Raw genomic sequence first — 144,179 nt, 5'->3', positions numbered from 1 at the left:
TTCCTATCACTTTGGGTAGATAAGCATGTGCATTACCCCACTTAAACCAACAACAGCTCTCCTCCCCCCCCCCCCCCCCCCCCCAGCCACCACCACTTGTCTTTTAGTTAACCTCTCAACTCTCTTTCCAGCTCTGCCATATCTGTTTCAGGCATTGCCTATTGATGTTAGGGTTCAAACCATGGTTATTCTCGAGGAAGCTTGATGCAGTTGTTCACCATGCTCTGCCCATCATCTTATATTTTTCCCCTCATTGGCCCTCTAATATTTCATATGATTGAGCAAACACTCAGATTCCCTTTATTTCTTCTACCAGATACCCTTTCCTCCCACACAAACCCCTGACCTTACCTCTCCACTCTGTGTCTATCCTAAATATAGTTATATTCTGTCATGGATTTGGTTGCACTTCATCTGGCAGTAGACTATTCCAAGCATTTGCTACCCTCTCAGTAAAGACATTTTCTCTCATATTTCCTTGGAATTTTTCTCTTTGTAGATGATGAATACTTTTCCTTGAATTTCCTTTTCTATGGAAAATCTCGTCTTCTCATTCTTTATTGAAGCCTGTCAAATGTTTGAATGTTTCTATTATGGACCTCCATTCATTCTTTCCTACAGCAGAAACATTTTCATTGTCTTAAGCCGAAGGATGGCTCTATCAGTAGACAGAGTGAGGTGACTGTCTCAGCTGGCAAAATTTTGGGGTGGCAACAAGTATTCCCCCTAAACACCCCTGTGGTGGTTGCCTCACCCTGCATTCAAGTCTAAGATGCTGGCAGCAAAGGATGACAACATGCCCACAGAATTCACACACCTCGTGCGTAGAAAGAAGACCTCAATAGTGGTAGTGCCACTAAATGATGATATCCCATGGGGTTCCCAGGCTCCGTGGGCAGAAACAAGACCTCAGTGGTGGTACCACAGCTAAATAATAACATCCCGCAACAGTGTGGGAAGATATTGTGCCCATGGGGAGCCCAGGCCCCATAGGCAGGAAGAGGATCCTGCGGCCGGTGCGGCGATGTGGGAAGATGAACTGCATGTAGACTCTCACACCTCACGAGCCTGATGAAAATAAAGACGCCTAGGAGGGAGGATGCGAGTCTATGAGGGAAGGGAAGAGGAGTGGAAGGGGAGGAAAGGTTAGAGAAGAGGTAGAGTGAGAGGGAAAAGAAAGGATGGAAGGGAGGGGTGAGAGAAGGGACAGAGAAGGTGGAAGGAGGTGAGTAGGAAGGGAGGGGTGAAGTGAGTGGGAAGAAAAGGCAGGTGAATGGGAAGGGATGGGAGAGAAGGGAGGAAAGGGACTGGGGTGAATAAGTGGGAAGAGAAGCACGAGTAAGAAAAGAAGGTGAGTGGGGAGGGTAGAGAAGGTAGGTGAGTGACAGGGGATCGAAGAGTGACTGAGAGGAGTGGGAAGGGGGTGTGTATGAGGGAAGGAAAAGGAAGGTGGTGGTTAATGAAGCAGAAAAATTGGAAAAAGTGTGGGAGGAGAGGGGGAGCAACACTGTATAAAGGGATTTTGAATGGGAAAGAGTATATGGCCGGAGGATGGAGTGGGGAGCCACCTAGAGTGGCAATTGTGGCAGGACTGAAACAAATGCAACTCCTTGTTTTTCCTTCATGAATAGGCCAGCAAGAGGAAGTTGTATCACATGGACGCACGGAGGTGGGAAGAAGGAGGTGCAATCGTTGCAGCCAGAAGGAGCAGGATTATCACTAGCACAGGTGGCTAGAAGAAAGGAGCAGGTTCAGTGTTGGCCTGTGGAGGAATCTCATTGGCTGCCTGGGCTGAAGGTGGAGGCTGCTGCCGCTTGTGCATTCAGGGGGGTGGAGGGGAGGGGAAAAGAGTGGGTGAATGAGTGAGAGACAGTGTGTGGGGAATGAGCAAGAGAGAGAGTTTGAATGAATGTATATGAGAGAATGAACATACAGTATGTGTGTATATGAGAGAGAGAGAGAGAGAGTGGATAACTGTTGTGTGCAGCGCCCCTCACCAATAATCCAGGACAATTTTAGGATGATTGCAAATCAAAAGATTTCAGTTGTAGTGGGCTGGAAATTTTTAAAAATCTTTATTAGTTTTATTATCATTATTGTTATTGGGTGTTATTTAACATGTCTGCTGTTTAGCATATTTTATTGATTTTTGGGAAATTTAAAAAAATGTTTAACTGAGATTAATTATTGAATATTATTCTGTTTGTCAGCTGTTTTGAAATATTTATTCTTTTTATTAGTATGGTTTTACTGTTATGATTGATGTTTTATATTTCCTGATTATATTATTGTTTTATAAGGAATGATTGTTTTTCCATTGTTGCACTGCGTATAAGAGTCTGGTTGTTGCGTTTGGCAGTCCGCGGGCTGCCCCTGCAAACTGTTGCACCCATCTCCCCCAGCCGGGTCGGTCCCATTGCTTCTCAACGCGTTGAAACACCGCCAGCCAGCCAGCCAGCCATGCAGTAGGATGCCACTGCTCAGCGCAGCGAGACACCGCTAGCAGGAACCTACTGCAGCGGGAAAGTCCCTTTGGTTCTGTAAAGGAGTAAGAGTTCAACACCAGCCCCAAAGACCGTCAGAGAAAAAGGGGAAGATCCTGTCAACCCTGGGCAGTACCAGGCAGCACTAGTTTAAGAAAGAACTCGAGGGAACCCCGGTGCGAAGGCAGGGAGATTATCCCTGCGGGGGAGGAACCAGCTAACTGGATAGGTCCCTCCTCAGGCAGGAGGGACACCTTGGAAGGTTCAGTGGCAGGGAAGGGTCAGGTTCCACCTTGAGGAGCCCAGCAAAGGGCCAGAAGCACCTAACCTGAGGGGGGGAGGAGCTTCAAGTGGAACCGGAAGGTGAAGAGGAGGAGAGGAAGAGAAAAGTACCTGCATTCGGGTACAGCACACTTTGCAAGAGGGACCGTTAACTGTGGGAGGTTGTGGAGGGAGCTGAACCTAATTGAGGAATAAGTTCCTGTATGGTCAAGCTCTGCCACAGGTGGGAGGTGATTAAACCTGCTCCGGTTGAGAGCGAGGTACAGGAAAAAAAACTGTGATTAACCAAACTGTTTTTTTTTTTTTTGCAAACCTGTGTGCTGAGGAGTGCTACAACTTAAAGAGAGAAAATACAGCCTGTTCCATTCCTTGTAGAGGATGACTGTGATTAACCATAGGGTTTTTTTGTGTGTTTTTCCTTTGGTCAAACCTTTGCACTGAGGAGGGTTACCATTCAAAGGGGACCCATTGCTGCATACCCTGTAATTAGAACCCATGTTGGACAGGGTTTGCAAGCCCTTACACTCTGGCAACCAAGCGGATACAACAGGACAGTGCACCAGCCGGCCAGAAAGGTGCTCCTATGGAGGTAGGGCTGCCACGAGGTAAGCCCTGAAAGAAAGTTTACGCCCTATTTGCAGGGAGGAACTCTGCCAACTGATCCGAGGAAAAGATTGGGAATTTTGTGTCTTATCCATGCTGCTCATAGATAAAGGTTTATTTTACTGACTACACTTGAAGGGAGCCGCAACCTGGCCAAGGGGGCAAAGACAATGGGGAAAAGAGGCAGTGTTACTTTTCCTTTGTCTCCTCAGTGTGGTTTTAGGCTCCCAGGAAGCCCGCAAAGTTTTATATACATTTCTCTTCAAATTTTGCCAAAGTGAGCCCTGGAGTCCTGCAGAGTGGAACAAGAGATGAAAGACCCACCTGTGTTCCGGTGGACCGGGAGTGTCAAGACGGCGGCGGACCTTCACAGGCTCCTAGAGATGACATCAACATTGCCCTATATAAGGGCAGCTCCCCAGAAACAACTTGCCTCAGCAACAGGTCCAGCTAGTCTTAATTAGTGAACGTTGCTTCCCAGCGTTCCAGTCTTCATTCAACTTGTTCTATCTTCCATTGCCCGCTGTTCCGGCCCTTGCCTGTCTCAACCCAATCTGTCCCTCTCCTTTGGACGGATACCTGGTTTGACCTCACTTCGGACATGCCTGACTGGCACCTGCTCCATAAAGCTGTCATTTATTCCATCCAGGAACTTTATCTCTCTAACATGTCCTGATGTTACATTTAACCAGTCAATTTTAGAGCAATTAAAATCTCCCATTATTACTGCACTACCAATTTGATTAGCTTCCCTAATTTCTCTTAGCATTTTATCGTCTGTCTCATCATTTTGGCCAGGTGGACGGTAGTATACTCCAGTGGCCTAGCCATGGGTGGGCCTGGATGGGCTATGGCCTACCCACTTTGGGCTCAGGCCTACCCATCAGCGTTGCCTGGCAGCCCAAGAAGAGAGGCCCTGTCACAAGGCCACAGCGGACATGCCGGGCAAGAGGAGGAAGAGGACCAAGAGGCCGTATCCCACCGCAGCAGAGAAAAGAGGCCCCTGAGACAACTGGTGTAAGCCATCCCACTGGTAGCCATGAAGAGGAGGAGGCCCACAACACTGGCAAGGAGTAGGATGAGGAGGCCAGAAGTCAAAGAAAAAAAACCTCACCGGATGGCACCCAGTCTCCTGGTCCTGCGCATTCAAAATCCGTGCGGCCAGTAAGTGCTTTATGTTGATCTCGTGCATCATTAGAGCAGCACAGAGGAGTGCTAGCTGTGCTATTTTGAATACCACAGGCAGGCACGACGAACAGAACAAAACAGGCTCCCCCTTTTGCTACTGATGGGGAGCCTAGCTGTGTTTTATATGTGAGGATGTGAATGGGAGCCTGTCTTGGGGTAGAGGTGAATGAGGAGCCTGCCTGGGGGTGGGGGCTTTTGAGGATGTGAATGGGAGCCTGCCTTGGGGGGGGGGGGGGAGGTGAGTGAGGATGTGAATGGGAGCCTGCCTGGGTGTGGGGGCTTTTGAGGATGTGAATGGGAGCCTGCCTTGGGGTGGAGGTGAGTGAGGATGTGAATGGGAGCCTGCCTGGGGGTGGGGGCCTTTGAGGATGTGAATGGCAGCCTGCCTGGGGGTGGGTGTGTGTGAGAGAAAGCATGTGAGAGCGGGAGCCTGCATGTGAGAGTGAGAGCCTGTGTGTTGTTTGTGGGAATGGGAGCCAGTGTACGAGAGCATGTGAGAATGAGAGTCTGTGTGGGTTTGTAGGAGTGGGAGCCTGTGTGCAAGAGAGTATGGAAGAGTGGGATCCTGTGTAAGAGAAAGGGAATGTGTGTGAAAGAACATGTGAGAGAATCTGTGTGTGTGTGTGTGTGTGTGTGTGTGTGTATGAAGGAGGAAGAAGATAGACAATAAAAGAGACCCTGAAAAAGAAACAAGGAATAAGAAACAGACAATGGGAAAAAGAGAAACTGGGACAAGCTGATTAGAAAAATAAAATCAGACAACAAAGGTAAAAAAAAATTATGCCTTTCAATGATTGGAATATACCATCTTTGGGAATGTGCATTTCTTATATATTTGTATGTTGCTTGTCCTTCAGTATTCCAGTGTTCATTGAGCCTGTTTCTCAGATTTTCTATTTGTTTTATCTGCATGTTTGTTTCTAATTTGTAGTCACTTATTATCTTAGGTAAAGGTCTGTCTGTGTTGCGCATGTGTGACAGAGGTGCAGTATTTTGGCTAGCATCTAGTTTCTCTGTAGGGATTTGTGGTAGACTGGTTTGTTCTGTTTACCCATTAGGTAGTTTATTAGAGTTCTAGGGCCTGGTGTGATTTGCCTTGCTGCATTTTCATAGATTGCTGCTGTTTGAGTCCTGAGAGTTACAGCTATTATGGTATGTTAAAGGAAAATTAGTTCTTACCTGTTAATTTTTGTTCCTGTAGTACCACAGATCAGTCCAGACCATGGGTTGAGCCTCCTGTCCAGCAGGTGGATACATACCAAAACTGAAAGGATGTCCTATATCAGGACAGAGCCTACCCTGCAGCCCTTCAGTATAACCATTGTCAAAGTAGAAAAGAACAAGATCAAGCAAGTAACCACAAAAAACTCAATGGAGTAACTCTAAAACCTTGTAAGGAACTCTGTAGGAAGAAACGCTCTTGCATGTACTTGGTCATCAAAACCAATGCTTCCGGTGTTCAGAAGAGAATAAAACAGTATTGGCATCCTAATACCTGTAGGAAAAGCTTCGAGCGAACGATGTGACAGAACAGCAGGGAAGGGCGTCTGGACTGATCCATGGTACTACAGGAACAAAATTTAACAGGTAAGAACTAATTTTCCTTTCCCTGTACGTATCCGGATCAGTCCAGACCGTGGGATGTACCAAAGCTTCCCTAAATCGGGTGGGACCGAGACAGTCCCGCTCGAAGCACATGCCAACCAAAAGAACCAAAAACCGGTGCTTGCACATCCAGGCGGTAGTGTTGAGCAAAGGTATGCAGGGATGTCCATGTAGCGGCCCTGCAGATTTCTTGCGGAGAAACCAATTGGCTCTCTGCCTAGGAAGTAGCTTGAGAACGCAACGACCTTGGCAAAGATAGGCCGAGGAAATTGCCTCCTTCAACCACTGAGCAAAAGTAGTCTTAGAAGCCGGTTTGCCCCGATTGGGACCACTCCAGAGGACGAAAAGATGATACGAGATCCGAAAGTCATTGGTAACCTGGAGATACTGGAGTAGAACACGTTCGACATCGAGCCTGCGAAGGTTGCCCCCAGCGGTACCTGCAATCTCCTCTGGAGAGAACGCTGGAAGCTCCACCGACTGGTTGACATGGAAAGCGGAAATGACCTTCGGCAAGAAAGAAGGCACCGTCTTGAGAGAGACTTCTGAATCGGAAAAACGCAGAAAGGATTCCCAACAGGACAACGCTTGGATCTCTGAGACCCGCCGAGTGGAAGAAATAGAAATGAGAAACACCTTAAGCGTGAGATCCTTTACTGTAGCCCGACGGAGGGGTTTGAACGGAGCTGCACAGAGAGCCCGATGGTCGAGATTAAGACTCCACGACGGACAAGTGGAGCAAGCGGGCGGTCATAGGTGCTTGACGCCCTTCAAGAACCGAACCACGTCCGGGTGGCCTGCTAAGGGATGACCCTCGACCCTTCCAAGGAGAGATCCGAGAGCGGAGACTTGCACGCGTAAGGAACTGAGGGAGAGACCCTTGAAGAGACCCTCCTGTAGGAAGGAAAGAACCAACGAAACCGGAGCGGAGCGCGCCGAGATCCCCGACTCCGCACAAATGGTCTCAAAGACTTTCCAAACGCATACGTAAGCTACAGAAGTCGACTGCTTAGGAGCCTGTAGTAAAGTGGAGATAACTTCCTCCTTATAGCCCTTACACCTCAGGCATCTCCATTCAAAAGCCAGGCTGCTAGACAAAAGCGATTGGCCTGGTCGAAAAATTAGGGCCTCTGCCAAAGCAGACGAGGAAGATGGCCGAGCCGGAGAGGTCCTTCTATCGCCAGGTTGACGAGATCCGCGAACCATGGTCTGCAAGGCCATTCGGGTGCTACCAGAACCACCGGCCCCTGGTGGAGTTCTATTCTTCGGAGAACTTTTCCCACCAGAGGCCACAGAGGGAACACATAGAGCAGGACGTCTGCAGGCCAGGAGAGAGCCAGAGCATCCATTCCCTCCGAGCCGTGCTCTCTCCAGCGGCTGAAGAACCTGTTGGCCTTGGCATTGCGCAAGGTCGTCATGAGGTCCAGGTGAGGGGACCCCATCTGTCGATCAGGTCCATGGCTGCTTCTGAAAGTTTCCACTCTCCCGGATCAAGAGACTGGCGACTGAGGAAATCGGCCTGTACATTCTCCTTGCCCGCTATATAGGAGGCCACCAGGCAATCCAGATGCCGCTCTGCCCAGTCGAAGAGACAGCTTGCTTCTAGAGCCACCAGGCGACTGCGAGTGCCCCCCTGATGGTTGATATAAGCCACAGTGGTGGAGTTGTCAGAGAGAACCCTCACCGCCTTGCCACGGATCAGGGGCAGAAACTCCTGTAGAGCCAGACGCACCGCCCGGGCCTCCAGCCAATTGATGTGCCAACGAGACTGAATCGGAGACCAGATCCCCTGCATGGTCTGGGACTGGCAGACTGCGCCCCAGCCGGAGAGGCTGGCATCCGTGATTACTACCGTCCACTGTGGAGTCTGAAGAGGCATTCCCCGGAGAAGATGAGGAAGCAAAAGCCATTACTGCAAGGTGGCAATGGTAGAGGCCGAAAGCGGGAGAACTGTGTGAAACTGTTCCGACACCGGCTACCAACGGGATAGCAAAGCTCTCTGTAATGGTCACATATGCGCAAATGCCCAGGAGACGCGATCGATGGTGGAGGTCATCGAGCCCAGGACCTGGAGGTAGTCCCACACCGTCAGGAGAGGGAGCAAGAGAAGGTTTCGCACCTGGTCGATAAGCTTGAGAGCCCGAGCATGAGGTAGGGACACCTTGCCGATCCGAGTATCAAAGCGGGTCCCCAGAAATTCCAACACCTGGGAAGGCCGAAGATTGCTTTTGGGAAAATTCACTATCCACCCGAGGGAGGCGAGGAGAGCTAGAATGTGATCCACAAGCTGCCTGCAGCGACTCTCAGACTTGGCCCGCACAAGCCAGTCATCCAGATAGGGTGGACAAGGACTCCTTCTTGGCGGAGCGCAGTCTCCACCACCATCATGACTTTGGTGAGGGTGCATGGCGCGGTGGCCAGGCCGAAGGGCAACGCTCCGAAACTGAAAATCCCGGTTGAGGATGTGGAAGCGAAGATACTTCTGGTGAGCATGGCAAATCGGAATGTGGAAGTAGGCCTCTGTCAGGTCGAAAGGCGAGGAACTCTCCGGGATGAACCGCCATGATGACCGCTCTCAAGGTCTCCATGCAAAAATGTGGGATCTTGAGGGCCCGGTTGACCCTCTTGAGGTCCAAGATCAGCCAAAAGGCACCGTCCTTTTTGGGTACCACGAAGTAAATAGAATACTGGCCGGCGCCAAATTCCTCCTCCGGAACTGGGACAATGGCGCCCAGACTCAGAAGCCTGGTGAGGGTTTGGTCCACCGCTTCCCGCTTGAGACGGCCACAAGGGGAGACTACGAAGGGATCGGGTAGGTCTCGAGCAAATTCTAAGGCGTAACCATCTCGGACAATCTCGAGAACCCACTGGTCCGACGTGATTTTGACCCACTCCTCAAAACAGGGAGAGACGACCACCCAGAAGGGGGACCGAGGAATGGGCCAACCGAACTTCATTGTGGGGCTGGCTTTGGAGTGGTGCGCTGGTGCCCACGAAATGGCTGGGACCAAGATTGGGACTGGGAAGAATAACCTTTGGAGGAGTCACCTTGCCCGCGAGGCGTATATCACCGTTGACCCCAGAAGCGAGGACGGGAGGGTGCAAACGACCGAGATTGTTTTGGACGGTCCTCCGGTAGCTTATGAACTTTGTTTTCCCCCAAAGAATTAAGCTGCTCAAGGTCCTCTCCAAAGAGCAACTTACCCTTGAAAGGCAACGTGCCCAACCTCACCTTGGAGGAAGGGTCCACGGTCCAATTGCACAGCCAGAGAAGCCTTCTAGCGGAAACCACCGAGACCATCGCTTTCGCCTGGACGCAGAGGAGGTGTTACAGCGTATCTGCCCCATACGCGATGACGCCTTCCAACCGTTCAGCCTGCTCCACCTCTGCAGATGGGAGGTCCTGAGTGCTGAGCAATTGCTGAACCCACCTAAGACCTGCCCGCTGCATGAGACTGCTGCAGATAGTCGCCCGAACTCCCAAGGCCAGAACCTCAAAAATATGCTTTAGATGGGCTTCGAGCTTACGATCCTGTACGTCCTTCAGGGCCATTGCCCCCACTACTGGGATAGTGGTGTGTTTGGTGACCATAGAGACGGATGAATCTACGGTGGGAATCCTCAGCATGTCCAAGCAGTCCTCCGGGAGGGGGTAGAGCTTGTCCATAGCCCTCCCAACATGGAGTCCTGCTTCGGGAGCTTCCCATTCTCATAGGAGCAGTAGCTTATGCATAGGCTGGAAGGGAAAGGCACACGCCCTGAGTCCCGCCAGGACCGGGTCCATATCCTTGGGCAGCGAAGCCGTCAGTGTATCCTGCAGGGGGTCTCTCAATCCCTAACTCCTGGAGGACAAAGGGAATGAGGGATTCCAATTTCTCCCTCTGAAACATGCGGAGGACCCGGGGGTCATCCCCCTCCAGGGGGGAGTGCCCTGCCAAATCTGCAGCGGGATCCGGATCCGGAGTGACCAGAGGCATCAGAGGATCAGGGATGGGAGGGGACCCGGGACCACCCACACCCAGACTGGCCCCTGCGGCTCCGGAGTTGGAGGAGCAGGCAGCGGGGCTGGCCGCGTGAGTTTCGCCGGCAGGGGACCTGGGGAAGGGTCCTCCTCCTCCTGCAAGCTGGCCAAGTAAGATTTGTGCAGGAGAAGCACAAGCTCCGAAGAAAAACAGGCCCGAGCCTTGCAAGGGGGGGGGGGGGGGGGGGGCGGGTCTGGGACCTCATCCTGGGGCAGCACGGGGCTCAAATCTGGTGGAAACTCCGAAAAATTTGGGTCCTCCGTGCCAGGCAGCCCCGAATTGGGAGCCGCCGAAAAACCCAAGATGTCTGCCATTCCCGCGGTTTGCTGACCAGGGAACGGCCGAGCCATGCGGTTAGAGACTTGACCCCGGGCTGAATTTTCCAGTGCTGCCGAGGCGGGACCCTCCTCTCTCAGCAGACATGCAGAGCAGAGCCCACTCCCGCACGCGCAATAGGCGCGTCGAAGGCTCACCACAAGCAGTGCAGGCATGGGAACACGGTATCTCCACTGAAGAGAAGCCACGATCTCTAATTGAAAACAGCTGATAAGAAAAAAATTGGCTGCCGGCAGGAGCGCAGGTAGAGAAATGAACCCTGCATGCTCCTCTGCACTAGAGACTCTGGCTGCCGGCTTGTGGATTTAGTCTACTTCTCATCCCTTTGTAAGTATTATTTATTTATCTATTTTAACTGAGGGAAAGGGCAAACCTTCCCAGTGCAGGGAAAAAACAAAGAGGAGCGCTGAGCCCCCAAGGCAGCCAGAGAAGGGGGGTGGGGGTTTGAGGGACTAGACCACCAGTTTCACCCCCCACACCTAGGAAGCAAAGTAGGGCTTAGGCTATGTCCAACACAAGGGGCCAAGCCCCCCAAGAACCAGGAGACAGGAGCGTCTCCTGTGGAAGGAAAGACAGGCAGAGTCCTTCACAAACAAAATCAATTTTTTATTTTTTAAACAATACTAGAAATAATTCTTTTAACTACTTGCTTGATCCTTAGAGAGAAAAACAACAGGAAAAACAGAGGCTGACTAGCCGACATCAGGGAACCGCAGGGTGAACTGATCCATCTGCTGGAGACAGACAAATATTGAAGGGCTGCAGGGTAGGCTCTGTCCTGATATAGGATACCCTTTCAGTTTAGGTCTGTCTCCATCTGCTGGACAGGAGGCTCAACCCAAGGTCTGGACTGATCCAGGTATATACAGGGAAAGTTTTATTAATTTATTTGCAGGGTTTGTGTTATTTCACAGAGGCCGATGTAGTATGGTGCACTTGCCGCAGCAACAGCTCAATGTGTGGCTGGACACACATTTTGGACTTGCAGCCAAACCCCCGATGCAAAACTGGGGGTTAGTGCATCCAAAACACGCACCCAACCACCCGCATAGATAATAGCGCTCATCACATGTAAATTCATGTTGATGAGCGCTATTATGTATTCCCCTCGATGCAGAAAAAAAAGTGTGCCCAATCCGCACAGTTGTATGCTCAGAAATTAACACCTACTCTTCTGTACTTCTAGGCTGTTCCCAATTGGTCCTTTCCACTGACATGTGTCAGTGAAAAGGAACAATCCCCTTTCAGGACAGCCTTCTGAAAGGAGATTGGTCCTTTCACTGACATGTGACAATGAAGGGACCAATCGGCAATAAGTGAAGGAGTGAGATTACTCCCTGAAAGGGATTGGTCCTTTTCACTGATAAATGTCAGTGGAAAGGACCAATCAGGAACAGCCCTGGAAGTACAGAAAAGCAGGTGTTAAATTTCTGAGTGTACAAATGTGCAGATTGGGCAATTTTTTTTCCGCAAATCAATATTAAAGTGTCAGGCACTTAATATTGATTTATTCACTCCTTCACTTATTGCCAATTGGTCCCTTCACTGTCACGTCAGTGAAAGGACCAGTCTCCTTTCAGAAGGCTGTCCTGAAAGGGGAGTGGTCCTTTCACTGACAAAGGTCAGTTAAAAGGACCAATCGGAGGCCAGAGCTTGGGGGGGGGGGGGGGGGAGGGAGCGAGCTTAGGGCAGGTCAGACAAGGGCTCCCAGCCATGTTTCCTAGGCACCTGAGGCACTAGGGGTGCACATTTTTCCCTAGCGTGTCCTTTTTAGTGTGGCAGGCCACTTGAATATAACATTGGGTCCCCGGGAGAGGTGGTTGGGTGCATGTTAAAGTGGGCACTCAGCGTTGAGCGCCTGCTTTCTACGTGCCGATACTGCATCGGCCTGAATATGTTTGGCAATGAAGGAAATTTGTTTTGCTGTCATTGAAGTGACACTGGAATTTGAATTTGTTTTCTGCATGTCCTAGTTCTGTTCTGCACCTGTTGTAAATCTTTTTTTGATGATTATTATGATTGTTGCAGTTTTATTGTATTTTTATGCATTTTTGGAAAGAGGATTCATAAAAGAATATATTTATATTTGTTTTATTATGGGATTAGATCTGATGTTTTTACATGATATTGTGTATTGATAAACTGCAATATAAAATAAATTAATATAGATTAATAAGGCATTTTTAGTATTGGTAAGGGCTTGAAATAATAGAATTAAAATATTTTAAAATGTTATTCTTGCATGATGGCTGTTGCAAACTACTTAGAAATCCATTGTAAGGTGCATGCTAAGGCAGAGGAGTAGCCTAATAGTTAGAGCAGTGGGCAACAAAACCAGGACAACCAAGGTTCAAATCTTACTGTCGCTCCTTATGACCTTGGGCAAGTCACTTTACCCTCCATTGCCTCGGGTACAAAATTAGATTGTAAGCCTTCTGAGGCTATAGAAATACCTACAGTGCTTGAATGTAATCTGCTTTGAAGTGCTGAAAAGCAGAATATTAAAAAAGGCATTATTTATCAATAAGAGTACAACTAGTAGGGCTTAGATCGGTATGTCTACTGCCCATCTATGTTAACCTTGGTCTCCCCCAAAAATTCAGTTTTGGCTATGCCACTAGTATACTCCTACCACTATACTCTTCCTCAGTACACAAAGGATTTCTATCCATAAAGTTTCTAGTATATATTTAGTCTCTTGTTGGATCTCTTTCCTGTTGGACTCTATGCCGTCCCCCACATAAGGCAGCCTGGCTTCTATTGTTTTTCTAATAGGAGGTATACTGGTGCTTTAGGCCTGGTATAAAATTGGCCATGTTGCCTTTTCATAGGTAGGGTTGTTACTGTTTTAGTGCTACAGTTAGTGCTATTATGGTAGGGGAGGTTTCCTATAATTATTTTAGTGCAGTTTATTCATTGCTTTCTGAAGGCCAAGCCCAAACACAATGCACTTTACAATAGGCCTAATTTCATATTGGTCTTGTTTTGCAGGGTTTCCTCATTGGTATCTCAGAAGACTGTACTGTGAATGTCCTTTTTCAGATGGTATGGTTGGATATAATGGCCAAAAGGGAGGAAAGTCACAAAGATCAAGGTCCTGGATTTGAAAAACACAGACACTGGTAAAATTGCAAACTACCTAGAAAAGGAGATAGAAAGCTGGGAGGAAATGGGCGAAGAGGAACAACAGCGGACCAAATTAAAAGGAGCTAGAACAAAGGTGACCAACATATATGCAAAAAAAAAAAAAAGCAAATAAAGTAAGGGAAAAAGGAAACCAATATGGTTCTCCAAAGTGGTGGCTGATAAAATAAATGCAAAAAGACTGGCATTCAAAAAGTATAAAGGAACTAAAAAAGTGGAACAAAGGGAAGAATATCTGGTGCAACCGAAGGAAACGAGGAAAGAAATCAGAATTGCGAAAGCTCGAATGGAAGAAATGATAGCCAAAGAGATGAAGTGTGCTGACAAAACAGTTTTTAGATATATCGGAGAAAGACTAGAGGTGGCATTGTAAGAGTGAAAGGAGACAAGAGCAAGATGTTCTTAAAAAAAAAAAAAATGAATCCTGCAGATCATCCGCAAGACACTGTCTCAATTAAATCGCTTCAGTCTGTCCCCGATATAGTTGCTCGACCATTAGCAGACATTAATACCTCCTTAGAAGGTCTTTTTCCAGATACTTTAAAATGTGCGATTGTCAAACCCATTTTAAAGAAACCCCAATTAGACCCAGTCATTCAAAAAAATGTTGAAAACATGGTTGTTTGAACAGGCTTACACCCAGCTAGGATAATCCAAGGTTTTATTGACTCTCCCATTTTATACATATTTCATTTTTGTAGGATAAGAAGTTTTAATTTATTTATAGTGTGATTTGATTTAATAATAATTTTATTTTGTAATTTTATAGTTTTTATAGTTCATAACTTATTTAATTTCAATTTTATTTTATCTAGTAACTTTAAAGGGCAATTTTTTCAGAATTTCTTAATGTTAATATCATTTTATAGTTTGCGATGTTTTATTTTTAACTGATTTATTGATGTTATTTATTAGTATATTTAATTAATCTTGTTTAATGGACAAAGAATAATGGTTTGTCCTTTTTACATTGTAAACAGACGTGAAGTTAAACACAAATGTTTGGTATATAAAAAAGTTAAATAAATAAATGTGGAGAAAGATGAAATAGCAGAAATATTAAACAAAAACTTCAGTTTGGTTTTAACTAAGGAAGACATTGGAGAAGGACCATTATTGGCTTGCAAGATATGGATGTCAGTGGGATAGATACATCTCCATTTAGAGAGGAGAGTTGGTGGAACTAGGAAAATTGAACGTGGACAAGGCTCTGGGGCTAGATGGGATACATCCCAAGGTACTTAGGGATCTCCAAGAAGCACCGAAGAACCTGTTCAATAGATCCTTGGAGATGGGAGTAATGCCACAGGACTGGAGAATGGTGGTGCTGGTCCCGCTTCACAAAAGTGGTAGAAGGGAGGAGGTGGAAAATGACAGGCTGGTTAACCTTATCTCAGTGGTGGGAAAATTAAAAGAGAGACAGCTAAAGGAAAGGATACTGAACTATCCAGTGGGTTACAGAATCCAAGATCAAACCTAGATTCATCTGACCCAGCGAATTTTCGCCCGGTATTGAACCTACACTTCCTTGCAAAAATAATGGAAAGAATCATCAACAAACAACTCACCGAATACCTAGACGAACATAAACTACTCTTCCCATCCCAATATGGGTTCAGAAAGTTCCACAGCACGGAAACGCTTTTAATATCACTATCAGAGGTGCTACTGAAAGCCATAGACGCTGGAAAACTCATATCTACTCGCCCTCCTTGACATATCGGCAGCATTCGACACGGTAAATCACAACACCCTCTTGTACCGCCTCTCCGAAATAGGAATTACCGGCACGGCGCTACTATGGTTTCATTCATTCCTAAGCAACAGAACTTACAGTGTTAAAAGTGGACGAAGTGAATCCAAGTCAAGAAATCTCAATCAAGGAGTCCCCCAAGGATACTCTTTCCTCCACATTGTTTAATATTTACCTCACACCACTATGCTGGCTGCTTTCAAATATGGGTCTTCAACACTTTATCTACGCAGATGATGTTCAGATACTCATACCTATTACCAGCACAATTACAAATGCCCTGAACACTTGGAATTCAGCCCTTTTAGAAATTAAAACAATTCTCATGGACAACCAATTGGCTATCAACACCAACAAAACTGAGCTTCTCATTATTTCACCTCCAAAAAATACGTCACTGAGCAACTCTGGTCTCTTTCAAGCCAGCTCTGCTACAACACAGCAAGTACGTAGCCTTGGCATCATCATTGACAGCAATCTCACTTTCAAAAAATTCATTGCTGATACAGTTAAAAATGGATTTTTTAAGCTACACACCCTAAAACGTATTAAACCTCTCTTACACCCATATGACTTCCGCACAGTCTTACAAGCAACTATTCTATCAAAGATTGATTATTGTAATGCACTGCTTCTAGGTCTACCAAAAACTACAATTCAACCATTGCAAATGCTACAAAATGCAGCTGCCCGCATCATCACCGACACACGCCGCCATGAATACATCACTCCTGCACTTCAGTCACTGCACTGGCTACCCGTGGCTTCCAGGATAATATATAAATCCATTACGCTTATACATAAAGCCATTTACAACAGAGATATGTACTGGTTTACCGAACACCTACAATTCAAAACATCAATCCGCCCAACCAGATCCCAGCATCTAGCTAAACTGAAGATCCCCGCTTCTAAACTGACCAAACTTTCTACTATGAAAGAACGTTCACTCATCATTACTGGGTCCACAATATGGAACACTATGCCCTCTGAATTACGCCAGGAACCTTGCCATAAAAAATTTAAACAAAACCTAAAAACCTGGTTATTCAAAAAAGCCTACTATTAATGAACTGAGATCTATTCTATTCTTCTAAGTCGCTATCACATCCTACATGGTATTCCCCCCCCTCTCATCCCTCTCCTCTCCTAGAAACCCCCTCACCTTCCAGCGAGTTCTGTAATTTAACTGTAGAGATTACCTGATTAGGCACGAGTTTATTTATATAGACACTAATAGCTTTATATTTATTCTCCTAATACAAAGTTATACATTGTTTTGTATTCATTCAGTTATAATGTTATATTGTAAAGCGCTATGCTGAATTAGTTATATGTAAACCGAGGTGATGTGAATCACGTGCCCCGTTATATAAAACTCCATAAATAATAAATAAATAAATAATATGGTTTTACAAGAGGAAATGAATCTGATTAATTTTTGTGATTGAGTGATTTCAGAATTGGATCAAAGAAGAGTGCAAGATGTGGTTTACTTTGATTTCAGCAAGGCTCTTGATATGGGCCCGCCTAGGAGGCTCATAAATAAAATGAGAAGCCTTAGAGTGTGTCCCAAGGTGGTGGAATAAATTACAAGTTGGCTTACTGACAGATATCAGCAAGTACCTATAGTACCTGAATGTAATCCACTTTGAAGCCTGTGAAAAGTGGAATATAAATCTAAATTAAAAAAAAAAAGTAGTGGTACAGTCTTTTCCTGTCGATAGCAAGAGTTGAATTAGCCATGCTGTCATGGGAACTTCCTCCAGATGGTGAGAGGCGGAGCTTTCAAAGCTGTTACAGAGCTTGGCTCTGTATGTCTGTGCTGGTCTTCCAGCGTGATTGAGTGCCCTTCTCCCTCAGTCTGTTTTTCCGTGAGCCGAGACAGATGTGGAGTTTCACTCTCCCTCACAAAAAAAAAAAAAGAGAAAGAGATGGAAAGCCTCCAGATATGCCCAGACCCTTGGGCTTTAAACCCTGCGCCTGTGGGAAAGTCACGTCCATCACAGATGGACACTCCGCTTGCTATATTTGCCTGGGCCCGAGTCACTACCAAGCGGCCTGCAAATACTGCGACCGCATATCGTCCCAGGCCCAGCACAAACAAGCCCAGAAGATCGAGCGTCCAACACAGGCTGCCACGGGATCCTACGCTCCCCCTTCGGAAGCTCTCTTCACCCAGGCCACTCCCGAAGCACCTGCCCAAACAAAAAAGAGCATCCTCTCTAAGGCCGTTGAGCTAGGTAAACATGAGGCGCCCTGACAAACACAGGTGCCGTGACCCTGTCCTGTCATCAAAGCTGCTGCAGAAGTTCATTGACGCTGGTTGGGCATGTCCACTGACAACGCTCACTCTGATGCACACTCCGGCGCATGGCGCAGGCCATGTAAGATCACAAACTATGCACTCACCTGCTCACGCCAGCGTCGGCAGCCAGGACCACCCCCCGACGTACGGGGGCCCTTGATCATCGGCGTGCCGACGCACACGATCCTCCCTGCAGCCGGAAAGACGAAGCTAGCCTACAGCAGGACCTTGGACAGCTCCCCCCGACTACCGCTGCTCCATACAGACATTTAAAAGCCAACAACAAGGGAGCCTCCAGGGCAGATTCGAGGGGCTCCTTTCATGTCTGTTCCCTCTCACTCTGACCCCTCAGACTCCTCATCCTCCCACCGTGTGTACTCTAACCTATCTTCCTTCTCTAAGAGGAAAAGTACACATTCCTCTTTACAAGAACCATTACGGAAGAAATTGCGACCAATACCAGATGAGCGTCCTCAACCCCAGTGTCCCAAAGGGCCCAACTCGGACATTCTTATAGTGATGTTACCAAAACCCACTCGACGGCGAGTCCAACCTTCAGTGACACCAACCCATATGCCAGTCGTAGCCGAACAAGCCATATCTCAAATCTCCGTGGCTCTCATTGGGTTATTCGCCTCCCTACAATCGTAAAATCCATGCCGAAACCCAGAATCCCCACCCCCATCTCTTCACACCCTGCATGGCACCCCGAGCAAGGAGCTGCTTCTTCCTACAGACCCTCAGGTGGAGGAAGGGACATCTCCCTCACCAAACGTCTCACCTCAATCGTCACCCCACATGACATGCCCCCCTCCTCCCCGGCTTTGTCCACGGGCTACCCATCCAACCCACCTAAGGATCCCCTGGAACCTTATTCTGCCCCCGAAGATCTATTCTACCCAAAATTTATTTAAAATGTGGGAACTACTCTACATGTAGAGATACAAAAGCTCCCAGACACTTGGACAGGGACTCTAGGTATTCTAAAGATATTCGCGATACCTGCTGAGCCCACAGCGCTCCCACCACACCAGGTGTTGGACTCGGTCCTAGAGAAGTCCTGGGAAACACCTTTCGTACTACCCCCAGCTTCTAGGAAAACTGACATCAAATTTCGAATGCGTCAGTCACCTTACTACACTCCTCAGCAGTTGCCACATGCATCCATAGTAGTGGAGTTGGCCATGAAACAAGTGAAGACATGTCTTCACTCCAACACTCCACCGGGCAAGGTCAACCGCTACCTCGATGAGTTCGCCAAAAGATCCTTCCAGTCCGTGATGTTGGCAGCAAGGATCCACCAACATCAATTTTATATAACATAGTATTTGTACGAGTCCCTGCAAACCCTCAAGGGTTTACTTTCAGACTCCATCCTTTCGGCCCCTCCAGCTCAACTCATATAGAATAAGGAAGAAGGACTGTGTCGCCTACTGCGCACAGTGTTCAAAGCCGTTGAAACTTCCTCTCGAGCTTCAGCATCAGCGATTGCGGCTAGACATTTAGCCTGGTTATGGGCCAGTGCAATTCGAGAAGACGTCCATGACAAATTAGCAAACCTCCCATGTCAAAGCGATAATTTGTTTGGTACCCACCTTTCACAGCTGAAAGAGCAAAATGTTGCGGTGCAATCCCTAACCACGCTATCGGATCAGTTTGCATATAATCGCCGCTCTTACTACCGGAGACAGAGCTATCAGCAAAGGCCAAGCCGCCGGTATACTCCGTACCGGCTCCAGTCACGACAGCAATCACAGCCGCAGCAACAGCAGAGAGGGCGGCCCAGGATCCAATGCCAACAAAGACAACCACCCCAAAACCCCAACAAAAAGATTTTGAATGTTACAGGGCCTCCACCACCATGCATCACAGGAGGCAGGATTTCCTTCTTCTACGATGCATGGTCGAAGATCACTGGGTACTGGAAATCGTCCGGAACGGTTACCAACTGTGGTTCAATTCCCTACCACCTCTTTCCAGTCCCCTGGCACTATGTCCGGGCCAGGGTGACCCAGAGCAGTTGAAAGTCGAACTTTCAGCTCTACAAGCCCAACAGATGGTTTGAAGGTTGGACAGGACCGTCTGGAATACGGGATTCTACTCACCCTACTTCTTAATTCCCAAGAAGCTGGAAGGCCTTCACCCTTATCTTGGATCTCTGAGGCCTCAACAAATACCTCGTGAAGGAGAAATTCAAGATGGTTTCCCTAAAGGTGGTTTTTCCGCTTTTACAGCCCGACTAGATGTGCTCCTTGGACTTCAAAGATGCTACTCCCACATCCCAATGCAAAGCTCCTCTTGGCGATACCTCTGCTTCCAATCCAATGGCCAGCACTACCAATACAAAGTGCTTCCCTTTGGGCTTTCAGCAGCCCCCAGGGTATTCAGTAAGTGCCTGGCGGTGGTGGTGGCCCACCTAAGAAAGAAGGGAATTCAACTATTCCCTTACTTGGATGACTGGCTGATAGTGGCCTCAACAATGGAAACATTCCAGCAAGACCTCTCCATAACAATCAGTTGTATCCAGGACCTAGGTCTAATCATCAACTACGAGAAGTCCAATCTGCAACTTCGCAAGCACTCCAGTTCATAGGTGCTGTACTCAATACCTCGATAAAGAGGGCATACTTACCAGAGGCCGACTGGTGATCCACCTATTGCACACTCAGTACCCTTTGGCCCTTCAGGTCTTATCTGTCCTTGGTTCCATGGCAGCTGCGATTCATATGGTGACCCACACCCAGTTACACATGCAAGGACTACAATGAGGGCTCAAGCGCCAATGGTCCCAATTCCACAATCCCTTGTCTCGAACCATCTCCCTCACTCTAGATATGAGGAGAGATTTGACCTGGTGGCTGAAACCGAAGACTCTGACCTGAGGTGCCCTGTTCTGTCCCATGCCCCACAATGCCATTCTTACCTCAGACGCCTCCCACAAGGGATGGGGTGTGCACCTGGAACATCTTTAAACACAAGTCAATTGGTCACCCCTGGAGCAGTCCTATCAAATAAATCTTCTGGAACTACAAGTGATATGAAACACCCTTTGAACCTTCACCCATCATCTCTCAGGCAAAAGAGTCATGGACAATCAAGTAGCAATGTACTATAATCAACAAAGGAGGAGGGTCTGGTCTTGGATCCTCTGCAGGGAGGCGGTACACATCCTACAATGGGCAACCTGACACTCCATCACGCTACAGGCAACCTACCTGCTGGAGGTTCAGAACGAATGAGCAGACAGGCTAAGCTGGGTATTCCACGCACACGAATGGTTGCTTAACCAGTGCTGGACCTCTTTGCCACAGAACAGAACCGGAAAGTGCCAAATTTCTGTTCAGTTTTTCCCAGCGCGCTGAAGACAGCACAAGACGCCTTTCCTGGTCTCTTGGTCAAAGGGACTTCTGTATGTTACACAATGTTAGGTTCCATATTAGGAGCTAGCACCCAAGAAAGAGATCTAGGCATCACAGTGGATAACACATTGAAATCATCGGTTCAGTGTGCTGTGACAGTCAAAAAAGCAAACAGAATGTTGGGAATTACTAGAAAGGGAATGGTGAATAAAACGGAAAATGTCATAATGCCTCTATCGCTCCATGGTGAGACCACACCTTGAATTCTGTGTACAATTTTGGTCGCCGCATCTCAAAGATATAGTTGCGATGGAGAAGGTACAGAGAAGGGCGACCAAAATGATAAAGGGAATGGAACAGCTCCCCTATGAGGAAAGACTAAAGTGGTTAGGATTTTTCAGCTTGGAGAAGAGACGGCTGAGGGAGGATATGATAGAGGTGTTTAAAATCATGAGAGGTCTAGAACGGGTGAATGCGAATCAGTTATTTACTCTTTCAGATAATAGAAAAACTAGGGGGCATTCCATGAAGTTAGCATGTGGCACATTTAAAACTAATTGGAGAAAATTATTTTTCACTCAACACACAATTAAACTCTGGAATTTGTGGTTAGTGCAGTTAGTGTAGCTGTGTTTAAAAAAGGATTGGATAAGTTCTTGGAGGAGAAGTCCATTACCTGCTATTAATTAAGTTGACTTAGAAAATAGCCACTGTAATTACTAGCAACAGTAGCATGGGATAGACTTAGTTTTTGGGTACTTGCCAGGTTCTTATGGCCTGGATTGGCCACTGTTGGAAACAAGATGCTGGGCTTGATGGACCCTTGGTCTGACCCAGTATGGCATGTTCTTATGTATGCATATCCTCCAGTGCCATTACTCTCACTCACCATTCAGAAATGCATGCAAGACCTGACTGAGCTGATTCTAATTGCACCAGCTTGGCCCAGACAACCCTGGTATGCTTACCTAGTTCACCTATCGATCCAGCCACCCATTCTATTAGGTCAGCAACTGGACCTGTTGTCACAGGAGCAAGGATCCCTCACAAGATTCTCTCCACTGCCTAGAGATTGAGCAGATATTACTGAGAGAACAAGGCATATCACTCTCAGCGCAAGAGATACTAGTCGCCTCTTAAAAGGCTTCAACCAGAAGTAACTACTCCATCAAGTGGAAGAGATATTCAACCTGGTGCATGGAACGCAACCTAGACCGTTCGCCTGCCCATCAGAAAACCTGCTCGACTACATGCATACAACCTCAGTGAGAGTTCACGTTAGCACCATAGCAGCCTATCACAGACCCCACCAAGGTCATCCTATCTCGTCTCATCCATTGGTCATTGGCATCTCCATTCCCCGGTCTTGAAACCACCGGTAGCATGGGATCTCAATCTTGTTCTAGAACAACTCATACTGCCTCTATTTGAACCAATGGATACCTCGCATATCAAATACCTCACTTGGAAGATAGTTTTCCTGGTGGCTATTACCTCAGCGAGATGAGTCAGCGAGCTTCAAGCGCTAATGCACTACCCACCTTACAGTTTTTTCAGCACAAGGTCTCCTTGAGAACTCACCCGTCCTTTTTACCGAAGGTGACATCTGCCTTCCATATGAATCAATCCATAGAGTTGCCTATCTTCTTTCCTGAGCCTCATCAGGGCGAAAGGGAACGGCTTCTACACACGCTGGACTGTAAGAGAGCCTTAGTCTACTATAAACAGTGGACTCATAAGGACAACAGGGCATCACAACTGTTTGTAACCTTCAATCCTGCCGCCCCTGAGCTTCCAGCAGCTAAATGAACAATCTCTAGCTGGATTTCTCAGTGTATACGGTTCTGCTATTCGAAGCAGAAGACAACTTTACCAAGGAAGCTGAACACTCATCAACTGAGAGCAGTTGCTACCTCAGTGGCATATTAACGGCATGTATTGCTCCTGGACATTTGCAAGGCGGCCACCTGGTCATCATTGCACACGTTCACATCCCAGTATTGCCTAGATCAGGAAACATAGAAATGACGGCAGAAGAAGACCAATCGGCCCATCCAGTCTGCCCAGCAAGCTTCACACTTCTTTTTTCTCATACTTATCTGTTTCTCTTGGCTCTTAGTAACCTTTGGTTCTATTTCCCTTTCATCCCCACCATTAATGTAGAGAGCAGTGATGGAGCTGCATCCAAGTGAAAACATCCACTGATGCTACTTTGGGCAGTGCGGTCCTGCAGCACTTCACACAAAGAAGAATCCATGCCGGTTGTCCACGGTAAGACGGGCTGCGCAAGCCACATTCTAAAAGGGGAACCGATAACTGCCTTGCACACCCCGGGTGCTGATGACTCCCATGACAGCATGGCTAATTCAGCCCTGCTATCGACAGGCAAAAGCAAGTTTGCTTACCATAAATGGTGTTGCCGTAGATAGCAGGATGAATTAGCCATGCGTCTCCGCCCACCTCCCTGGACAGCCACACGAGCGCCCGTTAATAACCTTTCTTTTCTACTGCTTGGACACAGACTGGGGGAGAGGGCGCTCAACCACGCAGGAAGACCCACGCAGACGTACAGAGCTAAACTCTGTAACAGCTTTGAAAGCTCTGCCTCTCGCTGTCCGGAGGAAGTTCCCATGACAGCATGGCTAATTCATCCTATCTACAGAAACACTGTTTACGGTAAGCAAACTTGCTTTTTTCTACCACCATGTTTCTAAATGCAACTTATGCTAAACAAATAAGTAGTTGTTTCTCAAGGATCGGTTCTAGTATCTGTTCTTTTTAATATCTTTCTGAGCGATATTGCGAAAGAATTACAAGCTAAAATTTGTCGTTTTGTGATGATACTAAGATCTGCAACAGAGTGAATACCTGAAGAGTAGAGAGGATGAGAAGTGACCCAGAAAACCTCTAGAAGTAGTCAAAGATTTGGCAGTTGGGATTCAATGCCAAGAAGTGCAGAGACATGCATTTGGGGTGCAGTAATCCGAAGGAGCCATATGTGTTTGCATGAACTGAGAGAGAGAGAGAGAGAGACCTTGGGGTGATAGTGTCTGATTATCTGAAGGTGGCTAAGCAATGTGCGAAGGCGTTGGCTAAGGCCACAGGGATGCTGGAATGCATCGAAAGAAGCATAACCGGCAGGGAAAAGGAGGTGATAATGCTCATGTACAGATCCTTGGTGAGGCCTCACCTGGAATACTGTGTTCATTTCTGGAGACCTCATCTCAAAAAGAACAGAATGAAAGCAGTCCAGAGAAAGGTGACCAAAATGGTGTGAGGTCGGTACAGAAAGCCATACCAGATGAGTCCAAAGGAGTTTAATATGTATATGCTAGAAGAGAGAAGAGAGAGGGAAAATAAGATCCAGACCTTAACTATTTGAAATAAATTGATGTGCAAAAATCAAATCTTTTCCAATGGAAACAAAGCTATAAAAGTAGGGGTCATGGTATGAAACTCCAAGAGGGAAGACTCAGGAGCAATGTCAGGAAATGTTTCTACATGAAAGGGTGGTGGATGGATGGTATGCCCTCTCGGAAATGGTGGTGAAGGTGAGAATGGTAATGTAATTCAAAAGGGCATGGGAAAAATACAGAGAATGGCTGGCTAGAGAATGGAAATGAAGAAATGGGTAACTTCTTTTTATTACATCTTGAGGATTAGCCTGAATAAAGCGGCAGTAGCTACTACCCATAACAGAAGGCTTTGGGGTTGTCTGCACAAGCTGGCAGTTGCTAATTCCTTTAAAAACCATTTGTCTGTAGTCTTATAAGTAAGATTGGTGTCCCACATTGAGGGCATTTATCTCATTGATGTTGGTTATAGCATAATCAGTAACACTGTGGCCCTGTACTGAGGTTGAAAGTAAATCTTTAAATGTAGACCTCCCCTCCCAGCTCTGCTAGTGAGGATATATAGGTTTACACATTTACATAGATTAAGAGCCTCTTCCCATTTATGTTAGTTACACTATCAAAACGGTTGCCTTGCTTTTCCAAACACTGAAGTATCTTGTCCTTGAATGCTTGCTCCCCAATATAGTTATTTATCTGTATGTGCATTTTAATCCCCATATAGAATGATTTTGCCTTTTGTTTGGCGGCTAGTCATTCCAGATGGGATGGTTGTCAAATATTCAGGGTTAAAACAGGGACCAACTAAAGGGGGTTGATAAAGGGCACAGAGGTATATGTCATTTGGCATCAGGAGTAAATTTTTTGATATTTTAACCCATAAATGTTTCATCTTTTTTTTAATAAGAGTAATACATTCTGCTAATTCCTCTCTATACCATGCTAGGACCTCCCTGATTTTTACTACTGTACTTTTTTCACTATAGAAGGAATTAGCAACAGTTTGAAGCCTAAAGGGAAGCCTTTGTTTAGCTAGGTTTCCTGTAATATGACCATGTCATGGTTTGTCACACTGTCAATGAAATCTCTCTCTCTTTTTCTGACATCTGAAACCTGATCACAGAAAGTCTAACTAAACTTGTTTCAAACTGCATATTTGGCAGCTGGGGGGAAAAATTCCCCTTTAACAATCTGATTTACCAGAAAGCATCTTTTAACACTTTTAAGAAAAATTCTTTACATTTTTTACACCAACTGGCTGTAGGTGTGAAATTCTCTGGCCAGACATTCATCTTTCTAGGACTTCCTTTCTAAATATGCCCACTAGGCCTGTGCCTAGCAAAAATCTGGAGCTAACACACAGTTCACCACAAAATATACTGCTGTTATTCCCACTTTTCCCAGGGCTGTGAGGCTGAAGAAAAAGGAGCACCGCTGGCCTACCGGGGTAAAAAAAAGAGTCATTGTCCCCACTCTGACCTGCAGTGGAACTGAAGAGCTTGATGTGCCCCGTGCGGGTTTGAAGATCAGCTTCCTCTGCCATCCCCTAATGTAGAAATCTTGAGGTCAAAGACCTGTCCCTGCTACTATTCTCTGATGAGAACTGCAGAAGACACTGTTATTACCTATCTTTTCCCAATATTGTCTGCAAGACTAAACAAGCCAGCTGCTGCCACTCTCTATGGTGGCCAAACGAGAGAGTCGCTGCTACCCATGTTTCCTCTCTGTGCAATACATATAGGACCAAATATCTACGGCTTCTGGCTCTCATCAGCCCCACTGACTGATAACATCTCACCTGATACTCTTTGTAGTCCTCATAGGGTCAAATATCTGCTGCCTGGTCTCCCCCTTCTCACCTGCTGCTGTTTCTGGCGCTCTACTCTCTACAGCCCCCTTACAGGGGCAAAGATCTCTCCCCCCAACTGCTACGCTTCTGGCTTCCATGTTGTTCACCCCCAGCAAAGACTTTCAAATTACCACCTCCTGCACGGCTCTCAGGAGCAGAAGGTTTGTTGCAGGCTGTGTTGCCTCTGGCTTCCAGAAGCTCTAACAGGATTGGAAACTCTGCCACTTTCCACACTGGTCTCAGCTCCTCCCTACCATAGACTTTCCAGTTGCCACCTCCTTCATTGTAACTTTAGACATAGGGTAGATTTTCAAAAGCCATTTGGATGGATAAATAACTAGTTATCTGTCTAAATAGCTAATTCGGTATATTTAACCACTTATCCGTTTATAATTTAGCCCGATAAAAAAAAAGAGAGGAATTTCAGGGGCGTTCCGGGGGAGAGGCTGAGATATCCGGCTAACCTAGCCAAATATCAGGTATATCTAGCTAGGTTAGCCGGATTTTAGACCTGCTCTAAAGGAGGTCTCTAAAGCTATCTGGTCTTGTATGGCTAAGATAACTTGCTACTTTTCTGAATATCTTTTAAGAAGATATCCAGATAAGTAGCGCTGAATCAATACAAAAAAAAAAAAGGGAAAAAAACCCCATAAAATATCAAAGGGCCCACGATCCCCAGAATTGCTGGCCCAGCGCTCCTCAAATACATTCTGGGGCCTTCTGTGTCTTGTCTCCCCCCCCCCAGTACCCTTTTCCCATTTAGCAGTTTATACATTTCTATTGTACCCCACCCCTGATTTTGAAACCCCCGCCAGTCTAAAAATATTCATTTGCTTCCCCCTCTCGAAAGCCCATCCCTTCCTACTATCCTGCTGGGAGTGAGGGTCCCACTAACCTGCTCTGATAGGCAGTGTTAATTACGCTCAGGTTATGCTTCCAGTGCGCCCATGTGCAACATTTGGAAGCACTGGAAGCGTAAACTGAGCATAGTTTACGCTTCCAGCACTCGGCACTGCCAATCAGATGCAGCGCTGGAGCTGCTGGGAGTGGGCGAGTGGGACCCTTGCCACCGGGGGGGGGGACAGGATGGAGGTCCAGAGGGGTGGATGGGCATTTGTGGGGGAAGAGATTAAATAAATACTTTTAGACTGGTGGGGAGGGGGGTTCAAAATCAGGGCTGAGGCTCAGCAGAAATGTATAAACTGCTAAATGGGAAAATGGTACAGGAGGAGGAGGGACACAGATGGCCTCAGAATGTATTTGAGGAGTGCTGGGCCAACAATTCTAACTTACAAAAGGATGGGTGCCATTGGCCCTTTCATTTTTTGCATTTTTTTTTCTTTTTGTACTGATACAGCGCTACCTACCTGGATATCTGTTAAAGATATCTGGATAAGTAGCAAGTTATCCGGCTACATGTATCCAGCTATCTTTAAAATCTAATCAGCTCTATTCAAGCATAGCCAGTTGGGTTTTAAAGTTATCCAGATACATATAGCCAGATAACTTTTCACAAGTATATTCAGTGGGAGGTTTATCCAACTGAATACACCAGACAATTTATCCAGCCAACATTAGACTGATAACTTGTCTACTAAATGGCCTCTGAATATATAGGTTTAAAACACATTTTGCACTATCTTCTTGTCCAGTGGAATCACAGATTTTTGGGCAACGTGCCTTCTAATTTTTAAAAGGCTTTGTCTGCAAACATTTTCTTTTGTGCAACATTTTATAAGCAGAGTTCAGAATTGTGTGCTATGTGCCAGTCTAATGCAAATAATATTGAGATTTCTTGTGTGCGCAGGGTTCATGACCTGTGTGCATCTTTTGAGGTGCTGTTTTGACCAAGGAGCTTATAGTTTTAGGATACCTTCTTTCATGCCTCCAAATTCCACATCTCAGCACCACTTTCCTTATAAACTAGTGTCTCTTTTTAGTACATTCTCATCCTAATATCAGGCATTTTCAATGATAATTACTAAGGGCCCCGTTTACTCAGATTTTTTTCCATAATACAAAATGGGAGAAAATCTTTACTAAATAAGACTCCTAAAAATCTTAAGTCTCTTTCATATGGGGTGGATTTTAAGAGCCCTGCTCGCGTAAATCCGCCCGGATTTACGCGAGCAGGGCCTTGTGCGCCGGTGCGCCTATTTTACATAGGCCTGCCGGCGCGCACAGAGCCCCGGGACTCGCGTAAGTCCCGGGGTTTTCCGAGGGGGGCGTGTCGGGGGCGGGGCCGATCGGCGTGGCGTTTTCGGGGCGGGACGCAGTGTTTTGGGGGCGGGCCCGGGGGCGTGGTTTCGGCCAGGGGCGGTCCGGGGGCGTGGCTGTGCCCTCCGGAACCGCCCCCGGGTTGCGTCTAGGCGCGCCAGTGGCCCGCTGGCGCGCGGAGATTTACTTCTCCCTCCGGGAGGCGTAAATCCCCCAACAAAGGTACGGGGGGGGGTTTAGATAGGGGCGGGGGGGGGGTGGGTTAGGTAGAGGAAGGGAGGGGAAGGTGAGGGGAGGGCGATAGCGAATTCCCTCCGAGGCCGCTCCGATTTCGGAGCGGCCTCGGAGGGAACGGAGATAGGCTGCGTGGCTCGGCGCGCGCCGGCTACACGAAATCGGTAGCCTTGCGCGCGCCGATCCAGGATTTTAGCGGCTACGCGCGTATCTACTAAAATCCAGCGTACTTTTGTTTGCGCCTGATGCGCCAACAAAAGTACGTGAAGGCGCGCTTTTTGAAAATCTACCCCTTACTGAATCTACAGACTGAGAGATATGCTCAAGGATAATGGATATACAGCTGTGGATTACCATATTGGTTAAAGGAAGCACAATTTTAAGGCATTTTTTATCCATTGGGAACACAGTTTTGGATCAATATCTTGGCCAATGGGAACACAGCTATTGGGACACTTTCTTGACCAAGAGGAACTCAGATTAAGTTCACCTTCTTAGACAAAGAAAAGAGTAGGCTAAGGGACATTTGTTGAGTCTGCAGGAGAAAGCCTTGGGAGTGGAGGGACGGTATCTTGAAATAAGCTAAGAACATAGCTTTAGGGCACCTTGACCAATTAAAGCAGTTTGGCAATAGCTGTTTAGCCAATGGGAACATAGCTTTACGAGCAATTTCTTACTGATGAAAGAATAACGAAGGACAAAATCTTATACTAATGAAAACTAAACTTTGCCAATAATTTCTTGACCAGTAGAAACTCCGTTTTTCATGCTGTGATCTATGAAGACTATGAACCAGATTTCTTGGATGTGCACATTTTAAAGTCACATTTCTTCCACAATAAATACATGTTTTATTGGTATCTACGTCAGCTCCCCAAAATTCAGTCCTCATCCCCCACTCAAGATCTAGTTGACAATAATGACTCAATGGCCAGTGTCTTGCACTTTGACCTTTACAATGGAAAGCCAGGCCACAGAATTTTGCTGAATGTGCCACCCAACAATTCTATTTGTTAATAAATACAAAGGCTTAGTAAATTCACATACCTCCCTAAGATTTTAATGTAGTTCTGTATTCATTGAGCAGTAGGTACTTTTGGAGATCAGACAGTCATGCAAAGGAGGCATGGGAATGTGAAGTGGCTTGGTTCTAAGGTTACATCAGTCACAGAGTTTCATGGTAACAGCTGGCAATTAGAAATAAGAAATTCTTGTTTCTAATTCTTAGTTCAGTCACAGTTCTGTGTGTGACCATCTCCACTTCAAAAATGGTTTTGAAAATCATGCCTACACCAGAGCAAGTTGCATATCTGCTTCTGAAGTGCAAATGCATAGCGATCTGTAGTTCAAGGCACCCCAGAAATACAAATTATTCTATTATTATGAGACAGGAATGCAAAGCAATTCCTGAACAAGTAGTCAGCATTTCTTGGTGGTGGAGGGAATAGCAAGAGTTCAGACAATACCAGATGGAAACTGCAGTTCCTCCTTGACTGCAGGGAATAAAAAATTATCAACCACCATGTGTTCTTTAGCCAATCAGTTCCAGTTGGAGAGAACACTCAAGCCACATTCAGTCTTCCTCTGAGCTGGATTCATCTTCAGAGAGATCAGGAACTGGGAATCTCAAGATGGCCGCCACCCCTGTCAGCTGGCTGAGTTCTGAATTGGGAATTAGCAAAATAAAAACATTCAAAATTTAAAAAGAAATTAATCAGTGAAACTCTTATCTGAAATTCTCATTTGCCAAAAATTGAAAAGTTAATTCTGTAGCTGGTTTCCAATACATTAATAGCTAAAACTTACTTAGAACAATGGTCCCCAAATTTCATCCTTGAAATTTGCAAGCCAATGAGGGTTTAGGATTGCTACAATGAATATGCATGACTCTGTTTGCGTGCACTGTCTCCACTGTATGCAAATAATGTAGATCACATCCATATGCATTGTGGTAATCCCGAAAACCTGACTGGGTTGTAGCTCTCAAGGACTAAGTCTGGGGATTCCTGCTTCAGAAGATGACTTCATATGAGAGGCATTGGAAGGTATCTTAAAATAGCAGTACTACCAATTATTATTTTAGTTAAGTTGTCATCTAAAGAGAAAGAAACAAAAAAATTCCCCTTTCATTGTTCCAACTTACAGTTCATTCCTGAGGAGATATGAAAAGGAAAATTTTCAAAGGCTTGGGTGTTTTTTATATAGGTAAATACAGAGTTACCTGAGTGTGTCTACCATATTTGGATAAGTGGATTTTTAGCTAGCTGAATGTGTGCATATATTTGTGGCTCTATAGAACAAGGGTTCTCAACCCAGTTCCTTGGGACAAACCTAGTCACACACAGGTTTTCAGGATATCCACAATAAATCTGCACATAATAGATTTTCATACAATGGCATGCAAATTTACCTCATGCAAATTCACTGTGGATATCCTGAAAACCAAGGACTGGGTTGAGAAACACTGCTACAGAAAAATAGTTATTTCAGAGACATGTTTGAAAACTGTGTGTACACATTTACTTTTCAATAAAGTACGTGTTTATATTTCACCATAATATTACAATGTGTAAAACTGTACTCAAACTTCCAGCAGGAGAGGACCACAAGGATCTTCCTCATATTTCTCCTAGAAGCCGAGGCAGAGGACACAGACAGCCATCCAGGGTTCGACTTCCATACCCCAGCTTCCACAGGCCCTCTATACTTCCAGTTGGAAGTATAGGACTGGAAAGTGATCGAGGGGTTAAAGGGGCACTTGGAGAAGATAAGGCCATCGCGGAAAGATTAAATGATTTCTTTGCTTCGGTGTTTACTGAAGAGGATGTTGGGGAGGTACCCGTAATGGAGAAGGTTTTCATGGGTAATGATTCAGATGGACTGAATCAAATCACGGTGAACCTAGAAGATGTGGTAGGCCTGATTGACAAACTGAAGAGTAGCAAATCACCTGGACCGGATGGTATACACCCCAGAGTTCTGAAGGAACTAAAAAATGAAATTTCAGACCTATTAGTAAAAATTTGTAACTTATCATTAAAATCATCCATTGTACCTGAAGACTGGAGGATAGCAAATGTAACCCCAATATTTAAAAAGGGCTCCAGGGGCGATCCGGGAAACTACAGACCGGTTAGCCTGACTTCAGTGCCAGGAAAAATAGTGGAAAGTGTTCTAAACATCAAAATCACAGAACATATAGAAAGACATGGTTTAATGGAACAAAGTCAGCATGGCTTTAACCAGGGCAAGTCTTGCCTCACAAATCTGCTTCACTTTTTGAAGGAGTTAATAAACATGTGGATAAAGGTGAACCGGTAGATATAGTATACTTGGATTTTCAGAAGGCGTTTGACAAAGTTCCTCATGGAGAGGCTTCTAGGAAAAGTAAAAAGTCATGGGATAGGTGGCGATGTCCTTTCGTGGATTGCAAACTGGCTAAAAGACAGGAAACAAAGAGTAGGATTAAATGGGCAATTTTCTCAGTGGAAGGGAGTGGACAGTGGAGTGCCTCAGGGATCTGTATTGGGACCCTTACTGTTCAATATATTTATAAATGATCTGGAAAGAAATAAGACGAGTGAGATAATCAAATTTGCAGATGACACAAAATTGTTCAGAGTAGTTAAATCACAAGCAGATTGTGATAAATTGCAGAAAGACCTTGTGAGACTGGAAAATTGGGCATCCAAATGGCAGATGAAATTTAATGTGGATAAATGCAAGGTGATGCATATAGGGAAAAATAACCCATGCTATAATTACACAATGTTGGGTTCCATATTAGGTGCTACAACCCAAGAAAGAGATCTAGGTGTCATAGTGGATAACACACTGAAATCGTCTGTGCAGTGTGCTGCGGCAGTCAAAAAAGCAAACAGAATGTTGGGAATTATTAGAAAAGGAATGGTGAATAAAACGGAAAATGTCATAATGCCTCTGTATCGCTCCATGGTGAGACCACACCTTGAATACTGTGTACAATTCTGGTCGCCGCATCTCAAAAAAGATATAATTGCGATGGAGAAGGTACAGAGAAGGGCTACCAAAATGATAAGGGGAATGGAACAACTCCCCTATGAGGAAAGACTAAAGAGGTTAGGACTTTTCAGCTTGGAGAAGAGACGACTGAGGGGGGATATGATAGAGGTGTTTAAAATCATGAGAGGTCTAGAACGGGTAGATGTGAATCGGTTATTTACTCTTTCGGATAGTAGAAAGACTAGGGGGCACTCCATGAAGTTAGCATGGGGCACATTTAAAACTAATCGGAGAAAGTTCTTTTTTACTCAACGCACAATTAAACTCTGGAATTTGTTGCCAGAGAATGTGGTTCGTGCAGTTAGTATAGCTGTGTTTAAAAAAGGATTGGATAAGTTCTTGGAGGAGAAGTCCATTACCTGCTATTAAGTTCACTTAGAGAATAGCCACTGCCATTAGCAATGGTTACATGGAATAGACTTAGTTTTTGGGTACTTGCCAGGTTCTTATGGCCTGGATTGGCCACTGTTGGAAACAGGATGCTGGGCTTTATGGACCCTTGGTCTGACCCAGTATGGCATTTTCTTAAGTGTGCATTTCATCACCCTTTACTATAAATTTACACAAACTGGGGTGATACACTAACAGAAAATGATTTCAAAGCAAGAGTCAATAAGGTCTTTCTCATTTCTTTCAACAGGTAATAGAAGCTACCAACAACTGAAGGATGCCCGGGCAACATTGTGCCACCAAAGCTGTTGCTGCTGTTATCACTTCTACTGCTGTCCAGACCAATGTCCTGATTCACAGTGAGAAACTGGGGTCAGTGTGAAATATATCTGCAGATCAATTCTCTCAGGAAACAAGTGCAGGAATTCAGAAAGGAGATGGAGGTACTAAGAAGCATCTCGGAGAATGAGGATTACATCGATAAAAAGCTTATCGAGGCATCAAAGATGGAGAACTGGATCACAACATGACAACTACTAGTCCCTACACCCTGACTCTGATTTCCTTTGAGCTGAAGAACCATTAGGCAACTCTGAAAGTGGAGGAGGAGAAACCATTCCAGGATGAGGAGGAACCAAAACATGTAGACTCCAAAGCTGTATACTTAACAGAGGGTAGTGGTGGTTGGTGATTTGCCTCTGAGGTGCACAGAGGCATTCATCTGCTGAACAGACATGTTGTCCTGGGAAGTGTGCTGTCTGCCAGGTGCCAAAATCTAAGACATTACAGACAGAATGCTGAAAATCCTCAAAACTACCAACTGCTGCTCATGCATATTGGCACAAACATAGTTAACATCAGTGACATAAAAAATTAGTACAGTGAATGTTGGTGAAACAAATTCAATGAAATTGTTAAAGGACTGTCTTAACACCCACACTGATGGACTCAGTTTCACCTATCTGGTAGGTCATATATAACGATCAATCCACAATCATAGTCACTTTTTTTTTTTAAGTTCAAATTTTTTAATTATGCAAATAAAACCAGCACTTTCCTTAATAAGCGTTTCTTGGATCCAACTGCTGTAGACATCCCATCAGGGGTTCAGCAATGCCACAATGTCACACATTAAGGAAACTCTCATTAGTGAAGTGTATGCAGCAGCCATGCCTCGAAATGTAACGTTATGTTGGGCTGTCAAGTGATTTTATGGCTCTTGGAGAGAGAGAGTAAAGCAGATAGGTGCACAGGTGGTATTCTCTTCCATCCTCCCAGTCAAGCACAGTCACAGGAAGGGAAACTCGCATTCATAGATAGTGTTGACAAGAGAGTCTTGGCTTCCTGGACCATGGGATGATATTTCAAGGACTGTTGAGCACAGATGGAGTCACCAGCCAAAAAAAGTGGCAGTGTCTTCCAATTTAGACTTGCAAACCTACTGAGAAGTATAGTCAGGAATGGGTGAACAAAACCCTAAGTTAAGTAAAACATGAAATACTTGTATAGAAATGGGAAAAAAGGGCAATATCTGGAAAAGCTATGTACACTAATACTCATAGGGCCGGATGGTCGCCGCATCTCAAAAAAGATATAGTTGCGATGAAGAAGGTACAGAGAAGGGCAACCAAAATGATAAAGGGGATGGAACAGCTCCCCTATGAGGAAAGGCTGAAGAGGTTAGGGCTGTTCAGCTTGGAGAAGAGACTGCTGAGGGGGGAATATGATAGAGGTCTTTAAGATCATGAGAGGTCTTGAAAGAGTAGATGTGACTCAGTTATTTAAACTTTCGAATAATAGGAGGACTAGGGGGCATTCCATGAAGTTAGCAAGTAGCAAATTTAAGACTAATCAGAGAAAATTCTTTTTCACTCAATGCACAATAAAGCTCTGGAATTTGTTGCCAGAGGATGTGGTTAGTGCAGTTAGTGTAGCTGGGTACAAAAAAGGTTTGGATAAGTTCTTGGAGGAGAAGTCCATTAACGGTTATTAATCAAGTTTACTTAGGGATTAGCCACTGCTATTAATTGCATCAATAGCATGGGATCTTCTTAGTGTTTGGGTAATTGCCAGGTTCTTGTGGCCTGGTTTGTCCTCTGCTGGAAACAGGATGCTGGGCTTGATGGACCCTTGGTCTGACCCAGCATGGCAATTTCTTATGTTCTTATGTTCTTATTTGCGCCTGCCCAGAGGCAGGTGCAAAAGGTAAGACAAGAGTCGGGGGGGGGGGGGGGGGGTTAGAGTAGGGCTGGGGGGGGGGGGGAAAGGGAAAGGTTAGGGGAAGGGGTGGGAAGGTTAGGTTAGAGGGAAGAGAAGTTCCCTTCCAGGCCGCTCCGATTTCGGAGTGGACTAGGAGGGAACGGAGGAAGGCAGCACAGTAAGATGCACAATTGTGCACCCCCTTGCGCGCATAGACCCTGGATTTTATAACATGCGCGCGCATGTTATAAAATCGGGCGTACATGTGTGTGCGCCGGGTAGTCCACGTACATGTAAGCTGTTCACACTTCTTTTAAAATCTACCCCTCTGTATGGGAAATAAAATTCTGGATCTAGAGCCAATCATTAAACAAGATGATTTAGATTAGTGGGTCCCAACCCTGTCCTAGGGTTGGGAACCCTAGGACATGTTGTGGAGACAGTGCATGCAAATATTCTCTCATGCATATTCATTGTGGATATCCTGAAAACCTGACTGGCTGGGGGTCTCCAAAACAGGGTTGGGAACCACTGATTTAGATGTAGTGACGGTCATGGAGACTTGATACACAGAAAACCACGACTAGGATATAGTTATACTGGGCTACAATCCATTCAGGAAGGATCAAAAAGGAAGGAAGGGAGGAACGGGACATTATATATAAAAAATATTATTAAAGCAACAAAATTGCAGGGCTTATGAGGTAACGAGGAGGCACCATGGGTTAATTTGGAAAGAGAGAATGGAACATCTATTTATATTGGTGAAATATGCAGACCTCTATCAAAGACAGAGGAGATGGATAGAGATTTAATGGAGGATATTCACAAAATTGCTATGAAAGGGGAGGTGCCAGGGGATTTCAATCTGCCGGATGTTGATTGGGACATCCCAGCTTCAGTGTCTTCTGGAAGCAGGGAGATCTTTGATTCTCTGTGACTGGTAACGGAACCCACCTAGGAGGGAGCGATACTGGGCCTGGTGCTTACCATCGGGGACAGTATCTCTGATGTTGTAGTTGATGATCATCTGGGATCCAGTGATCACCAGATGGTGTGGTTCAGTATTAGAGCAAAGGCAAGGGTCCTAGATTTCAGGAAAACTCATTTTGTTAAAATGGGGGAGTACCTCAAGGAGTCGTCAGTTGGTTAGGAAAATTTACGGGAAGTAGATGAGCAGTGGGCAAAACTAAAAGGAGAAGTTATACAGGCAACTAACCTTTTTGTTAGGAAAGTAAATAAAGGAAAGGGGTGACTATGCTTTTCTAGAGTAGCAACTTAAAAGGTAAGGGAGAAAAGGTTAGCGTTCATAAACTACAAGAGATCACAGAAAGTGGAAGATATGCAACAATATCTGGAAAAGTAGTCAGTAATGCAAAAATTCAAATGGAAGAAAAAATAGCAGGTAAGATAAAATGGGATAAGATTTTTTTTTTTTAAGATATATTAGTGATAGAAGGAAGTGCATAAGTAGCATTGTAAGACTCAGAGTTGAAGGGGAGGAATATGTAGAGGCTGATGAGGAAAAAGCAAAATTCCTTAACAAATATTTCTGTTCAGTGTTCACTGTGGAGGGGCCTGGAGCAGGACCACATAAAACCAACACAAATAAGATTGACAGTGAGATAAACCTCAATCAATTTTCTGAATAGTGTGTTCATGGGGTACTCACTAAATTTAAAGTAGATAAGGCAATGGAGCCAGATGGGATACATCCAAGGGTATTGAGGGAACTTAGAGACCTTTTCAATGCTTCTTTGAGCTGGAAGTAGTTCCATAGTACTGGAGAGGGGAAGATGTACTTCCTATTCATAAAAGTGGAAGTAAGGATGAGGCTGGGAACTACAGGCCAGTTAATTTGTCCTCTGTAGTGAGCAAATTAATGGAATCGCTGCTAAAACAGAGGATAGTGCAGTTTCTGGAAACCAACAGCTTGCATGATCTGAAGCAGCATGGTAAATCTTGTCAGACAAATTTGATCAATTTCTTTGATTGGGTGACCAGAGAATTGGATCAAGGGAGAGCACTACAAATAGTATATTTGGATTTCAGTAAGGCTTTTGATACGATTCTTCACGGAAGACTTATAAATAAATTGAGGGCCCTTGGTATGGAATCTAGAGTAACTGACTAGATTAAAAACTGGCCAAGTTGGAGATGACAAAGGGTAGTGGTAAATGAAATTTACTCATAAAAGGGGGGCATAACTAGTGGTGTGCCTCAGGGATCAGTCCTGGGACCAGTTCTTTTCAACATTTTCATAAGCAACATAGCAGAAGGATTAGCAGGAAAGATTTGTCTTTTTGCTGATAATACCAAAATCTGCAACAGGGTAGACAACCAGGAAGATAAGGAGAGATCTACCTACTGGCAGCTAAGATTTAATGGTAAAAAATGCAGAGTAATGAATTTGGGCTGCAAAAATCCAGGGAAGAGCTGTAGGAGTGGAGGTGAAATTCTTCTAAGCACAAAAGAAGAGCAGGAACTGGGGCTTGATTGTATCTAATGATCTTAAGGTGGCCACACAGGTGGATAAAGTGACAGCAAAAATTGGAAAGATGCTTGGTTCTGCTGCCAGTCAATAGGTGGCTCAGTTTCCAAGAGGACCTAGCGACAGAGCGAACTTTCATTCTCTCGCCAACTAGTATCATTACGCTTTCCTAGGTTGTTTGGTTTCTCCCACCCATTCTATAGTTCCCACATCCTCTAGGGGGTCCATCTTGTTTTAGGTTTTTTCTTGTTTTGTTATCTATATGTACATGTCCAGGTTCTTTGTTAGAACTTGGTCCTGTACTATACTAGCATGTGCCTGCATGTTACCAGTTACCCTGCCGTGCTACTGCTACTCCCCAGGTCTCTTGTCATTGTGGCCCTGTCTCTCAAGAGGAACTTATTTGTAAGTGTGTTCAGCTGGATTTGTCTTTGTAGCTACATTCATTGTGTCCCCATTCTCCAGTCAAAATCCTGGTGGCCATCAGTTCAATCCATGGCGAAGGCAGCTGCTATGGGCAGAAGACCACACTGTCCTTGCTCCAGTAGCAGACTGCTTTTTTCTGCAGCTTTCTTTACCTCAGTCTTTGACTCCGGCCCACTCATCATCTCCTGATCCTTTACTGACAAGAATCATTACAGTCTCCCAGTATATCTAGCCCACCCACTGCAATGACATCCTTCAGTCAGGGACCCAGGGCTGGTGCTTCTATTAGGCAAACTAGGCAGTTGCCTAGAGTGCCAAAATTATGGAGGATACAAAATCCTGCCAATGTGAGGTTCAGAAGGGTGCTATGCCAGAGCCAATATTGCCAAGGAAAAGCACATTGTGTTGGAGCCACGACTGCTATAGGAGGGAGCACTGTGCTGGAGCTGTTGTCAACAAGCAAGCTGGGTAAGGGGACGCATGTCCAAGGGTTTGCCTAGGATGCCAAATGCTCTTGCACCGGTCCTGCAAGGCCCACAGACCAAAGCTCCCTCCAGAACCCATTAGGTGTCAGCATTGTGCATTGGCTGGGACTTTCTCCCTTCCAGGAACTGTGAGTTTGCTGCCTTTGAAGTATCCTTAACCCCAGATGACCTAATAAGCAGATGCCAGGCTCAGGAAAGATATGAATATCCTTAGTGGAGTATGCTGGAAATATACTACAAAGACATGAAATTTATTGGAAAATCAGTAAATACAAAAATTTGTGCTGCAGCTTCTGATTACTAGTATGTTATACTGTACTGATTGTAATGTTAACACTAGAATAAAAATAACTGAGCAAAAAAATATATAAATTGTATGAAAAAAAATATATATGATTTTTGTGAAGCAGTTTGCTCCTTTTGGCTTCCAGTTCAATCAGAACCTGTAGGGGGAAGCACTGGAGAGATGAAGTATATGGGCTCTATTTCTAAAGAGCCAGTTGTAAATCAAAATAATCTATTATTGTTACCCCTTCCTTTTATAATACCTGATATGAGTGAACCACCTGAGGGAGACACAGAGCCAGAAAATGTCTCTCCTATGGATGTATGGAGATTGGTTGCTAAGGTAGACAAGAAAATGTCCAGTTTCGTATCCCAAATTCATGTTTTTTCGACTCAAACTTAGAGGAGCAAGAAGCCAGATTAACAAAGGTGGAGACCTCTATTTCTACTTTTAACACTCAATTAGCTCCCTTACAAGTTGCGGGTACATCCTTTATTAAGGATAACCTATTCCTGCATAATCAAATTGAAACATTAGAAAACGAAATGAGATCCAATAATTTACGTTTTTTGAATTTTTCTTTTAACTAGGTTACTTTCCTCAAAAGAATTATTTAGAAAATATATGTGCAAAATTTTGTCTTTTGAGGAAGACAAGATTCCGGCTTTGTCAAAAATCTATTATATTTCTAATAAGAAAAAGATGATAGCTCAAGAGAGGGGTATGGATGTTTTAGAGAGTCCTGGCATCTCTACATTCCTAGAAGACTCAGTTGATAATATTTCGACTACAGCCACATTGTTTGTATCTTTTTCCTTGAAATGTGACAAAGATTTGGTTTTCCATAAATGCTTTCAGAATAAACATTTGGTATTTTGTGGACAGAAAATCCAGATTTTTCCGGATGTTTCTAGGGCCACTCAGGCACGTCAAAAACATTTCCTTACTTACAAACAAAAGGCTCTAGATATAAGTGCCAGTTTCTTTCTCAAATACCCCTATAAGTGTTTATTAACTTATCAGAATAACAAGTTTGAGTTTTATGATCCTGTATACTTAGATCAATTTATAAGGGACAAGGCTTAGAAGCTAGACAATTAGATAATTTTGGGGTTGAAATTGGTTGCAAAAAAAAAAAAAAAAGATACTGCTTAAGTTCTCTCCTTTTTCCCTCTAGATGTGGGCTAGAATATTTATAAATATGGATTATCTATGGTTTATGTATACAATTTTTTTCTTTGAATTCCTGAATTATTTCATTGTTAACAATGTTATAAATCTAATAAACAATAAATTTAAAAAAAAAAGAACTGGAGTCTACTGATCTGTGCTACCATTAATAGTTCTTCCCATTTTAATACTTTCTTTTTCTATCTAGCCCAGAAGAGCAGAAGAGAAAGAGAGGATTATGTAAAGAGTTTTAAAGAGAACTGCACCAGCACTAGAGGACTAAGCCCATGAAAAGATCACATTTTACTAATATCTTTGAGATTCTGTTTTAACTCAAAATGTAGGCTCTGAAATGTTTGGGAAGTTGAATTTTAAATGGATGCAGCAGGCAATAATATGCAAAGACTCAGAGTTGGAGAGATGAGACAGAGAGAGTGACGGAGAAAGAAAAACATCTTCTACTACACCTAGTGCCCCATGTTAAAGATGGAGGCCATAAGCGGGAAAAAATATACAAATTAAAAAAATAAAATATTGTGATCAAGAACAAAAAAGACAAGAGAAAAGGGAGAGAAGGAAAAGAGAACAAAAGTAAAAAAAAAAAAAGAACAAAAGAAATACAAGTTCCACCAGAACTAAAGGAGCCTACTTTTCAGGTCCTGCATGTGTGCTTCTACACCTCTGAGATTGTCAGAGGTGGTTTCTTTGCCTGAGTCCTCATGCCCACCCTAACATGTCCTGAAAATCTGGTGTGGATGGGACACCGAACACAACTTATTAGGGACACATACCCAGATACAAACACACAGGTACATCAATCTCAAAAGCCTTCTTTCAATTCAGAAAGAAGGGAGACTAATAAGGAGATAGGCAAAATGTGAGGTTTCTGAGGGAGATCGAAAAAGTGCTAGACAAACTGTGCACACCCCTGAGGACATGGCAACTCTGTGTTGTACAATACTTACGCTCGCCAGACACGTGCAGGCTGGAGAAAATGCTATGAAGAAACAAAAAAAAAAAAAGAGACAAAAAAATGAAGGGTTAAGATAATTATAAACAGTAAAAGCCAAATAAGGAGACAAGTGAAGGGCACATGGCATTTTTGACAGTGGTAAATTACTGGCCCCCAAGGAGCGAGGTGGCTGTGCAAATTCCTACAGCTCCCCTAAAATAACTGCATTCCAGTGTAATTAGCTTAGTCTGACATCTTTACCTATAAAATAAGCTCTTCCTTCTTTCAGGTATCTTCCCAATCCCTCACTTCATCCCTCATAAATCATCCTCCAGCAAGCCAGATTTGCTGCTGACGGTATAGAGACGTGACATCTGCAGATTCCACCAATCTGAATGTAACAAACCAGCAGCAGCAGGAGGACAAGGTTGCAACACCTACCCCATCAGGTTCCAACCTATAATTGTCACCAATCCCATGGTGTAATTCCCTACTGGTGACAGCACAAAGCTGTGACACTTGCAGATCCTCATTCCAATACTAATCTACCTCCAAGCTCACTATGTCATGGCCTAGTGGTGAAAGCTCAGAGCTGTGATATCTGCAGACCCAGGTTCAGATCCAATGATGATCTCAAATTTTAGCTATTAAAACTAAAAGCGGTAAAATCAATCACCTCTGATTAATTTCAGCTGATAAAACAAAATTGCTTTCCTCTAATAGGTGTTCCCTGATAACAGCAGTAAAACGAATCACATATTTTTATTTTATTTATGCATTTTATATACCGTCATTCCAAAAGAACACAACGGTTTACAAAAGCAACATTAACATTAAAGGTCCACACAACATCAGAACATGTTAGCTGTACTGTTAAATAGTAATTCATGATGTTTTGGTTCCTTTTAGGTAATCTTCTAGAGGTAGTCAGTGGGATAGTAACTGTCAATTGTTCACCAGTCCATATCTAAGTAATTTACTACACATATAGGTTACATGACTTCATTTCATTTCAGCGTGGAGGATTCTTCCAAAGCTTTCTAGGAAAGCTGTCTAGACATGTGCAGTTGTTTCCTGCATGACACTGGACCCCGGCTTTTCAATTCATATTCAGCTAATCAACAGAGAGGATAATAGAGAATAACTCTCAACAAGAAAGTGGGGAGGCTGTGTGACTCAGTTTCTGATGACGACAGCAGTGCAATATCTATTACAGGTAAGCAATATGCAGCATCTGATAAGCAGGTGCAAAGGAGCCACAATGATGAGACTCCCTAGCTAAGGACTGTCTCCAAGGAAAGGATAGTGAACTATCTATAGTCAGCAGGATTGCTGGACCCGAAGCAGACAAATCTGATTGATTTTTTTGATTGGGTGACTAAAGAATTGGATCGAGAAAGTGTGCTCAATGTAATCTACTTTGATTTCAGCAAAGCTTTTGATAGGAGGCTTGTTAATAAAATGAGAAGCTTGGGAGTGAGCGCCAAGTTGGTGACATTCCATCTCCATCTGCTGGCAGGAAAGCATAACCCACTGGTCCTGAGCCCATTTGTCTACATGTTAGGAAAATCAAGATACAGGTAATTGAATTTCATAGGTAGAGTAATATGTAGATGCTAAATTAAGTATATCATTCATCTTCAGGATTCCATTCCTTCCAACCCATGAAATCCTAAGCCTAGATCATTGCTGCATATTCTCAAGGACCTTATACACAGGCACATAATTTGTTGGGTTTTTTTAAATATCAGACCAATACTTTGGCAAGGAGATTGCCAGATATTTAACCCCCTTTATAGCCAGTTGGAAATGGATTTCTTTAAAGTACTTATTAATCATGGCTATAAAGACTTTCTGGCCCAAGTGTCAGAGATATTCACGGTTATCGCAACTGGACTATGGTCTGAAATATGGCAAATCAGCCCATAAACATCTATAACTTTGTGTATTAAACCCTTTGAACATAAATAAAGATTCAGGCAATTATAAGAGTTGTGCACAGTGGAGTATTAAGAGTAATCTCTATTATTTGGGAATCTCACCATCCAAACACCCACCAGCCCCAATCCTTGTACCAAAAGCTGTAAACTCTTATTGTGTTCCAATACCATTTTAGTCTGTCCAGACCTATCCAAAAGAGGACATTGATTCTATTTATTATAGTAGGTGTAATGCCCCACCTCACCTCTAATCTGGCATAGCCTCTGTCCTTGTGCTGCATTCCAGGAACATAGCTGAACTTCCTGCACGTCCTGTGCCCCTTTTATAGGACCTGTGTCTGGACTTCCTGTGACACACACAGGTGACATCACATCCTGCCTAGTATAAAAGGAAGCTCAGAACCATCTCCCAGTACCTTTGCAACAGGTCTCCCTGCTTGCTCTACAGTGCTAGTTGCTACAACATGTTCCTTGGCTTGTTCCAACCTTGCAGTCTCCTGTCTGTTCCGTTGTGTTCCCCCCCGGCCTGATTTCTCATTACCTTGACCTTAGCTTGGACCGTCAGACTTTGCTTTGCTCTCTGCCTGCCTTGACCTCAGCCTGGTCCTTCACTTTGCTTTGCTTGCTGTCTGCCCCAACCTCAGCACGGCCACTGATCCTGTGTACTTCTACCCTCCTCATACCCAGCCTGGAAAGCCCTACCAGCTGCTAGAACCTGTGGGCTCAACCCAAGGGAGAGAAGGCTGGTCAGGCAGAAGATCTAGTCTTGTGGCATATCAGCTGCCACCTGTTAAGGCCTATTTTGTGCCCGTACAAGACAGGATGTATAAACTTATCAGTGGCTCAAGGGCTCATTACCCTTACTCCATGACAGAAGGAGTTTAGATACTGTTTTTGTCTCCACCACCTTCACTGGGAGACTGTTCCATGCATTCACCACCCTCTCTGTAAAGAAATAATTCCTAAGATTATTCCTGAGTCTACCTCCTTTCACCCTCAACCCATGACCCCTCATGCTAGAGCCTCCTTTCTGTTCAAAGAGGCTCACCTCTTGTGCATGGAAATCTTTGAGAACAGAAACTAATACTCTCAATATTATATATGGATTCTGAGAAAGATATTTCAAAGCTCTGGAGCTGTAGCATTAAGTGTGTTGTGCCAGGGGCAGCAGGGTTCAAATCTGCAGCCCTGGGATCTTGCAGTGGAGCTACAGGGACTGGGAAAGGGGAGAGTGTGTGTGTTGGTGTGTGTCAGGGGGTGGGAGAGAAAGTTTTGGAGATTGACTGGTGATGAGAGGAGTGGAGGGATTTGCAAAGTGACTGAGATGGGGATATGTATGTATGCGTGGGGAGATGGCACTTCCTCCTTGCATGCTTCACTTTCTCCCTTCTCCCCTTCTGTGTGCATGGACATGGGTGTGGGTGGTAGGTGATGAGGTTTGTATAGGGGGTGCATATGTTGGGGAGGGAGTGATTGGATTAGGGTGAGTTGGGTGGGGAGGAACACCCCACTCCCATCCCTTCCTCTCTCCTCACTCTTATATATATATATATATGTACGTGTGAAATTGGGGGTGTAGGGAGGGGAAAGTGTATGTGTGTGTATATAGGAGTGGAGGGATGGGAATACGGCCATACCGGGCTAGAACTTGTTAAGGGAGGACAGAAAAGGAGGAAGAGTAGCTCTTTATGTCAAAAACAATATCCAGGCAACTGAACTGCAAGGAATAGGGGATAGAGAAGAAGCATTATAGGCCGTCCTAAAAAAAAAAAAAAAAAAGATGGTGCATCCATTTTTACTGGAGTGGTTTACAGGCTTCCGACTCAAATGGAAGAACTAGACAGAGATCTGATTGAAGACATCCAAAAGATGGGAAGGAAGGGAGATGTGTTGATTGCTGGAGATTTTAATCTGCTGGACATAAACTGGAGGATCCCTTCTGCAGAATCTAACAGAAGTAGAGAGATAGTGGATGCCCTGCAAGGGGCTCTGTTCAAACAAATGGTAATGAACCCACGAGAGAGGGAGTTATTCTTGACAGTGCTCACAAAAGCGGATAGCGTCTCAAATGTCCAGGTGGGTGCCCACCTCAGCACCAGTGATCAAACTGTATGGTTTGATATTGTAAATAGGATATGGAGAAGTCACACGAAGACCCAAGTTCTGAACTTCAAAAATATGGACTTTGCTGAAATGGGAAAATTCCTGGAGATGGAACTTGAAGACTGGGAGAAAATGGGAGAGGTGGAACAACTGTGGGCCAAACTAAAAGGAGCAATTAAAAAAGGCAACTAAACTTTATGTTAGAAAAGTAAATAAAAGCAAGGGAAATAAGAAACCTATCTGCTTCTCAAAGGAGGTGGCTGATAAAATAAAATCAAAGAACAGCATTAAAAAAATATAAAGGATCCCAAAAAGAGGAATACAGGGAAGAATATCTGGTTAAACTGAGAGAGACGAAGAAAGTAATCAGGAAAGCAAAAAGTCTGGCGGAAGAAAGGATTGCCAAAGAGAGGTGACAAAACCTTTTTCAGATACATCAGAGGAAGGAGAAAGGTCCGACGTGGTATAGTGAAACTGACAGGTGAAAAGGATCAATGTGTGGAAAGAGATGAAGAAAAGGTGGAAATACTAAACAAATACTTCAGTTCGGTGTTCACTAAGGAAGACCCTGGAGAAGGACCATCGCTGGTTAACAAGGCTGGATTTGACGAAACTCCATTTACAGAAGAGAATGTATGGGAACAGCTAGGAAAACTGAAAGTGGACAAAGCCAAGGGGCCTGATAATATTCATCCTAGGATGCTGAAGGAGCTCAGAGATGTGTTGGTGGGTCCGCTGAGTAAACTGTTCAATAGATCCCTGGAAACGGGAGTGGTGCCGAGCGACTAGAGAAGAGTGGTGGAGATCCCGCTTCACATGAGTGGGAGTGGAGAGGAGGCTGGAAATTACAGGTCAGTTAGCCTCACCTTGGTGGTGGGAAAATTAATGGAGACTCTGCTGAAAGAAAGGATAGATTCAAGACTGATACCAGACCAGGAATCCATGACACCCGTTCATATGGATGGAAGGAATCCATGATTTGAAAAGTTGGCTCACCCCTCTCCTTTAGATATCTCATTGAAACAGTGTTCAGTATAGTAACAAATGCATTTTGTTTACACGTTTGTTCATAAAGTTGTACGTTTTTGGTGGTGTTCATAACTTTATGAAAAGGTTGAAGAACCCTGAGCTAGTCTATCTTTGGTTCAGAACATCGCTAGAGGCAGGAAAGAAATACCCCAGCTAAAATGGGCTGGCTCCTGCTGGGCCAATCTGAGAACGGCAGACTGAACAGAACAAAAACATATTAACAGAGAGAAGCCAGCTTAGCTGGAAGGCAATGCCCCAAAGAATCAGATAGCTTATCAAGAGACAGCAAGCCATGAAACCCACAGGGCACCAGATCAAGGCTGACTGAGTGCGACCTAACAATGGAAGAGAAAAAAAAACAACACAGGTCAGAGGAGCCATAGCTGCCACTCACGCATTGGAAGAGAAAACTTCCTAGGCTCTAGAAGTTAACTGAAAGGGGGAAAAATAGCAAATCCTGACTAAGAAGAATGCTCCAAAGACACGAAGAAGAAGAAAACCCTCCAAAAGAGCCATGAGAACAATCTTACAAAATGTCTTCTCTTACAAAAAAGAAAAAAACTGAGCAGCTGCAGATCCTGGATCTACACAAGAAATCACCAAAACATTTAGAAATCTTTTTTCACAAAACTCTGGAAAGGTCCTCTATATCAGCACAACATAGAGGCGTGCGACCAGTCTGTGGCTCCATTGCACTTACTTGTCACATGAGAAATCATTTAATCATGCTTCACTTCAGTCAGTTATAGTTATTACTCATTTCCGCTACCCTGACTGCTTACCGCACGGTTCCTGCGTTGTCACGCACGCTGTCCACAAGCCGTACATAACGACTCCTCGTGGGGACATCCTGGTGCCTGCCAAAATGCACAATATAAGAAACTGAGAGCTCTTCCCTGAAGTTATCATACTCTTAAGGCTAGCAAACTGAGAGGAGAGGGTCCCCAGGACAGAATTTACAGTCACTGCTACTGGAAATGTCACTAATAACCCATGAGAGAAAGATTTATTTCTGTCCCATGATCGACTATGAAGAAGAGAGAAGAAAACCACTGTAAAGTTTTTTTTTTGTTTGGTTTTTTTTTTTAGAAGTATACAAGAACAGAAAACATTTGAAATTAGAATGATCAAACACTTTGACATAAAGACAAAAGGACTTACTAAGGACATTGGCTTCCTCACCCATTATGAAATATAGGCCCTTTCAACCAAAAAGTCTGATTGTCTCGCCTCTGGCATTCTCCCCACCCCCTTTCTTTTACTGAACTGTAAAAGAGCCAACCTTTCCCCCATCTAGGAGTGGGGAGACCAGAACCGGACACCAGGAAGGGGGGGGGGGGTGGATCAAGGGGAGTGGTGGAGGCTGGTGGGTGGACCGGTGATCATAAGTGTGAGCCGGAGCACCAGCCATCCTCTTCCTTTGGTGACTGAATTCCACAATAAAATGAGGGGTGAGGCTTCTATGGCCCTGTGTCCCAGACAGCGAAATGTGGGAAGGGGCCAACCCTGCAATGGCATGATGTTTAGGGAGTGCCTGTCACAATGTTTAGTGAGCACTTAGAAATTGTAAGGCAGCAGATGACAGCATGGCGACCCTGTGGGCATTTAGGAATTGAAATGCAGTTTTTGTTTATATCCTGTGATTAAATGTTTGTATGAACTGACCTATGCTGCGGCCATATACATCCAAATAAATATTTTCTCTCTTAAGTAGCAGTCATATACAGAGCTTTGACTGGTACAGTTCAGAAAGGTGGTAGGGGGAGGGGGGATAGGAAGGGTTGGGACAATAAGTGAGGGGGAGGAAAGAGGAGGTGAGATGCACCTGTCACAGCTGAGACATACATGCAGACAGCCTACGAGCTAGATCAGAGGTTCCCAAACCTGTTCTGGGGGAGCCCCAGCCAGTCATGAAAATGCATGAGATAAAATTTGCATGCTATGAAAGCAGAGCAAGTAAATATATCTCATTTATTTAAAAACTTTTCTATACTGTCGCTAAGTTATATACCATCGCAACGGTTTACAAATAGGCACAGACTAAAGTAAGTAAATGTAGGATATCTTACATTCTAACAGGTGCCAATAAAGTTCGGCTACAATTTCATAAATAAAATCATTATTTGAGTATTGTTGGTCAAGTCCAGGTATATTATTGAGTTACTATCTCTTTGAGATATTACTTCTTAAATGTAGGATTGAGTAAATTCATTCTCATCTGCATTACCCTGTACTTTCTTTCTCTACCCTCCAGACTCTTTAGTGAAGGCTTTTTTAAAGAGCCGTGTTTTTAAATTTTTCTTACAAGTTTTGAGATTACTTTGTAATCTGAGTTCAGGGGGCATCGTGTTCCATAGTATGGGCCCAGCCATTGATAAAGCCCTTTCTCTCACTTGGGTTAATTTTGCTGACTTTACTGAAGGGATTGTTAGTAGTGCTTTGTTTGCTGAGCGGAGGTTTCTTTGTGGAACGTGTACTCGTAAGGCTGTGTTTAGCCAGTCTGCTTCTTAATCATATATTAGTTTGTGTATGGTGCATAAGGCTTTGTATTTTATCCTGTATTCGATGGGCATATTCATTGTGGATATCCTGAAAACCCGACTGGCTGGGGGTCCTCCACGACAGGTTTGGGAACCGCTGACCTAGATGACTGTACTATTTAAATCCAGCATAACTACACAGTTTCTTCACTGACTTGATGGAGACTGGATAAGTCTTGAAGGACTGTCACAGATACATTGTTAGTCCAATAAAAAGGTTTCACCTACATCCTACTTCTTGACCCTTAATTCCACACATATGTAAGAGGACTAATAAAGCAACCACAATTCTTTTTTTCAAGTTTTGTTCTTTTAAACTTCTGTTATATAATTGGTGGCTTTGGGATTTTGTTCAGGTGCTTCTATGAAGGCTGGGGACAATTGCTCTGAGCAAAACAGTAGCCCAGATGCTTCATTCATGGCCTGAACTCTTACCTTGCAAACACACTCCTGGTCTGAGCAGTTGCCAGCTGCAGAAACACTGTATTCAACATAAGTGCTTTGTTCTGTCTCTCTTTCTTCTCCATTGCCTGTTTACCTATTTTTCTCTCCCTCTTCTGTCTCTCTTTTCCTTTACATATTGTATCCTGACTCCTCTATAGAAAGGAAAGGGGAGGGGGAGACTAGCAGAGAAGAGGGAAAATAGAGAGGGAGACGGGCAGAGAGACCGAGGTAGAGGAAGAAGGCAGGAGGAAAAAGGACTCAATAAAAGACATGTGCATGTGTGGGTAGGAAATGCAAGAGGCAGGCAGAAATAAAGACAAGAGGGGAAGAGAATGAAGTTCTGCACTAAAATCAGCAGAGCATCCACAGGTAACTGGCTGTAAACCCCAGCTCCATACAAAGACAAACATACACACAGATATGTACCATCTTTTTCCTCTTCCCTTCAGTAAAACCCTGCTGTTTCCTTTCCACATTACACCAGTTTATCTCTCCCCCCCCCACCACCGTGTCCTCTTTGAAGCTCAGGTGTGGGGAAATCCCCCTTCACATGTGCTAACCTAGTTTTCCCTCAATTATCTTCCCTCCCATCTCCCTGAACCTTTGTAAGAAAATACTAAATCTTCTTTGTAGTCCCCCTCTGGAGTGATCCTATCCAGCCCTCCCATGAAACACCTGGCTCACACCTGGGGAATGAAGGCAAGGTAATAGATCTGTTCCTGGGACAAGATCAGGTCTGAAGGAGCGCGGGGAACGAGGGCCAGGAATTCTGGCTCTACCCGAGGGAGGAGAGAGAGAGAGAGAGAAGTACAAGGGCTTTGTTAGTTTCTTGTATCGTTTCATCTCTAAAGCACAGACATACTTCCTCATAAATCATTTTTGCCTTAGTTTCAGCCCTTCTTGTGGCAGCAGGAAAAGGGATTCTTCAAAGCATTTTTTTTTTTAAAGTTACACGATTCTGTTTACAAACCGTGCTGTGGGGCCTCATAACTCTGTACAGCAACAGTTAAGGTTTTAGGTGGAGAGAACAGTCATAAATTATTATGTTTTGTTTTTTTTTAAATTGAAGAACCCTCTCACAAAAAAAATAAAATAAAATCACCACAGGTGCCAGCTCTGTGGGTGCCTTGAGCACCCCCGATATTGTCCCCCTGTACTCCTGTGAATCGGAAGCTGAGCGCTCCATGCCTCAGGGCTGTGGGGGAGGGCAGTAAGGAAGTTCTTCTGTCTCCCAGCCCCTGCTGCCGCCACCTTCCTCTGCACAGCCCACTGACTGGCTGCAGAACATCTGACCAATGGGGCTTCATTATGCTGCTATGCTCTGCCCATTCATTCTACAGACAGCTCAGGGAATGAGGAATACAGGGGAGTGAGTGAATACATGCTAACAGAACACACCTTGAGGGCTGAGGGCTCGCCAGTACCACATAAGGGTCTTTCCTGATTCTGCTTGTGGGGAAGGGAGCATAAGGAAGTTAGGTCACGTGCTCCCCAAGTTACCTGAAAAGCTCATCACTGATCAGCAAAATGTCAATCGCCAAAGCCTCATTTGCCTTTTCCACATGTTTGATCCTGCAAGGAGGAGAAGTAAAGTTAGAACGAAGGAGTAGGAGCAAGACAAAGACAGGAAAACAAATCATGATCCTTGGTGCCATGAAAACTGTCAGAGGAACCCAAATTCTGCTATTAACTCCGTATGTGTGCCCTTGTGCCAAGTCATTTTATATCTTTGTGCTTCAGTTCAGACTGTGGTGGAGCCAGGGATCAGAAACAAGTCACTATCTCACCGTATCTCAGCTTACCCAAATGTAACTGTGTAATATTAGTCTTCCTAGTTTCATGTCGTCCATACAGAATTTATATGGGGCCTTCGCACTAAAGGTTAGCATACACCTATCAAAGTGGATTATAGACTAAAACACAAGCATGCAGAAGATAGCATTTATTTGTATTTAAATAAAGAAACATCATATACAAATAAGGCTTTAGCAGGTGTGCAAAAAAAGTGCATGGTATGCTCACTTTCACCCACTATTCCCCACGTGCCTATAAAGTAAAACAAATTAACATGTTAGCATACCAGCATGCTAACATTTAATATTGGGAGGAGATCATGCCCTCACAGTTTCCCTCCACCTCTCCCATCCCCTACTCCTGCAGTACAAAATAAAAAGTTGTCTGTGTCCCATCCCACTATCCCCTCTCTCAGCAGCAAAGTACAGGAGACTGGGTACCTCCCCCTAACCCGTGACACAAAAATGCAAGATCCCACCCTCCCGCCTGCCAGCAGGTGCCTACCCCCTTTCCAGAGTCTTAGGTCTCAAGGTGGGGGCAGAAGACAGCATGACTCCCTTCTACCTCGCAGGTACTAGCATCCAAAATGGCATCGGCTGACCTTGCACAATCTTTTACTTCATACATGTGCAAAGGACAGTATGAGGTCAGCTGGTGCCATTTTGACTGTTAGCAGCCACTAAGCAGGAGTTAGTCATGCTCTCTGCTGCCTCCACCCAGGTACCCTGCACTGGAAGGGGTAGTCTTTGAAAGGGGGGAGGGTAAGACACCCAGGAGCCTGCATTTTTGTGATGGGGCCGGAGACTTGGATGGAAGTTCCATGGTTCCTGCATTTTTTTTTTTTAATCGGGGAGGCAAGACTGAGATACACAGAACCTTTGAATTTTGTGCCAGGAGATGGGGGAGGGAATAACATTCCCTTTGCATCATTTAGCGCAAGGAATTTCTAACACGCACATGCTACGGGCACACAATATAAACCAGCCTGAGGGCTACATTAAGAGATCGGATGGGGGAAGCTCCCTCTTTGAAGTCTGGAGTGGTGGGGGAAATGTCTACAGAGAAGAATGAGATGTGAAGAAGACCTCCTGAGTCTATTAAAAGAAGTTCTTCCCAGAGGTCCCTTGTTGATGTCACTTCCAGCTGGAAGCGATATGCTTCTGCACCAATGGCTAGTACCTGATGCACCTCTGCAGGCTGGATAGATTTTTCCAATGGGATGGATGCGAACCAAAGTTTGCTCATCCCTGCTGTAGAGCTTAATTTTAGAATGTACACTACAAACTTTTCTGCATGGCTTCAAAAAAAAGCATTTCACAGTGAGGTAGCGGAATAACAACACATACACAAAGCAGGAAGTTAACAAGAAAAAAAAGCAGAATTGCTTTTTTTATTATTTTCTCACAATTAAGTATTAAATTAGAAAACAGCAAAGCATAAATGGTAACCACACCCATTCCCCATTTAGAGTATATTATTGAACAATGTAAGCGTATAATAATGGCACACTATGGATAATTGAGAAACCACATATTTGTGCCTGACTGTAAACCGTTGTGATGGTGCTCTACTATACGACGGTATAGAAAAGTTTTAAATAAATAAATAAATAAATAAGTGATATTTGAGCATACATGCTAAAAGTTTACTACATGTAAGCTAAAATCATTTTTTCATCAGTTTTACTACGTAGATCCCTAAGACGTCAATATTCAAAAGAGATCTAGCCGGCAAGGTAAGGCCTAAGGGGGTAATTTTGTAATGGCCCACATAAGAAACTTGGCAAAAATGCACATAAGACACCAATTTTCAAAGTTAACTTACACGTATGTTTGCTTTGAAAATTATCCCACCAAAACTACCCACATGTCTGCTAAAATGTGTGCAGAAAATTTGTCAGGAAATTTTACGCTCAAAACTTTGAAAATCCAAAAGTATGCACATGAGTCCAAACCTCTCCACAACTCCTTCCTGAAGACTGCCTCCACTCGGTCCAGGTAGACTTATAAACATACAGGACATATGTGCATACGTTTACCTGCATATCAGGTGGGTAATTTTATAACAAGACACTTCCATGGGTAAGGAGAAATGTAATCTTATCTGATAATTTCCATTCCTTGAATCTTGCTATACCAGTGGGTTATGCCTCCCTGCCAGCAAGCCAAGATAGAGCGCTACAAGATTTATGTGACATCATTCACAGTATCTGAACTGGTGCAGTAATAAACCTTATCACTATACCTTAGTCAAGGGAACAATGATCAGAAAGGCAAATAAGTAATAACTTTTATAATGAACTTTTTAGAAACAGGAGCTATTTCTACACCTTCTTAGTCTCCTCCCCTTTGGGAATGAAGATTTTTAGAAGGAAGAGACTAACAAGTCCAGTTTTCCCAACAAATAAATGTCTGTACTTTCTGTACTATCATATAAAAAGAAAAGTCCAAAATCAGAAGAGCTGAGCAAAAAAATTCACAAGCAGAAAAACAGATTACAAAGCAATCAGGTTAATAACTTCACTGCTAGTCCAATGCAATCTACGTTCAGCGCTTAATATGGGGGATTGCCGTCATAACAAGAGACTGGGATACAGATAGAAAAATGCTGTTATATCTCTGTAGTCCTCATATTTAATAATAGGCCCACTGTTTTGTTTTTTAAGTTATTTAGAAATGGTGTCTAATATAATAAATATGCTCCAATATCCCAATTCACAAAAAGTATTCAAGCTGCTTTAAGTAAAATAAACTTGCTTATTCCATCACTAATCCAAAAAGTATAAAACAGCACTCCTCAATAACTTATGTTTCCTCTTCGTGTCCACCAATCTGAACAACATAAAAAAATATCTCTGCTTCATGGAAAATGTCTTTCACAGCAGTGTTATATCAACCTCTGGATCATGCTAGTGCTCTTCCCTCTGAAATTAAGTATGGATCCTTGCAAGCCAGGGCCTGAGATACATCTCGTTGAACAAATTACCACCAGAAATAAAGACTTCAAGGATAAATCCTTGAAAGGTGTCTGTCTGATAGGCTTAAAGGGAGCTCCTGCAAGAGCCCTCAACACCAGTTGAGATCCCAAGAAGCGACCACTGGAAGAAATGGAAGTCTGAGATACTTTATAATCCTTCAAATACCGAACCGTGCCCTGATACCAAAATACCTTGAATTCTTCCCCTATAACATAAGGCTACCACCTGAACCTTCTGAGAACTGAGACACAGCCCTCTGAAGCCATTTTGTAGTAAATATAATGAAATAGATACCCTTAAAAGCAAAGACACTGTTATCATCACCAGGTATCAAACATTCGCTTTTTTATTTTTTTTATTTTACAGTGCAGTGTATGATGTGTAGCGTTTTAGAAATGTTAAGTTGTAGTAGTAATTTATTTATTTTATTTACTGTATTTTCTGGTGTATGTTGTATTTTTTTTCAGCGATTTCAGTGACTGCGACTTATATACTGTCACAATCTCTCTCTCAACCTTGCTATACAAAGGTGCGTCTTATCTGCCGACTTATGCACCGGAAAATACAGTATATTTTGCTTTTCAGACACTTTCATTCTTCTGCCTTTGGATTTAATAGTTCAAATGGAAAATTTGTTTGAAGTCTTGGGAGTTGAAAGGAACTCAATACCTGATTTTATAACCTGTGCGCGCAGTTATAAAATCAGGGGTCAGCGCACGCAAGGGGGTGCACAATTGTGCACCTTGAGCGCGCCGAGCCGCGCTGCCTTCCCCCGTTCCCTCCCAGGCCGCTCCGAAATCGAAAGTCACTGTCCCAAAACGCTCCTTAATAACATAGCCCAACTCATAACTGAACAGTTACTTTTTCAACCTAACTTACCGTTAATGATAAAGTCTTCAGAAGTCTGAACCATGGAAATCCATTAAAGAGAGGAGCTGTGTACTCGCCCGACACTGCCAGTGTTTTGACGCAGGCGTCTGCTTCAGGGGCCAGAGAGCTGGTTGCATAGCATGACTGGTTTCTGAATGCCGCTGACAGGTTCAAACTTCAGTAGGTTTTAGGGAAGTGCAACAACTTTATGTGACTATAGATCTTTCTCATTTTCTTTCAACAGGTACCAGAAGCGCCAAACTGCTGAAAGATGACTGGGAAACATTGTATCACCACAGCTGTTGCCACTATTACTTCCACTGCTGATCAGACAAATGTCCTCATCCACAAGGAGGAACCAGTTCAGTGTGAAAGAAGATGGCTGCAGATCAACTCCCTCAGGAAACAGGTGGTAGAGCTCAGAGGAAGTAGCAAGACTGAGAAGCACGGGAGAATCAGGACTGCATTGATGAAATTCTTATTGAAGCGACAAAGTTGGAAAACTCAAGCAGATAAGAAGGTGAAATCAGATCACAAGATGACGCTGGGCCCAAATTACTACAGCCACTAGACTCTACACCCCAGCTCAGATTTCCCTTGAGCTGAAGAACCAGTATGCAGCTCTAGAATTGGAGGAGAAACCATTCCAAGAAGAGGAGAAACCAAAACACGCAAACCACTAAGCTGAGGGCTTAAAAACCACGGCAACTAGAAGAGTACTGGTGGCTGGTGACTCACTTCTGAGGGGTACAGAGGCATCCATTTACCAATCATAACGTTGTCCTGGGAAATGTGTTGTCTGCTGAGTGCCCAAATCCAAAATACCATGGAGAGATTGCCAAAAATCCTGAAGCCCGACTACTTTCCGATGCTGTGCATCCACGTTGGCACAAATGATACTGCTAGGTACCACCAAATTATATTAAAAGTGACTTCATAGCTTTGGAAGAGAGAGTAAAAGAAGCAGGTGCAATGGTACACATTCTCCCAGTAAAGGAAAAAGACCCAGGAAGGAAAACCTACACTCCGGAGATGAATGAATGGCTGCATAGATGGTGCCGATGAGAGCACTTTGGTTTTCTGGACCATAGGATGATGTTTCAAGGACTGCTGATGAAGAAGGAGCGCGGTTTCAGCAAGCTTACAATCTTTGAGTATATAAGTAGCTTCTAGGTTACACTGCATAAGCATGATGGCCTTGTTTTATTACATAATAAATGACAGCAGAAAAAGACCAACGTAGTCCATCCAGTCTGCCCCGCAAGATTTATTTATTCTTTTATTTATTTTTATTCTGTTTCGTGTAGTAACTGCTACTCCGTGCAGGTTATACCAATGCAGTTACCCCTTATCTTACTACAGCAAGTGAGGCTATAGAAGCGTGACGTTTTTGTATTTCTTACAGCAAGTGAAGCCATAGCAGTGTTTTATATCTTTGTTTTTATGTTTAATGTTTTGTTTGATATTTACACTTTATTCATGTAATGATTTATGAATGTCCCATTGTAAACTGCCTAGAAATGTTGATAGGCGATATAAAAATTTTAAGCAAATAAAAAACAAACTGGTTAGAAACCAGAACCATTCGATTATCCTTCTGGCATACCTCCCACTGATTTGGGGGGCAGCAATCAGCTTTATCCAACAATGCGACAGCAGTGGCAAATGTGAACAGACAAGGGGGACCAAAAATGTCCTGGTTGCCTGAGAGATGGCCATTTGGTGGAATGGGTAGAAAAGCACCCGGGCAGTGCTGTCTACAACTCACATATCTGGAAAGGACAAAGTTCAAGTAGACATCCTCATTGGACACAGGGGGATAGGAATTGAGCAAAATAGCCTTTCAGTTAATTATCCACAGATGAAGAACCCTTCAAGTGGATCTCATAATAATAAGGCAGAATTCAAAACTGGGAACATTTTTCAATCACAGAAAATAAGGCAGCTCTATGGGAATAGATAACCTGATTTAACTGCAGCAAGAAGATCTCCTCTCTGTGTTTCCTCTGTGGTCACTCATAGGTAGAGTGATACCTATGATGAGCCTCGGGTTTTCATAATCTAGGCTCATCCATCTAAGTCTAATGATAGTCCCAGATTGGGCAAAGAGACCACAGTATGCCGATCTGTTGCAGCGTAGGGTGGAGGAACCTCTAGGCCTGCTGACAAGCAAGGGCCTTTTACGACAGGGTTCGATCTTCATGGATGATGCAGCTAAATTATCACTTATGGTTTGCTCATTGAAAGGGCTTGCTTACACACAAGAGGTCTATTGACCCTGATAACTGTGACCATGTTCAGAGCTAGGAAATGATTCACTTCTTTAGCACATGCACAGGATTAGAAGATGTTCAGAAACATAGAAACATGACAGAAGAAAAAGACCATTATAGCCTATCTAGTCGGCCCATCCATACCAACTATTCAGCTTTACAATTCCTTCTACTCCCTCAGAGATCCTCTGTGTTTATCCTATGCTTTCTTGGATTTGGATGCTGTCCTTGTCTCCACCACTTCAACAGGGAGGATGTGTCATGTATCTACTATCATCTCTGTAAATAAATATTTCCTTAGATTATTCCTGAGCCTACCCACTTTCACCTTAAACTATAACCTCTTGTTCTAGAACCTCCTTTCCTTTGAAAGAGGCCTGCCTCATCTGCAGGTATTTAAATGTCTCTGTCTCTCACCTATCAGCATAAGAACATAAGATATGCCATACTGGGTCAGACCAAGGGTCCATAAGCCCAGCATCCAGCATCCTGTCTCCACAGTGGCCAATCCAGGTCACAAGTACCTGGAAAGTAGACAAACATTAAATGAAAAGATTCCAAGCTACTATCCCGCCTTTCTTCTAGGGTCTTCATATGTTTTAGAATGAAGACCACGAACTATTTTAACAGCCACTATCTACACTGACGCCAACCAGTTTACATCCTTTTGAAGATGAGGTTTCCAGAATCATATATAGAATTCCAAATGAGGTCTCACCAGGGACTTATAGAGGGGCAATACCATTCTGCTAAGCATTCCTTTTCCTATGCACTCAAGCATCTTTCTGACTTTTGCCATTTGCCTTATGTATCTGTTTGGCCACTTTAAGCTCATCAGATATAATCACCCCAAGATCCTGCTCTTCTTTCATGCTTAGAATTTCGCCTCTTGCATTAAATCAGTCACCAGACACTAGATCAAGATTAGCCAACACTGGTCCTCAAGAGCTACAAACAGGCCTGTTTTTCAGGATATTCATAATAAATATGCATGAGATTATTTGAGCAGCAGGTTGAGCTCTGGACTTCTATAGTAGAGAACCTTACGTAGATTGTCCCCTGCTTCCTCCACCTCCGGCAGCCACAGTGGACTTGCACTCCAAGCCCACAGAGGAACTCCGGTGGAGCGCTTCACAAGTGCAGCTCTGTCTTAGACCGTCTGTGGTTTCTATTCCCCAGGACTCCCCTAGAAAAGGCACAGCAGCCACCAGAATCCAAGCTGGTCCTTGCAGTCAATCCTTTTCCCTGTTTTGTTTTTTTTTACATAACCTGATCGGCTATCCTATGCAATTTGGAGGAGTCTGAGGTGGAGGGGAGAGGAGGAGAAGAAAACAGTAGAGCACAACCACAACAGGAGAATTTCAACACTCAAGAGAGTTGGAATCCCTCATGATCTCTGGACCCCTCACAACTTGGGCTCTACAAGGACCACCAAAGGATGGCCAATTGTAAGCCTTTCAAACACTGCACCAGTCCAGATATATCTGCACCTTCTGGAGACTGCACCAGCTAATGTACTATTAGTGATGTTTCGGAAAACTTCTAGTTCTCTGTCTCTGCTTGCTGACAGAAGCATAACCCACTTGTCTGGACTGGTATTGCAGAAAAATAGGGAAAGCATTGTTGTATCTTCAGAAATACTTTTGAAAACTACTCTCCATGTTGGCTAGATCCAAGCCTTTGAAAATTGACAAGGCTAACAAGCTAAATCTGATCTCCTTAATTTCATTAGGAAACTAAATTTAGCAGTCAAAATCTGGGTGAACCTGGGGGTACTAATTTTTTCTTCCCTCTTTTCCTATCCTCTTTTAATCATTCTATATATTACTTTGGCAATAAAGTTAGGAGCCGCAAGAGTAGGCCTAAATCTGGTCAGCCATTCTCTCTCCAAGCTCTCTTTGGCAAAGAAACTTGCTCAGCCTTTTCCCTCTCTGTTGAATACTTATTGCTGTAATAGGCTAACATGTATAGGTACCTTCCTTCACTTATAGTGACCTAATACTTAAAACTTATCTTCTATAGTTTGTAATTCAGACTCCATTTTTCACCTATTGTAATTTTAAAATATGCCTCCCATGTATTGTAATCCGCTTTGAAGTAGCTGTCCAGCCATGAAATGTGGAGTAGAACTCCAAAAGTAAATTAAAACATTTTTAAAAAAAATATACAATATCCCAATACTTTTCAGACTCCCTCCCCCCAAAAAAAAACGAAGGAAGAAAACACCAAGAGCCCCCCCCCCCCCTTTAACATTCACTGCTACCCCTCAGAGCCCCTGAAAGTTTAAGAACATAAGAAGTTGTCATACTGGATCAGACCCAAGGGTCCATCAAGCCCAGCATCCTGTTTCCAGCAGTGGTCAATCCAGGTTACAAGTACTTGGCAGGATCCCAAACATTAATTAGATCCCATGCTACTGATGCCGGTAATAAGCAGATCTATTCCCTAAACCAACTTGATTAACAGCAGTTTATGGAATTCTCCTCCAGGAATGTATCCAAACTTTTTTTAAACCCAGCTACACTAACTGCCTTAACCACATCCTCTGGCAATGGATTCCAGAGCTTAACTGTTTGTTCAGTGAAAAACGTTTCTCCAATTTGTTTTAAACGTGCTACTTGCTAAGTTCATGGAGTGCCCCCTAGTCCTTGTATTATCTGAAAGAATAAAAACCCGATTCACATTTAACTGTTCAAATCTTTTCATGAAGCTGAGAAGCGGGAGGGCACAGTCCAACCTCCACCCATCTTGGCTCAATATTAAGTGCCAGTAAGCTGAAAATCACCAGAACTTAGTATTCATTTATTCACTGCACAGTCAGTGAAGGGATTGAAATAGTCAGAATGGTTAAGATCCTTTTTCAATAAAAAAAAAAATGTCAGTGTAAAATAAAATATTGACTCAAGCATTTACAAATTGTGGGGTCCAGTCCAGAAAACCTGGAGAGCATGGTACAAAGATAAGAACAAATGTATCATTTCCTCTGTGTGATTAAGGAAGGATGTGAACCTAACCTCCCTGTAAATGTTTTCAAGGTTTCTTTAGTTTTCCTGGGGGGTGGGGGATTAGAAATGTGCACATCTTCACCCTTTCCATCTTCAATCAAAAGTGCACATCTTAACCTTTTTTATCTTGGTAAGAAAGTGTATTTAAATCTTGCATATGCCACGTCAATTCGGAGTCAGTCAGTATTGCACGCTGACTCCCCATGCGCGCACGAATCAATAAAGGGTTAACTTAAAAGAACTTCCAGTCTCTTGCTTGTTGTGGTGTTTGTAACTTTTTTCTCATAACAGGATTAATCCTGATCCGAACCGCTAAAGAACAGACTTATTGTAAAATTGTAATTCTAAAACCCCACTGTTCAAATGAGTGTCAATCAAACACTGGCCAGAAGAATGCTGCTCCTTTTGGTGGGGAGGCAACAGTAGCTCCTGGTAGGGAATTATCATCTAAAATCAAAGGGTCAAATGGTTTTCTGCTTTTATAGTACCTGAAAAGCCAGTGCTGAAAAGATGATTATAATCCCATTGATAGCTATTGCCCTTTTATGATTAAATGCCCTCTTAAGCATTCAGTTATTTGTTTTCTGATACACCAGACAGGGTAAGAGAAAATCATAACACTCCCTACGTACAACGGCAGGTCGGCCAATGCAGAATTCATTGCATCAACTGATCATAAAACAGTCTCAAAGTGACTCAAGAACAAATGCACAGGACTGTAAAGGCAGGAGTTTGACTAGGAAGCCACTACTGGCATCAGATGTATTCAGGACCCCTGGTTTCCCAGCATAAGACCTGTGGCAAAGACCACAAGATCCGCCCGTGTTGTGTAGTTTGGCAGTCCCCAAGAAACTGCTGCAGGAGATTGAGGACCAAGCCAGGTCAGGCAGACGGAGGCTGTCAGGCAGCACATTTGAAGCTCTCTCCCCTCTCTGCAATACTGAGTGGGTGGCAGGAAGAGGAGAGCAGCAGCGGTGCCTCGGGCCATGTCCTCTTCCTCTGCTTTGAATATAAGCAATAGTGTCCTGCCTGGTTCAAAGCCGCAGTCAGGCCCCCAGGTAGTATAAGAGGAGGATTTATTTATTTTATTTAAAAATTTATATATCACAATATAAGCATAAGTATCAGAGCGGTTTACAATAAAAACATCCATAAAAAAAACAAACAAACAAAAAGCAGTCATCCTTTTCACCTCCAAAGCCTTATCCCCCTGGCAACCCCACCCAGTCAAGCATTTAGAAACAGGAAAGCCTGAACCTATTTCTGGAATTTTTGATGAGTTTCAACCACATGGGTACCATATCCCATGGACGTGACTCTATGGTAATAGATGCTCTTTTACAAAAACACTGCAAACGAAATCCATATCCCACTGAAGACGGCAACTGGAAACCCTGCCAAGACCGCAAGGCCTGACCTGGAGCATACCAGTCCAACCTATCATACAAGATCTTTGGACCATTACCCCGTAAACAGCAAATAAACCCACTGTTATTAATTTAAACTTTATTCTCTCTTAACACCGGTAACCAAGGGAGGTAATAATGGAGCAGCACTCCCGTTTCTACTCTAATAGCTGCACTATTCTGAATAAGTTGGAACTTCTTGATCACAGCAACCTGCATCCCTACAAAAACCTAAAGCCCCCAGAATTAAAGATGAAACCATTGTTTGGATAGCAAAATAGGGCTGCTGAGCCACCTGAAAAATGTGTGGTACTAAAGAGAAGCTGGAGTCTAACGTGAACCCCACACCATCCGAAATCTCTAACACACAGCCATCCAATACAGGCTGTACTATTCTGTAGCATGCCACCAACTACAGGGTACTACACCACAGTCTGATCCTGTACCTCATGGTCTCGGGCCCAGTGCTGTGTTTTGTGACCTCCTGGAACCTCCCAGCATGGCTCCCGGCATCTCTCTCCTCTGAGTAAGGCCCCATTACAACTCACCAGCTTTACAGGGCCAGATCCCAGGATTTCCTGGAGCAAGGATTGATGTCATCAGCACTGCTCTATCATAAAAGGTAGCTGACTCCTCTGGGCAGATGCCTGAACAACAGGTCCTGATTGGTCATTCTTCATCTGCCTATTCCTGATTCTGACTTCTGATTGAGACCTGGCCTGGCTCCTGACCTTGCTTCTGCCTGCTCCGATCCTTGCTTGTCTTCTGCTTCTGAATAGACTCTGCCTGCCTCAGCCTTGCTTGCCTGACCATGTCTCTGCCTCACAATGCTTTACCATGCCTTGGCCCTGTCTGTCAGCTCCCAGGGGCCACTCTTCCAAGCCCGTGACACATCCAGCTCTCCAAGCAATCAAACAAGCTCCCTATTCCAAGAATTTTGGTTTTGACCTTATTCAAAACCATTTTAATAGCATTCATCCAACAAGAGGTCAAATAATTACTAACTAGTTGCAACTATGCTTGAATCAATAGGCACCAGAAACTGGTATAAATATAAGCAGTGACATCCAGCTCCTGAAAAATATCAGTTACAAGGTGCATAAAAATGTTAAACAAAGGTGAAAGGCAGGAGCCCTGTCTGTAAAACCATTGCTTGCGTGTATGTCCCTGTCACCTGCATCACTTGTGTCCTTCCTTCCAAAAAGAAAGCAATCCACGCTAACACCTGCCTTCTCAAACCCTCCTGCTCACATTTCTTCAAGAGCAACTGGTGGTCTACCAGATTCAATGTTCTGGAAAAGTCCAGAAGGATCAAAAATACTGACTGTCTAGCAGCAAGGTAGCAAAAGACCTCATCTGCTAAGGACATCATTACCAATCCTATGCCCTGTCCAAGTCTAAAATCTGACTTCCTATCTGACAAACTTTCAGAACGGTCAAAAATTCTAAAATCTGACTAAGAATTATTTTTTCCAAAAAAAAAAAAGACATATTAGAAATTGGCCTATAGCTTTCACATTTTATTGGATCCAAATAAAGATGTGGCCTGAGAAGCTGCAATTCTCCACCTCTTCCTGCCAGGGAGGGACAGGTGGGCTAAAGAGGGGTTTTGGGGAGACAGTGACCAATTTTCTTTGGATCTAGAAACCAGCCATCCCCTCAGCCTTAAGCCCCATTCCCCCAAAGTTGAAGAGCGGGGAGCAGGAGCATCAGTTCAACATGAGGTTTTGCCTAATGAGGTGCACTAGAACCTCCTTTAATGTGCCACTGTGTGGCCAGGGCCCTCCTTCCTCCCACGACTGCAGTACCTCCCGTTAGCTGTTACTAAGGCGATTGCCTATTTGCCTCACCTATAGCCATGGCACCTCACCAGCCTCCCTTTTTCTCAATCCCCCCCCACTGAACCTCCTCTGTCACGTCTCTCTCTCAACCTGTCTCCAGAAATCTCCCACTCTCAGCCTCCCCTGTCTTTAGCATTCTCCCTCGTTCTTGGAAGTCCAAAGTTATTTAATTCTGTTGGTCATCATCTCTGTGGTATATAGGTGCGATCATAAGCTATACACAGCATCCCTCCTTCGCTCCTGCCCCTCAAACCTACAGCTATTAAATTCCAAGGACTTGCTGCAAAGAGTGAGAAATTGGCATGGTTCAGATTCATCAAACCTTATTGTCGTCCCCTGCTTGTTGCAAAAAATGGATGCTGGCTGTAGAGTGCTCCAGGCTAAGTGGCTAGTGCCCTTACACTGGCCTTGGATCTCATGTCCCACTCTTTTTTGCAGCCCCCAAAGCTGCTGGAAGGTACATCCACAAGCATGGAGCTGTACTTGTGTTCAAAGACCACAAGTGCTTCTGCTGCTAGCGGGACTGCACCTGTACTAGGTGCAAGCAAGTCACCCACACAGGCCACTGAAACCATGTCTTCCTCCTTTTCCCACACTATATTTCCTGGTCACCCTAGCTACTTGGCACCCATGTTTGTCAGAGCCATGGAGTGGCGGGGGGGGGGGGGGAAGAATGTAAATAGAGGGGCTGGGAGAAGGCCTGAATTTGTATCCTGTATCCTAAACTGTAAACCACTTTGGGTGAATTTCATATTTTAAGAAGTGGGTAATAAATCCAAATAATAAAAGAGGCACACCAGACCCTGTGCCTCTGGCAGCAAAATCTGGGGGCAGCAGACAAAGTAAAGATTTGCGGACAATCGGCTGCACTGAATCTCACAGCAGAGACCAGCCCTATGCTTCCTACTCCGGCCTCTTCTCCTTCTCTCCCATGCAGCCAGAAGTCAACAGGAGGGGAGGGAGTAGGGCTGGAGCAAAGCAGACCAAAGCAAAGAAGACTCACTCTGCTTCCTAATCCCCTCTCCACTCCTCCTGTCCTGTGCAGGGGACAGGACGGGAAGGGAGTGAGGTACAAGGAGAACCCTCTCTGCTCCCTTCCAATGCTGCCCGTGTGGCTGGTGCATGCTCTAAGGATAGGACCATCTCAGTTGCACTTCTTCTGTGTTTTCACATGAATGTTCCCGGAGGAACAGTTTATCATGATTGTTAAGTTTAAGCAGGCCCTTATGAGCCCTGGCCCCAAATCTTAAGCACTGACCTCCTCTTTGATGTGACCCATGGGGTGTACTGAAGTCTGAACTCTCCTCCTCCTCTTATTTATTTTAAGTTTCTTATATACTGAATATAGTGGAACTACCATTCTGTGAGGTTTACAAAAGCCCATATATAATGACATCAGATAAGACAAACTAACCCTAATACCAAAAATGTAACAGACACATCCAAACCAAAAACACATGAGCATTACATCTTAGATAATATTCTTCAAAACATAAAAAGGTGCACTGGTATTTAAAACCTAATTATCAGGAAATGGTATCAGATTTCGAATGTGCTTTATCCTCTTAATCCGCAGGCTCTTGCCCGCAATGGGCTTCAACTTGCACCACAACGAAAGCACTCTAATTAACCTCATTTACCTTTTCCACCCAACCTATTTAATTATAGAATATTAAAATTTTATTCTAAATCTATTACTTCATTTCTAAACATTCATCTTCATCTTTTTTTTTTTTTTAAACAATTTTTTATACTTAGCTTGGTTGGTTTATTTCTGCTTACGCATCCAAAACACTGAGCTTCGATAAAAGATAAAAAAAAAAAAAAAATCAAAGAAAAACGAAATGAAAGCAATAAGCCTTAAGCTTATTTGGGAGAATCTTCTAGTCTTTAATACTGCGCAGGTGCTGTGGCAATGCGATCCAAAAAAACAGGCCCTGCTACAAAAAAAGCTCTACGGCAGAGTCTCTGTAATCACACCTCCTTAAAGGAAGACGCACTAAGTAAAGATTTTTTCAACTCAATGCAGTGAATGCAATGGAATCTATTTTAACTCAGGTTAAAAAAAATCTTTTTACCTCCCGGTGCAGTATTCTGATGCATCAGGAATTAAGGGTGTGTGTTGACTGGAAAAAGTGCACACAAATCGGAGTTAAAGTGCAGCACTTTAAACACGGAGGAGAGAGGGAGTCTCTCATACGCCATTTATGCACACAAAACTCATCTTCTTCGCCTATAAGAGACTTACGTGCACAAAATACAATTTATACATACAAAACTGTTTTCAGCACAGGAAACATTTTTTGTGCACATAAATCCTGATTCCCGTGCCAGAACTTCAGCTTCTGCCCATAGACTGACACAAGCGCTGGAAACTTCTGACCAGGAGTAAAATTTCCAGTGCTAGGATAACATGAGGTAAGTGACAGGCTGGTCAAGGCAGCCACTCTGCAATCAGCTTTACTCATACCCTGGATGCACCTGATTTGGCCATGGCCTGCCAAGGCACACGTGCGCGTTTGGCTGCTACTTATAGGCCCTGCAACGAGAAACCTCATTGCGGTGCTGCTTGATGATGTCACCCCAGTTGGGGATTTAAATGCAGACTGCTTCGCTCAACAGCGCCTTCGCAACTGGTGTGCTTCCTGTGGTGCTAGCTGCTTCAGCGTGCCTGTTTCTGCTCCTGTATGTTCTTGTCTGGTCCCAGTTCACCACCTTTGTCTTGTCTTTGGTCCGTTTCTTGCCTCCTGTGTTCTGCCTCGCTCCTGCCTTCCTCCTTCTTGCTGTGTCTCAGTGTCCTCTCTCTCTGGATTGTCTCTCTCAGATTGATCTCGGATTGGACCTGGACTTTTTCCGTCTGCCCTGTCCTTGGATCAGACCTAACTTTGCTCAGTTCACAGCCAGCCCTGACCACAGATGGAACTTTGACTCCGCTCTGCTTACCACCTGCATCAGCCTTAGCTCGGCCACTGACCCAGCCTATCACCACCACTCGGATCGAGCCAGGAAAGTCCTGCTGGCCGCCAGAACCCATGGGCTCAACCCAAGGGGAAGATGGTTGGCTAGGAGAAGACTTCTTCCCATAGTGCATCAGCCACCACTGGTTAAGGCCTATCTTGTGCCCGCACAGGATAGGTTGTGCAAAATTAAAAGCAACACAAGGGTTCACTATGGCACGCTGTGACTGGTTCATCTCTGCCTGTACCCCTGCCCCAAGGGTACTGTCAGCAAAGTCCTGCCAGCCACCAGAACCTGTGGGCTCAACCCAAGGGGGAGGTGGCTGGACAGGCAAAAGAACCTGCACTGCCCAGCTCTTGTCTTATGCTGCTCTTGCCTGGGGATTACCTTTAAGTGGCCTGCATGGCCATGACACTCTGCCACCAGGGTTCCAACTGGTGCTTTGAACGACACGGGGCACCATAGTTCTGCACAGTTCAAAGCAGGAGTTGGGCCCAAGGTAGCAGAGGACTTCCACTGCTATTGCCCTCCTATTGGCTGGGATCATGAGGAAAGTGGTGGGAGTGAGGCTGGAGTGGAGGGAATGCAAGGGGGATTATTATGGTGGGAAGAAGGATGAGAGTGGGATCAGCTGGGGGGATAAGGAATGGCTGGGGCACAAAGGAGGATTATTTTGGGAGGATTAGGAGGGGGCCAAGGGATGAGAGAAGATTGGCAATGTATATGAGAGAGGGAACAGAGTGGGAAGCAGTTTTTGTGTGTTTGTGTGAGAGAGAGAAGTGATCAGCACTGGATGCGTGTAGTGCTGACAGCAACAGGCTGTGCTCCTCCCACAGTCACTGTGACCTTGGACAAGTCAGTCAGTTTATGTCCTGTTATGGAAGGTTCCCACTTAGATTGCAAGATCTTTGGGGCAGAGACTTATACAACCAGGAAAAAAATTTTGATAACCACCTTGTGTTAAAAAATGAGAAAGGTGGTCTAAAACTACAAAATTATCATCATAGCCTTAGATCCTAGAACCTCCCTTCTTTCTACCTTTCCCTTCTCTCCAGATCCTCATCTTACCCTACCCTGAATGCCAGAGCCAACCTCCCCCTCAAACGTCCACATCACCCACTCTCAGACACCTCTCCCTTTCTCACCCAATCCCTAGTATTCTCACCTCCTCCTTTCCTTCTCTCTGGTACTCTTATCTTCTCCTCTCCTCATTTCTGAGGTCTTCATCCTGTGCTAAGATCCCTTTTCCTTACACACAATAAAAACAAAATATATTCTACAGACACCAGCAAGGATAGAAAACTATTTTTAGAATGTAATATAAAAGATAGAAATGTTTTACAAATGTGGCTTCAAATGTTCTAATTTTTACTGCAGAATTGACATCTGAGCTGCCACAGGAAACTGTGAGCTCTACCTTAAACTTCTGTCTTTCTTCCGAGAAGAAGGGCTAGGTTATTAGTGCTTGGATGCAGTAAAAACTTAAATCCATATGTCAGTGTATGCATACATGTGATATATGTGGGTGTGTGTATGTGTGTGATTAGAGGAGCTGGAGCCTGAGAAATAGGAGTTGGAGATGTGGGAATGGAGTGGATGAGAATAGAGGGGCTGGAGGGTTTGAATACAAGTGCTGGGGGTTGTGTGCATGTGAGAAAGGAGGAGAAGAGAAGTGTGACAGGTTGATATTGTGTGTGTGTGTGAGAAAAGGGGGGGGGGGGGAGAGAAATATGAAAGGATACGCGTGTGTGAAAAAGATGTGTGAAAGGGTGTTCTTGTGTGTGTGTGTGTGTGTGTGTGAAGGAGGGAAGAAGAGCGTGTAAGGGCGGGTGCACTTTGAGCCCTGGATTGGGGGTGGGGGGGGGTGTTAATAGAGGATTCCTCCAAGATCCCAGAACCTCCTAATCACTCATCCTTCTCCTCACCCCCTAAATCCTGATCTCTACTTCCTCTTCTTTCCCCATCCCTGAGATCATGTCTTCCCCTTCCCTTCTCAACACCGATACCTGAGATTCCTCACCTATAAAACTCCCAAAAGAAGAAAATAAATAACGCAGAAAGGAAGACTGAAAAAATGCTTTATTTTTATTATGCAAAATAAATGTATATTTTAAATATGGAAAAAGCTAATTTATTCAGAGGTGCCACAATTTTTGAAATTTTACCACAGACTTTTCTCTTTCTGCAGTAAACTGTGTGTGTACTTCTAAGAGTCTGAGCATTGTCACTGTACATTTCTGGGATTCTAGTTAAGGATTTGTTTGAATGCTGTTTGTTTAGTCTTGTTCTTATCAATAATTTACAGAAAGCTACTTACTACTTCACAGCTGTTACCAGCGACAGGAGGATGAGGCAAAAGGCCTTCATGAAAAGCTCCTGTGACAGGAGCAAAACAACACAGGGACAAATAAGAATGCAAAATAAGTTCTTCTGTAAATACTATTACATTTTAAGTGTAAGCTGACTCGCAACTGTTGCTATTAAACTGTACTATACTAGTATGTTTGATTTAAACTGTAATCCACCTTAAGTCCATGCTTGGAAAAAGACAGATAATCAAATGCTCATAAATAAAAAAACAAATATAAAATGGAAGTGAAATGGATCAGGCTGCAGATTAAGCCTTTAAAGGACTGCAACAGCCAAAGGGATGAACCCCAAAAACGGAAGGAAGAAGCCATTATCACTGCCAGCAACGGACTGCAGAAAGTGAGGAGGCATTCAAATAACTAAGGTGAAAGCTGTCTCAAGGACCAGTATTGAATAGTGTGGATTTTAGTAAATAGTTTGTTTTGCAAACAGATGCCTCTGAGAAGGGAACAGGAGCAATAATGTCACAGGAGGAACATCTGGCGATGGACATGTCCAGAAAGTGGATACCGAGGGAACAGAGGTACAGGGAGACAAAAAACAAGAATGGTGACTCGATGGGTGCCGGTGCCCCTGAGGAAGACAGTCCACAATTGTGACAGATCATGCACAATAACAGTGGCTGGCGGTAATGAAAGATACTTGCAGAAGGTAATAACGCTGGAATGTAGCATTACAGATATATGATTGTGCAGTGGTACATAGACCAGGGAGCCAAAAGCAGAATGATAAGGGGAATGGAACAGCTCCCCTATGAGGAAAGACTAAAGAGGTTAGGACTTTTCAGCTTGGAGAAGAGACAGCTGAGGGGGGATATGATAGAGGTGTTTAAAATCATGAGAGGTCTAGAACGGGTAAATGTGATTCGGTTATTTACTCTTTCGGATAATAGAAAGACTAGGGGGCACTCCATGAAGTTAGCATGGGGCACATTTAAAACCAATCGGAGAAAGTTCTTTTTCACTCAACGCACAATTAAACTCTGGAATTTGTTGCCAGAGGATGTGGTTAGTGCAGTTAGTATAGCTGTGTTTAAAAAAGGATTGGATAAGTTCTTGGAGGAGAAGTCCATTACCTGCTATTAAGTTCACTTAGAGAATAGCCACTGCCATTAGCAATGGTAACATGGAATAGACTTAGTTTTTGGGTACTTGCCAGGTTCTTATGGCCTGGATTGGCCACTGTTGGACACAGGATGCTGGGCTTGATGGACCCTTGGACTGACCCAGTATGGCATGTTCTAATGCTGATGCTTTTTTTTTTTTTTTAAAGAGGAGTTGATGAAGAGGAAGGAGGAATGTATGGACTGGGGTATATAAACCCTGTCAGCAGGGATTGTAAACGGCAAGTGCAGAGAAATTGTCAAAGGTTTACCTGCAGTGAGGGTGGGCTGGGATTCCAAACTCTCTCACAAAGGAAGTGACAAAAAAGACAGAAGTGTTCAGCTACAAGGCAAGCAAGGTGCAAAACAGTGGCTGGCAGCTGAGGGGGCACACTTGTCTGTGGTGGCAAGGGAGGCAGAAGAAGAAGAAAAGGCACGGTGCTTGCAAAAAAGACAGTTCAAAGGCGGCAAGAGCTGCCAGTGATTAGACACAAGGCAGCTCAAGTATGAGTTTATTAGCTGCAAAAATATAGCAAGCAGCCACCAATCAGGCATGAGTAAGAGGACTCAGTCATCAAAAATGGAAGAATAACTGAAAAGGGCACAATGAAGGGCCGAGGTGTCTTGTTGTGCAATTACAAGAGTTGCGAATGTTGAAACAAGAATTGCACATAGCTCTTGATTAGGAGAAGCTGTGGGTGGCAACAGACCCTGCATAACAAAAAAAAGGTTTTAACTGTGTACAGGGATACTGAAGGGGATAAATTGGCAGAGAAGCGTGAGCAGTGTTCAGCCAAGTGACTGATGTGGTTTGTGTTGGAAAGTGTTTGGTGTACATCAAGTGTTCAATTCCATTTTGAAGTAAAGTACAAGAAAACCTCTCTTGAAGAAGCAGTCCCGGCTAAATCAAACAAAAGGGCAATAGCATGACGCAAGAAGCAAAACAGTGTTTTGTTTTTTTTAACAAATTTCTAAAACTGGAATTCCTATACTTAACCCAAACCCCAAAAGCCTTCCACTAACTGCAGGTTGATAGGAAATAGAAGTGCCATTACAGTCATCATGATAATTTGCTATAGCAATGAGGTGAAATCTAACCAAGTTAGTTTTCAAAACCGAGTTAGTGAGATGGATTAAGCTAGTCTTAGGACTTCTACACTAGTCTTAGGACTAGCTGCACTAGTCCCTGTGCAGAAGTCACCTTTTTCTTTAGATCACATGGTAGAAATCCAACTGGTTTCTAAAGGAAACAGAACCAAGATGGCCACCGAGAAGAATTATATTTCCCATACTCCCTTGCACCTAGTGTCCCTGCTAGCATGAGCAGGAAAGAGCTCCATTATAATGACTCTGAACAATCACCCTAACTGGCTGCCAGGAGAGATTCAGAGAGACAAAGAGAAGCAGCAGATAAGCCAGTTCCAGGATTCATGAAAGGCGAGGATGAAGGAGAGGCTGAGGCAGAAGCAGAACTGTTCCTAAATGTCACTTTATCCTAAAGCTGTCTGCCTTTAAGATTATCTTTTCCTCTCTATTATCCCTTACATAGTAGTAGGTGAGAGAGAGGGCAAGAGTGCCTGCTTAGAGCCTATAGCACTATTATGAGGTAATTAGAGTGGCTATATGCATTTATAAATGTTACACATGAAAGTGAATTCTGGAGGTTGCTAAGAACCTTAAGAAGTTAACAGGATAATTTGGGGATATCTTAACTTGGCTATGAACCCTACACGGAGATTATGGAAATGGGTTATTGAAACTAAATAATTACAGCTGTTAAGGAAACCAGAAAAATGTTTAGAAACCTGGTACCATTTTGGGAAAGTTTAAACACTGAAGTTTTTCTTTATGAATTGGGAGTTATTGATTATGCCTAACCGCTAAACCAGCAGCTAGTAACTTTATACAGAAGCAGCCTATGTCTTCATTTTCTTTTGTTTCAAAGCAACTGTGAACACAGGGTTTGGGAGCTGTGTGACAGAAGTTGCTCTCAATTACTGTTGAGATATTTGAGTGTTGCAGCAACTTGTCAGTGGTTTTCTTAACTTGAAAATGTATGTGCAAGAGTTAATGAAAATGTCATTGTGAGCTGTCGATGAGTGTGAATGTCACATGTACAGGACAGCTACTGGAATTGAGTGCTACTACATAATTCATGTTATTTATTTAGCATTTTAATCGTTTGGAACATCTAATCGGTTTACAGAAAAAGTTATGTAGCCACAGGCTTTACAATAAACATAGAACATTGGATAATAATACAAATGTGAGAAGCAAAAGAATAGGGGGAGGAATTAACTATAGCATAAGATCAAAGATGCATGACATATGTAAAGAGGCTATAGGCGATTTTTGCAAAATATTTACAATTGGAAGGTGCGAAAGTTATTAGGAATTGTAATTAAGGCTAAGAAGTTAGCTTGGTGAGTTTTTTGTTTTTTTTTTTAACAAGTGGCTGTTACCAGCTCTGTTCTTCACTAGGGAAGATTAAAAAAAAGAAAGAAAAAAGACATATGTTTAAACCTACATTTCTTTGTTATCTTTTAGTCTGCGGGCAGGCCCTGCGACCAGCTGCACTTACCCTATTGCACACCGAAGCCCCAGACTCTACCCGTGTGCCATGCAGCAGGGATGCCGCCAGGACCCTGCTCCTCCTCCTCTCTGTGCCAACCTTAAGCACGTGGGCGCACAACTATGTGCACCTTAAAGGCCCCGTGGCAGGAAAGCCGCTTCACGGCACCTAGTGATGATCTCACCTGGGGCCCCTATTTAAGACCCAGCCACTCTGTCCTCCTTTGCCTCAGCAACAAAACTTCTGCCTTGTCTTCCAGCCTTGCCTTCTCGCCCAGTGTCTTCAGTGTGACTTTCTCCACCCTTGGCTTGACCCTCCAGATCCTGACCTACCACCTACATCTGACCCCTTGCCTGGTCCTGACCACTCTTGCTAGCCGCCCACCCAGATCCTGGCCTGTCAATGTCGCCATTAGTCTGCTGCTTGCCCTGATCCCGGTGTGCTTTTGGACTTTAATGATCTTTACTGCCCTAGGGAGCGCCTAAGTCCTGCCGGCCACCAGAACCCAAGGGCTCAATCTGTGGGGGAGGCGGCTGGTAACGGTGAAGCCCCAGACTGGCCCTGCTTCAGGGGAAGTTCACCTTCTGCCGGCACAGGCCTCGTGGGTTAACCCTTGGGGGCTGCATCAACTACACTGCAGCGCAAAGGGCTCACACACACACTACACCCTTCACATTCTCAGATGCCTATTTGTGAAAGGAGATAGAGAACACAGGCCAAAGAAAGCTGCTGTTTTGCTTTAGTGAATGTAATGTTTGTTAACAGCTAGTTAGAAGGTAGGAAGTAAAACCTCATGCCAGTTAGGCAGAGAGGTGATTTCGGCTGTATTTTATATTGTGCAAGATCCTCCCCCCTCCAATCCTTTCAAGAAAACATAAAATATCAAATGGTGTGAATTTTATCTTCTGGTTCATAAGGGACCTCAGCTTAGTTATGTCCGGGGAGTAGAGGATAAAGAAGGGAATCCTATTCTGGATATTGTAAGGAGGAAATGGGTTAGTCTTGCCCCAGCTATTTCTCTCACTGAGCGCTACCTTATAGCCCTCTTGCCTAGAACCCAGTTGTTCCAGCCTTGCCCACTAGGGAGCAGCAGTGCCATCACCAAGACTCACTACAAGAGAGCATGCTACAACACTATAGCTCGAAAGGGTTAGTAGAGACCGAAGCAATAAACACAGGACGTTAAAAGGAGTCTGGACTAAGACATGAGTACCAGATTGTAAATCTTTTCCATTAAAAGTTGTAGGATCTTCTGGAGAGTATTTCCTTGAAGCTAGAACTCTCTGCACTTCACTAAGCGAGCGCACAGATGAAACTAGCTGACTTTCAACATCCAAGCAGTCAGAGCTAAAGACTGAAGGTTGGGATACAGGAGATTCCCATTAAACTGTATGATGAGATGGGAATATCCTCAGTCATGTTGGTTATTCAACAGATAGTTGCAGCCACAGAAACCAAATATGATGAGACCAGAAAGGGGCTATTAAGAGCATTTATCCTCCTCCTCTTAATTTTTGAATTGTCCTAGGTATCAGTGGAATTGGGGGAAAGGCATAATGAAATCTCAGATGCCACAAAATTGATAAACACTGGCATCCACTCTATTCCTTGCTGGTCTCTTAGAGCAGTATATGGCAACTTTATTGTTGAAGGTCATTGCAAAGAGGTCTGTTTACAGAGTGCCCCAATGTTGGAAAAGTTCCTGAACTATTTGATTGTGTAGCACTTGTGAGTTGAAGTTGGCAACTGAATCTGTCTGCTAACTGATTCTGGTCTTGAGGATATAAGTGGAATCGCTAGAAGAAAATTCCTCTGGGAAATTGCCCCTTCTCAAATTTTTGCTGCTTACAAACAAAGTTTGTTCCTTCTTGTTTGATGAGACAGAATATTGCCACCTAGTTGCATGGAACAATATCATCTTGCTCTTCAACCATAGACTGAACATTTTCAGAGCGCTGAAGACTATTCCTAATTCTAGATGGTTTATATGAAGCATTTTCTCCTTTTGTGACCAGGTAACCTGAGAACAGAGGTTTTTCAGATGAACATGTATCAGAGCTGCTTGAAATTGGGTGGGTGAAAAAATTGACCTTTTAATAAACAGAAAATGAAATGCAAACAGAGATTAGGGAAGCTAACAAATTTGGCAGCACAGTAATAATGGGAGATTTCAACTACCCCAATACTGACTTGGTAAGGTCTTGCTAGGGAGGCAAAGTTTCTAGATGAAATAAACGACTGATTCATGGAGTAGCTGGTCTGGGAACAGACTAGGTGGGGAGCCATTTTAGACCTAATTAAATGGAACCCTGGATTTGGTGCAAGAGGAAATGGTGATGGGGCCTCTTGGCAATCGTGATCGTTGTGCGATCAAATCTGAATGACTGGAGGAAGGACATCAAGTAAACTAACAGCTCCAGCATTAAACTTTTAAAAGAGAGATATTGATAAAATGAACAAAACTGAAAAAAACTGAAAGGTGCAGCTACAAAGGTTAAGAGTTTATATTAGGTATGATCATTGTTTAAAAATACCATCTTGGAATCCCAGTCCAGATGTATTCCACATATTACCGTACTTTTTAAAATATATCCAAAGCAGGAAGCCTGTGAAGGAGTTGGTTGGATTGTTAGATAATCAAGGGATTAAAGGGGCACTTAGGGAAGATAAGGCCTTTGCGAAAGACTAAATTAATTCTTTGCTTCGGTGTTTACTGATGAGGTTGGGGAAATACCTGTGCTGAAAACTGTATTCAATGCTGATGATTCCGAAGAAATGAAACAAATCATGGTGAAGTTGGAATATGTAATAAGGCAGACTGACAAACTAAAGAGCAACAAATCACCCAGACCAGATAATATACACACCAGAGTTCTGAAAGAAAGAAAAAATGAAATTGCAGATCTATTCCTAGTAACTTGTATGTAACCTTTCATTAAAATCATCCATTGTACCTGAAGACTGGAGGGGGCCAATGTAACCTTGATCTTCAAAAATAGCTCCAGTGGGTAGTGATTCGGGAAACTTTAGACCAGTGAATCTGACTTCAGTGCCGGGAAAAATCATGGAAACTATTCTAAAAGACTAAATCACAGAACATATAGAAAGACATGGTTTGATGTGACACAGCCAGCATGGATTTATACATGGAAAATCTTGCCGTACCAATCAGCTACATTTTTTATGAAGGGCTTAATAAACATGTGGATAATGGTGAGCCAGTGGATGTAGTGTATTTGGATTTCCAGAAGGCATTTGACAACGTGCTCCATGAGGGACTCCTGAGAAAATTAAAAAGTCACAGGACAGGAGGCAATATTCTATCATGGATTGCAAATTGGTTAAAAGGAAACAGAAAGTAGACTAAATGGTCAGTTTTCTCAGTGGAGAAGGGTAAACATTGGAATGTATCAGGGATCTGTATTGGGACTGATGCTTTTTAATATATTTATAAATGATCTGGAAAGGGGAACACAGTGCGACATAATCAAATTTGTAGATGACACAAAATTATTCAAAGTTGGTTAAATCACATGCAAATTGTGAAAAATTGCAGGACCACCTTGTGAGAATGGAAGACTGGGCATTCAAATGGCAGATAAAATTTAACGTGGACATGTGTAAAGTGTGGCACATGGACGCAAAAGTAAACCATACTGTAGTTGAACAATATTAGGTTCCATATTAAGAGTTACCACCCATCATATTGGACAATACTATGAAATCCTTGGCTCAGTGTGTGGCGGCTGTCAAAAAAGCAAAACAATGTTAGGAATTATTTGGAAAGGAATGGAGAATAAAGCAGAGAATGTCATAATGCCTGTATATCACTCCATTGTGAGGGAGTCCATAGGAAACTCCCTCAGACTACCTTAAGGGACCGGGCACAGCTGTCTCGCCCAGTCTTCCTTAAGATCCAGACCCACAAAGAATCCTGGGTGAAGAGAGGAGCCTCTCACTAGAGAATAAGAACTTAGGGCCTAGAAGGGATAAACAGCCCCCGGGGAGCCGGTAGGAAGCCACTCTATGAGAAAATGTGCTATATGTGATGTTTTGTGTTACCTGCATCATTTGTTTATTTTACTTTGCACTCAGTTTTCCACTGTAAATAAATTGCACAAAAGGAAAGAGCCAGACTCTGCCTCCTTATCCTTTCTGTTTGTTTCTCAAGCTGCTATCACCAAGTTACCACATATGGTGACAGCAGTGGGATTCTCTTGCCTAAGCGGGAAGCACAAGCAGTAGCCCACAGCCGCAGGTAAGAAAAAAACAAACCAAAAAAAAACCTTGTAGAGTTTTGTTTTTTTTTCCTCTTTTCCCTGGGGCTTCCCAGTTATCTCACCTATCTGAAGCTACAACAAGCTAAAGGGATAGTCCGCCTGTGTAGTCAGGGTTCAAGCAGTGAGTCAGGGCCAGACAGGCCAGCAGGTTTTGGGTTGTTTTTTTTTTTCCCCCCACTCTCCTTTCCCTGGAGAGATATTCAGTTTGGAGGAAGCTTGGAAAGCAGGGAAAATCGAACAAGAGATCCAGGGAGCAACAATTGCAGAGCACCCTACAAACCCAAACTGAACAGCAGCAGTCACTGTGAGAATTGGTGGTGCAGCAGCATATGGTGCTAACCCAGATAGCACAGGCAGTGCAAACTGCCGCAACCAGTCCACTTCCCTTGTCACAGACGCTACTTAAAGATGAACACAGGAGAAGTCCCTGATGGTTTCCTGAAAAACTTTGAATGCACAGCTCAACTAGCAGGTTGGCCAGAGAATAGGTGGACTACCTATCTGGGGAATCAACTCACTGGGAGTAAAGATGCCTTCCAAACCACCAATCTGGAAGGGAGGGCCACATACCAGAAGTCAAAGCTGCCATTTTAGAGTGAGCTGAACTCACCCCAGAAGCCTAGCGATAGTGGTTTCGGCAGGAAGATCTTCAAACTGGGGAAAACCTAAGCAATCTATACCATAGACTCAAGGATTTTGCTTGAAAGTGGCTGCGCCCGGAAAGGAAGACCAGAATGGAGGTAGTCAAAGTGGTTCTCCTGGAACAGTTTCTAGACAGCCTATGCGTAATGGCCTATATACAGCAGTGGGTCTGCAGACACCCAAACCTTACACTTGAGAAGGCGCTGGAAATAGTAGAGGCCTATTACTAGGCCCAGACTATGCCCAAGTCACCACAGTTCCCAAACAAGCCACTCAACCCACGTAGAGGACGATGGAGTTCTAAGAGACAGAGGCCCCCCAACAGTCAGTAGAGCAGAATTGGCCGGACTTTTTACCTCAACCGCAATCCTCAGTCTGACCGCTATATTTCAGCTGTGGTGAAAGAGGTCATTTTGCCAGAGACTTCCTGTAGGGAAGATGAACCAATGGCATTTAATGCTGTGACCCCACACTTTTCTAGTTTTGTGGATGTCTCCAGCCAGGGAATTTACTTTTGAGACTGCCGTTGAGCTAGATAACATTCCAAACCAGGCATTAGTGGACTCTGGGAGTGGGAAAACGTTCGTTCAAAGAGTTAGTGAAGTGAGTCCAGATTGACAATGACAGATTGGCAACCTTATCAAGCATCCACAGGGATTAACAGCAGTATCCAACCAATCAGGTACAATTGAGGAACCCAGTCAGCCAAGATAAAATGGAGGTGGGAGTTCTTCCTTGGTTACCCTACCCTGATGTACTAGGACAGGACTGTCCAAATTTTAAGAGCCTGTGGAACCAGCTCATAATGGGTTTCTCCAGCCACAGCAATGAAGAATTGGAGTTTCTAGAATTCTTTCCCTTAGATGATCCAGATCTGTATCATATGGACTCTAAAACTCCTAAGTCCTGGAAGCAATGCTGACAGGACAAATACAGTTATATTGCTAATTTAGAGGCCGCTGGGGAAGAAGAGTCAGAGTCAGGGGAAGAACCACAACCCACCCAGGATGTCTTACCTTGCCCCTTGACTGGGAAATGGGGGGATGATCCAGGGAAATTCAGGTGGGCCCAGAGGGAGGATGAGTCCTTTAAATGGGCCCAGAAGCATACACAGAGGGTGGACAGAAAGCCAGTCCCTGGGGCTCAGGTTACAGACCCTATTCCTCCTCCTTTCATAATGAAAGAGGACCTATTTTATCAAGTTAAAAATGGAAGTGTGGAAAAGGAATTGATAAAACAACTCTTAGTTCTCAAACCATATCGCTGGAATGTTATGCAACTAGCTCACAGAAGGTCACCTGGGGGAGGAAAAGATCCAGGAGAAAATTTTGGCACAGTTCTAATGGCTGGGCCTACATAAACAGGTCCAGTTGTATTGCCGGTCCTGCCCTACCTGCCAACTCACAAAGCCTGCAGGCATACAGGAAGCACCTCTCAAACCAATGCCCATAATTGAAACCTCTTTCGAAAGGGTGGACATGGAAAATATGGGGCCACTAGAGAGATCTACTTGAGGAAATAAATACATCCTCGTCATTCTGGCCTATGCCACAAGATATCCCGAGGCAGCTACGGAATATGAAAACCTCAACGGTGGCAACCGCCCTAATGGAAGTATTTTCACAACTTGGGCTGCCGAAGGAGATCCTGATGGATCAGAGGATCCTGTTCATGTCCAAGGTCATAAAACGACTCCGCACCTTGTTTAAGTTAATAATTCTGCACACCTCAGTGTATCACCCGCATATCGTTGGCCTCGTTGAGTGCTTCAACCAGAAACTCAAGCAAATGTTAAGGAAATTTGTGGATGAAGATGGCAAGAACTTGGACTCTTGCTGTCCTATGTGCTGTTTACAATCCATGAAATGCCCCAGAGCTCGATGGGAGTGTCCCCTTTTGAATTACTGTATGGAAGAGGAATCTTGGACATAGCTTGTAAAACTTGAGGAGACAAAGGTGACCCCAGGCAGAACCTCATGGACTACATTCTAGACTACATGATTGCCTAAAACAAAACTGGGGAAGTGGCCCACCTATGCCAAGAGAAGGCTCAGGCTACCCAAGCCTGAGCTTATAATCACCCCATGGTCCAACGAGTATTCCAGCTGGGAGATCTCTTCAGAAAGCAGTTAGCTTGTTGGCAAGAACCCTATGAAGTTGTGGAGAAAACAGGGCCCATCGATTACAAAACAGCCCAGTCAGATAAATGAAAGAAAACTCAGATCCAAGACTTAAAACTTCTGAAGAAGTGGGTTCCCTTAGGTGTGTGAAGTGGTAGAAGAAGAGTTTGGTCCAAAGGTTGGACCTGAAGTGGAACAAACCCAGATTCTTTTCAAAGAGCAGTTGTCCACCACACAGACAGCTGATGTAAAGCAGCTGGTGAAGCAAAACAAGACCTTCTCAAACCTACCAGATCATACCCACCTGGTGCAGCATGACATCATTATGCCTCCTGGAGTTGTTCTGTGGCAACGACCTTATCAGATTCCCAAGGCCAGGCACTACATCATTGAGAATGAAGTGAAGGAGATGCTCTGGCTCGGAGTTATATAACTGGTTGATCCTCACCCATGAATTTCATGCTGAAGCCAGATGGGAGCATTATGTTCAGCATTGACTTTAAAAAAGTAAATGAGGTCTCAAAACATGATGCATACCCAATGCTTTGAGTGAATGAGATGATTCAGCGTCTGGGATCAGCCAGTTCATCTCTACCCTGGATCTTACAAAAGGGTATTGGCAGGTGCCTCTCACACCAGTGGTGAAGGAGAAGACTGCGTACTCAACACTAGGGGGGCTTTTCCAGTTCACTGTCTTCCCTTCTGGACTCCATGGTGTCCCCGCAACATTTCAGCACTTGGTCGACCACCAGCTCCACCCACATCAAGGGTATGCAGCTGCCTACTTGGATGACATCATGATGCACAACCCAGATTGGAACACACCTCTAAGCCAACCAGTCTGAGGAAAATAGGACTGATGGACAACCCTAAGAAATGTTTGCTAGGAGGGCAAGAAGCCCAGTATCTTGGCTAAACCCTGGGGAAGGGCAATGTTCATTTGCAGACCCTTAAAGATTGAGGCAATCACCAGGTGCCAGACCCAGAAATAAAAACGAAAGTGAGAGCATTCCTAGGCCTCTTGTGGTACTGTATAAGGTCTAGTCCCAATTACTCAGATAAGGTGGAGCCTCTCACAAGGCTGTTATTGAAGTAAGCACCACAGAAGGTACAGTGATCAGCTGAAGCAGAGAAGGCCTTCTGGGCTCTGAAAGTGGTGTTATGCTCTGAACTGGACCTAATAAGCCAGACTTCACCAAACCCTTCACAGTGCAGACTGATACCTCAGAAGTAGGCTTGGGAGCAGTCTTAGTCCAAGAGAAGGATGACCAAGAACATCCTGCGAGATACATTAGCCAGAAGCTGATGCCACGGGTGAGGCATTACTTAATGTTCAAGGAGGTGGCCTTGGCAGTGAAGTGGACCTTAGAGGCCTTGAGCTACTATCTACTGGGATGGCAGTTCATGCTTGTAACAGCTCACTAACTGCTCCTATGGATAAATATAAATAAGGAGTCCAATGCGAGAATGATGAGATTGTTTGTGGCCCTACAGTCCTTCAACTATAAACTATGACATAGAAGAGGCAGGGAAAACACCAATGCAGATCTTCTGTCTAGAGAGTTGTCCCTAGCACAGGCAGGTGCTCATCCCGACAAGGCTGAACTGAGGGGGGAGGGTATGTGAAGGAGTTTATAGGAAACTCTTAGATTACTTTAAAGGACTGGGCACCGCTGTCTCGCCCAGTCCTTCTCAAGATACAGGAATCCTGGGTGAAGAGTTAGACAGGCCTCGAGGAGCAGGCAATAAGCCAGTCTATGCAAAGACCTGGTATGTTTGATGTCTGTGTGCTACCTGAAGTAAGCTGCATTCATTGATTTTGCTTTTCACTGTAAATAAATTGCACATAAATGAAACAGCCAGAGTCTGCCTCCTTATTCTTTCTGGATGTTTCTCAAGCAGCTATCACCCAAGTTACCACAAGAGACATTTACAATCTCTGCACACACAGTACTAGAGGCCAATGTACTAATGCATGGTGTTTGCTGGGGGTTAGTGGCCCTTTTGAATACAATCGTGTAGATGTTAATAAGCTTGGAGATCATTAGCATCTGTAGCAAAATTACACAAGACCTTTTTCCAGTTGTGGCAACATACAAACCCAGCCCAAGAAGTGACAGCCTATGCGAACTGTTGCAGGGATTTAAAAGGGCCTCGTGGCCCGTGTGAGATTCCTTCCCTCAAAATGCCATGGGTGCTCCTTTGGTCAGCCGGCGAGATTTTGGAACCAGACACTGATGGTGCAGGAAAAAGTGGGGATCATGCCTGTCCCTGGAAGACTACCCCTTTGAAAGGATACACCTTTGGGGTCATGGGAGAGCTGAGGTCAACCTCAAATTGGGGTTTTGCATGATTTTGGGGGAGGGGAAAGGGGACAGGACAGGAGGTAGGCAGGGCTTAACAAAGGGCTATCAATTTTACATTTTTGTCCTCGAAAGGGCACAGGGCGCCACTATTGACTTGGGGCGGGAAGGAAATGCAAGGAGGGGACCTTGCATGGGCTACAAGGGTCTCCCTAAATCCCTGTGGCAGGTCACGCAAACTGCAGCTTCCTAGGTCTGCCAGGAAAATAACACTTTATCAGGTGTAGTTATTTTTGGGCAAAAATGGGCCTGCATAGCCTTTTTCACAAGCTCGTTTTCATAAAATGCTACAATGATTAATTGCTTTGAATGATTTTACATTCCAGGAGTTCATTAATGTAGCATCTGACTATGTGAGTTTGTGATCCACCTAGAACAGAATTCAGGCAATAGTCTAAGAAGAAAGATGGGAGAGTTAGAGTGTATAGCAATAAATGATGAGATTCACATAACTGACATCTCAGAGACCTGGTGGAAGGAAGATAACCAATGGGACAGTGCTATATCAGGGTACAAATTATATCACAATGATGGGGAGGATCAACTTCGTGGGGGTGTGGCACTTTATGTCCGGGAGGGTATAGAGTCCAACAGGATAAAGATCATACAAGAGACTAACTGCTCAGTAGAATCTATATGGGTAGAAATTCCATGTGTGCTGGGTAAGAAGAGTATACCGACAGGAGTAATCTACCATCCACCTGGACAAAATGGTCAAACAAATGATGAAATGCTAAGAGAAATCAGGGAAGCTAACCAATTTGGCAGTGCAGTAATAATAGAAGATTTGGCCAAAGCACCTTGGCCAACCAAGCAAAGCACGAAAATCCAAAAGGCAGTACTAGCCAGAATTTAGGCAAAAACAAGGAAAGGATGATGTACCTTTCCCTACAGGTATATAATAAGATATTTCAATTCATGCCACAGCTTTTCCTTTGACTTTCTGACTGGAAGTCAGAAGAAGCGAAGAATACAAGGAAGCAGACCCCAGGGCTGCAGGAAAAAGAAGCTACTAGGTTGTAGAATCAACAATGGGCAACACCTAAACAAAACTATGACCTGCTGATCCCAGTTGGAAGCTGCCACTAAGGTTGACCTCTCAGTAGACAGGAATTTCAGAAACCGCGAGTCAATCTCCCAAGGAAGAAGTCCGGAACCTCTCTACTGAGAGACAAAAACAGGGATATTGCAAGAGCCAGCCCCTGTAGAAACAGGATTTCTCCACCACCCTGGAAACCCAGAGAGTACCAGATCAGGTTCATTCTGATCAGCAGAAATCTGCTCACTAATTAGGCATAGGTGCCATGATAACTGTCTGCATGGACAAGGACTGCCTTGTCCACTTACAAACGCTGCCACCGACAAGTTTATACCTGAAAGAGGTAAGGACAACTCTCAAATGCAACAAGGATACGGACGCTCTGCTGCAAGATCCTCCATCCCACGCAGGAGAAATCCGTATTTGTCAGAGGTAGAGCCCATTCGCAAGACAGACTGGCAAAAGTGGTCACAAGGCAAAAATATATGCATTGCGCCTAGCAGGCATCAAAAGTAGTACACCCAAGAGGGGGAAATCCATATTTGTCACTGGAGAGCAGCCAAGATAGGGAACCCAGAACACTACGGGGAGTCTGAATCCAGAATAGCTCCCCCTCGAAACAGCACTGCTGTACAGTAGTACAATGATGGAATGGGCACTCCTGTGCGACGGGTTCTTGAATCCAGCAGGAAACAGACAGTGGCTGCCAGACAAACAGAAACTCCACCTGGAAAATGGGAAGCAAGAACTCCCCCTTCTTGGGGTGGAAAACAAGGCGCCCAAGAGGGAACCCATAAGAGCAACCATCTCCTCTCTCTCTCTCCACCCAAGGTGCATAGACACTGGCAGAGTAGGGGTTTCATATCAATCTCCTCAAACGCACAGCAGTTTACCATGCTCTTCTCACCTTTGAACCATGGATTCTCCACCATTCTGTCCTAGTCCACATGGACAACATTGTCGCAATGTACTATCTCAACAAATAGGGCAGCACTGGCTCATTTCTTCTCTGTCATGAAGCCCTCATAATATGGAAATGGGCTCTCACACAGGGCATCTGTCTGTCGGCTGTATACCTTTCAGGGAAGTGCAATGTTCTAGTGAACTCAGCCATTAGCTTCTGACACGAGTGGTCCCTGCATTCCGAGGTCCATCGTTCTCATTTTCTAATCTGGGGGACACCTACTATGGATCTCTCTTTGCTTCTCCTGTGAATAACAAGCTGCCCTATTACTGCTCCAAACTTCCTTGCAGTGTGGTGGTGGCCAGAGACACTTTCAAGATTCCTTGGATGGCTCCTCTTTTATATGCCTTCCCTCCATTACCTCTGATATCCAGAGCTCTTCTGAAAATCTGCAAAGCCAAGAAGACAGTAATTTTCATTGCCCCAACAAGGCTGAGACAGTCCTGGTTTCCATGGCTTCACTGCTTCGACAGACTCAGAATGGCAGATCCCCTCCTTCATCCACAGCCAGCCCATCTGTCACTCACAGCATGGCTTCCTCGGGGTAGTAATATGACAAGCAATGCAGAGAGAAAGGCACTTATGTTTCTTGGCTGCCAGAGCCATTGGCGGCGGTAACTGTGTGTTCTGTCGGCTCATGCTTAAAATTTTATGCGCACAGATTTCGGGCACTTAGGTGAGATGCGGCGAGGCGCACAACCAGCCCATGTGCCCGGCTTTACCTGTATTCTGTGCTTAGTAGGTTGTGCGCGTATGTTCGCTAACGCATGCGCAGAGCCAATGGACTGTGCGTACCAACGTCCTATGGAGGGCAATACGTTATGCACAAAGACACGCACAAGATGGTGCCACCGCGGCCTACCATGAGGTGTGCCAACCAAGTCTAAAGCGGGGCCTTGCCCACCCGGGGGGGGGGGGGCCCGCTCAACCCGCTCGGAAGCCCACTTCCCCATAACCCATCTGGCTACACGCTAGGAAAGAAAGCTTTTCTTCCCCCTCCCCCCCAACTTTCTGATCTGTTTTTAAATGGGTTTGATAACTTCAAATATTTATCAGGTTTATAGATTGCTTTTATTCAAATGTAACAAAACCAGGTAACAAAACTACTGCCAAGCACAGATGCACACATTCACCCAAACACATACCATTTGTCCCAGGGAACTGCACTAGCTAGAGCAGTGACTGCAATTCTTCCAGCCCTTCTGCAGATGATGATTACAAATACAAAAACCACACCAGCTATCAGCTCCCAAACGATTTTGAAACATGGCTTTCTTTGGCCCTGGAAGGTTATCTGCCTTAACATTATATTTCTCCTCCAATCTCTCAATCTGATTCCATAAGGGTTGAGAAAGAAATAAAGATTAAAAATGCACCTCTGTGCAGACTTTTTCAGTTTACAAAAGAGTGAACATATCCCATGTTCCCCAAACCTAAAAAGACCTCTGGTTAGAAACGCAGATCCCATTCCATTATGTTTGCTCATCATGCTTGGTTAGGACAAAACCCAAGATCCACTTGAAGTCCCCCACACTCTACAACTCCTCCCAGTTTCCCTTGCTGCCCCTTCCATAGTTTTCCTTTATATCCACCCGTCTTGACCCCTTCATTTTCCAATTCATGAAGCAGCTCCTTCCATAACATTCCCTAGCCACTTGCGATCCCCTTACCCATAGAAGGCCCGGTCTGGTTCCTGCTGAAGCATCTTGTAGAAATCCTCCAAGGCCTTCACTTCTCCAGCTGCCTAGCACGGCATAGTACAGAAGAAAAAAAACCAAACCACAAGATCATATGATAAGAGCAAGCTGCAGGGAATTATGGGGCAATACGAATACCAAGAGTCCCACATAACAGAAAAACATCAACAATCAAGAAACTACTTTCTCAAAATATTTCATTACCTTTTCACAAGATAATATATAATAATGGAAATATATTACAGTGCTTTCATATATTTATATAATCAATAAAAGTTGGTTAGTCACTAACAGAGCATAATCAGATCGCCATATCAATATCAAAGTTGTGATCCAGTTAACTAAACAAATATTCAACTATATCAGGCATGTTCATGTTCTCATAAATTATGTTTGTCACCAGAATTGGTGAAGAGTCAGATAGTTATAATCATATTATACCTGTACATTTTCAAGCTATGTAGCAGTAAAAGAAGCGAAGATCGGTATATATACAAAGCCCTTTATTGAAATTTGCCCGACTCTGGCCGAGTTTCGCTCTTTGGTCGAGAGCTGCCTCGGGGCAATAAATTGTAGCAGGACTAATCGCACGCCTGCAGGGCTGAGGCCACAATGTTTGTGAATCCACTATTATATAGGATCTTTTTACCTATTTAACTGTTCTTTAAAACATGTAATAGTTACATGTATTACCAATTGTGAAGAACACTTCATTCAAATTATATCTTCAAAGAGAATAGCCACTGCCATTAGCAATGGTAACATGGAATAGACTTGGTTTTTGGGTAATTGCCAGGTTCTTGTGGCCTGGATTGGCCACTGTTGGAAACAGGATGCTGGGCTTGATGGACCCCTGGTCTGACCCAGTATGGCATTTTCTTATGTTCTTATATGAGACTGCAGTGTGTATTGTAGCTGGTCCAGCCGCAATTGGTAATACATGTCGGGCAAATTTCAATAAAGGGCTTTGTATATACAGCCATCTTCGCTTCTTTTACTGCTACACAGCCAATTGGATCGGCTTCCGATTTGTTTTCTGGGTCCATTTTCAAGCTATGTCACCAATATAGTTAATTGCTGCAAGTTACAATATATTTAAAAAAATAGAAGCAAACACTGTGTGCATATTTCCTTGAAAGCCTAATGAAATATAACTATGTGACCCTTCTTGTAGCTTCTTACATCTATTTTGGTGTTAAACATGATAATTTAACAGGACTTATGAACGCAATCACATCTATTTATTTATATGGAGGTCCATATTCAGACACAGTCTGATAGCAATGTTAACTAGATAAACTTATCTAGCTAACTTTGGAGGTAGCTGCACTATTGAATATAGCCAGATCAATTTTGGGGAAGCTTTTTGGCCCAACAAGATTTAGCCAAATAAGTCATCCAGCTAATTCTGAATATCAGAGTTAGCCGGTTAACTTAACTCCTTCCCAGTTATGCCCCTAACTTATCCTGCTAAATTCTAGCTGCCTATCTTATTAGCCGGCTAGAATTTAGCCGAATATGTGCTCAAATATTCATTTAGCTGGTTAATTTCTAATATATATCAAGAGAGATATCGCTGCTACACTTAATTTCTACTGTATAATACTCAAACATTGAGCAACAATGCAGTACCACCCCTTGGGAAGTGTTAACAGGCCAACCTTACACTCACCAAGAGCGAAGAAATCAGGATGCAAAGTACCAGAGAGCCTCATTTTCAAAAGATGAGAGGTTGTGTGTGTGTGTGTGGAGCCCATCTTCCAACAGTATCTTTTCCTCTCGCAATCTATCCACCCTGTCTCCAAGGTCTCTCTCCTTCAATTACATCCTGTTTCAAACAGTCTCTCTTTTTCTCAATCCCCAACCCTTTCCCCAGTAGTCAGTATCATTCTTTTCCCATTGGCCTCTCTCTTAATATCCCACAAGTCTCTCACAATTCTTTCACCCTGTCCCTGAGTCTTTTAATTCTCTAATTCTGTTCCCACCAGTCTCTCTCTCTCAATTCCTCATGCTGTCCTCACATCTCTCAATGCTCCCACCAAAAAAAAAAAATAAATAAAGGGGATGGAACGGCTCCCCTAAGAGGAAAGGCTAAAGAGGTTAGGGCTCTTCAGCTTGGAGAAGAGATGGCTGAGGGGGGATATGATAGAGGTCTACAAAATCATGAGGACTACAATGGGAAAATGTGAATTTGTTATTTACTCTTTCAGATAATAAAAGTAGTAGAGGGGCACTCCATGAAGTTAGCAAGTAGCATATTTAAAACAAATCGGAGAAAATTATTTTTCACTCAACATACAATTAAGCTCTGGAATTTATTGCCAGAGGATGTGGTTAAGGAAGTTAGTGTAGCTGGGTTTAAAAAAGGTTTGGATATGCTCCTGGAGGACATTTTCATAAACTGCTATTAATCGTGTTGATTTAGGGAATAGACATTGCTTATTACCGGCATCAATAGGATGGGATCTAATTAATGTTTTGTACTTGCCAAGTACTTGTAACCTGTATTGACCACTGTTGGAAATAGGATGCTGAGCTTGATGGATGCTCAGTCTGACCCAGTATGGCAACTTCTTATGTTCTTAACATCCCTAAAGGACAGATGGACAAATCAATTTCCATTCAGCTGGAACAGACTATGCGTTACTTAGGTACTTGGATAGCTCATACCGAGCAAGAATTACAGTACATACCCAGTTCACCACATCTGCGCTAGATAAAAAAAAAACCAAAACAAAACTCAATAAATGGATAGCATATCAGTTATCTTTGATGGGAAGGTTCACTGTAGTTAAAATAGTGGCGCTTCCAAAAATGCTATATAGTTTTAAAATGCTGCTGTGGATCAAAAATAAAGACATACAGATGTTTAGACCTTTAACAGCGGCATTTATTTGGCACAACAAGAAAGCACACCTAAATTACAAAGCATTATGCAATGAAAAGTCAAGTTGGACTGGCATTACCAAACTTTCGAGCATACAACGTGGCATCCTTACTTTGTTATATACAAAACTGGGTATCTCTACATAACAAATTTGACACAGAATTTATTTTAGGAGCTGGCTCGTCCTTATCATCTGGTAAAATACTTTATATTTTCCCAGATATAGAGTCCCGACAAACGGAGACTGCGCTTCTGGTTTTTGGCATTCAGAAAGACTTGGAGATGTTGAACAGCATTACATTGTAGTAGAAGCAACATATCTCCTTTTGTATTCTTAGTGGGCAATCCAGATTTCCCGGGAGAAATAGAACATAATATTTTTCAAACTTGGAAACAGAAGGGTTTGTACTGCTTGGGACAGTTTGTGCACCCAGAGCTAGCTAAATTATATTCATTCCAACAGCTGTATGGTTAATTTCTAAGAAAGGTTTCTTTCTGTACTTCCAAGGCCGGCATTGTTGCTTGATTAGTGGCAAAGAAGACCCAAAATATATCACCTTTACTGAAGAGGATGAAACCTTTTCTTTTTTTGACTCTATACAGAAATTTAATAAGATTGGTATCTGGGTTTCTCATATTAAAAAGCAGTATGATAAAGCTCATATTACTAAATTAACTGTCCAGCAGGGCAAGGATTTAGGACTTATTCTTGATGAGGCTGATATTTTAGCTGCTTTAGCTGCTCTATAGACATCTGCACCCAGCCAATTTGAGAGAAATTCATTTCAAAGTTCTACATAGATTATATCTCACTAGACGGAGAGGGGCCCAAATGCAGTTGTGGAAATCGGATCTTTGCATGAAATGCAATTACCAAAGTGGCAATTTTTGTCATATGTTTACTGAATGCCATAAATTACAAGCATATCAGAGACATATCCATACCTTATTGGAACATCTGCTGGGGAGGTCAGCTGAGTGGACAAGTAAAATGATATATTTGCATTTATTTGACAGATCTTTAATGCTTGCAGCTGGCAGTCTGAAATTCTTAGTGTGTCACATTAGCAAAGAAAGTTATTTTATCATGTTGAAATACTGATGAGCTACCTGCTTTTCGATCTTGGAAGAATGAAATGCCAACAGATGCACAATGGGGGGAAAAAAAAAAAATGATAAGGAGTCCTTCAGGGCCACAAATCTTTATTGACAAAGAGAGGTTACTTTCAACTTGTATGGTTAACATCCTGTGAAGCAGAGTTGAAAAATATATTACGCTACTGCTCTGTATATCATGACAGGTGTGAATGGGAAGAATGAATGTACAGAATAATTGGTTGGGGAGAAAACGAGGTCTTTGTAAGATACTCCTAAAATTTGTGAGTCTTAGGTCTACCAGTTTTACTATTTACTGGTAAGGTATATTTGCATTTCTTATTGTATGCTGTTTTGCTATGTCCGTTTACTCACAATAAAAAAAATTACTATTAAAAAAAATTGATACATGTTAGTTAACATCAATAGTGATGTTAACTAACATGTACAAGCATTGTACAAATAAATGGAGCTTACAATCTGACACGAAGACAAGAGAAAAAAAAACCTCTTAAATTCACTTAGCTATTACAGTAAACACATTTAAAGAGAGAAGGTAGTATTTGGAAGTCAGGATTTCTGGTACCTATGGGTACTAATGAAATAGGAAGGTGCAAGAGGGAAGTTCTGGAGGCTACATTTTGACTTTTAGGTAGGAAATTGCAATCCAGAAATTCCAAGGTTGCATTCTCAAAAATGGTCCATGTTCCATGTGCAGGATGCCAGAAAAAGGCTGAACTCTAGAGTCTCAATGGATGGATGAGATGATGGATACCCCAATGAATGTCGGTATATAAAAGCAAATAAATAAAATATTAAGTCGGAACCCAGAGGAACACCCCCGTGTATGCCCAAATTAATTGAAGAAGTGGGAGTAATGACTTTAGCGGATCAGTTATAAATATCAAAATATCATCCGCAAAGGCAGCGTACTTAAAGATTCCCGAGGGTGTCTTCAATCCTTTTATTGCACGAGACAACTGAATAGACAGCAAAAGGGGCTCTAACTGTAACACAAATAATAAGAGGGACAGAGGGCATCCCTGTCTAGTGCCTCTGGTGATGGAAAAGGGCTCCGACCGAGCGCAGTTTGCAACTATAATCACCTCCGGGGTGCAATGTTAAAGTTGAACTGCATCATAGAAAAGGCCAACAAACCCCATCAGTTGCAACGCATGGAATAAAAACTCCCACTCCACCCGGTCAAATGCCTTCTCAGCATCAAAACAAACAGCCAAATAACACATAGCCATTGCCGCATATGCTTAATCTGGTTATTCATGGTGAGGGGGGGGAGGGGGGAATCGGGCGGAAAGAGGAGGGAAGGGGGGAGGGTGTGGGATCAGGGCTTCTGGGGAAGTTTGCTTTAATTTGTTTCACACTGTGTCTAAACAATTGTTCTGTTTATTACAACATATGGGAGCTCTCTGCTGTACTTACAGAGTCAAGTGGGAGTCCGAGCTGGGACGGCTCCCGCTGTCAAATAGGAAGTCAGTTGTTAAGAATGATTTACTCAGATTCTGAGTCGTAAGTAATATAACTAATTTTATATCTTGGAATGTATGTGGGATAAACTCGCCCATTAAAAGATCTAAAATCCTATCAATTCTGAAAAAGAAATCAACCGGTATAGCCTATTTGCAGGAAACCCATCTTAATGACCAGGAACATCAGAAGCTGTATAGGGACTGGGTTGGGGCAGCGTATTGCGCCTCAGCAACCACTAAATCAGCTGGAGTGGCAATTTTAGTTAATAAAAACTTGCCCCTTAAGTTCCACAAGGAAGTCAAGGATCCCACAGGCATCCTTGACTGGTGGTAGGAATCTATGACGCTCCTATAGTACTGTGTAACATTTATGCTCAAAATACTATTCCCCTAGTTTTTTTTAGGGGAATTCATCAGATTCTCCTACCATATATGACCGACATCATAGTTATTGGAGGAGATTTCAATACCATTCAGGATCCGAATCTAGACAAATCGCAGGCCTCTCGATCGGATTCAGGACAGGGTAGGGGACCCTCTTTTCTGCAGAAATCTCTTCATTTGTTAGATATATGGAGAATTTTACACCTGGAGGAAAGGGATTTCACTCATTTGTCTCAGGCTCATGGCTCCCTTTCCAGAATAGACTATTTGTTGGTAAGTTCTCAGGCCTTCTCTAAGGTGCGCAGTGCGGGGATAGAAAATATTGTGGTTTCTGACCATGCTCCGGTGTGGTGGAATTCTCCTTTGCTAAGACAGCCCCTGCCTCCTACAGCAGGCGCTTCCCATTTTATATAGCGGATGACCCCAAGTTTCAAGATTACCTGAGGAATAAGTGGAAGGAGTATGCGGAATTAAATAGTGCCCATTGTCTCTCCGCTCCTACACTATTCTGGTACACGGCTAAAGCGGTGTTATGAGGTAACATCATTTCCTATGTTGCCCATAAAAAGAGAATGGCAGACCGCAGCATACGGTCTCTGAACGCTCAATTGGATCGAGCTAGGCGAACCCCGACTCAAGCTAACACGGCCACTAATAGGGAAAATTTTTTTGTTGTCTTTACAGGCTGCCCTTAACTCTTTGATCCATCAACGGGCAAAGAAGAGTTTCATATATTACCAACATAAATTATATCAATACAGTAATAAATCGGGAAGATTGATGGGGAATCTGGTGAGGGTGGCCAGAGGGTCACGCCATATCCCTGCACTTCGCACTGCAACCGGGCAAATTAGTACAGACCCCTCAGTAATCTTACGGAGCTTTAAAACGTACTATGGAAACCTATATTCTTCAGAGGGCTGGAATCGAGAGGCCTGTGACCAGTTTTGTTCTCAACTAAACCTTCCTAGACTCACAAATGACCAACGAGATAGGTTAAATCAGACAATCACAGCTAATGAGGTCCTATTAGTAATACATTGGGCCTATCGCCTTAAGACTCCAGGTCCGGATGGATATATTGCTGAATTTTATAAATGTTTGACAGATTTGGTGGGGAACGCCCTGGCGGTGCCTTCTCCAGCATGATAGAGATGGGCTCTTTCCCAACACATACTAATCTTGCTCATATTTCTTTGATTTATAAACCAGGGAAAGATCCTTTAATGCCTGAAACCTACCACCCAATCTCGTTATTAAACTTTGATCAAAAAATATTGGCCAAAATATTGGCAGAACAATTTGCAGAAATACTCCCATCCCTTATATGGCCTGATCAAGTGGGATTCATTAAAAAACGATATGCATGTAAGGCTTTTAAAATCAACCAGTATGTATGTATACCCTGAAGCAAAGGAGGTATAGGGAAAATATGATGCAGACTTTCAGATATCTGAAATGTATTGATGCATGAACTTTGTATCTTTTCTGGTGGAAAGAAAACTGTAAAATTAGGGGTTACGAAATGAAACTTCAGAGAGGATGACTATAGACCAACATCAGGAAATATTTCTTCACAGAGAGGGTGGTGATGCCTGGAATGTCTTCCCAGATAAAGGTAGTGAAGATAAAACCAGTAAAATAATTCAAAAGGGCATGGGATAAACATTGTGGATCTGTAAAGGCTAGATGATAGAAATTAATAAAGGAGTGCATAGGGATAACCAGGATGGACAGCAGTGACTATCCTTAACAGAAGGCATGGGGTAATCTGAATGAGCAGAAGTGACTAACTTTAACAGCACCTGCACAGAGCAGAAGTGTCTATCCTTAGCGGAAGGCAAAAGGGGTCACTGCATGGAGTGGCAGTGACTCCCCTTAACGGGAGGTATGGGAGTAATCTGCATGATGTAGTATCTATTACCATGATTATTGTAACGCCCTACTTCTAAGCCTCCCCAAAGCCAACATTAAACCTCTACAAATGCTTCAAAACTCTGCTGCCAAAATCCTAATACTCGCAAAAAAGACCATAATCACCCCCATCCTCTGAGATCTCCACTGGCTCCCAATGTCATTCCGAATTCTCTACAAGACGCTCACAATTATACATAAAACCCTTCACAACCAAAACGTGCACTGGCTAAATGATTCCCTTCACTTCCACACCTCCAGCAGACCCACCAGATCATCTTACAAGGGAAACCTACACACACCCTCTCCTAGTCTCACTCATCTGATCTCAACAAAAGAACGTGCTCTATCCATTGCAGGACCATCCATCTGGAACTCAATGCCCCCTGACCTGCGCCAAGAACACTGCACCCAGAAATAAAAAAACAAACAAACAACTGAAAACCTGGCTTTTCAAGCAGGCCTTCACATAACCCCAGCCACACATTTACTTCTCTTCCACATTTCATAAAATAATGCTACTGTAAGAACCTTTTTACACAATTGTTGCATCCAGGCTATCTATGCGCCCTTTTAACTTAATCCCTTTCCAAATATCTATTGTAGTTCAATCTGTTATAACCTGACGCATGGCCTTGAAATATTTCCTCCCCCCACCCACATGCCTTTATTTATATCCGCATTATTGTTATACAAGCGCCATTTACTTGCCTCAATTTATGCTCTCGTTACTGTTACACAAGTTCAATGTATTTTTCATATGTTGCTGTTTAAAAACTGTTCCATGTAAATCTCATACATGGTTGTTAAAATTGTTCCTTGTAAACCGATGTGATATTCATTTGAATGTCGGTATAAAAAAAAACTTTAAAATAAATGGCAACTTGCTGGGCAGACTGGATGGACTTTATGGTCTTTATCTGCCATCATTACTATGTTAGACAAATTTTCATAATAATTTTCAGAGTCCAAAACATGTACATTATTTTAATAAGGTGACTTTTTTGTCCTTTACAAAAAAATGCTGTTAAGAGGAAACACTCTTCCATGAGCAAAGACAGCTCACGGCAATCTGCTGCTTGTGGCGAGGGATGAAATGGCGCCCCCTCCCACATGGCTCGGTGCAGGTGAAATCACCGGGAAGGCAATGGAGGGTGAAGTGACTTACCCAAGGTTACTAGAAGAAGCAGTAGGATTTGAACCTTGGCATCCCTTGTTTGCAGCCCACTGCTCTATCCACTAGGCTATGGCCTCAGTTTTTGGGCCTGTTATTTTCATAAGAACACACCATACTGGGTCAGACCAAGGGTCCATCAAGCCCAGCATCCTGTTTCCAACAGTGGCCAATTCAGGCCATAAGAACCTGGCAAGTACCCAAAAATTAAGTCTATTTCATATTACTGTTTATAGTAATAGCAATGGCTATTTTCTAAGTCAGTTAATTAATAGCAGGTAATGGACTTCTCCTCCAAGAAATTATCCAATTCTTTTTTAAACACAGCTATACTAACTGCACTAACCATATCCTCTGGCAACAAATTCCAGAGTTTAATTGTGCGTTGAGTGAAAAAGAACTTTCTCCGATTAGTTTTAAATGTGCCACATGCTAACTTCATGGAGTAAATAACTAATTCACATCTACCCATTCTAGACCTCTCATGATTTTACACACCTCTATCATATCCTCCCTCAGCCTTCTCTTCTCCAAGCTGAAAAGTCCTAACCTCTTTAGTCTTTCCTCATAGGGGAGCTGTTCCATCCCCTTTATCATTTTGGTCATAATTATATCTTTTTTGAGATGTGGCGACCAGAATTGTACACAGTATTCAAGGTGCGTTCTCACCATGGAGCGATACAGAGGCATTATGAAATTTTCTGTTTTATTCATCATTCCCTTCCTAATAATTCCCAACAGTCTTCATTCAGCGTCCCTACTAGGGGGCACCGGAAAAATGTTTAATGGGAGCAGGGGAGGCCTTTGGCCACCCCACTCCCTGGGCCTAGAAATAGGACTCCTCCATTCCCTATTGCCTGCCCTCCACCCTTCTCCAGGATCTGCCCCCTGGGGGTGTGAGAGGTTGGTGAATGGTGGGAGTCGGTGTGTGTGACACTCTCTCTCTCTTAGGGCTGATGAAAGGGTATTAGATGCCCCAGATAAACCTTACAGTCTTTCATGTCCCCTTACCTCCCCCTCACAATTAAAACTTATGCATTCTTTTCCATTTTAAAATGTATTAACCACTTCCACAACCTAAAAAGACAGATTGCATGTGGAAAATAGACATTCCAACTACAATCTTCTGAAGGAAAAATGTCACTTACAACAACATATATTTGCATACACTGCAAAAGCAAAAAACGACTCTTTCAAAAATAATTTAATAGACTTAATAAACTACCTTTCTCATAGAAATCAAGGCAGTTTACTGGATCCCATATGGTAAAGTGCACTGGATGTGGACTTGGCCCACAGAAAGCCAGGAACAAACTGAACTACAATTCCAATATAGTAAGCCTTCCATATCATAACTGCCAGCACTGAACCTATGAAAAAGCCATACTGCAAATATTACATCAGGCCCTAAACACCAATACACCTTTTAGGAAAACAGATTGCCAGGTTCTTGTAAATCCCTACACAGAAACTACATGCTAGCAGAATACCTAAAGCCTCAGTCACACAAGCAGAATACAGATTCTCACCAAATAAGGGATCACAAAATATAAATTGAACGTGCAGACAAAAATCACAAGAAATCCCAAGAAGCCAAATTATGTAAGCAATGCAAACACAACCAAGAAATATACAACACTGAACATACCAATAAAAAGAATGTCAAACCCACTGATAAATAGAACATCCAATTAAAAACACATAAAAAATGTTTACAATTTTACCAAACACTAATAAAATATTTCAAAACAGCAGATACATCACATCCAATAATTAAAACTGAGGATAATAATAATAATAATAATAATAAAAAAAAAAAAATCTCCCACTCTCCATACCTGGGAACTTTAGATTTCCAGACCTCCTGAGATTGTCATAGATTGGAGGAGGGTGCACAAACTTTAACCTCTCTCACACACATATATATAGGTATTCTCACACGTGGACACATATAGCACAGGCACACTCTCTCAGACACATGTGCACAGGCGTTCTCTCTCATACATACACACCCTTTCTCATCCATCCGCCCACCACCCTCTCATGCATACACATACCCTTACCCATCCACCCACCTCCCTCTCATACACACACCCCTTCTCATCCACCCACCACCCTCTCATCCACACCCACCCATCACCCCTCTCATCCACACACCCTCACCCATTCATCCACCCACCACCCTCTAATACACACACATACCCTCTCATATGTACTCACACCCACCCTCTCGTATATATACACACATACATATATACACACACTCATACACCCACCCTCCCTTTCATAAACAGTCACTGATACACACATACAGCCCCCCATACATACATACATACACCCTCTCAAAATGCATACACACACACACACACACACACCCTCTTATACACACTTACAAAGCCTCTCTCACACACAGGTACTCATTCTCACAGGGCCAGTCTCTTTTATACACACATTTTGGACTTTTTCTCTGGCTGCAGAGCAGGGCCTCTTCTGCCTCTGGCTATGGGGAAAACACTGGCAGCACCACAAGCTCTTTTCTGCTGGTGGCTGGGAGGAAAACACTGACAGCACTGCAGGCCCTTTTCTGCAGAGAAAATGCCGATGACACCGCAGTGATTCTTCTTCTGCCGCTGGATCGTCCTTTTGCTGGCAGGGAGTGGGAAGCCCCGCCAGTACGTAATTCCGCGTGCTCCAGAATCATCTTTTTACTGGCGGGGAGCAAAAACCCTGCCAGCACATTACAATTCTGCATCTCCAGGATCTTCTTTTTGCTGGCAGGGAGTAGGAACCCTGTCAGCTCAACACAGTTGCTGCTGTGGGATCTTTCTTTTGCTGGCGGGGAGTGGAAACCCTGCCAGCACATCAGAGTTGCCACCATGGGACCTTTCTTTTGCTGGCGGGGAGCAGAAACTCTGCCAGCTCCACGCTGTGAGCACTACAGCTCTTCCTCATGGCAGAGTTGTTAGCCTGAATGAAGGGTGAGGTGGCCGTGGCAGGAAGGATTCAGGGGGCAATTTTGTTGCCCAAAACGGCCGTTTCATCCTGCCTCATTATAGAACTGCCCCTGTCAATGAAGTCCCCCTGACACAGGAAAAGAATGCCAAAACATGGACCGTGTTGGGGATATTTCAACATCAAAATTGGATGCATTGTTGTGGAACATATTTTTATTTATTTGATTTATATTCTGCTTTTTATTTATTTGATTTATATTCAAAGCAGATTACATTCAGGTACTGTAGGTATTAATATCTAAAGTTAAGTTTCAATTCTGAAATATTTTTATGTGCAATGAAAAACTGAAGCTTTCCTGAGGAACCTATAATTAAATCTGGGATGAGCAAGCCAGAAGGCATTTAGCCCACCAGTATGAAGGTTCCTCAACACATATAGAAAAATGTAATTATACACACAATGTTAAAGTCAGCATTTTTAGTTACAGAGCGGATGTTTGAATTATTAAACAAAGAGAGAGAGGAAGTTGCTCTCTGGTTACTGATATTCACAGTCCTTTGTGGGACAATACTTCCTCTGGTAAACCCATGTTGTCTCGGATCCTGCAGCTCATTGCATTGTAGATAGTGCAAATGGTGCTGATTGAAACTTAGTTTATTAACTATCAAAGTAAGGCTTGCCAGTTTCCAGCTTCTCTGTTCCCACTTTTTGAGAAGCAGGACCTCCACACCCGTTTCCAAGGATCCACTGAACAAGTCTTTCAGTGGACCCAGGCATGCACCTCTCTGAGTTCATCCTGCCCCATGGCCTTGTCCATTTTAGGGTTTTGATACTTCCACCCTAACATTCTTCTGTAAACTGGGTTGTATCTACCCCCCTCTCATCCATACTTGTTTACCAGAAACAGTGCTCCCCCAAAGTCTTCTTTAGTAAATACCAAACTAAAGTTTTTGCCTAATATTTCTGCTTTTTCCTCATCTTTCGCCACATCATATAACCTAACAGACGTAGGGTTCTGTTACTAACGTGTGACGCGTGGTAACCCACGTAAACCTGTATTATTAGTGAACAGAACCCCCACTGCCACCAACGGGTGCTGCAGTAAATAACACGTTAACACGCGTTAGCACCGGTCACAAGTTAGGAAAAACACCATAGCTGGCAATGCCTATTAGTTTCTGTTACAACTATAAAGATATTGATGGCAGTTTCTATGGATTTCTGTTATAAACATAAGAGCCAATCACTAGCTGAGGAAAGAAACGCAAGCTGCTATCTTAAAACAGTCCGTCTCTCCGACACGATTCTGAGGTCTTGACATTCTCTACAGTTCCTTCCTCCCTGCAGCAGGCTCAGACCTGTTGCCTAGTCATCTCATGTTTTCCTTTCTATTCTTTGATCTTAAGCCCTAAAGGTGCTGAAGTTGCCGAAGAAATTCTCTTTTCCTCTGATGAGGGAAGGGGTGTTTGTGTCTCCCTCCCCCCCCCCCTGTCAGCAAGCCCCTGCAAGAGCTAATAACTTGGCCCGAGGAGTGGGTTAGACAAAGTGGATTTCACCTTCATGGTCTGCCTCTTCAGGTGACTGCGCTCTCTTTCATGTGGCATGTGTTATTTATATTTCTGGAAAGGTGTTCTTCATGTTTAAATCGCTCCCTGTTCTTTAGAGAAGAGAGTCAAGATCTTAATCCCATTCCTGCAGCAAAGACTCGGGTCTGCATCTGTCTTCAGGGAGACCTCAAGAAAGGAAATGGGGCAGCAAGACAGAGGCCAATGATGAAGGGGAAAGGCAGACTAAACACAGACAGTAGCACAGATAGCATGTAACAGAGACACGCAGACAATGGGCAAAAGAAAAATAATATAATAAGACAGCTCCATGGTGCCTATCAGATTAACTTTAAAGAAACATTATTGACAATTTGTAAACATGTTGACAAAGTCTACACACTGGGTTAAAGAAAGAAAAAAAAAAGAAAATCCTACTATCTTTTTGTTTGTCCTAGCAGTTTCCTCACCTTTTGGACTTCCAGATCAATCAAACTAGTCTCTACTGAGCTGTGGCACCATAAGCCTTCATTCATAGTTATCTGGGGTTTTACCCCCACTGTATAATATATCTTGTCCCCAGGGACAGTGCAAGAGAATTAAATGCCCTAGGCATGCCTTCACCTCCCACCATACACATGCATTTCTTATCCTCCTCCCCACAGAAAGTGTACATGCAATAAAATATAACAATTTTAATTATTTAAAGTTGTCACAGGGTGTGAGTGCTCAGGTTGTGGCTGACTTGATGCTACCTAGTAAGGCACCACAGGCTAGGTCCTCACTGGCAGCAGGCAGACACTCTACATACAGGCTGGGACGGAAAAAGAGGCTTTGCCTATACCAACCCTCTTCTCCCGCAGGCTCAGCCCTTGGATTCTGAGGCCGGCAAGACTTAGGAGAGGGCCCACAGACGGAGGGACGGTCCAAGGGTCAGGGCTGGCAGTAGTCAGACATGGTTGGCACCCAAGAAGAAGGTCAAGGCAGGCGGAGGTCAAACAGTGGTGGGATCCAGGCAGGCAATGAGAGATCGGTCAAAAGGAACAAGGAAGAAGCAGGAGGCAAGGAACTGGAAGGCACGAGCAGAGAGGAGGACAAGGCAGGGCAGAGAGAACAAGACTAGACAGGACTGGAATAAGGCAAGGCAAGAAGGCAAGGAGCTGGAACGAGGCAAGGCACGGCAGAATTAGAAATGAAGCAACGAACACCAGTGTAGACATAGGAGGACCTGTTGCTGAGGTGCCATCTTGCTGCTCCACTGGCGTATAAATGGCCCGATAAGCATGTCACCTGGAGGTTCTGCTGAGGAGTTCCTGCTGCAAGGTCTTCAAAGGCAGGTTATGCTCACGACTGCCTCGTGAAGCAAGTGGTAGCATCAGCGCCCAGGCAGCATGGCAACGTTTTCAGCCACATCGGAATGGAGATGAATCAGGACTGGCAATGGCATGGCTGCCTTGGTTGGCCAAGTGTTACAAAAGTGAGTATGCAGGTTATAGGAAGATCTGAGAAAAATCTATAATCTACTCTCAAAACAGGCAATTTTTCAAAGCATATACGCACACACTAGTTACCATAAAATATAAGGACCCAATACAAACTCTCAGGAAAAGTTGGGTTTGTTCTATAGAGAAGGCAATAGGGTGCCAGATAAAGCCAAATCAACTCATTAAATTTCATCAGATTCCTATCTGTAAATTCTCGCTCTGTTGGAGATATAACCAGATTCTGATGCTCTGAATTGGGTTCCAGGATATTTTACATTGATGTACTCCGCTCTGAAGTGCCAAAAGGTGGCACTTCAAAGCGGAGACTAAGGGCATGCAGCACTTACCGGTTTTACAGGCCCAGCCTCCTACTCTTCCTGTTGCATAGACTGATGACATCTCTGCTATTCTGAAATAAAAGGAGGCTCAGTTCCCTTGGCGAGTGCCTGTGGTCCTGTGCCATTGTGGTTCCTGCTTCTGTTCTTCGGCGGTGTTCAGCCTTTGCTGCTGCCTTAGTATTTCAGCCTACCTGTGGGGTCCTTCTTCCTTGGTTCCTGATCGCTCTCTGCCTGCTCTCAGTCCTGACTCCTGCCTTTGCTGACCCTTGTCCGGGCCTCCCCGCTGACAATTCTGGATCAGCCCCTTCCTGCCAATCAGCTGCTGCCTATTGGAGCCTAAACACTGCTATGTGCTGGATAGGCTGCATCAATTCAACAGTGGCCCCAAGGGTCTACTCACCTTGAGTCGCAACACAACCTTTTCTGGCTCTGCTTATTTTTTTTTCTCATTCTCCGATCACATCCCTATTTTCCTCTCTTTGGAGTCTCGTACTTCTTTTCTTTTTATGTCGCTTCCTCTCTCTGTCTCTCTTTCCTTCAGAAGTATATAATTTTATTATTTTTCTATGTTTGCTCTTTCTACCCCTTCTCCTGCCTCTCTTCTTCCTCCAATTTCTCCTGTGGTTTCTTTTCTTCTCTTGGCAGAGCACACATCTTAACCCACAGCTGTGCACACATTTTTTGTTCACAAACTTTATTCCTGATTCAGCATGGAATTATTGCATAAAAAATGTGTGCACAACAGTGTGCGTACAGATTGGCGCCATCTCATGCAAATCCCAAGGAAATTTATTTATTTATTTATTTATCTATCTATTTATAACTTTTTTTATACCGAAGTTCAGGTAACAGAATTACTTATCACTCCGGTTTACATTATAACAAGTAGAAAACAATGATGATGGCATTAGCTATTACCGCCTATGTAGAGGGATGTGCTGCCTTAACTTGTGTTTCTTAGCACTGGAAACTTAATTCCTAGACAGAGATGGAATAAAGTTTCCAGGGCTAACAGCAGCCTACGGGCAGAAGCTGGAGTTCTGATGCCGGTACCTGTAGTCGGGATTTATGTGCAAAAAACACGCACAAATCATGTTTTCTGTGCACCGAATATGATTTATGTGCACACAAAATGTTTTCAGTGCTGAAAACATTTTGTGTGTGCATAAATCACATTTTATGAGAACACACACAAAGCATGTTTTCTGTGCATAGAAGGGAAGGAACACTGGCTTTTCCTCTGCCCAAGGTTTTCTTTTCTTGCTCCCTCCCCTTGAATTTCTTCATCCCCTTTCCAAGTTAAAATGTGCGCTCAGCCAATACAAAAAGCTGCGTGCACAGCTACGTTGGCTTTGAGCATTTTTAACTCCCAATGCATTCACTTACCGCATTGGGGGTTAAAGATTTTCCACATGGGTTAAGAACCAGCTGAAATTCAGCGTACTTTACTACTTAGAGCCCTCTATCGCTATCTTTCCCCTGTACACCTCACCCCTTTGACTGGGTTCTCTCTCCTCTTCACAATCTTCCTCCAGTGATTTCTCTCAAATTCATCTCTTCTCTCCCCTCGCCATCTCCCTTTCTTCCTGCACTCACAAGCGGCTCATCCTGCTGCCTCCCGTTCTCTCCTTTATGTCTACCTCCTGCGTTTTCACGCCCTCTACATTCTCTCCCTCTCCTCATTCCTTCTGAGACCTTTTTCTCCCCTCCCTCCTGTGTATTTTCACATTCTTCCATTTGTGCTATGCTCTCCACCCCTTGCTCCTGCCTTATCTTCTCACCTTCTTTCTCCAGTCCTCTCTCTTTCCTCCTGCATGTGCTCTTCCCTTCTCCCCCTTCCTTATGCATGTGATGTGTACCCCCCCCCAGGCCTGGATTTATTAATGGGCACACTAGACTTGTGCTTAAGGTGGCAGAAATATGGGGGGGGGGGGGGGGGGGGGGGGGCTGAAAATGCACTGCCTTGCAGCTGTGCTGAACCTCATTCAGCAGAGTATAGCCTTCTGCTTCCTGATCCAGCCTCTCCCTCCTAGGCAGCAAGCAGGGAACAAAATGGGAGGGAAATGACAGACAGCAAAGGAGGATTCATTAGGAGGAGCTGAATAGGGATTTGGCAGGAGAGAGACCAGAGGCTGGGGGATGAGAGTGAATCAGCTGGGGGGAAAGGGGGCAGTGTTTATGTGTGTGTGCGCCAGATTGAAAGGTTAGAGAAGGGAAGTAAGGAGGAGCAGGCCCAGAGCACAGTAAGGATACCTTCCCCCACCCACCCTCCCCCCAAGCCCACTGCAATTCAGGTTCTCTCCCCCTTCATCTCAGATTCTATCCCTCGGATCTTGGAACTCACACTCCCCGAACATAACCTACTCCCTTTTCCCCTCTCTCAATCCCAGAACGTCCCTCCCCGTCCCCCTTCGCAGAATCCTGATTTTCCTCTTTTCCTTTATCTTCCCCAATCCTTTTATACCTCTCCTGCCCCCATCCCCAGTCCTCCTTCCTTCTCATACTCTTCCCTCTTATCCCCAGTCCTTTCACCTTCTCCTCACTCCATTCCTAGTCCTCTTCCTTTCCTCTCACCCTCTCCTCCTTTTCTGCCCATCCCTGAGATCTTATCCCTGCACAGATACTTAAAATCCCTTTTCCTCACCCAATTAAAAAATAAATTATACAGACACAAGCAAGGTTGGAAAATGACTTCATTTTTACAATATAACAGGGAGAAATGTTTGCCTATGTGCTTCAGAATTTTCCAGTTTTTGCCTCAGAATCTATGCCTGAGCTGCTGTAGCAAACTGTGGGGCTGGGCCTTGCTCCTCCAGCTCTCTGTTGTCTGACCTTATCTGGGGGGCAACGACTGCAGTAACAGTGCCTAGGGGTGGCAAATTCCTAAATCTGTCTATGTTTTCACTTTTCTCCTGTAGGTGCTCTCTCCACCCCTCCTATCCCCCCTGCCAGCTTGAACCTGTTTTTTCACTCCTTCCACCATTCCAGCTTATTCCCTGGTCCTCTGTATTATCCTCTCTCGAAGCCTCCGCCCGGAGCTCTCCTGTTCAAGCTTTGCCTCCCTGGTGACATCATCACTGAGCCGGGTAACTGGCTTGGGGGAACACCAGAGCACCAGTTGTTTCATCCTTGTCTGCCAGAGTGAATGTGCTGTCTATCAGGCTGACGCAATATCGGCGTGCGTTAAACGGGCACTCATGACTGAGCGCCCGCTCCCTTACTGTGCGCCGATCCACCTCTCCGGGGCCACCTGTGCACAACGTAAATGGGCTGCCACGACAAAAAGGAGGCATTAAGGGGAAACTGAGCGTCCCTAGGACCTCCTCGGCAGCGGTCGCCCAGGAGAGATGGCTGTCAGGAAAACAGGAAAACAGACGCTCAGTTTATGAGCTTCCCTTTTCCTAACCTGACCGCCGGCAGCCAAAAGCAGTATTTTCTGCTTTACTGTACACTTTTTGGGCTCCTCCAAAATTAACGCCTGCTCAGGGCAGGCGTTAATTTTGGCGCGTAAAAATGTGTGCGTTGGGCGCACATTTTTTTTTTTTGCGCATTGGGGGGTAGATCTTTAAAAACTACGCGATCGCGTACTTTTGTTCGCGCACCAGGCGCGAACAAAAGTACGCTGGATTTTATAAGATACGCGCATAGCCGCGCATATCTTATAAAATCCGGGATCGGCGCGCGCAAGGGGGTGCACATTTGTGCAACCTGCGTGCGCCGAGCCCAGCGCAGCCTGCCTGTTCCCTCCGAGGCCGCTTCGATTTCGGAGCGGCCTCGGAGGGAACTTTTCTTCGCCTTCCCCGGCCCTATCTAAACTCCCCCCCTACCTTTGTCGGCAAAGTTACGCCTGCTTTCAGCAGGCGTAACTTTGCGCGCGTCGGCCGGCAGCCCCGCTCCGTCCTCCGGTCCCGGGGGCTGGTCCAGAGGCCTCGACCATGCCCCCGGGCCGGCACCACGCCCCCGAAACGAACGCCCCCGGACACGCCGCCTCCCTCCCCTTTTCGAAAGCCCCGGGACTTGCGCGCCAGCGCGCGCGGGCCTTTTAAAATCCGCCCCTGGGGGAATAGATAATACCCTCAGCAACCTGCATGTGATAACATGTGATAAGCATTATTACCGACGCGCTCACCCCCATTTTGCGTCGGAGGTTATGAACGTGCGTCCAAAATGCACATTCAGCCATGTGCTGTGGCCAGCGCACAGTACTGCATCAGCCTGTATGTGCACCTTGCTATCATCTCTTGTATAACTTTTCCATCTGCTGCTGTGAAATTGCTGCCTTCCTCAAAGACCCCCCGGAGCTCTCCTGCTTAAACTCTGCCTCCCTGGTGATGTCATCACTGAACTGAGGAAGCCGGGGCTGCTCGCTGGGCTTGTTCTTCTCGTTGCAATCGGTGTCTCTCTCGAGATGGGCTGCTTCTGAGCATCACGAGTTAACTTGGCCGATCTCAATTGTTATGGGACACGGCAGATATTGCGACTTAGCCTCCCAGAAGCTGGTAATACAAACAGCGTGACCAATCATGCTTGCAACCCAATTCCTATCATAATGAAAAAATGCATGGCTATTTTCTACTTGTGCAAGAGCCTGCTGTTAAATGCTCGGTAAATTTAAAAAAAAAAAGATTTTCCATGGCCCACTTTGTCACCATCTTTAAGGACTCTCTGAATATGGCTCAGATTAATATCGGTGCTGTGCACCTGATGAAATGCTTGTGTTATCTTCACTGACCATCAATATTGTTTAGTTCATTTTCCAACTGGCCTTCTTGTGAAGAAATTTTCTCTAGTGACCAAGTTACTAGAAGCAGCAAAGTCTACTATTGTTTTGGGTGATTTCAATTTGCATGTGGCTGCACAACCACTCACCACTCCTGTGTGAGCAGTTTTTGGATGCTATGTCCACATTTAGATGGAAACAGATGGTTCATGGACCCACCCATAAATATGGCCACACACCCAATTTAATTTTTTATAAATTCAGCATGTTTGTGCCTCCCTTATAAGTGAAAATATACCCTGGTCTAAACATTTTTATTAACACTTTGTTGTTCTTACACTCTTGTCCAGAACTCATGCATGCAAAAGGACCTAATTATTGTTAGGCACGGTCATATTGATATTGATTGCCTATGCATGCAGCTCATCTTTGCATTTAATGCAATATCTGTACTTATTTAGTATCCTCTATGAATGCCTGGCATATTACAGTTTCACAAGCTGTCAAGGAGGTACCTCCTGCCAAATCAACGGAATTGCAACATTCAAGAAACACTCCTTGGTACACAGTAACATTAAAGAAAAAGAAATGTGCTATCCACAGAGCTGAGCACCACTGGCAAAGGTTTCAATCAAGATGATAACCTAGCAGCATTTCCCATTCTCTCATCTCCTGTAGATGTCATGGTTCCCTCTATCCATCCAATCCTGCTGTGGACCTCATGGCTTTCTTTCCTCTTGGTGGATCCCATGGTTATCTCTTCTCACCCCTCCCATGGATCTCAGTTCCTTCCCCTTGTGAACCTCAGGACAACTTCTCCCTGCCACCCCCACCTGAGGGCTCTACCCTCTAGTCCCTGTGAACCTCATAGCGCTCTACCCAGCCTCCATGGACCTCAAAGCTCCTTTTTCCTTGACTTCCCTCTGGGGATTTAAACAGCCTCCTCTCTCCTTGCTGCTGCTTTCTACCTACTTTCCTTTCTCATGAAATGCACAGGCCACAAGAAGTGGCAAGGAGCCAGCATACCACAAGAAGGCGGGTTTTACAAGTACTAGGCCTCGACGCGGAGAGGGGGCCAAGAGGGGAAAAATGCAGGCCCAGCACAGGAGCATCAGCACACAAAACTTCAGGAGGAAAGAGCCAAGTATCGGGACATGAACCCCATGTGTCCATAAGGCAATGCCACCCCCAAAATTTCAGCACTCTAGCCAGCCACCTAGTTCACCTTATGGAAACCCTGGCCGTACCCATCCCATCTAGCCCAACCATTGCAGAAACAGTACTTGGCCGGGACCATAGCCCATGGCTCCTTCTGCAACTGTTTGTGTACACCAAGAGTCTGGCTACTAAAAGAGCAATTTTGAAATAGCTTGCACAATTGAAAAAATACGCAGCGTTTTTTGCATGCATATATTATGCTCATTTTCAAACAGTAACTATTTTCTGTTTAAAAATCAGCATAAAGTGTGCTTGCTAAAAGTGCCCACATACTCTGTACCTGTTATTTTGTGTGCATAACTGAATAAAGCAAAATAGTGTGTATACTTTTCAAAATGTCGTATGTGTTTTTGGCACACTGTCACTAAAGGGTTGATTTCTAAACTGTATGCCCTGCTGTTTCCCAAGCCCTTACTTTCCTTTAGACATAGGCTGGGTTGGGAATCTGACTGGGGGCATACCTGGTTGGCGAAACAGTGGGAGGCCTGCTATATTGCCATAGAAAAAAAACGATTTCAGCCAATATGATGGAGACTAAACTACAAACGTTTGTATAATCTCCTAAGTTATCATTCTGATCACTGCTGGAGATTATGTGGGATGGTGGGATCATTTTATCGTATCTGGTGGACCTGTCCTAAGATCCCTCCCTTTCGGAGGTGGATTGCTTCACGTCCTTTTTGAGCTGGATGCTGTAAAGATCCACTCTGTTTCCGAAATGTTTCTTCTCTCCCAATATCCACAGGTCTGGCCCTCTGCTGAGAGGTCTTTAGTAAATTATGTCCTATGTGGGGCTCGGCAGGAAATCGCAGCCCATTGGAAGAAGGCTGCCCTGACCTCAACGCTGTTTCTTCGCCATCTCTGGAATATTCACCACTGGACTTATTTAATGGCTGTTAAAAGAGACTCTGGGGCTGTTCATGTTCGGGTCAGGGAACCTTTCCTTCAGTGGTATCAACAGCTCCAACTGACATATTTGGTGCCTTTTTTTTTTTTTTTGGAACTGACATTTATTTATTTTTTGAACTGACATTTATTTATTGTTCTTTGCTTTTTGTCTTTTTCAGAGATAATTGTTGATATTGGTTTTCTTGGCATGTGTGTATACCTAGCTCGGCATCCTTAGTTATCCTTTCAGACTTGATTAGTTTGGGATGGAGTGGGGGTGGGGGGACTATTCTGATAAAACCTGTTAGCATTATTGCATATATTCTGTGTATGATGTACACCATTGTACTTATGGTTTATTTTTTATGATATTGTATTGAAAACTTGTTTTATGCTATTGCTTCTGCTGACATCAATAAAACTAAATATAAAAAAAAAAAAAGAAAATGTCATGCACGTGCATTGTTTTCCACCCCCTACGTAAACATGCCCTCAGGAATGCCTTGCTGCAATCCAGCTTAAAGTACTCACATTATGGAACTTTGGGCATACTTTTAGCCATGCAAAGGATGGGAATTTTCAGACAAAACGATCATAAGGCCTGGATTTATCAAAATGCACAAAATATCGCATGCAATAGGAAAAGGGGTGTGTTTTAGGATAATAGCGCACTTTGCGATAAACAGCCTATCTTAGCACTTCGCATAGGTATTAGCACAAACTGCGATAACTTTTTTGCACTTTGCGATAAGTGCCAGAATTGTATTTCCTACCTACAAGCACTGGGAGGAGGGGAGAGGGAGAGAGAGAGAGAGAGAGAGAGAGAGAGAGAGAGAGAGAGAGAGAGAGAGAGAGAGAGAGAGAGAGAGACTAGCTATAAGGCCCTCATACTAGGTAGGTATTTATACCTCTATAGGAGGCCCACCTAGTAACTCGAGGTGAGGTTTAGGTATTAGTGTAGGGGTTTACGGGCCACTTTGACATTCAAAGTGTGACGTACGAACAGAACTGTGTACTCTTGTGAAGATTTGATGATCTTTGGAGTGAGGAAACTCACCCAAAACTTGAGATTTGTGCAATATTCTCTCAGCCTAGCTTGATGTTACCCAGGTAGAAAGTCCATCAAGTTAGGTTGAGAGAACATTGCACAAATCTCATCTTTGTGTGAGTTTCCTCACTCCGAAGGTCATCAAATCTTCACAAGAGACCACTGTTCTGTTCGAACGTCGCACTCTGAATGTCAAAGAGGCCCCTAACCCCTACACTAATACCTAAACCTCACCTCGAGTAGCTAGGTGGGCCTCCCATAGAGGTATAAATACCTATCTAGTGTGAGGGCCTTTTAGCTAGTCTCTCTCTTCCCCCCCCCAGTGCTTGTAGGTAGGAAATACAATTCTGGCACTTATCGCAAAGTGCGAAAAAGTTATCGCAGTTTGTGCTAATACCTATGCGAAGTGCTAAGATAGGCTGTTTATCGCAAAGTGCGCTATTATCCTAAAACACACCCCTTTTCCTATCGCATGCGATATTTAGTGCATTTTGATAAATCCAGGCCTTAGATTGTTTTGTCTGAAAATTCCCATCCTTTGCATGGCTAAAAGTATGCACAAAGTTCCATAATGTGAGTACAATGTGAACCGGGGTGATGTTTTTAACGTGCCCCGGTATATAAAAAATTCTTAAATAAATAAATAAATAAATACTTTAAGCTGGATTGCAGCCATGCGTTTTATGGCAATTTTGCATGCGATAAAGGCATTTTCACATGCGTTAAAGGTGCTTTTCACATGCGAAAACGCTTTAACGCATGCAAAAACACCATATAGCACTTTGATAAGTGACCCCCTAAGCGCATTAATTCAACTAGATTACTTTGAAAATTGTCCTCTAGGTGTCACTATTGTGTGATGGAGACACTTCCTGAAGGGGCTGTAAATGCAGCCTAGGCAGAATTCCTAGCCCCAAGTGACTCAAAAACAGAAGCTGCGCTTAGAATCAAACCTAAGACTTCCATACAGCATGGTCTCAGCCACTGAGCCAACCTTCCCAAAGAATCGCTACAAGTTACCATGCCACTCTTGCATGGTAACTTACAGAGCTATATCTGCTGCCTCCAGATCTGCTTCTCTCATTATGGCACTGCTTTACGTTTCTAATCTGCAACAGCATTCTGCAGCCGCTCCAATTCTGACCTAATTTCTTGGTTCAAGGACCTCCCCGCCCCACAATCCCTGTCCCTTTGTAACCTGGATTACTCCTGGTATCCCTGCACAGATGTGTCTAAGCATACCTCAAGCAGTGCTGAAGATACTGCACGACACAAGAATATCAATAATAAAATTCTCTCTTCTACAGCAATGCTGCTTCCTTCTGGTCGCTCACCAAAATGCAGCTGCCTGTTCTTGCAATTTTCACTAAGGGAGAAGTAACAGTCTAAAAATCATGAGGTCTACAATTCAGACACAGTCCGGAGAGCAAAGTTAGCCAGATAAACTTATCCGGCTAACTTTGGAGGCATATTGAACAGTGCAGTCACACTACTGATATAACCGGCTATCTTAATTAGTTAGCCAACTAATTTGAGGGCAGCTCTTTGACCTGACCAGACTTTGCTGGCTAAGTCATCTGGCCATCTCTGAATATTAGAGTTAGCTGGTTAATTTAGCTGGCTAACTCAGCTCCTCACAGTTACACCCCTGGACTGTCCCTAAATTATCCGGCTAAATTCTAGCCACCTAACGTATTAGCCAGCTAATGGCTGAATATGGCTGGGTAAGCCATTTAGATGGGATATGGATCTCCATAATTTTGCCAATCCTTCTAGTAACATAAAAATACAATTTAGTTACATGGGTAGTTTAGAGCAAAAAAATATCAGCGGTCTATCAAATCCGGCCTCTTTCTGATGGCTAACACCTCTATCCAAATGGCAGAATGGTGAAGGAAAGGGCTACTAACCTTGGTATCGGCCAAACGGCTGGTGACAGTTGGGTCAGAAAGCACCTCTAGGGGGAAAAAAAAAAAAGAAGAGAAAGAAAGTTTATAAACTGGGTCAAATTTAGCGACCAGACAGCAGCAGTATATTAGAAATTGGCTGCTGGAGGGACTTGATCTGACTGGCTGGACGACCAGGGCTTTAGCCCTCTGAGCTGCTGGAGGGCACTGATGAAAGTAAGCATTGACGATATAAAAAAAAAAAAAAAAAGAGGCCTTGCACTGATTCTGCTGACAGTCAGAGACCTGGTCCTGAGGAATCAAAGTGGTCCCAGAGACTAGAAAGTGTTGCTGGGAACCGAAAAAATTGGTTTCCAGCAACTCAAGTACTATCAAGGCAAAGTGACACTGATAAAATTAGCATTGCTTTTAATTCCGAAAAAAAACCAAAAAACACTGTACATTATCTTATCACACTACATTTATCTTATTTTTAAAAACTATGTACCGGACCGATATGGCACTTGTGTAAAGTAACGTTTCAGCATCATTATTTGTTTGTGCCTATTGTAAACCGTTGTGACGGAAACTACTAAACGACGGTATAGAAAAGACTTAAATAAATAAATAAATATCAATGGTCCTTGCTCCAGGCCCTGAGGGAGCTTCCATTTGAATTTTTAATTCATGGGTTGCTAATCCTGTTTAAAAATAAATGTAGTTTAAACATTATCAGACTCTGACAGTACCAGAGAATGTAATATCGGCATGAATTGCTTAAAGTACTCGTTACGGCAATAGTAGTTACTTACACTAATTATATCCAATTATAGGAAGGTGCAAGTTTCCATAGAAAAAGAAATTCAAGTTCAATGGGTCATGATATGAAGGTGAAGGGAGGGAGGCTCAGAGGAAATACTTCTTTACTGAGTGGGTGACGGATGCTTGGAATAACTTACCAGCAGAGGCGACGGACACCAATATGGCTCAAAAAAATCACAAAACAAAAGAGCCCTCAACTTCCCTCTTCTCCCACCTTTCCTGTCACCTAGCACCCCTTAGTCTCTCTCCCCCCACTGCTTCCTTCCAGCCCTCAGCCTTTTTCTTACTCCTCTCCCTGCAGCCCTCAGGTTCTCTCTCTCCCTCATCTTTCCTCCTGCAGCCCTCTTCCATCTTTTCTTCTCAATCCCTCCCCCTGAATCGTTCAGCCTCTCTCCCCCCCCCCCCCATTAACCCCTCTCTCTCCTAACACGGCTACTATCAGGTTATCTTGCTCCCTTCTCAACTTCTCCTGCAGCCCTCAGATTCTCATTTCCCTCATTCATCCCCCAGTATCCCTGAGTCTCCCACCCCATCCCTCACCTTCCCTCGACCCTCCTATATAGCCCTCAGCTTTATTAACTTCTCACCTCTTCCCTTGTAGCCTTAAGCATATCTTCCCTTCCCCATTCCGACTCTACAGTCCTTTGTCTGTCTCTTCCCTCCCCAACTCCTTCTGGAGCCTTCTGCCTTATCTTTCTGTCTGGAGTACTATGCTTCTCCTCCATCCCGCTCCCTGCAGCCTTCATTCACTTTCCAAATTCGTTTTCCTCTGCAGCTCTCAGCCTTTCCCTCCTCCCCCTATAGGCCTCTATCTCCAATATCTCTGACCTCCTTCTTCCTTCCCTGTATAGCCTTCCACCATTCTTCCCTCCTATTTCTCTCTTTACAGTTCTTCACTGCTCTGCTCCCTCTGCAAGATGTCTTCTATCCTCCCCCTGTAACCCTTTGCTTTTTCCCTCCTTACTCCTCCCCATGTGGCCTTCTACCTCTCTCCCACATCTCTATTCCTCCCCAAATAGCCCTAATAGTGTCCATCCCCAGCCTGTCTCCCCCTTCCTCAACCATTCCCATCTGCCTCTCTCTCCCACCTTCACCAGCGAGGTTTAACTGCTCTCAAATCCGGCTGCTCCTCCTCCACAACCATTATTTTCACCAGATCCAACTCCTAGCTCCTGCTTGTGACTCTCTGTTTAAGTCTTCACAAAAGAGGGTGCCAACAGGGCAAGACTGCTGTACTGCTTCCTGTCTGATATTACAACACAAACTATAAGCTTTGGCCCACTTTACTGTGGTAATACAATACCAGAAACATTTTCCCTGTTAACACTGCCAGCTAATAGAACTTTTAAAGAACACGCATACCCACAGAAGTTTAAAAGGACACGAGGTACCTTTTAACGAGTACTTGTGCCCAGAGGAGGAATGGACTTGAACAAATTTGGAACGATTTTCCAGAAGCAGCTTGTTATCCATTTTCACGGCCTGCTGGAACATGTAGTCACAGAACTGTTCTCTGACAAACCCTGGACTGGCTATCAGCACGCACTTGACCACTGAGGGAATGTGAAGACAAATTAAACAGATGAGAGGGGGGAAAGCCAAAAGGAAAGAAAAATCAAATAAATCAGTGCTACATCTTACCATCAAAGCTAATGTGCCTCAGGATCCCCTGCATGACTTGCTCATAAAACCTCTCCAAAGCCTGTAAGAAAGGACGGGTGTCACTGACTGACAGCATTACTGTATCAGAAGGTTTGCATCCACAATTTTCATCAGTTTCCATTTGGATTTGCATTTTTAGATTGTTTGCCTTTCCAAATCTGAGTTTATGTACAATTACAGATTAGGTACCGTAATTATTTCCTTGTCCAAGAGGACTTACAAATCCACGTTATATCTGAGGCAATGAAGAGTCAAGTAGATTGGCCCAAGGTCACAAGGAGTATCTGTGAGAGAAGCAAGATCCAACTCCATACTTCTTTAGTTTTTTGCCTGCTGCTCTAACCACTAAGCTGTTCCTTCCTCGACCAAAAAGAATACCCAAGCGTACCTCTAATGTTCTGCATTTAAGACAAAGCTCCGACTCCAGGAAACCTGCCCTGCCTAGCTGTACTGGGGACAAATATGACCTGGTCAAGAATTTCTACTGCACTTCTCGCTCCGTGAATGCCTCTGTGGGTACATCATTTTTAAAAAAAAAAGACCATGCTTATCTTACAACTTTGGTGGGACAAACAGTGGTTCCCAAGGCAGAGGGGGGTTCTTTTTGATATCAGTACATTTTTTTAAATTAAAGGGAATGGGGTAAATCTTTTTGTCAGGAAGGCATGTTTGCTTGGGAAGAAAACCATACTGCATACGTGGTGTGAGTGGAGCTCCCCTTCTTTTTGGGATTGGAGAATTAGATTACATGGCCTAATGCTGTTAGAAAATTTGAACACAACTTGTTCCTTTAAAAGTAAAATGTAAATTTATTGAAATATGGGATCCCTATTTATAAAACCTCTCTCCCAAGGCCCTTGAGGTGACGCGAGTCCTTCTGGTGTGACATATACACATGGAACTACTGGATCCTTTGAGCTTTATATTGCATGCTATCTGCCTCCTGGTTTTGCCTGTACCATCAACACAGCTGAGAGTGAGTGAGAGGAGTAGGCACTGGTCTACAAGAGATATGGGCACAGGGGTTTCATTCAGATGAGACAGGTACTAAATGTATATTTGGTTTTGTTTGATTTGTTATTGTTCTGTGGATAATAGTTTATTATCCTTATTGTCTTGGGATGGGAGGGGGGGGATGGAGTGGGAGAGGGTTGGGGGGAAAGCTACTGGGCATTTTAAAAAAATCAATTACTTGCAATGATTGTAACTCTCTCTTATCTGGATGTGCTACAGAAACAATTGTATGCCAAGCTTTTTGTATTTGAATTACATTTAATACACATATTAAACATAAAGTTACCTTTAAGAATTTAATACAGAAGACATCAATTTCAGCTCTCTCTCTCTCTGTATGTATCTCTCTCTCACCCTCTCCTCTCTATTTCTTTCTCACCTTGTCATGCTGGCTGCAATTCCCCCTCCTCTTCCTGGGAATGGTTGTCTCGACCTTGGCTCGCAGCAGGGTCATACTTGGAGTGACCAGGCAAATATTAGCCAGACCTTCCTGCATCACTACAGCGGCCACATCAGCATTCCACGCCGGATCGCAAGCCTGATCTGGAGACATGAGACAGCATAAAAGAATTTCCAAGCATACCTTGAAAATGTTAGCTATACAAATTGCACCCTATGAACTCCAGAAGGCAACTCTCTGACATAATGCAAGTACTAAAAAGGGGCATTAACAGCAAAGTTGAGAGATTGAGATCATTCCCAACATACCCTGGCTTATGAACGAGGTAAGCAGTTAAGTTCTCCGCAGGTACTAAGCTATGGCCATCTTACAGTCCAGTGAATGAAGGGCCTTCTAAGTCCTATGTGCAGCTAGCTTTGGAAAAAATGTGGGAAAGACAATGGCTTGATTAATGTGAAACACAAACAACTTTTGGTAGAAATTTCAGGTGAGAATGAACCATCCTGTTGTGAAAAAAACTACAGATAGGGTGAATAAGAGACTGAAGCTTGTAATTTATTCACTCTTCTCACTGAAGTGATTGTCACTAAAAATATTACCTTTCGGAGGGAGGGGGGAGCACTGATGGTGGCGGACGTCTTTTGCTAAGCTCCATCCAACTATCTGGCTTGGACTCCTCTCTCTTTTCTGTGTTTTGTTTTGTTTTTTGAAAATGTTAAGTGAGCAATACGACTGTTTTACCTATTTTGATCATGGGCTCCAGAAGGACTCATAATACTAGTGAGCAGCAGATAACCGACTTGCAAGGAATCGGGAGTGTCTGAGATTGGGCATGGGAAACCCACTGATCGAGGGATACCAAGGAGAGGTACCAGCAGAGGAAGAGCGTTGAGATCAGACGCTGCTGGCGTTACCTGAAATTAAAGATACGAGACCTGAATTTAGCAAGGGACTTCTGCAGTGCGCACTATTTTCATGAAACTGGGAGAGCGGTTCGATTCTTTGAGCCCTCAGGTCGATGAATTGCAGGAGCAGGCATCAGACATTGTGCACTGGATATTGACAGCAGCAAATTCAATCCCTCTCTGCACAAGCAGGTGATGGGGTGTTAATGGGCGAATGACCAATATAAAAAACTGATCGAGAAAATCTAACATCCGACTTATCAGGGTTCCGGAGAAAATGGAAAAAAGAGACCTAGTGGTTTTCCTGGGAACGCTGCTGCGAGAGATGTTGGTGACTGCTAGTGCTCGTTTCAAGTTGGTACTTGACCATGCATACTGTGTCCTTGCACGAGTATGCAAGGCGCGAGATTAACCTTGTGTCTTTATAGTAAAATTCCGTAAGTTTAGGACAAAGAAAGGGCACTGAGTAAGGAACGTAATGCTGGATCTTTTGACTATAAAAGGTCAAGAAGTGGTGATTTTCCCAGATTATAGTGCTGAGACACAAAAAAAGGGGGGCAGCTTTTGGTGCAATAAAGAAGAGACTGTTTTAAAAGCAACCGAAATTTAAACTACTTTATCCAGTGCGTTTACATGTTTCTGGTTAGAAATACGTGGAGGCAATTTGATTCCCCGGAGACAGCTGAGCTACTGTTTGCTGCACCATAACAAAATGGCAAATCATTTGATTCTTGATCTGATTCACATCATGGCTCACCACATATTCAGGAGAAATCCCTTGGAAAGTTGTGGCTTCAGCACCGATAGCGGGGGGGGGGGGGTAAAAGTCCACCACTGGGCACTGCCAAGTAGGATGTGAGTGGCTGTTTCCCCGGAGAAGGAGGAGACTGGCCAGCTTTGCCTTCGAGAATTAGCTGCTAATCAAAATTTGCCTATGAGCAAGGCAGTAACTGCACCGAAGAGGAGGCTAACATTTAATCTGAGCACTGAAAAATCCACTCGATCTGTAAAGACTGATCTACCCGATTCTGGAACCAGAAATGAAGATGTGAAAAAACTGGACCTTTTTTTTTCCTCTTCTCTCTCTCTCGATAGCTTTGTCTCACTTGCTCAGTTGTGATATCAATTATTGAGGGGGAGGGGAAGGAGGCTGGAGGTGCTAGCGAGCCTGCTGAATGTTATTTGGGGTAGGTATATGAGAGGAGAAGAATTGGGGGGGGAGGGGGAGATAGCGCTGAAGGGGGAAGGTACATTTTATTTTGTGAAAGAATGGGGCTTGATAAAATTTGTGCAGGATAAAATGAGTAAACTGGGGATGGTAGATGTATGGAGGAAATTGAATCTGGGGATGAAGGATTAGACCTTCTATGCCTTTGCCCATTGATCATATTCTCACACTGAAATTTGGTGGATGGGTAGAGAATATGTCTGGAGAGTGGAATGGTGTGAGAGAAACCCTATCACAATCTCTGATCATGGTATGACACTGATATATTTTCTATGTGGCCCTCACTCAGCTAAAAGAAGCAGGCAGTCCTTAAATGAATCTTTATTGCAGGATCAGGAAATCTGTAAGGGAACTGAAAAGCAGTGGTGAGAATTCTTAATTCATAAGATATAGATGGGATGAATGTACACATAGTGTGGGAGACAGATAAGATGGTGCTTAGGGGACATATCTACAACAGCCTTTCGAAAAAAAACAAATAGAGATGCAGCCATAGGAGAACTAGAAAAGGAAATTGCAGTGCTAGAGTATAATCATAAAAGTACAGGGAATATCCAGGTGTACTAGGCATTATGTCAGGCTAGAGGTCAGCTGAATGTACTGATGGGACATAGAATTCATCGGCTTATAAAATATATTAGTTGGTTCTATTTTGAGAAGATTAATAAACCAGAAAGTATATCAGCTAAGCATCTTAAAAGGGTGATGTGTTGCCAAATACTTATAGGAAATAAAGGGAAGAAATGGAGTGGTTACATCTCCCCAAGAAAATTGCACATTTGCTTATGGGCAGCTATACGGTTCACAGGGGAAGACTGTATGTATGAATGATTGTATGAGAGAGAGCATGTGACAATGAGAGCCTGTGCTTGAGCAAGACAGCATGTGGAAGTGAGAGCCTGGGTGTGTGAGAGAGTCAGACAGCGTGTACAAGAGAGAGACTGTGTGTATGAATGATTGTATGAGAGACAGCCTGTGACAGTGAGAGCCTGTGCTTGAGCAAGATAGCATGTGGGAGTGAGAGAGAGCCTGTGTGTGTGAGGGTCAGACAGCTTGTGCCAGTGAGAGACTGTGTATGAATGATTGTATGAGAGAGAGCATGTGACAGTGAGAGCCTGTGTGTGTGTGAGAGAGAGAAATGCATGTGAGAATGAGAGCTTGACTGTGTGTTTGAGGGAAGAAATGGAGAGAAAAGAAACAGAAAAAAAAGACAATATAAAAGGAATTGGCAAACAAAATAAGAAAGGGAAGGTGGAAAAAAAAAGCCTGTGACCAACAAATTAGAAAACTAAGATCAGACAGCAAAGGTTAAAAAAAAAAATTACTTTTTAGCGATTGGCACATGTAATCTTTGGGAATGTGCAAGAATAGCACTTTCTCTATGCGGATCTCACAATGTACGAGATCAGCAGGAGAAAGTGGAAGCCCACGGGGCCTGCACAGAGGCGGCAGCAGAATGGGCTTCAGTGTCAGTAGCAGCAATCAGCACCTCCCCAATAGCCATGCTGCAGCAGTGACAGTGGGAGCAGAGGAATGAGTGAGGTTCCGAGGTTGCTGGCAAAAGAGAGGGGGGTCTGCCTTTAGTGTGTGCATGTGTATGAATGGGACTCTGCCTAGTGGTGTATGTGTGTGAATGCATGGGTGCCTGCCTGGGGGTCTGGGTGAGAGAATGAATGTTTGCATGCCTGGGGGATCAGGAGGGAGTGGTGTGAAAGTGAATGGGAGCCTGCCTGGGGGTAGTGTGTGTGTGTGTGTGTGTGTGTGTGTGTGTGTGTGTGTGTGTGTGAGAATGACTGGGAGCTTGCCTGGGTGTGTGTGTTTGGGTGTATGTGAGGGAGCCAGTGAGTGTGAGAGCATGAGTGTGTATGAGAAAATCCAAGGGAGTAAGAGTTTGTATGTGGAGGGGGAGAGAGTGTCTTAGAGCCTGAGAGTGTGTCAGTGTCGGTGAGAGCGAGAGTTTATGGTGGATATAAGAACATGAATGTGTATGTATGTGACAGTGTATGTGTGAGAGAGAATGGACATGTGAGTATGTGTGAGAGAGAGAGGATAACCTCCTAATCCTCGACAATATCAGGGTGACAGGAAATCAAGAGCTCCCACAGAAGGGGACAGCAGGGGCTTTTTAAAATCCTTATTAGTTTTAATTATTGAATATTATTTGATGTCTGCTCTTTTTGAAATATTTTATTGGTGTTATATACAAATTTTTGAAAATTTCCCTGAGTACTGGAGGTTCTATTCATCAGCAGTTTTGAAATATATATTTTTAGTATGGTTTTCCTATTGTGATGTTTTATAGTTCTTGATTTTATTGTTTGATGTTTTATGTGGCATGATGGTATTTTCTGTTTTTCCATTGCTGCATTACATTCAGTCTAACTTGTTGTGATTTCCAGTTCAGTTTGTCTGTGCATATTTTATGGTCCCTTTATTCTGTATTTGGTGACTCATCAAATTGTATGTGTAATTGGGTACCTATGGGCCAGTATAGAGAAAAATCCCATGGGCCACTATTTTCCCACAATCCGCCCCTGGTAATGCCCTAGTTCTGCTCTGCATCCATTGTTGGAGGTCAAGGGGAGTTCCCGTGGATGCAGAGTGTCACATGTTCAGTGTGTCACGCATGTGAGAACCATCTGTCAGGTGTGTCCTGGCCGAAAAAAGGTTGAGAACCACTGCTCTACACTATCAGGGCCAATCTGTGTATTCCTCCTTTTTATGAAATCCATCAATTGCCTATATCACTTTTTTAAATTTTTGATATTATAATACCTCAGTAAATCACACATGCAGTAGAATATTTAAATAACAATTTAATATTATATTCATATGGGACTTAAATCTGTGACTCTGCATTGTTCAGTAAGATCTACATCTTCCATGTCCTTTACTTATTTTCATTTCTTGATATAACTCATTTTGTTGCTATTACCCTTTTTGTATTGAGTTGCTATGGTTAGTGCAACATTGCTGAGTCAAAGAGGTGAGCTAGGAAGCATGTTTTTATGAAGCAACATGCCATGGGAAAATACAGTGGTGAATGGAAGTACTATAAGTATTTAACCTTTCACATTTTTGTCTGTATTTTAGCCCTCAGAAAATGTACTCGTGAGCGGATATATCTTCTTTATGCTTTCCAACATATGGAATAGAAAGAATTATATAAAAAGGTATCCATGTTTGTGTTAGGACAATGACTCTCCAGAACAGAAACAGAAATTCAGCAAATTTGGCATGCAAGAAGAAAATGTGAATCTCTTAGTTTGAAAACCAGAAACTCTGGATGAGTATTTTTTAGAATATCAAGCCTTCAGAAAAAATCTCCACTGCCTTCTGTTGGAAACTGTTAGAAGCTGCAGGATAGTGACTAGTGCTCCACTTCAAAGACCCACCCTTCCAGATCACCACAGGCTGTCCAATACAGAAAATACATAACTGCAGCAGGTGGTGAATGATGGCATCAAAAAGCACCTTCAACGCCACAGTTCTCACACTGCCAAAGTCACAAACACCCCTACAAAAACACACTTGTATACCCGAACACCACCACCACAGAGATAAGGAAAATAACTGATGCAGCTTCTCAATCCACACCGCTACATACATCTGCTCCAACCACCCTCCTATAGACAGCCATACCCATAAGACACCCACATCCTCACAATCTCCCTTGCATGCACATTCCTACTACACATTACCCCCCACACATAAACCCATTCAAACACATGCATCCATCTCCCCCCCCCCCCAATTACTCACTTATACCTCCCATGCACAAACACACATTCATACCTCCACACAGCCCCAGGCAAACAACCCCCTCCCCCACAAGTTATCATTCACCCCATCACAACCACATCCCCCCAAAATACCCCATAACCCTCCATAGACCCCCTCCATGCACATAATCCGCTAGCCTCTCAAACACATACATACGTCTCACAATACACACTTCTCCTATTCACCCTACACAATCCCACCAACTCCACCCCCACCCCTCCTACAAATCTATGCTGGAAATTATTCCCAAAGACTCAGCCTTTGCTTCTTTGGTAATATATTTTTGGAGATGTGCTAAAGTGCCCAGAGTATTTTTCTTACAATTCAGCAAAGATTGTTATTAGAAAATGCTACATTTGGCCTGTGTCTCCAGTGTAATGCAGCACTATGGAAGTTCAAGATAAGCTGCAGACTGGCTAAGGGGTTAGCAGGTACTCACCTATTCTCTCCAGCACCACACTGTCCCACTGCTTCTTGGCCAGGGTGAACTTACGATTCGGTTCCAGCTCAATAGTGTGGTATGCTCCCATCTACAAGAAGACAAAAGCTGGATGACAGTGCTGCAGCTCCCATTTCCAGGAAGAAGAGAGCTAGGGCAATAAGGGGTTACTAAATGGGCTTCAACGCCCTTCTCCTTGATACCTTGACATAGTCGTTCTCCTGGATATTGGTGCCTTTCACCCGCAGCTGGCAAGCCTGGGAGTCAAAGTCAATAGTCTCTACGCAGATGGTGAGAGTGGTACGGATGCGGCTGCTGCCCACGCTGCCTGTGGAGGATTCCATCTGCACTTTCCTGTCACGAAGACACCACATGTCAGTTATAGGGATAAGCGCGTCCAGCAAAATTCAGCTTCCTTCGCGGTTTATGGCAGTCTGCATGAGACACCCATCCCCATTTTATTCACAGTCTGGCCCTCTCTCCTTGCCCCTCTATTTCTTTCTAGTCCATCTCCCTCCCTATATTCCACCTCTCACCCAACAGGGAAGGCTTCCTTTCTCTCACACCAAATGCTGAATGTTTCCAAGCTGTTCCTCCGCCTCCCTCGCTCTCTCATACATGGAGGCTCTCAGAAACTGTCTTTCTTGCCAGTGGAAGGTTGTTGCTTCCCTCCCTCTCGCTCACCTGATAGTGGAGGCTCGAAGGCTGTCTCCAATCTGCAGCAGATTGTAGGTATGCCACATGTCCTCTGGCTCTTCTGGGACCAGCGTCACTTGGCTTAGATTCAGCGTCCACCAGAAGAAAAATAAACAAGGGAAGGAAGGAGAGAGACAGAAGGGAAAATTTAGAATCAGAGTACACGGAGGAGCTCTTTTTTTTTGTAATTAAAGAAACCCCATCCTAACCCATTTTACCCTAGAATAGCTATAAACATTTAGAATGCTATTTTCAAGCTGTCCATATTGTGACACTGTCCTTTGCATATATTTTCAAAACTAAAGTAAATATATGTTCAATTTAAAACTTGTCACAGGGACATTTGAACCGTATTTTGTGGAGGTACTTTTTTCATGGAAAACACCACATATAGATGTGAAAATGCAGCCTGCATGCATTAACTTTCTTCACCTCATCTAAACATGCCCTCCAGTTACATCTAAATGCAACTACAAGTGCACAAATTGTGGAGTACCATGACAGCTTTTAGCCACATTTAGGTAGGAAATTTTTCAGTCAATTTATGTGCATAAATCTTTGCCTGCATGAACGGCTTAAAAGAAATCGGTCACTTCATAACATAATAGACATGCAGTCAATGGTGCCTTCTATGACATGAACATCAAAATAACTATTTAACTGTTGGACAGTGCTTGCAAACACAAGCATGTGGCAATTTTATACTTATATATATATATATGTATATATAAAGAGAGTGAGAGAAAGTTATTGATTCTAATACACGTACATACACAGTACTTTTCTTGTTCTTTAAGAAAGAATGGTGCTGGTATTCAGATGCAGTGCCATCCTTAGGAGGAAGGGAACTGGGGTAATCACCCAGTGCCCTACAACCTCACATTAGCTCCGCCCCCTGCAACTGGCTGCAGGGTTCAGTCATGATATGATCCTCCACCCATCCCATCCTCCCTGTTGCGAGCAGGAGGCATAAGAGAGCACCACTCTTACCTGCTGGTGCCTCTACTGTCATCGTCATGATATGGGAAAAGCAACAGCAGGGGGAAGGTGGTTAAGAGAGAGGGGGGGCGGGACTTCATTGGTCCATTTCCTCCTCCCTTTCCTATTGGTTCTTTTCTCAGATTTAGTTTCAAGAAACGTTATTGTCATGACAAAATCTGTACATGAAATCTAGATACATGATGGCAGAAAAAGACCTAATGGCCCATCCAGTCTGCCCATCAATGTTGTCAAAGTAATATACAGAGAGAATAATTTTATTTAACCTTCTTTTTTTTTTTTTTATTGAAAATTCAACATCACAACAACTTTGCAGGAAATAACATATCAAATAAGTACATCCTTATCATGCATAACCTGCTATTGAAACAATTTCACAAGGTCCCTTTACCCAGCAAAATCCCACCCCAGAAAGCACAGTAAAACAGATCAGATCCTCAAAAAATTAACCACCAAACTACACATTTTAGTAGGCAGAGAGTCAAGAAACAGGGTCCAAATCTTCAAAAATTGCTGGTGTCACTGTAATATGCTTTTACACATGGCCATCTCTAAAATCATGAAATTATAAGTTTGCATCTGCCATATTGTCAGAGTTGGAGAGTCACCATTGATCCACTGCAACAGTATACTTTTTTTTTTTTAAACAATCAAGCAGGACTCCCCCACATAAAGCAAAAAAAATTATGATCCTGTAAATCTTGTGAGTCAAATTTGTCCAATAAACATAAGGAAGGGTCCAAAGTTACCAATATTCCTGCCCTTTGGGTAATAAACCGAAATACACCTTCCCATAGATGCATAAGATGCACACAACCTCATATACAATGAAAATAAGTACCCTCAGAACTACCACATTTTAGACAATGGCTTTGAATAGTGCCTCATAGCATCCATCTATGCAAGTTCACTCCAGCAGTGGCCACAAGGTGGTAGTATTATAATTCAGTGGTTGTCAAGTAGAGATATGAATACCATCCCTACCGGTTCTTGGAAGCTTGTCAGAGGGTACCCAGCCAGTTCACTGCTGCTGTGTGAGAGCCAGGATCCATTACCAGCACTGATTTGCATTCCTTCCAGTGGCATAGCCCAAACTGATGTTTTGGTAGGGCCTAAGGTTAACATAGGTGGGGCATTATGCATATAGGTGTGAGATGGTAACCTCACTTTTATCAGCAATCCCCTACCCTCCAGCTGTCTCAATGCTCTTCCTACCACAATGAGAGCAAGAGAGACACACAGTGGTGGGGAGAAGGCATTTGGAGAAACTAATGGGGACAGGGTAAGGCATGGTAAAGAGACTCATAGTCCATGTCCCACCCCGTCCTCTGCTGCTTCTCTCTCTCAACCCCCTTATCCCCAACAGTCTATGTCTCTCTACTTTCAGCCCCCAGCCCCTATTCCCAGCAGTCACTCTCTCTCTGATCTCCCATACTGTCCCCAATAGTCTTTTAGACTCCGTCTCAAGTCATCACAATCCCATCTTAGCCCCAAAAATATCTCTTCCTGCCTCTCTCTTAACTGAACATGCCACCAAGTTCTCCCAGAGCCATACAATTGAACATGATGCTTTTAAACATAAACTTTAAAAGAATATTCAAATTCTGGAGTTGCTTCAGTAACAAGAACACAAACTGCCTGCACTGCCAGCTCTCAACACAAATCCCTATACCATAACAATCAGAACTCCATGCAGGGATCACCTTGTTTGACTCTGTTTGCTATAAAGGGAACTATAAACCAAGGAAATGAAAATTACTTATGAAAAGGTAGCACTGCAAATATTGCAAAAGGTCCTAGAACACATTGCTTCGATGGCAGGGAGGGGAGGGGAAGTGGATTCAGATGTCAACCATCACAGGCACTGACTTTTATATGGTACAGATGGCCTACATTCATCAATGGCAGGAAAGAGAATGCTAAGTGAAAAAATCAGATCATACATTATCAGGCATTTAGAGTAGGGTCCAGGGTTGGCAGGAAATGGGTAGTATATTTGGAATGTCACCCCAAAGCAAAACAGGAAGAGGGAAGAATAAGTAACAATATCAATCAGTTCAAAAAAGCAGAAAATGTGAATATGAAGAGCAGCTGGAAGGCTATGACTACAAATGCTCATAGTCTGGGCAACAAAATCCCAGACTAGCAGGCCCTAATGGTGGAGGCAGACTTGGACATTGTTGCTGTTACAGAGACCCGGTTCACTGATTCTCATGATTGGGATGTGGCCATCAGGCTATAACTTGCTAAGAAAGGACAGAGAGGACAGAAAAGGGAAAGGAGTAGCTCTTTATGTAAAAAAAAACAATATCCAAGCAACTGAACTGCAAGGAGCGTGGGATGGAGAAGAGGCATTGTGCTTCCATTTTTACTGGTGTGATCCACAGGCCACCAACTCAAACAGAAGAACTGGACGGAGAACTTACTAGAGACATCCAAAAGGTGGGAAAGAAGGGCAAAGTGTTACTCGTTAAAGATTTTAACCTGCTGATGTAGACTGGAGTATCCCTTCTGCAGAATCTACAAGAAGTAGAGAGATAGTGGATGCACTTCAAGGGGCTCTGCTCAAACAAATGGTAATGGAACCCACGAGAGAGGCTGTGATACTTGATCTGATGCTTACTAATGGTGACAATGTTTCTAATGTTCGGGTAGGAGCTCACCTGAGTACCAGTGGTCATCAGACAGTATGGTTTGATTTTGCAAATAAGATATAGAGAAGACACATGAAGACCCAAGTTTTGAATTTCAAAAATACAAGACTCTCAAAATGGGGACATACCTGGAGGAAGAACTGGAAGACTGGGAGAAAATGGGCGAGATGGAACAACAGTGGGCCAAGTTAAAAGGAGCTATTACAAAGGCAACAAATCTATATGTTAGACAAGTAGACAAGAGTAAGAGGAAAAAGAAACTGATCTGATTCTCTAAGAAGGTGGCTGAAAAAATAAAGGCAAAAAGAACAGTGTTCAAGAAGTATAAAGGATCCCAAAAAAAGGAACACAGACGAATATCTGATAAAACTGAGGGAGATGAAGAAAGAAATAAGGAAAGCAAAAGTTTAAGCGGAAGAAAGAATGGCCAAAGAAGTAAAGCAAGGAGACAAAACATTTTTTCAGATATATCAGTGAAAGAAGGGGGGGGGGGGGTCAGAAGTGGTATAGGAAAATTGAAATGTGACAAGGAGCAACATGTAGAGAGTAGCAAAGAAATGGCAAACAAATACTTCAGTTTGGCATTCATTAAAGATGACTCTAGTGAAGAACTGTTCCTGGTTAACAAGACCGATGATGGGGATGGAGTAGACAAAAACCGTTTACAGAAGAGAATGTCTGGGAGGAGCTAGGCAAACAAAGTGGACAGGGCCATGGGGCCCGATGAGGTACACCCCAGGATACTGAGAGAGCTCAGAGATGTGCTGGCGGGTCCACTGTGTGACCTGTTCAATAGATCCCTGGAAATGGGCATGTTGATGTGGGACTGGTGAAGAGTGGTAGCGGAAAGGAAGCCAGAAACTAGGTGGTAGGAAAATTAATGAAGACTCTGCTGAAGGAACGGATAATGAACTATCTACAATCCAGTGGGATTGCTAGACCTGAGGCAGCATGGATTCACCAGGGGAAGGTCCTGACAGTCAAATCTGATTGATTTTTTTTTGATTGGGTGGCTAGAGATTTGGATCGAGGAAGAGAACTTGATGCGATCTACTTGGATTTCAGCAAAGCTTTTGATACTGTCCCGCACAGGAGGCTTGTGAATAAAATGAGAAGCTTGGGAGTGAGCATCTGGATTGCAAACTGGTTGACAGAGTGAAATGGTAAATGAAACCTACTCTGAAGAGAGAGCTGTGTTAAGCAGAGTGCTACAGAGTTCAGTTTTGGGACCGGTTCTGTTCAGTATCTTTGTGAATGACATTGTGGAAGGGATAGCAGGTAAAGTTTATTTGGGGATGATACTAAGATCTGCAGTAGAGTGGACACACCTGAAGGAGTAGAGAGAATGAAAAGAGATTTTAAAAAATCTGGAAGAGTGGTTGAAGATTTGGCAGCTGGGATTCAATGCCAAGAAGTGCAGAGTCATGTATCTGGGGTTTGGTAATCCAAAAGAGCTGTATGTGATGGGAGGTGAAAGACTGATGTGCACAGACCAAGAGAGGGATCTTGGGATGATAGTGTCTGGAGATCTGAAGATGGCAAAGCAATGTGTCAAGGCGATAGGTAAAGCCAGAAGAATGCTGGGCTGCATAGAGAGAGGAATAACCAGTAAGAAAAAGGAGGTGATAAATCCTTTGTGCAGGTCCTTGGTGAGGCCTCACAGGAATACTGTGATCAGTTCTGGAGTTTATATCTCAAAAGGAACAAAGACAGGATGGAGGCGGTCCAGAAAAGTGTGACCAAAATGGTGTGGGGTCTATGAGACTATCTATGAAGAGAGCTGGAGGATCTGAATATGTATACCCTGGAAGAGAGAAGGTGCAGGGGAGATATATTATACAGACCTTCAAATACCTGAAAGGTTTTAATGATCACATTTGACAAACCTTTGTCACTGGAAAGAAATCAGTAGAACTAGGGGTCATGAAATGAACCTCCAGAGAGGATGACTCAGAACCAATGTCAGGAAATATTTCTTTAAGGAGAGGGTGGTGGATGCCTGGAATGCCCTTCCAGAGGAGGTGGTGAAGATGAAAACAGTGAAAGAATTTCAAAGGGGCATGGGATAAACACTGTGGATCCCTAAAGGCTAGAGGATGGAAATGAAGAAAAGAATGCATGGGGTAACTTTCTGGTGCGGCGGTTACTACCCTTAACCAATAAGCCTTCATACTGTTTGTGCAACTCCATCATGGCTCTCTGCTTCAATGGCAGGGGAAAAGGGGGAATTGGATTTGAACAGCAACCAATGAGGGCTACGACTTTTATATTCTGAGGAAACAAATAAGCATGGGGGTAACTTGCTGATGCAGATGTTACTACCTTTTACCAACAAGCCTAATACTTTGATGCAACTCAAATATTACTCTCAGATTCAAGGGCAAGGGGTAACAAGGAACTGAATTCAAACAGGAATCAACAAGGGCCCTGACTTTTACTGTCTGTGAAACTAACAACCATGGGGTTAATGGGGACTTGGATTCAAACAGCAACCAACGAGAGCGCTGGCTTTTACGATCTGGGAAACTGATAATCATTGCGCAGCAGATACTACCATAAGCTTGCTAGGCAGACTGGATGGACCATTTGGTGCTTTTCTGCCGTCATTTCTATGTTTCTGTGACACGCAGACACAAGGGGAAAAAAAAACAACACAGGACCGCTTCTATGGCCACATCAAGCAGCACTGTCTGAATTTTCAAGATGGCTCATCACACAGTAAAAAATGTTGCTAGCAGTAATTTTATGGATTATCATAAGGCTTGGGAATAACTGCACAAAGTGGCAGTTATTATTACCCTTAACAGAAACATGGTGGTAACCTGCATGGAGCAGCAGTTTCTACCTTAAGAAGCTTGCTGGGCTGTCATTGCTATGTTACAATATACCGTACCTCCTATTAGGAAAACAGATCCCTACATAGGAACTACATGCTAGCAGAATCCCTCACCTTATTTGCATGCAAAAAGAAAAATACATTCACAAAATTTTAACTGGCAGTGCAACACAGGAAAAATAGAAACAGAAATTAATTTCCTCCTCTACTATACAAAATATAAAGATATCAGAGATGCACATTCCCAAAACCGACATTTTCCTATCACTAAATTAAAAATAAATTGCTTTTGTCTACCTTTGTTGTCTGCTGGTCCCCATCTCTGTCTCTTTTCCCAGGGTCTCTCTTCCATTTTTTTCTATTCTGGTTTCTTCAGTTCCTCCCCTACATCTTTTTCACATATTGATATTTCCCTTTCATCTTTTCTCTTCTCTGCCTTTCTATACATTCAGAGCTAGATTTCTCCTCCTTTTCACCTCTCACCTATCCAGCTTTCCATCATTCTCTCCCCTTTTCCTAGGCCTTCTCGCCACTCTCACAACCTACCCAGCCTTTTCATTCTCCCGTCTCTCACTCCTTCCCCAGCCTATCTCCCGCCTTTCACCCATTCCCAGTCCCCTAATTCCACCTTTGGTATTCACCCCTTCTCCAGTCCTCATCTACATTCCTTTGCCTCTCATCCCCTCACTAACTCCCAGCTCTTTCCTTCTTAGTAATCCTCTCCTCGGCCTACAGTCATTTTCTTCTGTCTCTTATCCTCTTCCCAGATTCCCATTACCCCTCTGACCTCCCTCCCAGCTCCATTTCTGTCTCTCCCATTCTTCACAGGTTCATACACTCCTCCCCATCATTCACAGCACATCTAATTCCTTCTTTTCCCTTAAGCCCTTCTCTTTCACCAATCTCAAACCTCCAACTCATCCCCCATAAGATTGCCAAATCACCATTTCCCCAATCCCTATTCAGTCTCCAAGACTTTGCTTCCTCTCTTTCCAACCTGACTCCCCAGCCACTCTTCCTCCAATCCACACTTAATCCAGATCCCCTTTCACCCACCCAATACCCACTTCCCTTCCTCATCCCCATCATCCTCTGGAGGCTCCACTTCTCCCCCTACCCAAATTCCTCTGACTATTCCAGTCCTCCTTCCCCCAAATCTCTAAATGCCCATGTCCATCCTCCTTTCCCCAACCCCAGAGACCCCATTTTTCCATGGTCTGTATTTATCCCCCTATCTCCCACAGCTTACGCCTGGTATCCCTTCTCACATCTTCCTTTTGTAATCCTGTGTCAAGGCTCTGAACTCGCAACACTACAGCTCCTCTAGCAGCTGGCACCTCCCCTCAGCCTTCCCATGTGATTCAATATTTTGTTTGAACCGTGCAGTACTCTGCATCTACAGAGCCCCCCATGATTCAAACAAAAAATACAACTGCACAAGAGAGGCGCAGTGCTGGCTACTTAAGGAGCTGCACAGAGTCCCAGCACAGGATTACAGAAAGGCCCTGAGAGCAGCCTCTCCCCAAATGTGCCATCCCTCAGCTTCTCTTTAGCCAGACCCTGCGTCCTGACCACTACAGTGTGCTGCAGGTCAGAGCGCCACGCCACACCTGACCAAATGCTGTCATTCCTGAGTCCTAGGTCAGATCCTACCCATATGCTTTGCTGTTTTGACCACTGATTCCTCTTGGGCAGCCCACTGGTGTGCTGCAAGAGTCTTCTCCCCTGCCACTGATCCAGCTGCCAACCTTGACGATGGCAGCTGCACTAAACCAATTAATTCCTGACCCGCAGCCCGGTCGTGTTCCCATGCTTTTTTTTTTTTTTTTTTAAACTTTCACTGGGTGTCAAACTGCTTCCTATTGGACCCTGGCACTCCGCAAAAAAAAATGGGGTGGGCCTGAATGAAAAGTCGGTGCCCACCCGTAGCTATGGCACCGACTCCTTCCTACCTTCCAGATCATCTGTGGCACAGCCCAGACTCACAGTAGCAGGGAAGAAGTAAATGAGAAGCAGGAATTAAAACAGAGGCAGCTGGCACTGGAAGGCATAGTGAAAAGTGCTGCGTTTCCTGTCCCTTCCTGACTTCCCATTACATGGGCTTTCTGATTAGAAATGAAGCCTGCACAGAGGTAAGAGAAAAAGGAGCTAGCTGCCTCTCCTGAGCCCTGTTACTCCTGGGCTGGTGTTTGCTTTGCTGCTGCTCCCCAGTATACATGGGATAGAGAGCAAGATTGGGGGGGAGATAGAAGGGGCACAAGAGATGGGAAGAGCTAAGAACAAATAAGAATGATAGTGGGCTGGCAGATGGGGGAATGAGAACAAGAGCAGGGAAATATAAGGGAAGCTAGACAATGGGAAAAGGGGAACTGGATTCAGACAGCAGCCAGTGGGGGCCCCACCTTTTATGGTTTGGGGAACAAATAAACATGGGGGGTAACTTGCTGATGCAGCTTTTTCTACCCTCAGTCACTAAGCCTGATACTTTTGGTGCAGCTCTAACACTGCTCTCTGCTTCCACAGCAAGGGTTAGGGGAAATTGGATTCAAACAGCATCCAAGGGTCCTGACTTTCATGGGGTCTGGTAAACTGATAAGCATGGGGATAAACTGCACAGTGAGGCAGATACTGGCATAAGCTTGCTGGGCAGACTGGGTGGATCATTTGGTCTTTTTCTGCCATTATTTCTATGTTTAGATATAGAATGGAAGGCTGGCAAGTCGAGAAAGCCAGGTATAGTACTAGTGTATGTATAATTTTGGAAGGAGCATGTCAGCTTTCATGATTATTGAACCTCTTTTCAAGAATTTGAGATATCTTGTGTACTTCCCCCACCCCCATTTCACAGCAAATAGTGTATTTACATTTCAGTGTGAAATTTGGGCCTGTTTTTCAGTCAGCATTTAACTGCCAAGTATCAAGCACGCGCACACCAGACCTTGATGCTGCTAAATTCATACAGAGTCTAGAAGGAATTGTTTTTAGTACCATGGAGAGCCCATACTGTTAAAGAGTACGTTTCTTGTGGTGCTTTATTGGCTTATCCAAACAAATTGGCACCAGTTTCAAGCTCCAGCGAGCAAATTGTGGTTGCCATGTTAGTCCACTTGGATACATGGAATTAAGGGTCAAAAATGTTGTAGGTGACACCTTTTTATTGAACTTAATACTCATCACAGATGTACCAAGTTAAGTCCAATAAAATGGTATCACCTATAACTTATTTGTTGCCCCTTAAAGCCACAAGTTCAACGGAAGAATAGAGGAAGGCGGAAAGGGAGTACTAGAAAACAGAAGTTTACATTGTTCACTAAAGAGATGGCCAGAGGAGCGAGTGGCCCATTACAACTGAATACTGCTCTACCCACCTTCCCACATCAAATACAAACCAAAAATAGCATATGATGTATTTTAGACATACATACAGCATGCAGAAAATAGAACTAGTGGAATACACCTGCACTATTTGTCAATATAACACAATTCAAAATAATACAAATTGCACACAGAATGTAATTTAGTACCACATGAAGTCATATTCCAATATCCAAACTGAACGTAAAATGTGTTCTTTTTTTCTTCTATGCTTGTTTCCTTCCTTCTTCATTTCTCTTTCACCTGTCTCATCTTTCTTACTTCTATCCATCTTTCTTCTCTAGCTATCTTTCCCTTCTTTATCAATGTTTTGCCTCCCTCCCATTTCTCACTCTTCCCCATCCTACCAGTTTGCTGCTTCTTCTTCCATTGACCCCTTGCATTCCCCCTGACTCTGTGACCAATTTAATAAGCACACTGTGTGGCTTTTTAACTCCTGTTTGAGTGCAGAATTTTCAGTACTAACTCTACCCTGGTATGTAAGAACAGTTTTAGCACTGGAAAAAAAATGTAGTAAGAAAGGAGTTAAACCATGCTAAGATAAGCACATCTCCATGCAAACTGCAGGGTAATAGCTAATAAGCAGAGAGATGCACTAAAGAACAGACAGATTTAACTACTAGATCACAGCAGGAGTTCTGAATGGGGATTGATCCTTTCACTGGCAACTGTTAGTGATGGGCCCAATCAGTGGCCAGTAAATGCTGATACTTCTTTCCGTCCCGGCATAGACAGCAGTCCAGTGGGAAGACACAAGATCTTCTTCTTCTCTGGTAATATGCTGCTGACGACCATTCTGCTTGATGGGCTCCTACTGATTGCCCTTCTAGAAAGTGCTCAGAACGTCTTAGGGCACCTCAGCATGGGGCTGCCCACCAGGATCTCCTCCTCAGTCATTCAGCAGGGAGCAGCCTGTCCAGGGAAGGGTCTGACACCAGCTCGAAAGAGCTTGTCCTGGTTACGAGTGTGACAGTTTCCCTTCCTTAGGTAGGCTTCATTTCTAATCAGGAAGCCCATGCAATGGGAAGTCAGAAAGAGAAGACAGCAACCATGGAGACAGAATGCACAGCATTTTCATTGTCCTTATAACTCTGCTTTACTCTCTACTCCTCAGGCAATCTAGAATGTAGGAAGGAGTGCATATTGGCCGTGACTTTGGATTACCAAGAGCAATGAGGTTGGCTTTTCCTGTGGAAAAAGCAGTTGATGGCCTCTTAAACTTCAAACTCCTATTTGTCGTACAGCAGCAGTGAACTGGCTGCGTACCCTTCTGACAAGCTTATCTCTGGTTGAAAACCATTGCCAGTGCATTCTGGGACTGCTCTTTAAATAAAAATATTCGGACAAGAGGACCCAGAATGCACCAAAAGGGAAACAATTAGAGGATGTGCAGCCATAGGCCAGGTATAGGAACTGCCTTAATTCCCTTCAGTCTACTGAAGTCCTGTGTATGTGGGTCCCCCCAACAGGGTTTCCTTTCCCTGCTTCCCAGTTATAGAGTGGGTGAAGAGGAGAAGGTAAATTATTACTGCTCCCAAAACTTCAACAATGAAAAGTGACATCAATTCCAAGGTAGTCTTTATTTTAGGCCTGTCTTTTTAATCCCGTTACAGAGAATTCCGATGTATAGGCTTGACGTCAGAACAGAGACCACAAGCCCCACAATGCAATACAAATACAAGTTTCCAGTAACTCCGAAGACTGAATCAAAATTTCCCTACAGCAACATGACACTCACCCCGTATTATCTTTTTCAATATCTCTACTCAACAACTTCATTTTTCCGCCACCACCTTACACGCTCTTCCACGTCTTAATCGAGACGAACGTCCTAGCACGCACCCTTACGCCTAAGGAAGAGGAGGAGTTTACGCCGTCCTCATCTTTGTTGCTAGCAATGCAATAACTAGTGATGCCAGATTAGGCTATTTCACGGCCATCTGGGCTATTTTTTCCCCGTTGTGCGGAATAAATATTTTGTTCTAGCTGGGGCTGGGCAACGAGGTAGCTGAGTGATAGTACGTCGTAGAATGATGACCTCATCAATAGCCAATCAGGAAAAGCAGGGCGGGGTAGAAGGTGACTTTTGCGGCAAGACACGGAAGAAAAAAAAGATGCATGCAGTCGTAGAGTGATGACCTCATCGGCAGCAGCCAATCAGAGTGAGAGGAACACTTGGGCGGCTGTTGCTGCAGAGCGTGGAGGGAGAGTTTCTCTGATGATATTTCCATCGTACTCTTGGCTTTTGAGAGCATGGAGCTTTTTGCTGTCACGTTTGCGCCCTAGGCTGCCTGGGAACAGGAGACTGAGGAGGCCCCAGTTCTTCGGAGAGAGGGGTTTTTCTCTGGGACCCTCTGGAGTTGTCCCGGGCTTCTCCTGTCCTGGTCATCTTTCTCAGTAGCTGACCGGGAGCAGGAAAATTTCCAGCCTGACTCCATCCCAGCAACTGCAGAGGTCGGATTTCCCTACGGGTTCCGGGTCTGAGAAGAAGGGAGCGGAGAGGGTTGCGGAATTCACTGCCCTTCCCTCTCCGGGGACAGAGAAGAATAAGAGGGAGAGGCAGCATTTTTCCCTTGCCTGGGGCACAGCCTTTTTTTTTCTTCCCTGTCACATAAAGGGACTGCCTCCGGGGCCACTACTGCAGCGGCCAGGGTATTTTTTTGGGGGGGCGTTTCTCCTCCTGGCCCTTTCATCACGTTTGTACTACTTCCATTTTGCAGCGCAGGCCCACCTAGGGGCACCGCCTGAACAGCCTGTGGGGCAGCTGTGGCGATCAGGAGGCAACTGGGGCAGGGAATTGATGTGCTTCCCACGTCCACCCCCCGGACTCTTTGTCTCTTCCTGCTCTTGTTTCTCTTCTCTCACCTTTGGGTACGGATGGTTTTGAACACTCTTTGGTTGCGGAATCTCTATTGAACTCGGGATTTTTAAGTTGTAGCAAAAAGGAAGAGGAATGGGGGGGGGGGGATGTGAGATGGCCAGGGCAACACACACTCTACTGCTCACACCTTTCAAACCTGTGCTAATTCATGTTCTTTCTTGTATCTGTTCTTTGTACTACAATGACTGTTGCAGTATCACCCCTTTAACTCTTTTCCCTACAATACAGGAGAGGTTAGGAGAGGGTCTGGATTAGGGAGCTAAGCGGCTGTTCTCTGGGTGCTTGAGGCACACTCACTCACTTTCTCTTCCAAGCAGGCTGCCGTGGAGGAGAGGGTCTAGAGCAGAATACTTCTGCAAGGGGAAAGCTGAGCTATGCAACAGTAGCTGTGGCACAACACCCCTCTGGTCGCCTTGTCATTTGACATTGCCTCCTCAGTAGCTGGGGGAACATCAGGCCTGTCCTTAAACATGGCATTCAGTGCCCCATGCTAGCCTCCCCAGACACACCTTGTCCCTAACTAAAATATACGCTTGACAACGATGATTTTACAACTATTCTGCATGTATTTGTTTTATCTATTTTGGACTATTGCAGTGCACTTTATTGGTCTTCCGAATTTACAACTGTTATTGAGTTCAGCAGCCAGGGTAGTGGCAGGGTGCCCTTTATCTGCTCATATTACTTCCATTTTGAAAAAGCTACACTGGCTGCCTTTAAAGTCACAAATTAAGTTAAAATTCTTATTATAACTTATTATGCTTTGTAAGGAGATGGTCCAATTTCATTTTTTTATTTTAATTTAATTTTATTGAATTTCCAGTTAAACACAAGCATTTAACTTGTTCCAGAAAATGAAATACTATTACAAAGTGAATTACCAACCCCAAATATTAAACAAAAACAATAGTAACATCTCCATTATAATAAAGAAAAAGGAGAGGACCAAGGGATATATATATATAGAACGAAGTCAAAAGAAATCATGCAAGAAGAATTGCTTACTAGACATCCCCTACATTAAACTTAGATTCCCTGTACGTACCAGGATCAGTCCAGGACACCTGGGTTGTGACTCCGCACCAGTAGATGGAGACAGACTAAAACTTGTGGGCGGAGCCATATATGCCCCTGTGCCAGTCACAGCCCCTCAGTCTTACTCTGTCTCCAGTAGATGGTGCAGGTCCGGTCACAGCCCTGCCTGCCCTGGTTCTGGTATTCTGTCAGGGTCGGTTCCTTTTTTGATTTGTTTAGGCCAGTTTTAGCCTACGGATTTCTATTTGGGAATATTTTTCTAAATTGTCCTTAGGTCCCTTTTGCCCTGCCTCCCAGGGGGGTTGTGAGGTTCTGAGGGGACCACCCCCCCCTGGTTGAGGCCGCTGCTAGGGTCGAGGACCCAGCTGGCCTAGTAGCAGCGTCAGGGGTGACACCGGGGAGCCCAGTTCACTCACCCCTGCTGGATTAGGGCTCCAGGACCGTGGACAGCGACAGGCGCTTTTCTTAAAAAAAAAAAAAAAGGTTTGTGTTTATTTCAGGTGCCGGCTCTCTCTTGCTTCGCGTCGCCGCTCGTAGTGGGGGCGCCGCCGACGGGGGGAGGCCGTTCGTTCGAATTTTTATTTTTTTTTGTCGCTCCTCTTACCCCGTTTTCGCGCCTCTTCGCCGGCATGCCTCGCGGCTCGGTCTGCCGGGCCTGTGGCTCGGCGCGCGCGCGTCTTTCCCGCGAGAGTCTGTGCGCGGCCTGCATCCCGGGCGGAGAGGGGTCGTCTGGGGCGCCTCGGGGGGCTCGTTCGCGGCCCGCGCGATCGCCTCCGCGTGGGGGGGGCGCCGGAGAAAAGCCCCAAGAGCTTTTCCCGCTTAGCGCGGGAGTGGCGGCCATTTTGGCCACGGGCCGCGAAATGGCGCGGGAAACGGCAGGGCCTTCGGCCTTGCCTCCCGCGCTTTCCCCGCAGCGGATCGCGGTCGGAGGGGGTCCCTCGGGGGACACAGGGTCCCCGGGGAGTCCAGCTGATTTTTCCTCTGATTCCAGCTCGCTTTCGGAGGATCTTGCGCTTTTGTTGCGCAAGGTCTTGAAATACAAAAAAAGCAAGCGCGGCCGGAGTGAGGCTCGCAGAGCTCCACCGCAGAAGAGGTCCAGGAAGCCCTCGGGGGTCGCGGAGGGGCCCCAGGGCGCCTTGCGGGGGAAGCGGCCTCCACGTGGCGTCCCACAGGAGGCGGACACCGATTCCTCCCCCGAGGCGGACGCTGATTCCTCTGAGGAAACCCAGAAGGGACCCGACGATGTGGGAGCGGACGGCTCCGCTACGGCCGGCGTAGCAAAAGGCTCACAGGCAGTGGAGGGGGACGATCCCAAAGTGGTCAGGCTCTTCCGTAGGGATGAATTGCCACCTCTAATTCCAGCCATTATCCAGGAACTGGGAATAAACCCCCCTCCGGTGGTGGTTCGTCAGGAAGCGAACATGGATCCGGTCCTGTTAGGCCTCACAGGTCCGGCAGTTGCCTTTCCGTTCCATTTTTCTTCAACGGACATCATGTTCCGGGAATGGGACACTCCGGAGTTAGGGTTGAAGGTCAGCAAGGCCATGGACAAGCTTTACCCGCTCCCGGAGGATGCGCTGGACCTTCTCAAGTTTCCCAAGGTGGATTCGGCGGTTTCGGCGGTAACGAAGAGATCTACTATCCCGGTTACGGGTGCGACAGCCCTTCGGGACCTTCAGGACAGGAAGCTGGAAGTACAGCTCAAGAAGATTTTTGAGGTTTCAGCGCTAGGAATTCGGGCCGCCATGTGTACGAATTTCGCTTTGAGAGCTGGCTTACGCTGGGCTCAGGTCCTTCAAGCCAATGCGGATCTTTCGGCTGACGAGGCAGCGCAAGCGGATAAGTTGGAAGCGGTACTAGCATATGGCGCAGATGCACTCCACGATCTGCTGCGCACTTCGTCTAGATCCATGGTGGCGGCTGTCTCGGCGCGCCGCCTCCTGTGGCTACGCAACTGGGCGGCAGATGGCTCTTCTAAGGCTCACCTCGGGGCGCTGCCATTCAAGGGTAAATTGCTGTTTGGCAAGGAATTAGATGACTTGATGGCTTCCCTGGGGGAAAATAGGGCTTTCAGGTTGCCCGAAGATAGAGCCAGGTCACGGACTTCCTTTACAGCCAGGTCCCGCTTTCGTGGGCCCAGGAAGGCGCGACCTCAAAGGTCGTCGGGGCACTCGTACAGGTCTTCCTCCTCCCGTACCCCACAGTGGCAGCAGCAGCAGTCCTTTCGTGGGAGGCGCTTTGGTAGACCAGGGGGTGCCCTGGCCATCACGGCGCCCAAATCTTCACAATGAAAGGGGGTCGGCCCTTCTCCCGCCGCAGCCTCAGCACGCCGTTCCCAACATCGGGGCGCGGTTGCTGTCGTTTTACGAGAGATGGGCCGGAATAACGTCGGACCAGTGGGTCCTCACCGTGATAAGACACGGCTACGCGTTAGATTTTGCTCGCATTCCAGTGGACAAGTTCCTTGTGTCACCCTGCAAGGCTCCCGAGAAGAAGACGGCGGTGCTAGACACCATCCGCCGCTTAGAGGACTTGGGAGCTATCTCCCCCGTTCCGGTCAGCCAACAAGGCAAAGGCCGTTACTCCATTTACTTCATCGTACCAAAGAAGGACGGCACGTCCCGACCAATTCTGGATCTCAAAGGGGTGAACCGATGCCTTCGCGTTCCTCGCTTCAAAATGGAGACGATCCGGTCAGTCATCGCCGCGGTCCGGCCAGGCGAGTTCCTGGCCTCCCTGGACCTCACGGAGGCGTATCTTCACATAGGCATCCAGCCGTCGTTCCAACGCTTCCTCAGATTCTGCATTCTGGGTCGGCATTACCAGTTTCGGGCGCTCCCTTTTGGGCTCGCAACGGCCCCTCGTACTTTCACGAAGGTGATGGTCGTGGTGGCGGCGCAACTGCGCCGAGAAGGTCTCCAGGTCCATCCGTATCTGGACGATTGGTTGATTCGGGCGAAGTCCGAAGATCAGTGTCGGATGGCGGTGGCCAGGGTCCTCCATCTGTTGCAGTCCCTGGGATGGGTGGTCAACTTCAGCAAGAGTCATCTGACACCCACGCAGACCTTGGAATATCTGGGAGCTCTTTTCGACACGAAGCAGGGCAAGGTGTTTCTGTCGCTCGAACGGATGGTCAAATTGCAAACTCAGGTACAACGCTTGCTGTCTCTCCGCCAGCCGCGGGTTTGCGACTACCTTACGGTCCTCGGGTCTATGGCTTCCACGCTGGCGCTGGTGCCATGGGCGTTCGCTCATCTGCGACCCTTACAGTCATCCTTGCTTTCCCGCTGGAAGCCGGTCTCGGAGGATTTCCACTTACCGCTTCCTCTAGCGGGACACGCGAGGTCCAGCCTGCGTTGGTGGCTGGACCCCAGTCATCTTTCCGCCGGAATCTCTCTCCTGGTGCCCAGTTGGACAGTGGTGACCACGGATGCCAGTCTCTCCGGTTGGGGAGCGGTCTGCCTAGGGAGCTCAGTTCAAGGCCTATGGTCAGTGTCGCAAGCCCAGTGGTCTATCAATCGCCTAGAGACCAGAGCGGTCCGTCTGGCCCTGCAGGCTTTTCTACCATTGCTGCGGGGAAAGGCAGTCCAAGTGTTGTCGGACAATGCGACCACCGTGGCATACATCAACCGGCAGGGGGGGACCCGGAGCCCCCAGGTGGCAGAAGAAGCTCAGCGCTTGATGGCCTGGTCGGAGCTACATCTCAGCAACCTCGCAGCGTCTCACATTGCGGGAGTCGACAACGTGCAGGCGGACTATCTCAGCCGTCATCGTCTGGATCCCGGAGAGTGGGAGCTGGGGGACGAAGCGTTTCTTCTCATTTGCGAAATGTGGGGGGTGCCCCACATGGATCTGATGGCCACGTGGCACAACGCGAAGGCCCCCCGATTTTACAGTCGACGTCGAGAGCGGGGGGCAGAAGGCGTCGATGCGTTGGTGCTTCCCTGGCCGACGGATGTGCTGCTCTACGTGTTTCCCCCGTGGCCGATGATCGGCAAGATTCTACGGCGCATAGAGTTGCATCCGAACGATGTGATCTTGGTGGCACCGGAGTGGCCTCGCCGGCCGTGGTTCGCAGACCTCGTACAACTGGCAGTAGCGGCCCCCCTTCGGTTCCAAGGAATGGCGGCCCTACTCCATCAGGGCCCCGTCTGTTTGGAGGATGCGGATCACTTCTGTCTCGCGGCTTGGCTTTTGAGAGGAATCGACTGAAGAGAAAAGGTTATTCAGATGCGGTGGTGGCCACGCTACTGCGTTCCAGGAAGCAATCGACGTCTTTGGCTTACGTCCGTGTCTGGGTAGTCTTTGAGGACTGGTGCGTGCAGCGAGGGGTGGACCCCATCTCGGCTTCCGTCTCTGATGTGCTAGCGTTCCTCCAGGCGGGTCTGGCCAAAGGTCTGGCGTGCAGTTCCCTACGGGTCCAAGTGGCGGCGCTGGGGTGTTTGCGAGGTAAGTCTCTGGCGCTTCACCCGGATATTGCTCGTTTTCTTCGGGGGGGCTAAGCACCTTCGCCCTCCGTTACGTCTTCCTTGTCCGGCTTGGAACCTCAATTGGGTTCTCTCCGCTCTATGCACGGCGCCGTTTGAGCCCTTGAAACGCGCAACTCTTAAGGATCTCACTTTAAAAACGGCATTCTTGGTGGCGATTGCCTCGGCACGGCGTGTTTCCGAGTTGCAGACCCTGTCCTGTAGGGAACCTTTCTTGCGTATCTCCGATTCGGGGGTTTCCTTACGGACGGTTCCTTCCTTTCTTCCGAAAGTGGTCTCGTCGTTTCACGTGAATCAATCGGTGGAGTTGCCCGCTTTTGCATGCGGAGACTCCTCTGCTACCGAAGAGAGGGAGTTACGGAAGCTTGACGTGCGGAGATCCCTTCTCAGATATCTGGAGGTCACTAATCCGTTTCGGGTCACAGATCATCTGTTTGTTCTGTTCTCTGGACCAAAGAAAGGAGCTGCAGCGTCCCGCACAACTATCGCCCGTTGGCTCAAGGAGGCCATTGGTTCGGCGTACTTGGTGCGGGGAAAACCCCTTCCCGTGGGGCTGCGGGCTCACTCAACTCGATCCCAAGCAGCGTCTTGGGCGGAAGCTTCTCAGGTGTCGCCTCAAGAGATTTGTAGGGCGGCCACCTGGAAGTCGTTGCATACTTTTGTCCGGCATTACCGGCTGGATGTCCGGGCTACCGATTCCGGGGGTTTTGGAGAGAGGGTACTCCGAGCGGGACTCTCTGCTTCCCACCCTCAGTAGGTTGCTCTGGTACATCCCAGGTGTCCTGGACTGATCCTGGTACGTACAGGGAAAGGAAAATTAGTTTCTTACCTGATAATTTTCGTTCCTGTAGTACCAAGGATCAGTCCAGGATCCCGCCCGCGGTGCTGCGCTGAAGTAATGGAGAGTCCGCTCTGTGTTTTGATTTGCTCTGTTCCGCTTGTTCGCTCTCTCGGTTGGAGAGTCCGTTTCCAGAAGGGGTGTTCTTTCCCCGTTAGTTAGCGGTATCTAGTTTTGTTTACTTCTCTGGTTGTGTTCTACTTTGACATTCCGTAAGACTGAGGGGCTGTGACTGGCACAGGGGCATATATGGCTCCGCCCACAAGTTTTAGTCTGTCTCCATCTACTGGTGCGGAGTCACAACCCAGGTGTCCTGGACTGATCCTTGGTACTACAGGAACGAAAATTATCAGGTAAGAAACTAATTTTCCTTTGCCAGACCTCCCACAGAAGACAATATTAGGAGTGTGAATCCAAAAACACACATAGCCGAGATGGCTCAAAAAACAAGTAGTTGGAATTTTAGTAATTAAGTAAACATTTACATGGATATCTCAAACCAAACCTAGCACCACCCAGTACAGCTGCTGCTTTCATTGAAAGAAATTTCTTTCGTCGTTCTTTCGTAATTCTTGTTATGTGTCGTAAACCCAGACTTTCTGTCCATGAAATAACTGTCTAATTCCGAAAGAAAAATCTTAATACTGAATTTCTTTCTGATGGAAATGCAAAAGTCACTAATAAAATTCTTCTTGTCTGTATAACTGTTTCTTGAGAAAGTTCTAAGATATCTGAAATATTTAAATAAACATCTTGTGATTGATTACCAGAAGTTGCATCCAAAGAAGAAGGAAAGTAATAAAGTTTTGTTATTTCCAGAACAGCCTCTCTAAGAAATTTGAGAATCTCTATAAGGTAATTTATTAAATAAATCCCGAGGAAGGATCGATTTCAAATAAGGAATATTCAGATGGTCCAGTTTCTATTAGAAATTTATTGAAACAATATTGTCTGCTATGTACTCTACATTCAGCAAATCATCTATTGCTGACTATTTTGTCAGCTAAAGCAGTTCATCTGCAAGAGACCAGGCTTTCTGCTTGTTCCCTGGCTGCTCCATAATTTTGGAATGCCCTGCCATCTGAACTGTGTGAAATCACAGATTACAGGTGCTTTAGGGAAGCATTAAAGGCACATTGGTATAGACTTGCTTTTACTCCAAGTGGTAGGCCCTAGGAATGTCATCTTGGCTAGTGGGAAAGGCTGTCTTCTTCAGTTGCCATGGTCAACCCAGGAAGGATAATTTTCAAAGCCATTTTTTGAGGGTAATTAGCAATTTACATGAGTAAATTAGCTAAATTTCCTCCAATCTGGCTGCAAGTTTGCATGGTGTTCCAAAATGTACATAATTTTAGCTATTTTAGGAAAGGTGTTCCCTGGGGCATGTTTTGGGTGGGATCAGTAAATAATGGGCCTAGATTGTATTTTCCAGTCTAGATGTATTATTTTCCCACATCAAAAACAGGTGCAAAATTCCATGGGTATTTTGTACGTTTTTATTTATTTATTTTTAAGCTTGGTACAAAATCCATGAATAAAATGTATTTGCATTTTCCACTAAAGTGAAGAGCCTGAAAACTATGCCCACTTTGTATATTAAAAGGTCTGTAACAAATCTAATTACTAAATTAAATATGGAAGATAATGTAGATCAAAGGCATAGATTTTTTTCCCCAAAAGCTTGTCTTTTTGTTTTGCTTCATTAAAAAAAAATTATATATATAGATGCACTGCTTGCAGCCACCCCTTCTCAAGCCCTCTGCTTTATATTTTCCCTCTTCTTTTCTATGGGTAGAGACTGTCCCTAGTTGCTCCTTCCCTACCTGTCCTGGATCTTATGATGGCTGATAGTTGGCTTGGGGCAGACACCATGATGGTTTTCAATAGAATCTGCCTTGCAGTGTGGTAGTGCTGGCCTTCAGTTGACCAACAGCCATTGTGAGGGCCAGGTCAGATGGGGATTATCTATAGATTGGTTGAGATATGGTGTGGGAGGTCTTGCAGTAGTGGGGACGGAACTTGTATTTTTTTTTTCCCTTTGGCTGGGGATTTTTTTCATTTTGTGTATTTTAGTTTTTTGTTTTAACATTTTATTTTGAAAAAAAAAAGAGAAAATGCTTTGTGCATATCCCTAATGCTGATGTTTTTAATGTATACTATGCTAACTGTTTTTTTCCATCCATAAGCAGGGCTGAATTAGGCATGATCTGTGGATGACGACATCAGCCAGCAGTAGACAGAACTCTCTCTCCAAGCTAATAGAGCTTAGCTTGTGCGGGAGTTGCCTTAGTCTCCTGTTTTGTTTTTGTTTGGTTTTTAACTTTTTAATTAAATTACAAACAATGCCATCATTAAACATGTACAGAGATACAAAGCACAGCATTTGATTTCCATGTACAAAATATGAGCAGTTTAAGCGTACAAAAAAAAAAAATGAAGCAAACACAGAGAAATAAGTATCTGTGCTTTGCAAGGATAGATTTTTCTGTTTCCATTTTTCTCCTTACAATTTTTTCTTATTTGCTTACTCCTAACAATCCACAATCTAATTTGTCTTTTCCTTTTTTTGGTATTAGTGAAATAATACAGTATCTCATATCATGCAGAAGACAGGTGTAAAGCTATAAATACAGTGGGCCCTTGGGTTACGAACGGCTCGGGTTACGATCAAATCGGGTTACGACCAACATTCAAGGTTTCGGGTTACGAACAAATACGAACACAATTTTCGGTTTCGAGTTATGACCAGATTTCGGGTTACGACCCGTGTGTCACATGCGTGCAGTTTTGTTTTTTTCCGGATTGGTTGTAATTGGCCCGTTGTTGCTACCAATTGCATTTTTTTGGTCTTGGAAGGCGGGATTTAAACAGAGATTGGATGGCTAGTGTTGCACGTGGGCAGACCCGGCACGGAAATGCAAACATCATCGGGGGCAGCATTGGGGGACAGCACTCAGCTGGCAAGGTACAGAACAGTTTCTGGAGGCCATAGATGTTCTTATAAACATTGGTAGAAAGGGGGAAAAGAGTGTCTGGGGTTGGTGTTGTTTTTGGTTATACTGTACACCTTTCTAGACTTCTTTTTTCTTTTATTTCTTCTCCCTGCAGAACACCAAAGAAGTGTTAAAATGGCCCCAAAGATAAAGAAATCAATAACTATTGAAAAGAAGGAAATTGTGCAGAAATTTGAGTGGCGTTCGAGTGACCGATCTCGCTCTCATATACAGCATGTCAAAATCTACCATTTCCACAATCTTACAAAGAAAAGATTTGTACAAGGAAGTTAGTGTGGCTAGAGGTGTCACTCAAATTACTAAGCAACGATCAACAGTGATAGTTGAGGTAGAAAGCCTATTGCTAGTATGGATAAATGAAAGGCAGATGGCAGGTGATTGCCTATCTGAATGTCTATTCTGTGAAAAAGCTAGGGCTATAAATGCAGATATAAAGGATAAGCCATTACCAAGTGAACACGGTGAAATATTTCGTGCCAGTGAGGGGTGGTTTCACAATTTTAAAGCAAGAACGGGGTTCATAGAATAACTAGGCATGGTGAAGCTGCCAGTTCAGATAAAAAGGCTGCTGAAAACTACATACC

General features: G+C 44.4%; 1 protein-coding gene across 1 annotated transcript; it reads right to left on the bottom strand.

The window, feature by feature from the left end:
- Window positions 1-29,770: 29,770 nt before the first annotated feature.
- On the bottom strand, window positions 29,771-133,353 carry PELO (pelota mRNA surveillance and ribosome rescue factor). The gene is made up of 13 exons (XM_029606766.1): window positions 133,079-133,353; window positions 121,465-121,557; window positions 120,984-121,134; window positions 120,781-120,871; window positions 114,405-114,568; window positions 112,991-113,051; window positions 112,741-112,902; window positions 110,552-110,598; window positions 85,479-85,552; window positions 50,733-50,804; window positions 47,031-47,105; window positions 41,190-41,221; window positions 29,771-30,398 (listed from the first exon to the last, which is right to left on the bottom strand). Exons 1-13 carry the CDS (start codon window positions 133,117-133,119, stop codon window positions 30,310-30,312), a joined length of 1,152 nt encoding a protein of 383 aa, XP_029462626.1. The 5' UTR covers window positions 133,120-133,353; the 3' UTR covers window positions 29,771-30,309.
- Window positions 133,354-144,179: the final 10,826 nt, after the last annotated feature.

Source organism: Rhinatrema bivittatum, chromosome 6 (genome assembly GCF_901001135.1).
Source record: "Rhinatrema bivittatum chromosome 6, aRhiBiv1.1, whole genome shotgun sequence".
Lineage (NCBI taxonomy): Eukaryota > Metazoa > Chordata > Amphibia > Gymnophiona > Rhinatrematidae > Rhinatrema > Rhinatrema bivittatum.
The sequence above is the reverse complement of the archived record's forward strand: the minus strand, read 5'-3'. Positions and strand labels throughout refer to the sequence as shown.

What these genes read in the sequence shown, in the direction of transcription:
- PELO (XM_029606766.1), bottom strand. Translation starts at nt 133,119, where the DNA reads ATGAAGTTGTTGAGTAGAGATATTGAAAAAGATAATACGGG. An exon ending in GAGGCACATTAGCTTTGATG is followed by an intron (nt 112,903 to 112,990) that starts GTAAGATGTAGC and finishes ACATTCCCTCAG; the next exon opens with TGGTCAAGTGCGTGCTGATA. An exon ending in GCACAAGTACTCGTTAAAAG is followed by an intron (nt 110,599 to 112,740) that starts GTACCTCGTGTC and finishes TTTTCCCCCTAG; the next exon opens with AGGTGCTTTCTGACCCAACT.